The 130,574-nt window shown below is 47.6% G+C and overlaps 1 protein-coding gene and 1 non-coding gene across 14 annotated transcripts; both read left to right on the forward strand.

Moving 5' to 3' along the window:
* Positions 1–3,227: 3,227 nt before the first annotated feature.
* Positions 3,228–112,315, forward strand: TRRAP (transformation/transcription domain associated protein). Of its 13 annotated transcripts, none has more exons than XM_087867321.1 (73): positions 3,228–3,358; positions 5,603–5,763; positions 6,177–6,226; positions 11,140–11,250; positions 12,201–12,305; positions 13,258–13,341; positions 15,186–15,242; positions 16,598–16,723; positions 17,990–18,067; positions 18,271–18,359; positions 19,233–19,329; positions 21,669–21,807; positions 24,753–24,831; positions 26,215–26,449; positions 26,907–27,267; positions 27,355–27,452; positions 27,919–28,113; positions 29,154–29,345; positions 31,471–31,636; positions 33,328–33,584; positions 35,608–35,808; positions 38,096–38,247; positions 39,179–39,378; positions 40,771–40,988; positions 41,119–41,316; positions 41,891–42,151; positions 42,644–42,805; positions 44,701–44,797; positions 46,122–46,243; positions 46,559–46,729; positions 50,069–50,137; positions 52,497–52,550; positions 52,681–52,701; positions 54,386–54,505; positions 54,750–54,869; positions 55,261–55,425; positions 55,520–55,701; positions 55,927–56,125; positions 56,564–56,692; positions 58,489–58,755; positions 60,051–60,257; positions 61,527–61,685; positions 61,788–61,919; positions 62,682–62,792; positions 63,957–64,103; positions 65,570–65,783; positions 66,359–66,484; positions 68,642–68,788; positions 69,480–69,679; positions 70,279–70,400; positions 70,694–70,907; positions 73,244–73,423; positions 76,362–76,508; positions 79,840–79,959; positions 80,175–80,462; positions 80,627–80,764; positions 81,351–81,463; positions 81,916–82,051; positions 84,767–84,958; positions 86,551–86,779; positions 87,417–87,682; positions 88,255–88,355; positions 92,044–92,245; positions 93,425–93,589; positions 95,041–95,131; positions 96,411–96,610; positions 97,547–97,808; positions 100,914–101,139; positions 101,900–102,117; positions 104,306–104,490; positions 108,611–108,814; positions 108,902–109,096; positions 111,179–112,315. In XM_087867321.1, the coding sequence occupies exons 2-73, from the start codon at positions 5,664–5,666 to the stop codon at positions 111,461–111,463; spliced, it is 11,649 nt and encodes a 3,882-aa protein (XP_087723447.1). In that variant the 5' UTR covers positions 3,228–3,358; positions 5,603–5,663; the 3' UTR covers positions 111,464–112,315. The 13 variants fall into 13 exon arrangements, with proteins under 13 accessions (XP_087723447.1, XP_087723468.1, XP_087723461.1 ...); XM_087867342.1 differs by having other exon boundaries at positions 96,465–96,610; XM_087867335.1 differs by having other exon boundaries at positions 86,551–86,746.
* Positions 5,892–6,095, forward strand: LOC148110463 (small nucleolar RNA ZL1). Its single transcript, XR_015723454.1, has one exon. It is a non-coding gene; the product is annotated as a small nucleolar RNA ZL1 (small nucleolar RNA).
* Positions 112,316–130,574: the final 18,259 nt, after the last annotated feature.

Consider the following 130,574-nt stretch of genomic DNA (forward strand, 5'->3'; position numbering starts at 1 on the left):
GCTGTGCCTGTCTGGTCTTCGAGACTGGAAGCTGGCAGCCCAGATCTTTGTCCCACCTCTGCTTTTGCTTAACTCTGTATTTGGGCAAGGGATCCCATCTAGAGGGAGGGAGGTTGGATGAACCCGTCTGGCCTGGGGGGCACAGATGGACCAACCACGACTTGAATCGCAGCATAGGAGTGAAGACACCTACAGGTATGGCCTCTGTCTCTGATGGGCTCACTGGCCGCACTGCTATCTCACCCTAATGGAGGGGGAACGGATTTGAGTGAGCCCCCCTAGGAAAGTTGTAAGCGCTAGACAGGAGTCACCTCCCAGTAGCATCAATCACCATCGTGGGGAGGATACCAGGCCTAGGAAGCAGGACATACCAGGCCTAGGAAGCAGGACACTTTGGATTCTCCCTGAGAGTTATGTGACCTTGGGAATGTCACTTTCCTCTGAGTCCCTCACTTTCCTTTTCTTTAAAATGGAAATAGTTTCTACCCTATAAGACTGACCCTACGAGACTGTAGCATGGATAAAAGGAGTTAACACATAGAGCAGTGCTTTGGACACTGCAATCTATCAGTATTGGCTCTCATCATTGGAATTGCTTACAGACCTGGGAAAGTTTTGTTTGTCCATCAGGAATTGAGGGAAAAAATGAGGTTGAAAAAAAAAATATGTTAAGTTTATAAACCGAGTTGCAAATATTTAACTAACATTATTCAAAGGTCTGGTTATTGGTGTCTTTTATTTATTTTATTTTATTATTTTTTAAAGATTTTATTTATTTATTCGACAGAGAGAGACAGCCAGCGAGAGAGGGAACACAAGCAGGGGGAATGGGAGAGGAAGAAGCAGGCTCCCAGCGGAGGAGCCTGACGTGGGGCTCGATCCCAGAACGCCGCGGGGCTCGATCCCAGAACGCCGGGATCACGCCCTGAGCCGAAGGCAGCCACTTAATGACTGAGCCACCCAGGGGCCCCATTAGTGTCTTTTAAAACAAACTAAATGCAGGGGCACCAGCTAGCTCAGTGGGTAGAGCATGTGACTCTTGACCTCAAGGTTAAGTTTGAGTCCCATGTTGGGTGTTGAAATTACTTAAAAATAAAATCTTAAAAAAAATTTCTTTAGGAGCACCTGGGTGGGTCAGTCAGTTAAGCATCCGCCTTCAGCTCAGGTCACGATCTCAGGGTCCTGAGCTGGGCTCCCTGCTCAGCAGGGTGTTTGCTTCTCTCTCTGCCCTTCCCCCCTTCTCGTGCGCTCTCTCACATAAATAGACAAAATCTTTAAAAATTTAAAAAAAAAAGAACTAAATGCAGAAAACAAGATTCTTTTAATGTGTCACTTGATTGCATTGAATAATAATTTTACAGTAGTCACAGATAGTCTTATCTATGTCACAGAAATCACCTGCAAAGGCCACCCTGAAAGTGATGTTCAGATTACGAGGTTATTGGGGGGGGGGGAAATACAGTATTTTGAATATATCCCCTGGCAAAATAATTACAGTATTATAATATAATGAGACAGTGAATGGGGGTAGTGGTGGGAGGAACAGTGGTTTTCTTACATTGGGCCTTAAGAAAGTTGTCTCTGAGGAGGTGACATTTGAGCTCATCAAGGATGACAAGGAGTCAGCTTTGTGCCTCTGAGGAAGGAACATTCCAGAGGTCCTAGGTGGGCAGGAGGCACAGCAAGGCCACTGCAGCTAGAACATGAAGAGTGAGGTTGGGAAGTACACAGGGCCAGGGAATGAGGATGAGCTGAAAAGTCTTTGCAGGGGTTTAAGCAGAGGAGGGGCACGATCTAATTTACCTGATAGGGACAGAGTTGACAATGTCTCTGACCTCTAGTTCAGGAGAGAGACAAGAAAACAGGCAAAAATCATAAAAGTATTTTGGGTACTTTGCTAGGAGAAACTAGGGCCATGGGAAGTGCAGGGATTTCGCCAACCTTAGAACTAGGCTTAACTAAAGGTCTTTAGGCTGTGCAATTAATCTGAAACTTATCAAAAGATTTGTCTACCTCCTTCCCACCAAACAATGTGAAACAACTGTTTGCACACTGATTTCAGCCCTCAGATTATTAAATCCAACTTTGGACCTATTACTTTTGGGGGGTGGTGGTGGTAGGAGTAGAGAGGATTTTGCTTCCAAGAACTCTTTCCATGGGGGAACGACCCATTTTTATTTTTCCCAAGGCAGAAATAAGTGACACTAAATACATCCATATAAAATCCCAGCACTTCAGAGGGTTGTTCTTGAGTGGCAACATTTTAAACAAGTAAGGAGCATGCTTCTGAATAAGGCACCTTTCTTCCAACATACCTTGCAGGTATTGCAAGCTGCATTTATTACAAAGTGTGAAAGGTATCTGTCTGGGAAGGGAACACAAAGACTTTGGTAACTTAGTGATGATGGGGGCGGGTGGTAAGCTATTGTCAGGAAGGAGGAGGAGGTGGAGCCAGGTCCTGGAGGTGGTGGAGACAGGTCATCATTTTAATGCTCTGTCCACCTAACATGGTAACCATGGGTTACTCACTATTCAACCCCTCTCCTAGATGGGAGTCGTAGGTGAGGCCCAACAGTACTTTTCCCTTCTAAGGCCTCTTCGTCCTGCTCACGCCATCTCAACTGGGAATCAGGGCACTCTACTCCACTCCCCCTCCTTCTCCTAACCCCTCTGTCCTGGCCGGAGACATCCGCCCGCCAGGTAGGAGCTGACAGAGCCCGTCTGCGGTCCAGCCTCTGGGTGATGTAGCTGCAGAACAAATGATCAGGCCGGCCACCTCCGAGCAGAACACCGGGGCTTTCCTTTGCATACAGGATCTCCACCTCCAGCCTTCGCCTTCCCAAGGCCCCTGCTTGCCTCCTCCACTTTCGACCGGTTAAGCAGGACCCCAGGAAGGGAGGAAGGAGAAAACCCCGCCCGGCCTGCCACATTCAGTTCAGGGATGGACTCTTCCTGGGCCCGACCGCCGCCTACGGGAGCCCCTCGGGTGCCCACCGCCCCGCAGCACCCCCGCTGTCCCCCCGCCTCCCCTTCCCAGGCCTGGCTCCTGCGTGCATATTTAGGGCAGAAAGAGCCCAAAGACGACCCGCACCTGCGGGCCCCTCCAACCTTGCGGACGGCCCCGCCCACCAGGCGGAGGTTTAAAGGGCCGGGCTGGCCCACCCGGGCGCAACGCCCCTCCCCGCTCCCGCCGCCTGCCCAGGCCGCACCCACTTGGGGGCGGTGCGCCCGGACCTATTTCTCCCGCGGCGGGCGCGGCCGCTTTAAGCGGGGGCGGGACTGCACGGCGGCGGTGGCGGCCGGGGTTTCGCCGGGGGTCGCAGGCTGGGTCTGCAGGAGGCTGGCCGCCGAGATCAGGGTAAGCGCGGGCAGGCGCGGGAGGGCGGCGGAACGGCCCCGGGAGGCGCGTGCGGAGGCCCGGACCGGTGCGGCGGGGCCCCGGCGTGGGGAGGCCTCTGCGGCGCGGTGGCTCCGCGCAGCGACAGAGGTAGGCTCCGTGAGCCCGGTTTCACCCCGGCCCTCCCCTCCCGGCCCCCACCGGTGTCCAGCCCGGCAGGCCGGGGCCGGCGGCTGCCCTGTAGCCTCCCGCTGCTTGGCCGCGCTGGGGAGCTCTGGGAGGCGGAGGGCTAGCGCCGCGAGAATTGGCCCTCGGCGCTCGCCGTACCACGGCCTGGAGGGCGGACGCTGAGTGTCCGGAGACGGCGACAAAAGGAGGGAAGCGGAGAGCCGTTTGAGACCGGGGAGAGAGAGTGTGGGGTTGGGGCCCTGTTCCCCCAGAGGCGCCCCCAGGCCAGCCTGGCACCTCCCGGCCCCCGCGCAGGCCCCTGGCTCGCCCGGCCCGGCGCGGAGAGCGAAGGTAGCGGCGAAGACAGCGCCCCCTCTGGCCCGGCGGCGCCGCCTCAGGCTTGGCGCGGCGGGGCGGGGCGGCGGGGCCGTTTGTCCGTGCGCGGGCGCGGCGCCGGCTCCGGCCTTCCCACCTGGGCCGGGTCGCGGGGGCCCGACGGAGGCCAGGCCCCCGGCCCCCGGCGTCTTCGAGCCGCTCTCCCACGGACGGGCTCGATGGGCCGTTTTCCCTCTTCAGCCCCCCCTCCCCAGGCCCGGCAGGACGCGGGGCCTGGACTCTTGGGGCCCCGGGGAATGGATGAGTGGAGACTTTGGTGAAAGACGGGGTCCAAGCTTTTCAGGAGTTTGGGCACGACCACAAGTGTATAGGCACAGAGAGGCCCTGACCCTGACTCTTGGGTCCCCAGGGATGGGGATGGGGGGCATTCGTGTTTGGAGGAGGGCGTGTGACCTGAAAGAGGAAGCAGTAGGCAGATCATGCAGTGGGGCTGACAGTATCCCCCTCTTCAGTCTCAGGGAGTTTTCCTGCTCTGAGCGGGAGGAGCGCGCTAGAGCAGCAGTCGGCCTCTTCTCTGCATCGGAGAAGTGCTTTCGGTGTCTCTTGAAGAGAGTGGCCCGAAGAGGCTTTGTAGAGTCAGGGTGTCCCCATCACTTGGGGTAGAAGTGTGAGCTGCTAGGGAGGGCTTCTGGTAGGGAGGGCTTTTGAAAGGCCTGCAGGAGAAAATTAAGTCATGAAGCTGCCCTTTGATGCAGAGTGGAATTAAATGGTTATGTATTCAAGGACAATGCATAAAAGCAAATTCACCAGGTTCTCAAGATACTTTTGGGAGTGCTGGTAAAACAGAAACCAGGTCTTTCTTCCTCTATGTATGTATCAGCCTGGAGAGGTAGTTCTTAAAGTGTGGTCATCAAGAACTTAAAGCATTTATTCATTCATTCAAGCAGCATTTTCTCAGTGCCTGCTTTGTGTTAGCTGCAGGCAAAATTTACAGCTTCCTTGGCCCCTCACTCAACCACAGTCTCTGGGTAGTGCTTGGAGGTCCGCCTTTGGCACCTGATGATCTTAGCGCACACTGAAGTGTGAGAATCAGTCACCTGGGGTAGAGGTTGCCCAATCCAGTCAGCTGCCTGTTTTTTTTGTTTTGTTTTGTTTTAAGATTTTTATTTTTACATAATCTCTACACCCAACGTGGGGCTCGAACTCAAAAACCTGAGACCAAGAGTTGCATGCTTCACGATTGAACCAGCCAGGCGCCCCTCAGCTGCGTGTTTTTATACAGCCCGTGAACTATGAATGAGGAAAAGTCAAAAGAAGAGTAATGTATCATGACATTTGAGAATTATATAAAATTGAAACTTTCGTGTCCATAAATACATTTTTATGGATCACAGCCATGTTCTTTTATTTATGTGTGGTCTGTGGCTGTTTTCTGGCTGTAACAGAGCTGAGTAGTTGAGATGAGGCCACAAAGGCTGAAATATTTACTGTCTGGCTTACAGAGAGTTTGCCCACCCCTGGCCCAGGGGAAAAAAAGGATATACAGTAAGGGGTGGGGGAAGCCTCTGTTTATAAAAATCATGTTTAGAAAATAATAGGAAAAATGGATGCAAGTAAATTTTACTCAAAAAAGCAGAGGGAATAGTATTGTGAGTTAATTAAAAAGTATTTAGTTTAATACAGCCATTTAGGTACAATTTTCATAGCGACTGTGAGCCTGTGCCTTCAGTAAGTTGGCTAACCATATGCTTATTTTCGTAGGCTGGGTGAACTCATGGACCTGATACTTTTCTCTTGAGAAACAAACCAACTCAAAAGAAAAATGGCATTTGTTGCAACACAGGGGGCCACGGTGGTTGACCAAACCACTCTGATGAAAAAATACCTTCAGTTTGTGGCAGCTCTCACGGATGTAAACACACGTGAGTTGATCCTTCTTGTCGTTGAGAAATGCGTTATCGTGACTCATTCATCTCAGTTCAAATGATGTGCACATTGAGATGAACAGTAATATTGACTCTTACCCTAATTTTCCCGTTGTCGGCCTTGTGGAGAAGCGAAGTGATGAGCATTACTAGCTGGAGCCCCAAAGAGGCACGTGTGTGTGTGTGTGTGTGTGTGTGTGTGTGTGTATCCTTGTCTGTGCATGCACACGTGTGTCTGGGAGTGTGAATGTGTGTGACTGGTTGTAGGGGACTAGTTATGTGCCTTCTGTTGGACCATGACAGTCAAACTGATAAGATCTGATTGCTTCTCTGAAGTTATGAAACCTATAATTTTATGAAGATCCCTAACATAATTTCAATTACCTGATGGCTTGTTTTGTCATTTACAGCTGATGAAACAAAGTTAAAAATGATGCAAGAAGTTAGTGAAAATTTTGAGGTATGAGCTTAATATGTTTTTTGTTGTTGTGAGGTAAATACTCATGTACTTTCCAATTGCTTCTCTGTCAATCTTACTAGTAAAAATCATTCTATTAATGTGATTTATTGGATTTCAGAACTGAAATTTGATGTGTGCACAGTGTTGTCCAACTTCTTCACACTAGTCACCGTGAATTTCAAGAGATGTTGAGGCGTGTTGCTTTGGTTTTGGTGGTTAAACTTTTTTCCATTTTGAGGCGTATGCTTCCAGGATGTGCTCAGACTTACGTTGTGGATTCACTACTTTCACGTAATAAAGGGCGTGTTCCTGTGGACTGAGAGCCCGGCGGCAGTGGTGGCTCCGCCACTTAGCACTCGCATGACCTTGAGCAGTTCCTCTCTGCTGAGCCTCAGGTTCCACAATTCCCAGGCCTCCTGTGGGTCCTTGGGCTCCGTTCACTTTTCTGCAGTCTTCCCTTTGTTCTCTGGATCAGATGATTTCTGTTATCTGCCTATAGGTTTGCTGACTGTTTTCTGTGTCCTCTCCAGTTGGCCTAGAGGTTGTAAAGTTTGTTTACTTTTTATCTTTTTTTGTTTCAGTTCTTGTACTTTCCGTTTTGGAGTTTCCATTTGGTTCTTCTTTCAGATTTCCCTTCTTCACCGAGATTATCATCACATACCAATACCGTTTTGTTGTTGTTATCCTTGGAACATTTTATAATGACTGCGGTCAAGTCTTTGCTAAATCCAACATTTGGGCTAGATGAGGGTTAATTTCTACTGACTGTGGGTTACATTATCCTGCTGCTTGCATTGTCTAGTAGTTTTTGATAATATGGTGAATACTGTATGTGAAGCACAGGGACTTTGGATTCTGTTACCTCCCTCTGAAGAGTACTGATATTTTGACTGGGATAGGCAGTTCAGTTCCTAGCTGACCTCCTCGAGCATGTGTAGGCTTGGTTTTATGCTGTGCCATGGAGGATTGTGGGAAGGTTAAGGTGTTCCCCAGGTCTCTCTAACTTGGCGGGATTCAGTCTCAACTCCAACTCCCCATGGATATCAGCACGGGTTCATTTTAGGCTTGACTTGTTCTAGAGGCCTAGAATAGGCCTTCCTCTAGGGCATGGTCCTTCCTCAGCTGGATGTCTAGGGTATTAAAGAGGTGTTAGGAAAGTGCGTGCACAGTGTCCAGGCTGGAACCCCACTATCCTCCAACATTGCTGGGCCTCTGATACCTCTTCAGATCTCTCAGTCCCGAAGCCATCACTTAGGTGGTCTTACCTCATCTTACTTACATGTGCAGTCCCGTCCTCAGTCAAGGTCTCAGAGACTCAGAGAAGACCATCCCTTGTAGTCCTGTTTCTCTGGGGCTCTGCTTTGCAGATTCCAGCCACTTGAACTGCTCGGAACCCTGGGGTTTGCTCCTCAGTTTGGCGGGACCATCATGCTCTCCTTGGGCACCAGCCTGCTGAGCCCCAGGCAGGACATCCGTAGCAGGCAGAGAGCCATGGTGGTCATTATAATCTCCCCTTCTGGAGACTGTGATCTTGCCCTGCCTCTAGTCCAGCACCTGAAATCTGTTCTCTGTTTTTTTGTCCAACGTTATGGTTAGTTTTGTTTTGTTAGTTTCATAGGCAGGAGAGAAAGTCACTTTCTTTTTAATGTGGGGATAATAAAACATTTCTCAGTTAATGTGATTAAGAACAGCAGATAAAATGTTTTTAGCTTCTGGAATGGTCATTTCGATTACAGAGGATCAAATAAATGCTAGTGGGAATGAGTCGGTGTCCTGCTCTTGTAGCGCTGGGTAGTATTTCCGTTTGCGGGGAGGTTTTTTTGGTGGGTTTATTTTAAGTGGATGCTTTTAAGGACTTGTTGCCTTGAACTGAGGTGGGAAAAAAAATTCTGAGCTGTTTAGAGATTGAGCTAAAGAGCTTTCTCTTCTGCTCAGGCTGCTAACGCAAGCTGCTAAAAACACATACACACACACACACAGAAAAAACCTCAAAAAACAAAAAAGCTAAAAAAAAGAGGTGGGAGGTAGGACATGATAGGCCTGCATTCTGCATTTTTGGAAGAACTGCTAAGTGAGAACCTTAGCCCCAGCGGGTTTGAGAGGACGAAGTCATAGAGGAGCCGGTAAACCCGTAGGAATAAGCGGGCGAACCCGCAGAAACGAGCAAGTGTGTCAGGCCTCTGAGTGTGGGCCTGGGGCTGTCTGCATTAAGTGTCCCACCCCTTTCTCTCCTGTCTCCGATCTAGCAGTTAGCAAGTTAATTTCTGACTTTGGTCACAGACACATTGATTAAATTCGCAGAACTAAAAGGCAATGAAGCAGTAAGTGTACTCGGGGCTTTTGGAAATTGTGACTTTGAAAATCTCTATGATAGAAACATTGGCCTTCCATGAAATTCCAGATGACTAAGCCCTTCAAAGAATTAAATACTAGGATGACCCTCGGTAGGTAATTCTAAATTACCGCCGCTACCACCCCAGAAAAATATTAGAATGAGGTGAGTGAAATTAAAAAAAAAAAATCCCAATGCTTTCAGAAGTCTTAAGAAACACATTCTACTAAGCACTTAGGATAAAAATGTGGGCTAAGTCAATGTCCTGTGGGCCGTCTTTCAGGACAGGAGATAAAGAAAACTTCAAGTTAGAACTCACATGAAAAATTGATATGCATCAAAAAGCTGGGGGCTGAGCTGAAATCCTGGCAGAATAACCGGGCAACTTGTTGAATGAATCTTTTTTATCAGAGGAATTTGAAACACTGTTTTTGAAAACTATGGAAGCAGCAGGCGGTATGGGCTTATGTGCAGATTTCTTGGTCACCTTGATAATGTTCCAGTGGGAGTTTTCTTCTTCCTTGAATCCTTGAATGTGGGTATTTTGTAAAAAGTCTTAAGCTTTGGGAACGAAAGGTGACACACGTGGTTCCTGCCCCCACTGAATTCCCAGCCTGTTTGGGGAGAGGCTGGGACGTACCTGAGGGCTTCTCTGGTGTTTGGTGTGAATGGAGTTGGGCCTGGGAGCCTGGTGCTCAGGCGCCCAGATGCCTCCTCTCAAGGGCTTGTCAGGCTCGAGATAGTAACAGTTTAGCCCCTTGCTCTCATGCTCCCGTCCCCGCCGCGCCAAACTGGTTTTAGTGCCTTTTATGTCCATGCTTTCTCGTAATTTTGTGCCTTTGTGTAGGCTTTTCTTAGAACCTTCTTTTTCACTTTTTCTCATGGTTAACTCCTGCTGGCCTCTTAGGCTTTAGTGTGACCATCACCTCTTGAGGAAGGCGTTCTCTGCCCTTGGTTCCATCCAGTACATTGTGTTCCCTTAGTTGCCAGTGTTTCCTCCATCATAATTCTGTATTGTTCTTTTTTTTTTTTAAATCTGTCTTCCGAGCACATGATTGCCTCCCCCATCTCCGGGGGCATGAATTGTATCTACTATTTCTTTCTTTTCTTTTCTTTTTTTTTTTAAGATTTATTTGTTTATTTTTAGAGAAATTGCACACTGGCAAGCATGGGGGGGTACAGAGAAGGGGGAGATTCCCAGGCAGACTCCCCACTGAGCGCAGAGCCCAACACAGGGCTCAATCTCACGACCCTGAGATCATAACCTGAGCCAAGGCCAAGAGTCAGACGCTCACATGACTGAGCCGGCCAGGTGCCCCTCTACTTTCTTCATCTTATCCCCCCCTGGGCACGTGACAGAGCCTCAGTGAATATTTGTTGAATGAGCAAGTGAGGCCTTAAGGCCTTAAAAAGAGAAAGGACTTGGCTGTTAATGACACTCAATTTTCACTGCTTCTAAAGCTTATGGACTGATATTCAGCAAGTTTTATACCTCTCTGAGCCTCTTTACCCGTGAACAGGAGATAATACTTACTTAGGCTGGCGAGGACTGAGTGAGAAAGAGTAAAAGCACACAGCTCAGTATTTAGCACACAGGTGCTGTGGTAAGAACACCAGATGACATTAATGAGCATTTATCGTAGAGCATCTCCTGTGTCTTAAATTAATGCATGTAATCTTTACGTGATTCCCTAAGGCAGGAAATAATATGACAGTCAACAGATGGGGACACTGAGGCACGGAGACTAGCTAACTGCCCAAGGCTCCCACTTCCTGAGTGGGATCCAGAAACTGCTTAGGAGCCATTTTACTGCCCCGTCCCCAGCCTGGAGGTTCCTTTCCAGTTCTCCTTTTAAAGTCAGTGCTGGGATTAATAATAGATTAGGTAAGATTATCATCTAATTTGTATCTAGATTAGGTAAGATTATCATCTAATTTGTATCATCTATAAATCTGACCAATAAATTAGCTTTTCAGATCAGAAAAAGGTGCCAGTTTGTTTAGGCTCTTCATTTTCCACTTGAAGAAGCTAAGATCTAGAAGCTAAATGATTTTTCAGAGGTCTCATACTTAGGTTGTGGCAGAGCCAGCCTCTAGAACAGGTGCCAGATTCCACGTTTTCCCCAGCATTATTTCTACTTTTTTTTTTTTTTTAAAGATTTTATTTATTTATTTGACAGAGATAGAGACAGCCAGCGAGAGAGGGAACACAAGCAGGGGGAGTGGGAGAGGAAGAAGCAGGCTCCCAGCGGAGGAGCCTGATGTGGGGCTCGATCCCAGAACGCTGGGATCACGCCCTGAGCCGAAGGCAGATGTTTAACGACTGAGCCACCCAGGCACCCCTAGTATTTCTACTTTTAACAGTAAATTTTAACTTTGACTTTACATGTTAAATTGGATTTCAGAGGCAGTGATTATTTTACTTAAAACTATGTTACCAGTGAAGCGTCTAAAAGCATTAAAAATTACTGTTGCCTTCGCTAAAATGTTTTATATTTTCTTGAGATTATAATCTGTGAATTCGAAAGGAAAATAGGTACACAAACTTAATTTGGTTTTTCTTTTATTTTTGCATGATTAGAATGTAACGTCATCTCCTCAATATTCCACGTTCCTGGAACATATCATCCCTCGATTTCTCACATTTCTTCAAGATGGAGAAGTTCAGTTTCTCCAGGAGAAACCAGCCCAGGTAATCTGCTCAGAAATGTCAGTGGAGGGGGGATGTCGTGCTATAAGATCATTTTGTTCATTTATGAATGAAAACACCTGAGAAAACTTAGGGTTCCACTTTAAAGTAAGGTTTTGTCACGTAAGGATAACTCTGTCCCCGACCATGCCTCCTCAGTTAAGTGTTTTGGGTTTAAGTCATTCACATTTGCCAGCTGGTGACATGTGTTCACGGAGTTCAAATATCCATAAAAAGAAGGAATGATCTTTTAGTGACCTTCTGCGTACTTTGTGCCTGCCTCTACACTTCCTAGTTTCAGTTCTCATAACTTCTGACCACTTTTATCTGTACCCCCACCCACTCTGCACCCCCTTCCCCACCTTGATCATTTTAGGAGTCTCACATCAATTTTTCCTGTAAATATTTCAGCGTGTCTTTTAAAAATAAGTCTTTAAAAATTATCATAATGCCAGCGAAAGTTATTGCTAAATAAAGCATTTTTCTGTTGTGCCAGTCGAAGGCCTACGTCTTTGACCTGCCTTTCAGTTGTCGGCTCCATAGACTGAATCCTGAAAGCTAAGTCAGCTCGTGGTGTAATCAGTCGTTGGGCCCAAGAGAATCCGGAGCGAGGACTGTAGGAACCAAACCGGTGTTGGAGGGAGATCCCAAACCAAGTTCAGTTTGCATCGTATCTTTCATGTGAAATCCACCAGACATTCACACCCTGGTGCCCTTCCTCGGGAAGTGATGATTAGTTGTGAAGGAAGGAGAGTTTGGCTTGCTTGATTTGGTGCACCACCTGGGATTACATTTTAGTAATTTACAGGATTATTTCTGAAATGGGGTCTGTCTTGTAGTTTGGCAGTTCCCAGTGCTGGGTGCCGATAGCTGTGTAACTTAGAGTGTGAAAGAAGTACTTTGGGACTCTTGGGAGGATTCGATATTTACATTTTTTAATTTTTCCTCACCAGCAACTGCGGAAGCTAGTACTTGAAATAATTCACAGAATACCAACCAACGAACATCTTCGTCCTCATACAAAAAATGTTCTGTCTGTGATGTTTCGCTTTTTGGAGGTAATCCTTGAGAAGTCTTGTTATTTAGCCATAGCTTGATTGTCCGTGGTTTTCTTATTGTGGAATCTAGTATTACACAGCTACTTCCCTTTCACTAAACTTCTGATTGGCGTGAGTTAAAATTTTCTTAATGTCTGTTTTCCCCCATTCTGCTGACCAAATTACTAAGAAGTATTATTAATTGACGATTCTTTGTTTTGAGTCGGCGGGGAATTGGCTAGACAGTGGGAATCTTTGGGAAGGGCTGGGTCGGCAAACCCAGACCGCAAGGCTCTTTGACTTTGTGCTGCTTCAGGCACAGGAGATGTTCACAGAGTTTCTCAGATTTTTCAGGTAAATCCATCCGATATCTGTTCAAATTGCCTCTAAAATTGTTTTCTTGGCTGTTCTTCGTTTTGATGTATTTAGAATCCTGTTGTGTTTCTGGGCCCCTTGGAAGGATGAGCTTTGGAAAGGATAGAGTTGGAGTCAGATCCTGGCTCTGCTGTGTGTTCACTGTGTCATGTTAGCCACATACGTGGCTTGCCCTCTCTGAGCCCTGGGTTCCCATGGGTAAGACGTGGAAGACACCCCGTTCAGAGAGTGTAAAGTGTTTAGCAGACGGTCCAATAAACCATAGTGGGCTTTTTTCACAATATTTTCAAGCAATGAAGAAGTGTCATTTGGACCATTAAGACCTTCGTTCATGGTGTGACTTGCCTTAAGTGCCAGTTTTTCATCTGTCAGAGTATTACTTTCCAGAGCTTACTGGTGGGATGCACTTCACGTGGTCCACCAAAGACCTCAGAAGCTTATCTGAGATAATTATGTTCTGTGTTCTATGTTCAGTAAATCAAATCTTGAGTTGGCTGGTGTAGGGTGTGTATACAGAAAAATGCTTGGAAAATAGTCTGTAGTCTTTAGATTAAGCTCAGAAGTATAACTTTTTTAAATGCTCTTTTTTTTTTTTAAGACGGAAAATGAAGAGAATGTTCTTATTTGTCTAAGAATAATCATCGAGCTACACAAACAGTTCAGGCCGCCCATCACACAAGAAGTAAGTGTTTATCCGGATAGCATTTATAAAAGTGTGTCAACAGGTTTTTTTCCGCCGTGTGGTTTATTTACTCTCTTAGAATTGACAGGACACGTGCTACTTTCAAGGAAAGGGTAGCCTGAGTTTGGGGGAAATTCTTTATGGGTTTCACAGTGACTTTTTTCTTGTTAACGTTTACGTGAATCTTTGGCTGAATTTGTACACTTGTTGAAATGTTGTAAACTACCAAACTGGCAGGGCTGTTCGGGACATTCTGGTATTTATTGGTCTGGTGTGCCAGAAGGCTGCAGTCGTTTCATGCTCTGCAGTGGTTTAAGACGTGGGGTCTGACGTCAGAACTGGGTTGGAATCTCAGCTGTGTAATTAGTAGGTATGGACAGTGGTAAGCGCCTAGCCTTTCGGAGCCTTTTCCATCAAGTGAGGGTTCTCACAGGGACAGATCCTCAGAAGGTTGCTTGAAGAACGAAAATAATTTTTTTGAAACACATATAATTACAATCTGTATTTCCTGGCAAATATACTCCCCCCCCAAATGCTTGTTTTTCATACTCATTCTTTATTGGCTCAAGGTAGATGTGAAAGTTCACAGTGGGCAGTAACCACATTCATATAACAAGAATGGGAAATCAGTCAAAAATCAGGTTTTCATTAAATCATACAGGAGTAAAATACAGGTGTAACGAGTGTGGGAAAACCTTTGATTCTAGGTCCTGTTTTATGTGACACCAGAGAACTCAGACCCAGTTAAATATGTGGGAATGCAGTAAATAGGAAAATAATGAGGATTTAGTGAATGGAAGATTTCCCATTTGGAGTCAGGATCTGTTAGTAGATTTTTAGCGTATCAAGAATAAATCCTGTGGTTTTCTAACTGCATTTTGATTTTGCTTATCGAAATGCCACTCAGTGGTTATTGGTTGAAGTCTTGAAAATGGATGAGAAGCCTCTTATCACCCTGAGATATTTGAAAAATTAAATACGAAAGTTAACGTTCTTTGAGTGATTGGTGCCCACATAAAAGGCACTAAACATGCCGTGTTAAGCCGTGATTACGATCTCTTTTCTCTGTTGTAAACCTTAGTAGCCTATTGTAGATTATTTTGAAATTAAAAGAATAAAGATGAAGTAGAATTCCCGTCATCTGAAGAAAACTAATGTCTTGATTTCTATTCCTTTTCTTATGTAACGTTTTCTGTGTAAATGTAATAATATTGCATGTGGCATTTTATATCTTGTTTCCCTTCACATCATATAAGAGTATTTTCCAATCATAAAAAGTCCTTTATAAAGGTAGTTTTTAATGGATGCGTAATAAATAGTCTTTCTTATGATGCCCTTGTTTTTGGATATTTAAGGTATTTCAAAATTTTTGCTTTAGGACTGTTGCTGAGTATCTTGTTGACAGTTCAGATTATTTCGTGGACTGGGTTTGTAAGAGTAGGATTATCAAGTCAAAGGTGTTAATGCTATAATGCTTCTGCTAGAGACTGTTAAGTCGATTTCCAGAAAGGTTTGAGCAGTTGATGCTTCCCTGGTGGTACGGGAGAGTGTCCCTCTCGTTGGACTGTCACGCATGGTGTAACAGTACTTTTTGAAAGGCAAGAAGTGGCATTTATTTTAATTTTCATTCCTTTGTCCTTCCTGAATCAGAAACTTTCTTCCTTTGTGTCTCCTTTTTTGTCTGTCTGTTCACGTCCATTACCTCTTTGTATTTTGAGTCTGACATTTTTCCTCTTTTATGAGTTCTTATGTAGTAAGACTGTTAACATTTTTGTTACTTACTATCGCTGTTTTCTGTTGATAAATATCTTCCTTATACTGTCTTTTTTAAATTTTATTTTTAGATTCATCATTTTTTGGATTTTGTGAAACAGATTTACAAGGAGCTTCCAAAAGTAGTGGTATGTTTTTAATATTGTTTGACTCTGTTATTTATATTCAGTTATTACTTACTCATTCCAAAGGGAATTAGGAATAGTTGGGTTTAAAGAATAATGGGGGGGTGCTGATTTTAGAATGAGGAGTGGTTAGTGGTGGTCAGAATATAGGTTGATAAATGAGCCATTTAAAAGAAGAAATCTCTTGCTTTCACTGTTTAAACATGTTATTTTTGACATAGAAGTGGTAATATATTTTTATTGAAGAATTTGGGGGAAAAAAACACTCAAGGCAAATCATAATTTTCTCACTTGTAAACAACTATTGACGTTGAGGTTTTGTTTTTTCACTTTTTTCGTGCCTTTTAAAGATGGTTGCACTCCTGTTTTGAAGCCTTTTTAGGGAAGTGGTGTACACTTTCAGCCCCCTTTTCAGTATCATTAAAATTCTTTCCTACATGGAAAGAAGCCTTTCTGAGCGGTGTCAGCAGCGTGCGGGAGCGTGTGGCGTGTGTGAGGGCGGGCTCCTCCCGCCTTGCTCTCACCTAGCACACTCCTGCCGGCAGTCACGGCTCTTAGTGGTCCCGTAACTTCCTGTCCTACGCATGTACCTCGACTGTGTCCTTGGTGTGGCTTTTCCCAATTTTCAGTTTCTAGCTATCACAAGTAATGGTAAAAATCATTGTGCGTAAATCTGTTCATATGTCAGAGTTTTTAGTCTAAAGATTCTTTTTTTAAAGCTTTAAAGACAACTTTTAAAAATTATCAAGGTAATATGGACTCCTTTTGGTATTTTGGGGATTTTAACCTAAGAATGTATAAAACTTAAAACTTAATTGGGTTCTGGTTTACCAACTCCTCTCACCTGTCGCTCCAGTCAGAAAAGCTGCTTTGTGTAAGAAGTGGTCTTACTTCGTGTAAAGCCCAAATTGCATCGAGAACTAAGGATGGCTACGAGGCCCTGGCTTTTAAAAATGTCTGTTCTTTGCTTTGGTTCCTGCCTTTGATCTCTGTGGAGGAGACTGTTTGCAAAGTGGATTCAGTGGGGACTGGCTCCTAGGTTCCTACCACTAGACGGATGGGCCACATTCTCCCCTGCCTGCTGAGGTAGTAATGTAATATGCCACGCATTTCATCTTTTACCAGCTAGGAAAAAAGGTAGAAAATACTTGGGCAAGTTTTTGTCTTCCATTGTTGGAGGTAGAGACTGTTGTTGCTGTCGTGTTATCTTCATCCATAAAGAGAACCCCAAGTCATATGGCATCAGTGCGACAGAGACGTGTGTGACATTGGGTTTCGTCCACCACAGCTCAGGTGGGTTGCGCTGAGGAATATTGTATCTAACTTTAGGAAGAATGATTTCTGCTCTTTTTATGCAGAACCGCTACTTTGAGAACCCTCAGGTGATCCCCGAGAACACAGTCCCTCCCCCGGAAATGGTTGGTATGATCACAACAATTGCTGTGAAAGTCAATCCAGAACGTGAGGACAGCGAGACGAGAACAGTAAGTTTTTTTTTTTTTTTTTTTCAGTTTTGCTTTGTTTTTATTCCTGTCTTTTGTACTGGGTGAAGAAAAACAATGAGCTACACGGACTTTTTACGTATATTTTTAGTGTATTTGAGGGGTTTCTTCTCTAAGCACTGGAGACGTTTTAAGGTAGCACACGTGTGTGTGCCTGCGAGAGCATCCCTGATTCTCTGGGCAGCCTTGAAGTGCTGAACGGCACTGTTGCTCACTGTGGGTGCAGAGATCAAATGATAAAACCGTAGTGGAAATCCAGAATCACCTGTTGGAAAGACAGCTGCCCAGGCTGGGGGGCCTCTGCTCCATCGTTAGCTTTGACATTAACGAGGTCTTTTTAAGCTACATAGAAATTTCTAGCTCCGTGCCTGAGAGCGTAGGCTCTGGGGATAGAAGCTTGGTGACGATGTTCCAGCCCCACCACTTGGGCTTTCTAACTGTAGCAAAGCACGTAATTTTGGTTCTGGCCTTAATTTTCCTTCTCATTATCTGAAAAAACTGTCTTGGGGAAGTTCGTGAGGGGAATGCTGGTGTTGTCTGCAGGTGACGTGTTGTATTGGAAGTATCTGGCACACAGGTAGCTTGTACAGTGCGGTTACGATGACTGTGTTTGCAGGAGTGAGTTAAGAATTTCGTCTGTATTTGTATTACTGCAGTCACTTCGTGGAATGTTTCAGTTTGTGCTAAGATTAACAGGAGTCTACATTTTGAATGAAGCTTTCATTCCTTTTCTCCTCCTGAGTCAGAAACTTGTTTTCAGCTTCCGTCTTTGTGTTTCTTCTCTTGCTTGTCTGCTCCTGTCCGTTGTCCTTTGGTATCTGAGTCTGACAGTTCCCTTACCTGTACTGGGAGTTCTTATGTATTTAGAATATTAAATTTTTTCTTATATTTATCATAAGCCTTCTCTCTTTACAAATATTTTTTAATAAAACCGGGTAAAATTTTACTTTTTGCTGTTGTTCTTTTGAATTAGTTAATAGATAACTAATTTAAAATTTCCTCAAGTGATTTGAATGTCTACGTTTTGACAAATTTTCCTGATGTTTTTTACTGTGGGTGACGGTGTTGGAAAATATAAAACCCTTATATTAAATGATAGTTCTTTGTGCTTTGTTTCCAAAAACAGTTTGGCTCTTTCACCACAGACGTGGCGGTACTTTCTCTTCATTTCGCTGGGGTGATGCTTAGTAGTGGTCTGTGTTACATGCCGCGGTGCTAACCATGGCCCTGCTTGCTTCTCTCTTCCAGCATTCCATCATTCCAAGAGGATCTCTTTCTCTGAAAGTGTTGGCAGAATTGCCCATTATTGTTGTTTTGATGTATCAGGTATGTGTATTGCTTACTCGTGTCTTGGAATTTGGGGCATCTTATGTCATGACAAGGTTCATATCTAATTGTGGCAAAGGGAACAGGCGTGGGATGCACACGTGCTAACTAATGTAATGAATCTCAGAGCGGTTTTGGGTTTGCCAAGTTATTCTGCCATAGCAGAGCGCGAGAGCATGAAAATCTGGTATGTTTGCTTGTAGCTCTACAAACTGAACATCCACAATGTTGTTGCCGAGTTCGTGCCCTTGATCATGAATACCATTGCAATTCAGGTATCTGCACAAGCCAGGTGAGATTTCTTCGGACGGCAACTTGGCTCACCCCCGCAGTCCTGTAATGCCAAGTAAAAGCACACTTGTCGTCATCTTTTGTAAGACACGGAAAGTTTGAGTGATAAAATCTTGGTAAAATGATACACGCTTTTGGCTTTTTGAATTTGTATTTCAATAATGATGTGAATGGTTGTATCAGTTCCTTATTTCAAACAGCTGAGCTAATACCTTGGGTTTGGGTGTCTCATGAATTTAGAACTACCGTTAGTTGTTACTGTGCTCACTCCCAGCTGTGGGATATGCAGACCTTTCCACCTTCAAGCCCTGTTCTTGCTGTGCCTTTCAGCATGAGTGCTAGAAAGTTCTCTAGCCCTTGTTCCCCCTTACCTGTCACCCTTCATCACTGAACATGTGAGCCGTGCATATTCACCTTTTGAAGCCCGTTGGAGCTTTTTCCTCAAACTTACCAGCATTCTCTTAAGACCTCTGTCACTCACTCTCTTCCCTGCAGCCCTTCTGACTCTGGGTCACGGGAGGGCAAGATCTGAGGGTGGATCAGCCGTAACAGCCCTTGGTGGCCTTTGCTGGGGTCTTTCACGGAGCAGACAGTCCCCTGATAGAGTCTGCTGGCTGAGTGGATCAGTCTGGCGGGGGCTGTGTGGGATGCACGTTGCAGCTGGAACGGCTTGGAGAGCTGCTTGCTTCATGCCCCTAAACCCTTTGTGTTATTTGGAACTGCGCACAAATGTAGAGTATTTACGGTTGGTGCTGTGTTCTGTTCTGTGTAGAAATCACACTTCTGGGGCTCAGTAATGACTGTAGGCTTTGATTAAAACGTCCCCTAAAGAGTTAAGAGCTAATATTGTCAATTCTATTCACTTCTCATCCAGGCAACATAAGCTTTACAACAAGGAGCTGTACGCTGACTTTATTGCTGCTCAGATTAAAACATTGTCATTTTTAGCTTATATCATCAGAATTTATCAGGTGAGTTCACTGACGTCTAGGTCAAGTTTACTGAGATAATTTACACGCAATAAAATTCACCTTTTGTAGGTATTCAGGTCTGCGAACTGACAGATACCTACAGTTAGACACACCGAAATAGAGAGCATTTCAAAATTCTTTTTATTCGTTTATAGTCTGTTTTTGCCCCAGTCCCTGGCAAACACTGACTTGTTTTTTGGCACCTAGTTTTGCCATTTCCAGAGTGTCAAACAAATGAATCCCATAGTTGGGTAGTGTATGTGACCTTTCAAGTGTTACTCCTTTCACTTAGCTGTAGTGCTGAGATTCAGTCTTGTTTTATTGTTACTGGTGGTTAGCTGTCTGGTCTGCTTAGGCTCCCTAACATAATACCATAGACTGGATGGCTCAGACAACAACAGCTTATCTTCTCACAATTCTGGAAGTTGGGGAGGCCAAGATTGAGGTTCTAGCAGGGCTCAGTTTCTGGCAAGGACTCTCCCGTGTCACAGATGGCTGCCATCTTGCTGTGTCCTCACATGGGACGGGGGGAATGATTGGGAGAGATGGCTGTTTCTCTTCTAAGGCCACAGTCCCATCGGATTAAGGCCCCATACTTAAGATCTCATTTTTAACCTTAATTACTTCCTAAAGACTCTGGTTTGCTGGTACAGTCACAATGGGGGTGAGGGCGTCAACGTGAATCTGGGGGCGAGGGGACACAGCGTCGTCTGTAGCTGCAGGACCGCCCTGTGTGGTCGCACCGGGCTGTGTTTATCCATTCACCAGCTGCTGAACATTCGGGTTGTTTCTGTTTTTTTTTTTTTTTTTAAAAGCAGCTTTATCAGGATATAATTCACATATCAACTGTACACTTTACAGTTAAGTGGTTTTTAGTTTATTCAAGGCTTTGTGCCGTTGTCATCACCATCCAATTTTAGAACTGTGTATTCACCCTAAAAAGAATCTCCGTCCTGGTCACCAGCAACATTTGTTTTCCTATTGGCTGCCAGCCCCTGGCAGCCACCGATGTCCTTTCTGTCGATAGATATGCTGATTGTTTTTCTGGCCGTTGTTAATAAGTCCCTCGTAAATAAACACTGGCACACAGATTTTCACGTGGACGTGTTTGGTGCATTGACTTCTGCTGTTGTCGGAAGTTGTGTGTTACAGCAAGTTTTGAGGAGAGATTGAAACTTTAAAAAATGGCATCATTCATAAGCCAGTGATAGAGGAGTTTGGGATGCTCTTTTGAGGAGCCTGAAAGGTGATTTTGTTTCTGTTTTTCCCGCTTGTGGTTGTAGTCTGTCCTGATTTCAGTCCTGAGAAGAACTTGGAGGAAAGAGATGACACCTTATTTCCCATTAGTCCTACAGTGTTTTCGAGTAAAATTCTGATGTAGTTGTAGTTACGTATAGCAGTGGGATTCTATTACAGTTTGTTATTATTTTAAGGAAAAAGCTTTATTTTCAGGAAAGTAAAAATGAAAACACGTAGCCAAATTGTTTAGAGTAAAAAACTACCTTCGAAAGCATTGGTAACGTTTTCTGTCCCTTTTTTAAGGGCATTTGTCTAGATAATGATAATTCGCACTGAGAATATGGAACATTTGGTTTTAAAAATCTGAATTAGGTACCCCTGGATATTTTAGTCCTCTTGCGCTGTCTTGGCGAATTGCCCTCTTAACACTCCTCCAAAGGAAACTGATGAGAGCTTGTTCTGAGTTGAGGAAAGGTCTGTCTCGTGTCGTTCACAACATACATTGACGGGAGGACTGAGTAGATTATGGTCGATGAAATTTTCAATATTCTCCCTCCTTCCCACCTATAATAAGTGATTCATATTCATTATTAAAAGTTGGGAAGATACAGGACAGTCCAAAGGAGGCTTCCGTAATCCCATTGTATAGGAGAAACTGCTACGTTAGTTGCTGTACATCCTTCCACGGCGGCAGCGGGCACGCAAACTATCCAAACTTTCTGGGTAATACTCGTTTGTTAGGGTGATTACTTTATGAGCGTCCTTTGAGCCACACTTAGTCTTAACTGAACTTTTTTGAAGTTTATAAAATGGGGGTTTTTCTTTTTTTTTTTTTTAAAGATTTTATTTATTTATTTGACAGAGAGAGAGAGACAGCCAGCGAGAGAGGGAACACAAGCAGGGGGAGTGGGAGAGGAAGAAGCAGGCTCATAGTAGAGGAGCCTGACGTGGGGCTCGATCCCGTAACGCCGGGATCACGCCCTGAGCCGAAGGCAGACGCTTAACCGCTGTGCCACCCAGGCGCCCCAAAATGGGGGTTTTTCTTATCCTCCCCCCCAGTCTATATCAATGTAACTCTGTTTTCCTGCGCATTTTCACAGGAGCTGGTGACTAAGTACTCCCAGCAGATGGTAAAAGGAATGTTACAGTTACTCTCAAACTGCCCTGCGGAGACCGCACACCTCAGAAAGGAGCTTCTGATCGCCGCAAAGCATATCCTCACCACAGAGCTAAGAAACCGTATGTCCGCCTCACCGCGCGATGCTCGTGTAGGCCTGTCTGCCCGTGCGACTGCGGACATCCCGTTGTTGGGCTGTCTTTAGTTCGCTCGGGTGTTTCAGGCTCCGTGTGGCCTTCTCTCCTGCTCTCTTGGGTTTCCTCTTTCCCCTTCTTTCTCAACCTCGTTGCCTCCGCACTCTTGGTCTGCCTCTCTTGTTTGCCTGTTACCAGGCTTCTCTCTGCATCTTCCCAACAGTCTCATAATTAATGTGATCGTTTCCTTAGCATAGCGCACGTCCTCAGCATCTCATGGTACTTCTCTTCCTTTTGGCTGCATATCTTTTGAAATTGCAAGTAGCTGTTTGCTTGTTAACTCACAGCTAACGGGCTTGAAGAGGTGAGAAGAAACAGTGTTTTCTTTCCCTGTACTGTGAAAATGGTGGATTGGTCCTCTTTTTATGCACAAGATTATTACTTGCTTTTTGGTAATCTGATAATTATACTTTTTCTATCAATTATTGATAAAAGATTTAAAAATATTTTTGTATTTGCCATGTCCAAATCGTTATGTCGAAGTTACATTCTAATTGTTTTGAGATGATAATCCTTTTCCCCTAGTAAGGAAGGATTCAGTATTCACTGTTTTATTTGCCTGGCTTGCACAGTGAGGTGTACATAAAACTAAGATTGCGCTTTCTTATGTAGCTCTTAAACATGAAAAGAAAGGTATAGTTCGAGTGCTAACACGTGAACTAATACAGTAAAATTCAGATATTTTTATGCTGTTAAAATACAAATTATAATGATACTGCCTATGGATATACCTTAGTGGTATATAGACATTTTTAAAAACTTTTTTTTTTTAATGTAACATAGCAGAGTGCACAAAAGAAATCTATAATTTGGCCAAAAATTACAGAACAAATGCGTGTGCACATCCCTCAGGTTGAGAAATTCCGCGTCAGCGGCACGCAGAGCCCGCACGGACCTCCGGGGCTAAGGCCCGTTGCAGTTTGTCCGGTCACGGCTCCCTGGGCCGTGTGTGGCTTTTCTGCATCTCTGAACAGAATCAACATAGAAGAATTTTAAGTGGAACAGTTTAAAATCTATTCACTGCAGTTCTCAGGTTAACTATTGGCATTCCTGCCATTCGAGTCATGAGGCTCTGGGAGGTGCTTTTGGGGAGCCGGCCCCGTAAGCCGCTCAGCTCCGTCTCTCTTCTCATCCTATTCCACAAAGATCAGTGCGTTTCCAAGATGCTGCTCTCAGGGTTTGATCGTATCAGGCTTGTTGAATTCAGCTTTTAGAGCCCCCCTCCCCCTTTTAAATCTCTCTGCTGATTGGTTTGATTTTTTTTTTTTTTAAACCAGATACTTTAGGATACTTTATTGAGAAGCCCATAGTAGTTCTTGGACTTAAGTGGGTAACAACACCACAACTCAAAAAGGTTTTTACTTAAAGAAACACTTAAAAAATTATTTTAAACATTAATATTAGTATATATTATGTTATTATAAAATACAAAAAAGTGTTCATATAGCTAAAATTTACACATCCACTGACATTTTCAGGTAGCTCTACTTTTTTTTGGCATCTGAAACGATAGCAAATGGTAACCCATTTGCACTAACCCCGAAGAGCAGTAGTTCGAGAAAACCTAGCTGTCACGTTTTCTGGAGGTTCTGATTCCAGGTCATGGAGGGAATCTGGGAACTAGGGCCGTTTAGCTTCATTTCTTACCACTTCCTCCTCGCACACTTTGCTCGTCCCTAGCCAGCCTGCCAGCGGTTGGTGCCTGAGTCCTTGGCATCTTTCCGTGCCTTCTTCCTCTGGGCCATCTACCGAGGACCTTCCAGGCACGTTCCCTTCTCCGACTTCAGAGGGATTGCTGGTTGCGTCTTCCTTTTGGCCCTTCTCCCTGTGCGGCCTCGCTTTGGGGGTTACCTAGAGACAAGCATCGTGTCTCTGCAGTGCACACGCTTCTGTCAGATCTTTGACCTGCAGTAGCTTTAGCTGGTGGAGAATGTACTTTGATTTCTTGAAGCTGGCCCCAGTGTCAGGCTTGTTCCAGAATCTAAACATCCTTTGAATATTTGTGGCCAGAGTTCCCTGGGGGAGTGTGGAGGAGAGGCCTAAAAAATGCAGGTTGCTGCCCTTTCCGCACATCCTCAGAATTGTGATTTGTCCCTGAGTGAAGACCAGCTGTTTCTACCCTGGTGGAGTCTACAGGTCTGCAGGGGAGCAGGGGGAGGTTTGGCGATGATTCCATCTGCAGGACTAGACAGAACCCCCGTGAGTTTCTAGTCAGCCTCACCCAGAAGTGGGGACCCTTAACCTGGGCCCCATGTCGAGGACAACCCTGTAAAATTTTTAGACTTTTGTAATTTATATGGAGAAATACACTTATTTCTCCATAATAAGTAATCATAAAATGTTTAAGAAGGATGACTTCAGGGCAGTGGCTAAGGGGGAATTAAGGAGATGGTGCCCCTCTTCTCCAGATAGGCGTGGGCGGATGGTGGCAGGGTTTTGTTTGTTTGTTTTAAATACTGTTTGCACCCAACATGGGGCTCAAACTCACAACCCCAAGACCAAGAGTCACGTGCTCTTCCAACTGAGCCAGCCAGGTGCCCTGCTGGTGACAGCTTTTGAGGAGGGTGGGATGGGCCTCCCCTGAAATACTAGGAGCAGGTTCTCTGCCAAGGAACAGGAAGCTCACTTTTTCTTACTCATTCTCTTATACTGAATGTGATCCCAGCTGCATCTTTGACGGCAGACGGCTTGTGCGGCCCAGCAAAGACAGTGTCTTGGACTGAAATACAGCATGTGTGTTTTTCTCCTCCCCACGCGTTTCCAAATCTAGATTGCTAATGAACTGTAGGTTGGCTCCTGTGAAGGTACTGAGAAGGAGCTCCCAGTGTCATTGGTGTAATTGGTGACATATGCAATGGACATTTGTGTTCTAGAGTTCATTCCTTGCATGGACAAGCTGTTTGATGAGTCCATACTCATTGGATCAGGATATACTGCTCGAGAGACTCTCAGGTATGGTGTTAAATGTGCGGTATCTACTGACAAAGTGCAGGGGGGCAGTGAGCCGTGGCACTTCGTGTTACGAGTGTTTCAACAGACATAAGCTTTACTCTCCCTTTGAGTTTAGAATTGCAGGGAATTTGGAAATGCCTTAGGTTGGTTTTTGTGCCTTAGCTTACAGGGAAAAATCAGAACAGTTGTCTTGGTTTAAATCATAAGTAAAACTGTATCTGACTTGTGTTAGTTTTTCTGTTGTGGTTTTTTGGTGTTTTGTTTGTTTGGGGTTTTTTTGCTTTTTATATAACAAGTGTGTCTCTTTATTATAAAAGTATATTTAATGACCCAACAAGAAGCAAGAAGGAAAGAAAACCTTTTGGTTCTATGCAAGGAGTTCAAGCAACATAAATAATATTTTGGTGTATTTCCTTCTAGCTTTATTTTTTACGCATTTAATAAAATGAATAAAATGTAGACTATTCACTGCATTTTCCATATAAAATAGTTACAAATATGAAGACGCTTTTTTTTATAGCTTGCAGTTGAACCTGCCTGCAGTTGGACATTAGATCATGTCACTCCTGCTTGAGACCCTCCAGTGGGCTCTCTGTTGCCCTTGGAAACGACCACCAGACTCACCACTTGCGTGGGATTTGGCTCTCCCTTCCCAGACCTGTTGCAGCCACGCTGGCCTCTGTGGCACCTTGGCACGTCCCACTCAGGGCCTTTGTCTTTCCAGTTTCCTCCTTCTGGAAATTTCCGTGGCTCTTTGCCCTATGGCCCTTTTGTCCTTAAGGTCTCAGCATCAGTGTGACCTTTTCAAAGGGGCTTTGCCTGCCCCCTAAGTGAGCGGCTCCCCCTCTGGTCTTTGTCCCAGTGTGTTTTCAGGTCTCCCACGTCACTTACTGTGCAATTTGTTCCGGTCTGTTTCCCCTCCTGTAATAAGCTTCCTGAGGCCAGGGGCTCTGTTCACTTTGGTCACCGGTATCCTGGTGTCTAGCTCATGGCTGGCATGTAGCGGGTGTCCAGACATTTAGTCAGTGAGTACTCAGTAGCTCAAATGTTCTTTTTCTGTCTCTCTAAAATAGTCACAATTTATAAGGCGTTCATTGACACACACTGTTCATGTTTGAGTAACAAAACCCCTTTCTGTGTGTGATTTCTGCTCCTATACTGTATGCGCCCTTGTGACCACGACATGCGAGAACTTGGAAAGTAAAGATTTAGGTACCGAGACCAGACTTGAGCCTGTGGCCGTGTAGCTGGGGAAACTGGAAAAAGCGTGCCCAAATGTACCGCCCTGTGTGTTGCTGGGGCACGTGGTGGGAGAAACGGTGGCCTGCAGATGTGGGACTGTGGGAACGTGGCCCGCACGCTAGCAGAGGTCTCTGCCCGCAGGCCCCTCGCCTACAGCACGCTGGCCGATCTCGTGCACCACGTCCGTCAGCACCTGCCCCTCAGCGACCTCTCCCTCGCCGTCCAGCTCTTTGCCAAGAACATCGATGACGAGTCTCTGCCCAGCAGCATCCAGACCATGTCCTGCAAGCTGCTGCTGAACCTGGTGGATTGTATCCGCTCCAAGAGCGAGCAGGAGAGCGGCAACGGGAGAGATGTCCTAATGCGGATGCTGGAGGTACCGGTCCTGAGAGGCGTCGGCGTCCTGCTCTTTCGTCCCGTAACTTCTCTGTGCCAGCCTACTCATCCGACCAGGGGTAGTCACAGGGTCTGCCTCCCAGGATTGTCCTGAGAGATGAGAAAACAGTACATGTTGCTCTTAGCACAGTTCCTGGCAAGTACTTAGAAGAGGTCTTTCTGGGATGCTATGTAACCAGGGCTGGGTTCTCTGCGAATACCTCTGGGGAGGCACCTAGTTCGGTGTGTGGGTATGGAGTAGAGTGTGATTGCCAAGGTCGGTGGTGGTAGCGGTGCCACTATAGTTATCATTGGGGAAAATGGCACACTTGTGTTCTTCATACGAAGCAGAGCGACTTCAGCGAGTGGTTTCACAGTTCCTTTGTCTTCTGAAAGGGTTGTTGGCCTATCGAAGAGGAATGATTTTTGTCTTTCTCGCCACTTTCTCTTCCTGCTAGGTCTTTGTTCTCAAATTCCACACCATCGCCCGGTACCAGCTCTCTGCTATTTTTAAGAAGTGCAAGCCCCAGTCAGAACTCGGAGCTGTGGAGGCAGCCCTTCCCGGGGTGCCCACTGCCCCTGCAGCCCCGGGCCCTGCCCCCTCCCCCGCGCCCGTTCCCACCCCCGCCCCGCCTCCGCCCCCCACCCCTGCCACCCCCGTGACCCCAGCCCCTGTGCCTCCATTTGAAAAGCAAGGAGAAAAGGATAAGGAGGACAAGCAGACATTCCAGGTCACAGATTGTCGAAGTTTGGTAAAAACCTTGGTCTGTGGCGTCAAGACAATCACGTGGGGCATAACGTCATGTAAAGCACCTGGTGGTAATTCCGCTCTTGAATTATTTAGACATGATGTTTTTCACAGAGTGGGCTTATTCACAGTAACTGATTATGCTTTCTCTCTTTCAGAAGCTCAGTTCATTCCCAACAAGCAGTTACAGCCCAAAGAGACTCAGATTTACATAAAACTTGTGAAATATGCAATGCAGGCTTTAGATATTTATCAGGTAAGGCAGTGCCCTCCAACCAGGCTCTGAGCGTGGAGGGGAGATGCTAGTGTTGGGTCTTGAGAGGCTCACCTGTCATTATTTGGGCCGTCGACAGTGTTTGTGTATCCGGGTTTGCTTATGTTCGGCAGTGTAGCAGCACGTTAATGGGAAGAGCCTCCCTTGTGATGTCAGTATGTGCGTTCTGTGGGGTGGTGGTTCGTGTCAGTGGATAGCAATAGGGACGTAAGTTTACTTAAACAAGATTCAAGTTTACTAAATTTGTTCCTGTGTGGAACCCTTAATAAGCTTTTTTGTTTGTCTTAATTATTTTCCGAAATTAAGCCAAGAATAGTGCATTAAAAAATGGGACGGGACATTTATTATCTAATTGAAATGTTCTGTTTTAGATATGTAGCTAATCTACTTATGGAATATATTCCGAGATGCCTAGTTTTAATGTCCATGGGTTTTCTCCCCGTGCTAGGTCCAGATAGCAGGAAACGGACAGACATACATTCGCGTAGCGAACTGCCAGACCGTCAGAATGAAGGAAGAGAAGGAGGTGTTGGAACACTTCGCTGGCGTGTTCACAATGATGAATCCCCTAACATTTAAAGAGATCTTTCAAACGACAGTCCCTTATATGGTGGAAAGAATCTCAAAAAATTATGCTCTTCAGGTATAAAACTCCTTTTTCATATCTTTTTTTTTTTTTTAAAGATTTTATTTATTTATTCATTCGACAGAGAGAGAGAGAGACAGCCAGTGAGAGAGGGAACACAAGCAGGGGGAGTGGGAGAGGAAGAAGCAGGCTCCCAGCGGAGGAGCCTGATGTGGGGCTCGATCCCGTAACACCGGGATCACGCCCTGAGCCGAAGGCAGACGCTTAACCGCTGTGCCACCCAGGCGCCCCTTCATATCTTTTGAACATTAACTTTAAAGTTACTGGTTTGTGTGTTGAATACTTGGCATTCTGTTGGGAGGGCTTTCTAAATAATATGCCGAAGGATGTGCTCATAGAACCAAAAATTCATTTGGTTAGTTTTTTTTTGAGAGAGAGTGCACACATGCACATGTGCAAACCAGGGGGAGGGGGTTGGCACAGAGGGAGAGAGAGAATCTTAAGCAGACTCCCTGCTGAGCGCAGAGCCTGATGCAGGGTTCGATCCAGGACCTTAAGGTCATGATCTGAGCTGAAATAAAAAATTGGACAATTAACCAACTAGAGAAATATTAGGGTATAATAATAAAATTTTCGGGGTGCCTAGGTGGCTCATGGGTTGGTCATCTGCCTTCGGCTTGAGTCATGATCCCAGGGTCCTGGGATCGAATCCTGTATTGGCCTCCCTGATCAGCAGGGAGTCTGCTTCTCGCTCTCGGTCTCCCCCTCTCTCACATCTTAAAAAAAAAATTTTTTTTTTTTTTTTCAAAATACCAAGATGTTTTGGATCAGTTTCTTTCATTAGTAAAAATTAAATATATGGTAGATGTAGGCTCTTGGTATCTGATGGCGAGGATAAAATAAGGGACTTAAGTATTTGGAGTGAACTGCGCCACTTAGCGCTCAGCCGATTTATTAATTTTTTTTCCTTGGGTGGATAATTTCTTGGAGTATCTGATACAGGTTTGATTTTGTATTTTTGGGCAGTTCATTACTTTGTGCTAAAGCTACTTCGAGGAGGGGATTATTTTTGTCACGTGTATGTCTTGTTGGGACAGATTGTTGCCAATTCCTTCTTGGCGAACCCTACTACCTCGGCTCTGTTTGCTACGATTCTGGTGGAGTACCTCCTGGACCGCCTGCCGGAAATGGGCTCCCACGTGGAGCTCTCCAACCTGTACCTCAAGCTGTTCAAGTTGGTCTTTGGCTCCGTGTCCCTCTTCGCGGCCGAGAACGAACAAATGCTGAAGGTAAAGCTCACTTAGATCCGAGCGGACTTTGTTTTGGCTTTTCGTTGTTGTGTTTTGATTCCTGTTTTCACTGCACAGACTGGAGTTGCTTTTTTTATATTTGTAAAGTGCTCTTTGAATTAATAAGTATTTGCAACCAATAAGGGCCAGAGGTGAAACACTTCTCATGTGTCTCTAAGCAGAGCTTAATCCGTGATTTAAAGCGAGAGCTTCAGAATGCCCGTGGTCGGCAGTGGGTTGCCAGTAGTACTGCCAGCACTGAATTTTTTTCTTTTAACTCAGATTTCTTTCTCTGAATTACACAAGTAAAATAGGAGCACATTGTTCCTGTTTTAAAAACTGAGCGATGGAAAGGAATGAAGAGGGAAAAAATGTCTTCACGAGCTTCTCTTATCCGAGGAGAAACAGCTGGCTCTGTAACCATTCTGATGACATCAGCCATCCTCCACTTGAACTCTATTTCTTCTCTGTGTTCTTATTTTCTGTGGCAATACATGAACATCTCATTTCGGGACCATTTGTTTATTTTCCCCCTTTATATCAAGAATTCTAACCAGTCTGTGTTCCTTATAAAGACCGTTTTGGAGGGCTGTGTCTCCTGACATTTTTGTGCATGACTAATGCAGTATGATTTGATCTCATCAGTTATTTGATTTTAGCAAATGGCTAAAAAACTTACCCGTAGTTCCATCTACCACTGAAAAAGCAGCAGATGGTGTAGCAGAAAACCTAATAAAAATTCACTTCCACTGAAGGCAGAATCTTTTAAGTCCTGCAGAAAGTCGAATGTTATCACCAGTTGTCTCTGAAGAGTGATGTCTTCCTGTGGGGGAATTCTGAAGCTGTAAACAAGATCCATTTTTTTCCCCCGGAGTAGTAAATGCACAGATGACAGAGAGCACTAGTCATCTCTGCTTTTATGTGACTTTCCTTGGGGTTTTTTTCAGTTCTATAGTAATCACTTGTCAACAACCTTGATATTACTTTTGTGGTAATAGGAAAGAAAAATACTTAAATTTTTCTAAGAAGAAGTATTTGATTGCAATCTGTGTCCACATGATTTGTTGTCTTCAAAAGATTTAAATTTTGCTAACATTAGATACAGAACAACACAACAAAAACGGAGCAAACCCTAATGGTAGGATGTTGGAATATTGTTCCAGGAAAACATTCAAAGAACAAATTTCATAGAACTTTTTGTCAAAAAATATTTATGGTTGATTTAGTCTGTAAAATCAATCTGTCGTGCCACCTGTGACAGCAAATTGGGATCTGTGTCATCAACCACACAGCACTTCTGAGTTCATGTTAAATTAGCCTGTAAAACATTTCATGTGCAGCCTAACCTGCCACATGTTAAAACCGGGACCCGAAGTACAAAATAAAAAGCTAATCTGGCTTAAAATGTTAAAGTTACTATAAGCTAGTAAAGTGCTTTTTTTTAAATTAAAGAAATACCCATTTTTTTCAATTAAATCTTCTAAAACCTTATAATCTCAATTTTTTAAAAAGATTTTATTTATTCATTTGAGTGAGAGAGAGAGAGTGCCCGTACACAAGCAAGGAGGCAGGGAGAGGGGCAGGAGAGAGAGGGACAAGCAGACTCTGCTGAGTGTGAGCTGTGCCTGGGGCTCAGTCTTACCACTGTGAGATCACGACCTGAGCCGAAGTCCAGAGTCAGACGCCCCCTTATAATCTCAATTTTTGTGGCTCTTCCAAGCAATGTGTATCATATTTGATAGTGACGTTTCCCTTCCCTTAGGTGATTTTTTTGCATTTAGGTTGTTATAGGAAATGGGCATCTTCATCTTGTTCAGAGATTTAGTCTTACGTAGGAAGTGACCGTATCCACGGGAATTGCAGGGCCGACAGACCCTCCGGTTCCTGCTCCAGAGTGTCATCTTTTCAATATCCGGTAACTACACAGTAACATGGGAACCTGTTAAATGCCTCCTTCGTGGTCACCCCGGTGGAAACCAGCATATATTTTAAGACAAATTAATTTGAACCAAATAAAGGTTGGATCAGAATTACCTTCCATTCCTGTTTGCAGTGAACCTTCAGCTTGAATTGTGTGGCCCGCCTCGTTTAGAGCCTGTTAACCTGCCTTTTCTCCGCCCTGCAGCCCCACCTGCACAAGATCGTGAACAGCTCTATGGAGCTTGCACAGACTGCCAAAGAGCCCTACAACTACTTCCTGCTGCTTCGGGCCCTCTTCCGCTCCATTGGGGGAGGCAGCCATGACCTCCTGTATCAGGAATTTTTGCCTCTCCTACCAAACCTCCTGCAAGGTCAGAGCAGTGACTTTGGTTGCCATTTAGTCTTGTGCGCATGTATGAGTTTAGCTGCCTGTGTCTGTGGGGTTCATCCTCTGTATCCAGCGAAGGTCATGGTGAAGGGATGGATGTGCGTGTCACCTGCCAGAGTGTGTGTGTGTGTGTGTGTGTGTGTGCGCGCGCGCGCGCGCGTGTGTGTGTCTATCCATCCCTGTGTCCCACTCTCTTTAAAGGCAGTGGGACTTTGAAGGGAGCCCTCCTGTTCAGGGATGGACCTTCAGAGTTGGAAGGTTTTCGTCACCCTGGTTAGGCCTTGGTTGTATTTGGTAGCATTTGGTAAGCAAGCCTAGAAAATGGTTTCTAGGGCTACTTAGTAATAATATCAGGGATCTCTAGATTGAAAGAGAATCCAAGTAAGACAGGGAAAAAGCAATTATAAAGCTGATTTGTAAGTTTATATTTTTATTTTGTTGCACATCTGCATAAGCAGAATCCTGTAATTGCCATGTAAGCAGGAATGCTTTCAAGATACAGAGCTAAACGGGGCTCCTTAAAGAGAAGCCGTTTACAACATATGATACCTAGGAGGCATTGGGAAGTGGTTGACCGCGTTGCCTGTAACATGGCTGTAAATCCACCATCCGTAATCCAGCTCCACTCTCTGTATTTAATCCCATCTCCGGTCATTCCCCAGCCCGAGCCCTCTGCTCTGAGGAGTCTGATTTCCTCGTCCTGCGCTCTGTGCCACATCCCCACGCTTTTTCTAACTACCTAGTTGTGTTCAAGCGGGTCTCCTTCTGGGAATTTGGTCTTTCCCTCTCCTCCCCCCCCCCCCCCGACTCTGAATCCAGTGCTGCTGCTGTGTGATGCCTTCACTGGTGCCTCTTCTCTCTGAGCTCTCACCATCCTCTCTAGCTTGTCTCTGAGCCCTTGGGGCAGGTCCTGATCTGACATGTTTCAGTTTGGAAGGAGCCCAGGGTACCCTCATGAAAGGTGGGGAGGTTGACTTTGTAAAAAGGAAGATCCTCTCTATTGATAGGAAACAAAAGTGGGTTTTCTTAAGAAAATGTTTATTTTACAGTGTAGACCTCACCTGTGGTCTTTTGGAAGCCTGGTAAAAGATGTGAGGTTGTAAACCTCAAGCTTGAGGTGAATGTATCTTACTGGAGTTTGTGTCTTTGGATTGGGCTTGTTAGAAACGTAGCATGACTTTTGTGTATGTATGTGTGTATGTTTTTGAGGGGTGGGAGGGGCAGTGGGAGGGAGAATCCCAAGCAGGCTCCGCGCTGAGCACGGAACCCAACGCGGGGCTCCATCTCATGACCCTGAGCCGAAGTCAGGAGTCGGACGCTCAACCAACTGAGCCACCCAGGCACCCCAACATAACGTGGTTTTTAAAAGATGTGTAATATTAACTATTTCATTAAGATTAATTGATGTTAAATAATTACAGCTTAAACTATAATTTATAATGGTGCGCAGCCTGCTGTTGTTACAGTGAATGTGACAGACAGAAGGGGTCACGGTTACAGGAAAGATTTAGCTTGTAGAATAGATTTAGCTAACGTAGTAGATTATGAGACCTGATACGTCTTCCCGTCATCACATTAATGCTGATAGTAAGAGGTGGAACCGTTATCTTGTACGGTTCACTTTGGCCTGTCTGGGAGTAACTTCCTTCTCTGACGCCCGCACATGCTGTTTAGGGCTGAACATGCTGCAGAGCGGTTTGCATAAGCAGCACATGAAGGACCTCTTCGTGGAGCTGTGTCTCACGGTGCCCGTGCGGCTGAGCTCGCTCTTGCCGTACCTGCCCATGCTGATGGACCCCTTGGTGTCTGCTCTCAATGGGTCGCAGACGTTGGTCAGCCAAGGCCTGAGGACCCTGGAGTTGTGTGTGGACAACCTGCAACCTGATTTCCTCTATGACCACATTCAGCCGGTCCGTGCGGAGCTCATGCAGGTAGGCCCGCCCGCTCGCCAGCGCCGGCACAGGGCGGGACACTGGGTGCTCGCGTATCTAGTTTTTACTGGGAATTTTAGGCCAGTGGTGTCCAGAAGTGACGGGCCCCCATGGAGCTCTCTGTGCCCCATGTTGGGTTCTCTGTAGCTTTCAACTTGATGAGTCTCCTGGCTTACGAAAAGATGTGAAGAAATACTCTTAAGTATTGAGTAGACACTGATTTTGTAGTATTTTCCTTTTTCAGAGAGCTTTCACAAGTGGCACACCTTCCTTCAGTTCATGACCTCTGAAGGCAGGTGTTAACGGTTACTACGTGCTGCCAAGGAGATGCTTCTTAACCACAGAAGCTCTTAAAGAGAAGCAGACTCCTAAGGGAAGCACAGATGTCCACTTTGGGGTCAAGGGAAATGAAGCCAATAATCAAGGAGATTGTTCTGAAAACATTTTATATTTTCTCTCCATGAGAGTTTGTATATTAAGTATTCGGTTTTTCCTTCACGTTGTGCGGTCATATTGATTCGTAATATAGTTGGTAGTTGTCAGAGGTGCAGGCTGCCTGTTCCCTACTCATCTGCCTCTTTGGTGTAGAGTATTTGGCCCCAAGTCGGGGTCAGAATGCCAGCTTTATATGATGGAGACGCCCTAACTCCTGAAAGACAGGAGTCCAGATCAGAAACTGCAGCTTGTGCTTGAGGCTAGGGTTGGGAGACTTACCCCACCAGTCCTGACTTGGGCTCCATCTAAGTGGGAGAGGATGGTCCGGGAGGTTGGGTCAAGGCCTCTGAGTCCACCCTTCCACCGTCATTTGGAGAATTGACCCGAGAGCCTACCTCGAGAACAGCATGATGGTTCTGGAAGGCAGCCCCTGGGCCTGACCCAGGTGTGGATGAACACCAAGCAGGAGGAGGAGGCAGGGATGGGCTCATGGGCCTCTTGCCATTCCATGAGGCAGACAGCCCTCGGGAGTGACAGGGGCAAGGCTGCTTCCTGCTTCTGGAGACACTGTAAACTTCCCACCCCTGCCCCCACACCAGACAGGGGGCATCTCTCTGTGGTCCCATCAACCAGCACTCCTTCCCGATGCCACCCTCCTGGGGAGTGAAGCAGAATTTCCCGCTCCTGAGGCTACGTGAGGAGTGGTTGGGCGGGGTCCGGGGGTGGAGGTAGGGAGGCTCGGCACCTCTCAGCAGGTGTTCATTAAGGATAAGCCTTTTTGGACCTTTAGGGACATAAGAGAAATTGAAATTTTGCTTTAAAGAAAAGTTCTAAGATTTTATGTTGACTGTTCCTAGGGACTAATATTGTTACGGAAGGTGATTTAAGAAAATTGAGTTAAATAGACATAGTAATTTTTAGGACTTAAGGTAGTTCAGGTAAAGGAATGTGGGAAAATTGACAAGAGTTTTCTGGAACAGCTGAATGCATGTGGCCCTAATTGTAAGTACGAGGTACACGTCCTTGTCACGTATTCCCGTAACCCAAGTCCTGTGCTATGTTTCTTTCTCCTCTTCACCATCCTTTCTAACGTGAGGTTTGAAATGTGTAAGATAGTTTGTGTGTCGTATTTGCAGGAATTTGTCACGTTTGTACATTATAAAGCTTAACAGTAGGAGTAAAAACCCGAGAACTCACCATCAATCCCAGGACAAGAACTTTACCAGTAATTAGCATTTTTCTCCATCCTCTGATTGTATTTCGTATATATGCTGAAACCATATGTTGCGTAGTTTTCGTGTTTTGAGCTCTGTGATACTTACCATATACTACGGTTTATATTTCAGGGGCATGGAAGGACGTTTATGTTTATGTGTGTGTTTTCTTTAAAGACACAATGTTTCTGGAAGGACACACAAGACTGATAACATTGGTTTCTCCCAAGCACAGGAAGTGCATGTTTGCAGGGGACGGAGATGGAAGGAAAACTTTTTGCTGTATAGTCTTTTATAACTTCCAAATTTTGATTTATGAACCACGAGAATGCAGCACCTTGAAAGGATTTTAATGGAAGTATGTTGGGTTGTAGGCTTTATGGCGCACCCTGCGCAATCCTGCTGACAGCATTTCTCATGTGGCCTACCGTGTACTTGGTAAATTTGGTGGCAGTAACAGGAAGATGTTGAAGGAGTCCCAGAAGCTGCACTATGTTGTGACTGAGGTTCAAGGCCCAAGTATCACAGTGGAGTTTTCCGATTGTAAAGCATCTCTCCAGCTCCCGATGGAGAAGGTAAATTTGGAAGTCTTCAGGAGTTTAAAGATACTACATGTTTCGTTTTAAGAATGTGGATTTCTATTTGAAAATATATAAACAAAATGTACTTTCTTGGGAGGGAATTTCTTTCTTTTTTTTTTTTTTTTAAGATTTTGTTTTTAAGTAATCTCTGTACCCAATGTGGGGCTCTAATTCAAAACCCCGAGATCAAGAGTCACATGCTCTACCGACTGAGCCAACCAGATGCCCCTTGGGAGGGAGTTTCTAACTTAAAGTACAAAATGTATTTGGGGACCAGCTTGGTTGGCAAGGGGCCTTTCAGAATACCAGGAGGCCGGTGGAGGTATGCTGCACGAGAACTTGGGACCCTTGAGCAATTTCGTCTTTCCTGGTAGAGCGGGAGGTGGTGATGCCCAGCCCATCCTACCCTTGAACTTGGTCTGTTTTGATGCCTGGCAAGCTTTACTTCAAGTGTCTTTTGGAACCCAAGTTAATCCCATACTTGTCACTCCTGAGCACCTGTGTCTCTCCCATTCTCTACCCAAAGCGAGCACCTGCTGTCTCTCCTGGCTCCTTAGCCCTCTGAGGACAGCTCTGTGCTCTCTCCATCCACTTAAAGCTCCTGTTTTGTTGGGTAAAAGATGGACGGACTATGTCTCCAGCGTCTTGCCAGAATGTCCCACTCTGCTACTTTTGCTTTATCTTTATTGAAAGCTGTTTTTCCCTCACCTCACCGAGCCTCCCAGTCCTCTGTCACCTGCATGTTGATATTGTTCCACTTGATTCTAATCTACGTTGTCTAGGTCGACTCTCCCCCTTATCACAGAGCCAGCCTTCTTCCACCTTGTCTTACAGCTTTTGTTACCATTATCTAGCCATTATATACTGGGTACTTTTTTTTTTTTTTTAAAGGGTGTTAGAGTAGCCTTTTGCTTGCATCTGTGTGACTCAGCTGTTTTGTAAGCCAGATGCCAGCTGGGATTCCTGAGCTCCTTGCAGATCTGGTCTTAAACCAGCATTCTGTGGCCTGGGATGACTCACAGTCCTCCCCCTGCTCAGGCTAACTGTCCTTTTGTGTTGTTTCCTGCCAGTTCAACCTGTCTGTGTACAAATTTTACCCACGTAGTAGGTTCTGTGATTTTTTTTTCTTTTTTAAACCAGACTTTCCTAATATCTGGGAGGAATGATACCCATCATGAGTAAATGTCCCTCTAGAGTTATTTTCCATCATCATCTCTCAGTTGTCCTATCCCCACACTTCCTCAAGCACATGCGTTGTCCCTGACCCTCCCCGAGCCCCATCCCATAGATGGGTGTGCTCTCCACACCTCAGGGGAGGTGCAGCCCCAGCTTCTCACCCAGACCTTTCTAAAAACTATCTGCCTATTAAACACTAGTTTCCTCCTAAGAGACTGCAGCTAAAAATCCTTGACATTGAAAGTTGCTGTAGTGAACGTCCTGTGTCAGTAGCACATTCCTGCATTTTAGGTAATTTCTTTAATACGGGATTCTCTTTGCTTCAGCCCTGTCAGTGGTGAGGTGGGTATTAGTACTGAAAACTAAGGTATCTGACTTGTATTTGATCTCTGCATAGACTAAGCAGAGCCAGAAAATCTCCTGAGAAATAGTTTTTCCCAAAAGAAGAAATCCAAGTTTTGAAGATAGGCTTCCAAGTCCTCCTGCACCCCCACATGGACTTCAGGGGTGCGAGGGGCCGGTTTCCCAGCACCCCGCTGCAGCTGGAGGGGCTGCCAAGGTGAAGGGAAGAAGCAATGTGGCCAAGTCGAGTGCCAGTGAATCCCCATTAGGATAATCCTGCTTTTGGCACACTTTACAATCCTTTATTCTTTTGGCGAGTAATTGGCTCAAAGATTACATTGATCCTTAACCACTCCCAAAATTATCCCTGTAATCCGGGGTGACTCAGCGAGGAGCTGTGGTCCTGCTCCGTGTGGCCATGTATGAGTCTGCAGGGCTGCTGTCCCTGTCAGCCCCTCTCTGCTTCCTCACACACGGCCTGGGGACGTCTTTCCTCTTTAACACAGATCAGTTTTTTGATTGATAGGTATATAATTGTCATTAAGGGTCACTAGCCTCTTAGCTGTGAAAGGCTTCACGTGATTTTGTGTGCGATTGTGCCTTTCCCGCCTTCCTGGTCAACCTAACTGAATAGGATAAAATGTGTGTGTAGCTATGTAGGTTTTCTGGAAAAATAAAGAAAACCCTTTTATTTTCTAAAGAGAGAATTGAGTAATTGTGTAATTTCTGCATAAACTATAGTTTCTGTGTTTCTTTGCTACAGGCCATTGAAACGGCTCTGGACTGCCTGAAAAGTGCCAACACTGAGCCCTACTACCGGAGGCAGGCATGGGAGGTGATCAAGTGCTTCCTGGTGGCAATGATGAGTCTAGAGGACAACAAACACGCCCTCTACCAGCTTCTTGCGCACCCTAAGTATGTCAGGAATGTGGTTCTCCACGATCGGTGTGTCTTATATCAGGATGTAGGGGTGCAGAGGACCTCCCAGATTTCCTAGTGCTAAGTGTATGCTCCCGAGAGTCGGGACGTTCACATGTTACCTGCCTCGCGGTGCTTTTCTGGGCTTTTAGAGAAAATGAAGAGGAGAAACCAGGTGCTTGAGAATTCGAGTGGACCTCAGTCGTCATGTTTCTGATGGTCGCCTCCCCCTGAGGTTGTCCGCTTCAGGAGGCAATGGTCCTGCCCTTTTCTCTCCTGTTGCTCACCCATGTATCCATAGTGCCTGGCACATGGTGGACGTTCAGTGGATCTTTTGCTTTTCTGGTCCACAGTGATTGTTTCATTCCCCAGATATTTGTCCTGTGATACTTGTATTTTGCTCTTACCCGTTAGGGCTGTCACCTTAGACGATCACGTGTGATCATGTGTGTATGTTATCTTGCTGTGTTCCATGTTTTGGGGAAGGACCTTCCCTCTGTATTTTCACATTTCTCACGGCATCAGTGATGGGTGACACGCACGGCCAGTGAGGTCTGGAACCTCGTCTGATTCTGCTCCCGTGAGGTGATTTTTCAACACATAACGGGCATAGGGCTGTCTTTAGTGTAAGTTTTTTTTTCATTTCTGTTTGCTCATTGATGGGGTTACTTCTTAGAATTTGGTTTACTTAGTTATAAAAGCTGGAAGTCAAACCTCAACTTTCTTTAAAACTATAAAAATACAGAATCTGCCGCCATGTTGTAGCATTGCTCTGATTCATCGCCTGTGCTCATATTACGTAGAACGTACTGGGCATCTCTAGAACCACTGGTTATAAGCGTTCATAAGGGAATTCATCATGTAAGTCCTGGTGGAATCATGAGCTCAGGACTTGTGTTGCAAGGATGGATTCAATTTTATCTTTCAGCTTTACAGAAAAGACCATACCTAACGTCATCATATCGCATCGCTACAAAGCACAAGACACTCCAGCTCGGAAGACGTTTGAGCAGGCCCTGACCGGGGCGTTCATGTCTGCTGTCATTAAAGATCTCCGGCCCAGCGCCCTGCCCTTTGTCGCCAGCCTGATCCGCCACTACACGATGGTGGCAGTTGCCCAGCAGTGCGGTGAGTCGGGCAGAGGAAGTGGTTATGGGACGTCCTTGGGGTGCTTCAGGAATGCGATCAGGACGTCGTGGTGTTTCTGGGGAGCGTTTGGCTGGTTGATCTTTGGCCTTTGTTTTTTGATTTCCCGCTGACTGCAGGATAATTGCTCTTTCAGTGACAGGTGCAGTACTGACTTGAAAACTGTTACCTGTTTCTCTGTCCAGTACGCCCAGTGGAAGATTTTCACCCTTTGTTTTTCATGAAAATGGGGGCAGAATACTTCTGGACACTGTGTATGAGACAGTTTGTGGTCTCCCTCATTGTCGGTCTTCCCATCACGTGTGGTTTGCCAGGGCCCAGCCTCCCCTCCCAACCCTTCGGCCGGCTCCGCTGTGCGGTGCTCATTCCTGCTGTTCCCACCTCTGCTCTGGGGTCCTCAGGCTCTGGATGGAGAGGGACCACTTTCGTTTGTCTGCTTGTTTTCCCTTTCTAATCCATCGCATACTGGTGGTGCTCTTGCAAAAGACAATACAGTGTCTCAACACTACCAGTAGCTATAGAAGTTTCTGAACACTGACTCCCGGTTTTTGCAGCTCCTCCCAGACCAGCGCCGGTCAGTGGACACACTGGAGCAGTGCTGTGGCAGTTTGTGTCCCCGGGCCTCTCACCCTCCAGATGGACAGAGCAGCTTTCTCTGAGCGCTGCAGAACACCGAGAACTTTCCCTCTTATAACTCCTCTTGCCCTTCTCGGCTCGAATAGTCAGTGCTAGCCCGTTGATCTTAGAACATTTCTCGGTGTCCCTCTGTTAACATCTTTCCAGCATACCTATAAGCCGCTTGATCACAAACGCCCATCTTGCTGGGTACCTGAGAGGCATTAATTGATAGCAGATCGTTCTCTGTGTGGGTTGGGTGTCATAGCTGGGTTGCCTTTTAATTATTATTTGAGTCAGGAATGTCCAGAGCGTAGCCCGTACTCATTTCTGTGCTGTGTCCCTTGGCCTGTTCAATTATTTTTTTAAAAGAAGATACATGGTTCTCATTATCATAGAAAAAATCTAAAAAGAATACAGTTTATAATGGAAAACATTGAGAAAAATATCTTCAGTGCAAATCAGACCACTTAGTTTACAAGTGAGTGCAGTTCAGCAGAAGTCGGTCACAAGTACCAGCTTTGGCTCGTATTGAGCTCCTAACCTTGAATTAAAAAATGAGGTCGATCGGGGTGCCTGGCTGGCTCAGTCGGTGGAGCTTGTGACTCTTGATCTTGGGCCGTGAGTTTGAGCCCCACGTTGGGACTAGAGATTACTTAAAAAAAAAACCTTTCTGATGAGGTGGTTTGCCATTTGAGGGACAGAAACGTGCATGCAAATAAGCTCTGCTTTCTCCCGCGCCCGCTGCCTCTCTTCCAGGTCCTTTCCTGCTCCCTTGCTACCAGGTGGGCAGCCAGCCCAGCACAGCCATGTTTCACAGTGAAGAAAATGGGTCGAAAGGAATGGATCCATTGGTCCTTATTGATGCAATCGCTATTTGTATGGCATATGAAGAAAAGGAACTTTGCAAGATTGGGGAGGTGGCCCTAGCTGTGATATTTGATGTTGCAAGTATCATCCTGGGCTCAAAGGAGAGGGTAAGGAAGGACTGAGGAGTATCTGCTAGTTTGGGCATATCGGTGCCTGTGGGTAGTCATTCTAGAAACTGGTTATGCGGAGTGGCGATAACAGGACGGTGTGTGTGTGTGTGTGTGTTTTTCTCCCCAGGCATGCCAGCTGCCTCTGTTCTCATACATCGTGGAGCGCTTGTGTGCGTGCTGCTATGAGCAGGCCTGGTACGCAAAGCTGGGTGGTGTGGTGTCCATTAAGTTTCTCATGGAGCGGCTGCCTCTCACTTGGGTTCTCCAGAACCAGCAGACGTTCCTCAAAGCACTTCTCTTTGTCATGATGGACTTGACTGGAGAGGTAGGTGCTGGGTGGCCCCAAACCGAACCAGGCTGTTCCAGAAGCTGACTTGCCTAGAGAATAGTTAGTATGAGGCAGTTCTGCCCGTGTACTCTCCTAGAAGCTTAGACTTCATTATAGCGTCTCTAACATGAGGACAGATCAGGACCCCCGCAGGCTCGCCCTGGTTGCCTGAGTGTCTGTCTGCGTCAGTAAAGAACCGTCGCAGACCAGAGCACTTAACGCGGTACAGCTGTAGAGGGAAAGAGTTCTGCTCACTCTTGCCGCGGGGCGAAATAGTGCACGTGCTGCAGGAGTTTCTCTGGAAGCTGCATTCTTTACAAAGCTGTGCGCAGGTGTAACTCAGATGGAATGTGGTGCGCCTTGCCCGCGTATCCGTTTGGGAAATACAGGGAGTTTGTCTAGATCCCCATTTTCTTTTCTGAGTGACCTACAGGAATGCTTAGGTGATTTAGCCCCTGAAGTACTGTATGGAGGTGATGAAGTAGTCTTGCTCAGTTAGCTCACCTGGGGTGGGGGGGGTGTGGACCCGCGGCAGCAGACCCTTCCGTTCTAAGGAGTCCCTGGCCTGCAGGTTTCCAATGGGGCTGTTGCCATGGCAAAGACCACCTTGGAGCAGCTTCTGATGAGGTGCGCGACGCCTTTAAAGGATGAGGAGAGAGCCGAAGAGATCGTGGCTGCTCAGGAGAAGTCCTTTCACCATGTGACGCATGACTTGGTCCGAGAAGTCACCTCTCCAAATTCCACTGTGAGAAAACAGGCCATGCATTCACTGCAGGTCTTGGCCCAGGTCACTGGAAAAAGTGTCACCGTGATCATGGAGCCCCATAAAGAGGTGAGATTTCTGTCCCTGGAACTAGGATAATCTGAGCAAAACTTTTAAGACCTTTTTCCTTCAAATCTGACTTGAAGAGGATACGTAGTTTGTGATTTCGCGTCCGCTTCACAAGGTGCTACCATGCATGCTCTCTTTGACCTCAGATACGCAAAAAAAGCAACGTGCTGCTGTTAATGGCTCTATCCATAGTCGTCGCGTCAAAAGAACCGGAAGGCTGGTTTCCTGGGTCTCTGTAGCACAATCTGGTCGCTCTTTCCTTGTTTTGTTTAAGAGCGGTTACTCGGGAGACTCAGGATTCAGCGTATCTGACACATAACTGTCCACCAGCCGGCTTTAGGGCATGGAACATACCCTCCCTTCCCTCACTAACGGACAGTGTAACTTGCATCTCACGGTTTTCAGATGGATAGTTTCAGAATATTGTGGTGAGCAGTGCGTGCCCTCTGAGGGATGGCTGGTGAGTAGTGCTTCCTCCTTGCCCCCCCCCAGGTCCTCCAGGATATGGTGCCACCTAAGAAGCACTTGCTCAGACACCAGCCTGCCAATGCACAGATTGGCCTCATGGAGGGGAACACGTTCTGCACCACGCTGCAGCCCAGGCTCTTCACGATGGATCTTAACGTGGTGGAGCATAAGGTGTTCTACACAGAGGTAGGGGGGTGGTGGTGCGGCGTGGTGTGGATGGTGATGACGTATGTCTGGTAGCCTGTCTTTGTGCGCAAAGACCGGTCAGGCAGCACTCAGAGATGGCACGGGTGGTGACCACAGGTAACCAGCCCTAACCTGGCACAGCGCCCTGCGCAGGTACGTGACCAGAGGTGGGCCTGCTGACTGGAGATGTTCCAGCAAACACGGCCGTGTTCCGAGTCCTTAGAACTCTGTTAGCCTTCTCCAGGCTACCTTGCTCTGCAGAGCCTTAAGGATATAATCTAGAGAAAGATGGACTCTGCTTTGCTCACTCTCATCAGCTGGTGCCCAGAATAAGACTGGCTCAGGGAAAGTGCCAGCGTATCGAATGCACTCATCACTTAAGAACGTGCCGTGTGCTGGTGAGACCCTGCTCCGCATGAATGCCATTATTGAGCTCTGACAGCTCTCCGTGAACTGTAGATACCGATTATTCTCGTTTGGGGCAGTGGCACATGGCATCCTGCAAGTGTTTGTAAACATTCTAGTTATGGGGTCATATTAGGCAGAGAGAAACAGATTGAACTGTAGATACTGTCAGATTCTAAGCATTAATTCGTAGAATACAGTAATGGTCTGTTGGTCTCAATGTGAAGTTTTTTTTACGATGAGGCATTGTCAGAGTAAACTGAGGCAAAAGCCGTAAGGAAGCAAGGTCTTTCTGATCCACGCTAAGTTTGAATTTCCCGTTACGAAAAAATTTACCTCTTGAGTTTTGAAGTCCTATGTATTTGCTTGGACATAGAATCCTGTGATCACATGGTCTCGCTTTTATACCGTGTTGTATCCCTTGTGTAGGAGTCATACTTCATATGACAGAGGTTCTCAGAGAGCCACCGGAGAATGCAAGGAAGGTTCCCTTTGGTGGTTCCAGAGGCAGATGTGTTTTAACCTGTGTGGAATATTCCTCACTAAGCTTAAGTCCAGAACCTGGTAGTGTTGAGTGATACGTCTCAGGGAATGCAGCTGGTTTCCCAAGTGTTTATCAGCGCACTCACTGGCTATGTCAGAACATGTGAGGGCCTGAGTCCTCTTCCTGGAGGTTTGGGGTCAGCCCTACAGATAAACCACCTGCCAGCTTCCCAGGTGATTCTGGTGTATGCTCGCTCTCTGTCTAGACAGAGCTACACACACGTGTGTATATAGGAGGGGAGTAATTAGTCATGAGGGAGTGGAATAGGGTGGTGGCTTGGAGTGCTTTTTAGTATATATCCTTTTTTGCTGTTCAAAATCTTTACTAGGTAGGAATCTTTAAAGGAAAAATGATAACAGTAAAGTTTATACCATTTCCCCAGGATGTAAATAGAAGGGGAAAACAGTAATAGAACAACATATGTGATATTTCGGGTATTAGATATATTAATATATACTGGGGGTCTTATAAAATGTCCAGAAACATAGCCACAGGAATCTCTGAGTTACAGGATTCCCAGTGACTTTCAGCTTCTTTCTTTATACTTTTCTGTACTTGGGGGGAAGAAGTATTACCACTCCGATATTGAATTATAGCATATGTTTGTCGAGCACTGGCCCCACAGCACTGGGAAGCAGCGCTGAGTAAGGAGGGAGATGTACCTGCCATCATGATATTTGCAGTTCAAGTGATCCCCTGGGTAGAGAGACAATGTTACGGTATCAGAATGGGTGAGAAAGTGTCTAAGAATTTATTTCACTACTGAGGTTGACAGAGTTTGCTTTAAAGGAAACTGTCACTTTTGATATTAAGTTCCCTAGGGTTTGAGTGTAGTCAATTGTTAATTGTGTTGTGTGCGTATAAGATCGCTGTGTTCTGTTATTTTCAAGGTTACTGTGTCTTCACAGTAAGAGCTGGCTATATTAAATTATTTTATCTTTTACAGCTGTTAAATTTGTGTGAGGCTGAGGACTCGGCTTTAACAAAGCTGCCGTGTTACAAAAGTCTTCCATCACTTGTTCCTTTGCGAATTGCGGCTCTGAGTAAGTTAATTCAGTCAAAACAAGTCATGGGTACGAAGGTGCAAGGAGGCAGTGGCCTCTTGGGGGGTTTTATTTTTTTATGTTCTCTTTAAGGTGAGATAATTATGTTTGTGTGTTTATCAAATGACATAATGAGATGTCAATGGGTTATATAGATTGTTAGGATTTAAAAGTTTACTCTTACAAACTATTTTACTTTATAGTAATTAACTCTTAATGCTCTAGCTCTCTGATGAATCTGACACTCTGGTTGGAGAGAGTAGTGCTCGTGTTCATACGTTGCCGGTTTCACCCAAATCGGAGTATATGGGAAGATCTGCAATCTTCATAGGCTTTTCAGTGGTCGGTAGCATTTGAGAACCCTGCTCTTCAGGCTTCCATGAGCAATGTCAGCTACATTGTTGAATTTTTACTCACTTGAATTCTACTCACTTAGAAGCGTCATCCCCCCACCTTTTTTTTTTTTTTTTTTTAGTAAATATATTCCCAGTACAAATTTTTCTAGTTGACGTGGTCTCTTGCTTTGTTGGTTTTTATACTCTACGTGAGATGTTGCCAGAGCCCTCCGTGAATTAGAGGTAGAGGAGCTGAGAGAGGCAGACCGTAATACCTGCGTTCAAGCGTGGGGCTGGGGCGTGGAGGACACAGCAGGCGGGAGGGAGGGAGGCGCTCTGCAGCCAAGTTTGGCGGCTTCTTTCTTCGGTGGGGATTCCTTTTCTTCTGGTGCCTCTCATGCAGTCCTCTTGTCTAATATGGGCATTGCTCTTGGTCGGATGTTATCTCTCAGCTAACAGAGAAGATTGAGGTGTGTCCCCTTTTCTAAGAATATTTGTGTTCTCAAAGCCTTTAACTCCCCATGTTAGGAGGAGGCTGCTGATGAGACACAGGTAGTGGAACAGAAGCCAGGCTGCGTGTGTGCGTGTGTGTGTGTGTGTGTGTATGCCCTCTGCACCAGAGTTCAAGGCCAGCCCTCTGTGTCACTTCCGTGTGTGTTTGCCCGCAGCTCAACCATCCTCTCACCCTATACGGGGATGTCTTGGGGAAGGGGTGTCAGCGGATGCCCTCTGTTTTCCCCCTCCAGCCCTTCTATCTGGACGGGCTAGTATTTATCATGGCCTTTCTGACAGGCTGACTTCCCTCTTAGCCAACACTGAACATGTGCGTTAGGAGACCGTGTATTCTTTGGTCTTTCTCGAGGCCAGACACTGGGAAGTGCTTCAATGATTCATACTTGGTGTTGGTTTGTAAGAGCCTTTAGAACAAGGGAATTGTTCATATATTTTTCAGGTTAGTAATAAAATTGTATTGATTTCTCTCCCTAAAGATGCGCTCGCTGCCTGCAATTACCTTCCTCAGTCAAGGGAGAAGATCATCGCTGCACTCTTCAAGGCCCTGAATTCCACAAACAGCGAGCTGCAGGAAGCCGGAGAAGCCTGCATGAGAAAGGTGAGCGAGTGGCGTGTGCGTGCAAATGTACATATGTTCTGTCTCCAGGGTTCTTCCCGTTCACCTGGTTTGTGCACCTGGAAGTCCGCCTCGCGTGAATATGCACTGAATTCCAGTAACGTCTCCTCTTGTTTCCTAGTCACACTGAGCCTTTTAAAATTTTCAACAGTAATGACTAATCTTCATTTCATTGTAAATTTTTGGAATGTACGTGGTTAATATTCCACAAACTTGCTTCCAGGGCTGAATGAGTTTATTCTGTTATAAAATACATTCTGTTGTCTATTTTCCTTTGCAACCTTTCTTTTTAAATAGTTTTTGGAAGGTGCTACCATAGAAGTAGATCAAATCCATACGCACATGCGGCCTTTGTTGATGATGCTGGGGGATTATCGGAGCTTGACGCTGAACGTCGTGAATCGTCTGACTTCCGTTACCAGGCTCTTCCCAAACTCCTTCAATGATAAATTTTGTGATCAGATGATGGTAAGCCAAATGCATTTAAATATACTCTGTAATCAACCTGAAATTTTAACTATTTATTTTTATTTTTATTTTTTTTGGTAAATAATACATATGTATACATATGTGGTTTAAAATTCAAGAAGTGCAAAGGGGTACGTGAAGGTCTCCTGGCCCTGTCCTCCAGCAGCCTACCTCCCCTTTCCGGGGACAGCCAGTGAGCCAGTGTTAACAGTTTCCTGTATGTCCGTCTAGAGAGGTTTTTTATTTGTAGTAGGACATACGTATATTCTTTTTTGTTTCCCTCAAACGGAAGCACCGTATACACACACTTCTTACTTTTTGTATTTACCACTCGTCCTTTCAGATCAGATCATGAAGTGCTTCTTCCTTCTGTCTTGTGGCTGCATAATATTTCGTACGTGCACATGGCAGAATTCATTTCACCGTCCGCCACTGACGGCGTCTCGATTGCTCCTAGTCTTTTGCTGTTATAGACAGTGATGTAGTGAAAAACGTGTAAGAACTTTAGAAGTCTTTAGGGTTTTTAAAATTACCAGGGAAGTAATTATGCAAATAAAATACCTGTTTGACAGTGTTTAAATTTGGGGGATAAGCAGATAAAGGAGATTCAGCTATTTAACTTTCTTATGCATTCAGTTTTGCTTCTGGTAAGTAGACGTTTATAAATAACTTAGGATTTCATGGTACATTACTGCAAACATGCATGTACTTTTCATGCTTATGTTTCTCAAGTGGCCTCGGCCGTGCAGACATCTCAGGATACTGAAGGTATTTGTTTCGGTAGCCGTAGTACATGTAGTGTGTGTGGAGTGCAGATCTGCGGACGTGTGAGGGCCACACAGCTTTTTACCTCACATACGGTGTCTTCGCATCCGCAGTCACCTAAGAGAGGAACATTGACCAAAACACCTGACTGGGAGTTGGGAGTATTGTGGTTGGCCCTATTAAAAATTGCAGCTGATGCCCTATTAGAGTGTTACCGGGAAACAGTATTCCATGGGAGTAAATTTTCTGAATCGGAAGGCTCCTTCCTCTTTAGCTTCCAGATGTGTGTAACACACACGCCCTTCCAGTGTCCATGCACGCACACCTTCACAGGCGTGGTCACGGTCACTTCCTAACGCGAGCGCCTCAGATCCGCACTTTATCCTCTGTCACGTTGCAGCTCTCGGTGCGTGCAGTGTGAGACCCGTGAGTGTGTTCCAGGGGGTCCAGCGTGGCCGTTTTCTTCTCTTCCCTCTCCGCTGCCATCTCTTGCTGCCTTTGCCTGCTTACTGGAGACGACGTGTTTGTGGCTGGTTGGTTGGTTTACCGCCAGGCAGACCCTTGACATTTGCTGTGAGCTGGGAATTGACCCCGTGAACGTTGTTGCCCAGATATTTTAGAGCGGTCCGAAGGGACTGCTGTACGACCTTCCAGTCCGTAGTTTCTGACGTAGGCCAGAGTCTTTTCTCCCTACAGTGAAGTCTGGGGCCTTGTGTGTCTGGTGTGTTGAGGGAACTTTTTCCGTTTCTGACATGAGAGCCGTTTTCAGAAGGGTGAAAATTTCCTTGAAGGTGGATAGTGTTGATGTACTTGGATAAAGAAAGACTGAAGCTGCCGTTCGTCCAGTCATTTTCCTCTGGCCCCCACCCTGCCCGAGCCCAGCCTGTGCCGACGGTGCGTGTGTGTTTGGGGCGGGGGTCTTCGAATGTGGCCCGTGCCTGCCGCACGTAGGCAGGGGTGGGGCGGTGGTCAAGCACACATTTGCCCTTTTGAGTCCTGTTCTTCAGAGCTGTGCTCGATCACTGAGCTTTTGTTTTCCCGCGTATGATACGCTTTTGGGGTTAACAGCTCAAGCCTTCAGCATAATTTTAAGAGCTAAGATACCCTGCAGTGTAGGATGGGCATTCACGAAAACAGCCCTGAAAGTTTGCCTTTTTAAAAAACGTGAGCTGCTTGACACTTGACTTTGAAGTCTCTTTTGTGGGTATCTGCTGTGGATAGCTCCTTAATGAGCTAGAAGTGAATTTATATACAATTAGTGGGTTTGGTTTTTTTCCTCTGGGGACTCTGAAAGCAGTGGCTCGCTAACGCAGCTGGCTGCTTCCTCCGCCCTTTGCTTTTGTTCCTCTCTCATCTTTGGTAAAATAGCTGTTGTAGGAAGATAGAGTTTCATGAACCTGGATCTTGGTGATTATTAGTATCTTTCCAGGAATTTTACTGGCGAATAGCTTAATGTACTTAGTTTCTTTGAAAGCATGTATATTTTAGTGTTTCTCGGAGTCTATTCTTTGGAACACTGGCCTTGTAAGTGATTAGATGGATTTAAAAGGACCGTGGAGTCCTTTTTAAAACAACTAGTTAACTTCCTTTAGGGCTTTCGTGTTTGAAGAACAAGTTTGGACAGTGTGGGACAGTGAAGGTAGTTCTGTTAGTTGGATAGTCTTGTGGTTTTACCTGTAGGCTCTGAGTGCTTATCTGCCAGGTGTTGCTGGACACCGTGGCTGGGAGGCCGGCTGCTCGTGCCCGGGTCAGGGCAGAGGTGCTCTGGGCTCAGCGATCTCTCTTCTCGTGCTCTTGCAATAGAACACAGAGTCTTACCACGTAACGATTGCCCTGTTCTGCACAGAAGGGAATTGCCTCCTGTTCGCACTCATTTGTGCAGCCTCTGACCAAATGGGATCTGAGCTCATCTCCCTGGCCCACGCCCCACACGCCTCTCGTGCCCACTGCCCCTTAGCCATACGCAGCGGCCAGCCTTCCCGTTTGTGGCTTCAGGGCCTTTGCGTCTCCTTTCTCTGCCTCGTGTGCTCTTCCCTTGTGCTTCTGGAGTTGTCTGCCCCAGCAGGGCCCTCTCTGACCTTGACCCCCTTCTCCAGCTGATTCCTGTTCCTCTTTCACAACCCTTACCGTGCCTGCGGCACAGCCGGCGCCCGTGTTCTCTCCACCAGAACCCAAGCTGGAACGAGGATAGGGATGATGTCTGCCTGTTCCCTTCTTCACCCAGGGGCCCAGCCTGGTGCCTGGCTCCTCGAGGCTCTCCCTGAACAGGTGCAGTGCAAAGTAACGTGGTCATAGGAGTGCAGCAGTGGAATGCCAGTATTGGAATGGCCGGGTTTGGGACGTTTTCTGTTACATCAGGGTGAAGTCCGCCTTCTGCTCATGGAATATGATGCAAATGCCAGTGATTCTCTTTAGTTCAGTGGTCGGGCTGTTTCAAATTCGAACATTGGTCTCCTCACATTAAGTGTGATGGAAATTAGTGATTTTATATGACTTTTTACCTAAGAACAGCATGGAATTGAACTGATGCTGTGTGAGGGAAAAAATGTCTAAGGATGTTGTTTTTTTTGACAGCAACATCTACGAAAGTGGATGGAAGTGGTGGTCCTCACCCACAAAGGGGGCCAGAGGAGCGACGGAAACGTGAGTGACTTGTTCGCTTCTGGGCAGGGCAACCATGCCGGGCACTGCTGTTTGCAATGTTAATATCGGAGCAGTGCTTTTAATTAAAATACCGCTCAGAAACCCAGTTTATGTGATTATAGTCATGTAAATTGTTGAACATCTTTTACTAGCATTACGTTTTGCCTTTATTTTTCTTAATTATTGAACATTCCTTATTGTGTTTCTTTAAAATCTCCTTTGTTCACCTTAATACGACGTTTTCGTTGATGAGAATTCTGGGAAGCTTGAAATGTTAGTATTTTAATTTTATTGGTTTTTCTGTAAAGTGTATAAAGTGTATTTTCTAGACTGTTCTTGGCAGCTGCTGTTTGCATGGTGGTGCATTCCTCAGCTGTGGTTTCCCATTGCTTCCCATCATCACTGCCTCATGAAACTAAGTATAGATTTCAGGACTTCAGACACCGAGGATAACGTAGCAAAGCGTCACATAAATACTGGCATGTGTGTTGATGGGTCTGAATCCCCCACCCCAACTGTTTGCCAAAAACCAAACGTCCAGTACTTCAAAACACATTTTTATGGCTTTAAGGGAAAACTCCTATAGTTAAATTTTTCCACGTGTCTGATGTTGGTCATTTTAAGACTTCGCTCTTAAAAATAATGGTTCTTGCTGTTTTGAATCTAATTTGTATATGTTAATATTCTTTTAAAATACTTTTTAAGTTGATGCCTGTCCTATTGGTAGGATTGTGTTTTCCCCAAGGTCCTGTTACACCTGGTGAAATTGTACGGCAGTGTCCTAACGAGGGGATTCTGTAGCTCTTCGGAGGCATAATCACCGTGGCTTTTTGTCTTTCTGTGCCTATTTGTTGGATGCTGTGTTTCATCCCAACTTGGATTTTTTTTTTTTTTTTTTGGCTTTATTATGCTTTGTTTTGACCATTCTGTGTCAAGGTGTTTTGTTTATGTAAGTCTTGATTCCTGCTGCTTCTAAAAACAGCCAACTAAGCAAAACTAAACCAGGATTTTACACTTTTTTTAGGAGTGTTACACCACCATGACCTCTTTGAAGCTTTGTTATTTATACACACAGGGAAAAATCAGGAACTCTTCGTGGGGGAGAGCAGAGTGTATGTTCAAAGCCTAAATTCTTGGGAGTAGGTACTCGTGCCTCTGTGCTTTTCCTCCCCATCTCTCATCCCCTAGGTATTTTTGCTCTAAATTTCTATTTGTCTCACAATCTGTTAATTCTCTAAAACAAACAGTTAGTTCTAGGATAAACATTTAACAACCTCTAGGGGGCAGGTGACTGACTTCCATTAGATCAGAGAGATTCCGTTAACTTCTGTAGCAGGTTATCCGGAGGGCTCCTTGGATAGGGCAGGGGCAACGGGCAGGAGACAGAGCTGTGGGTACCGGGAGGTCCTCCAGCTCCTGCAGAAATGTGTCGTGACCATCATGAGTCCATTCTCTGACCGGCCTGGGAACACCCAGCTCTGCAGGGGTGGGCTCAGGCTGTGGTGTTTGGGGTTCACGAGCAGCGTGCCCGCAGTTCATCGCCTCAGCCCAGGGCCAAGCTGCTTCTCTGCTCTTGAGCTCTGATCATTTTTTATGGCTGTTGTTCAGGATTGGGAACGGATCTCAGATCGTAGTTTGTCCCCATTTGGTTGAATCCCCAAATAATACTGTATAATTGAGAACCTACAACTGAAGACATGTTAAGTAGTTGACTATTTATAATGAAACGAATAAAAGCTTCTCTGTAACGCTGCGCACCCTGACAATCAGAGCTTTGCATGAGCACCATGTTCAGGAAGGTTCGCCGCGTTAGCCTTAAGCTCCCAGGGAGGACTCCTGACCCCTGCTGTGCCGTGTCTGCGTGTGCGTACACAGCTTCACTTCACGAAATAACCCAGCTATCTGTGGGTGGCATCATGGCCTGTGGGTGCTTCTGGGTGTGGGGGCCTCACACATGCCTGGTTAAGGGGGCTAAACCAGCTGGTACTCTCCGGGGAAAGAGGAAGACAATTCCTTTAATGTCAGCGCTGCACATAAGATCGTAACTTACTCGAAGCAAAAACAGATTTATAAATGTATTTGCTTACAACAGTTTCTCCCCCTGGGCAAGAATTCCGAAATTCCTGCTGCTTAAATTTGATGTAGGGAAGGGACATACGCTGTTCTACACTGTCTGTGGACATCTGAAGGGTGGAAGGTGTACTTTTTGCTGTTGAGCATTTGTTAATTATTGTGTGCTTTTTGATAATTGTCTTTACTGTCTTGTTTCCCCCAATAATCCTTACTGTGTATGAGTATTTGGGAAGTTTTTATGTAAATAACATAAATAGAAAAAGATGATTTTCCTCCCCATCCTCAGGAAAGCATTTCCGAGTGCGGGAGATGTTCCTTGTCTCCATTCTGTCAGTTTGAGGTGAGAACAACCCTATTAAAGTCAGTTTATGACTTGCACTGTGAAGAACAGTTTATATTTTCTTTTCTTTTCTTTTCTTTTTTACCTTTTTGTTGCCTTTTTTCATGCTGTAATTTTTGTTTTGGTTCAGCCTGCCATGGAAGGGGTAGAGGTGAGAATCTCAGTGGAGGCCCAGGAGGGGGTGTTGTCGTATTTGGTTTTGCTGTGACTTGTGGTTCTGTGGTGGACAGAGTGCGTTGTGCCTTGGAGTGCAGTGAGCCGTATCGTCTGTCTGTGGCGGAGTCGTCTCAGTACCATTGCTGTGAACTGTCCGGGTGCCACGCATGTTTCTATTAGGACGTTTTAAGCAAGATTCTAAGTTCTTTGGTTTTCTACATGTTCGAATTGTAATATGTCAATACCGTTTAAGATTCAACTGGGTTTTGCTCTCAGAGTGTTCGTATGAGCTCATATATCTAACAACCTCTTGGGAGGAAACCACACAAAGAATATCATACCTGCAAGGAGTTGGGAGGAACTCTGTTTTCTTTCACACTCCTAAGTGCCTGCCTGCCTGGAGTTTAAAACCTCATTGCCCCTCCGCGCCCAGTCCCCCGCATCTCTCGCTCACGCACACCACACCGACATAGTCCCGACACTGGGACTTCGGACAGTCAAACCCTGAGCTTTCCCTCTGCTGTAAAATGGGGATGATAACATCCGTCAGTCCTGTCTTCCAGTGGCGCTGTGAAGACCAAAAGAAGTGATTTCTTGACTGCGCTTTGAAAACGAAAACCCATAACGCGAAAGTGCCATTAGTAGCATGTGATTTCAGAGTAGAGCTTGCTCTGTGTGAAGACCTGGAAATTCTGTAGAAGAGAACTGTACAGGAGAGGTGGGCTGACACAGAGCCACGTTGTCTCGTTTCTTCCCCAGCTCACTGTTTGGCCTTTTCCTTCGTAGAGGCCTTTGGAGAAGTGTCTCAGATGCTACGGGGCTGCGGTCCCTCCTGACCAGTGTTTATCATCCCCACTTTACTGCGCTTCGTGTGACGGGCATCCTGTTGCACACGAGGCAGGGTGGTACATCAGGGCGTCTTCCCTTCTGTGGCCGTGGCTCTGGCCATGTGGGATCTCTTTGGATTGCAGATTCCAGACTATGGGAACTGCCACTGAGAACAGAAAGTTGCAACAAGAGCGATTGACCACTGAGCTGTTAGCACCTTCAAAAGTGCAGAAATCTTGGCATTTCACGTTTTTCGTTAGATTCAGTAGAGCAGTTTGTCAGCCTCCTCTTTAGGCCTGGTTGACATCCTTAGTACCTTGGTCAGTCACTTATTTACACGAATGTTAAATTTTCAGGATAAATACTTAAGGATGTTTTGAAAACTTTCTTTGTGCTAACTTCTGAGGGCAGAAGAAGTCTGTGCCCTCAGAACTTAATGTATCGGGAAGACCCCATGATGTCACATCAGAGCGGAGGAATCGAAACACTCTCACGGCCCCAGGCATGCTCGTCCCCTCCTCCGTGAGAGGCGGGCATAGGCAACCCAGCAGCCCACTTGCAACACTTGGCCCCGTTCTTGAGAGCAGACACAGCACAGTCACGCCAGGTGTACACAGCTCCCTCTCCCCTCCGTTGACAGATGCAATCTGAAGGCCAAGGGCAGTTAGTTTCCTTGGGCCACAGCAGTAACCTGACATTGGTAAATTGTGGCTTTTTACATGTTAATTCTTTGCTTCTGGTGGCTAGCCTTGCGAATGTAGCTAGACCATAGTAGGGTCTGTAGTAATGTTGGCATCTCTAGCTGGCAAGATTAATTGGCCTGTTTTGTAATTTCTGGTTTTCTTCATTAGGAGATGAAAATTTGTTCAGCAATTATAAACCTTTTTCATCTGATCCCAGCTGCGCCTCAGACTCTGGTCAAGCCTTTGTTAGAGGTGGTGATGAAAACAGAACGGGCCATGTTGATTGAGGTAATGGTCAAACTCGGGGTTAATTCTGATTCTTCCTCCGTCTGTTGGCTTGTGATGTTTTCACTTCGTTACATTTTAGATGGATTAATCTAACAGCGTGTAGATGGTTGATGTTAATATTTGCTTATGGCTGTAGCACACTCCAGTTACGAGGTGGAGACATGCCTTCTCCTGCCATGGTAGGTGGGTAGACCATGAAACCTCAAGCCCTGAGAAGACACCGTTTTCCCCACATGTTTTTTAGGCTGGCAGTCCCTTCAGAGAGCCTCTGATCAAGTTCTTGACACGGCACCCGTCACAAACGGTGGAGCTGTTCATGATGGAAGCTACACTGAATGATCCCCAGTGGAGCAGAATGTTTATGGTAGGTGTGCGAGTTGCTGGAGTCGGGTGTCCCTGCAGACTTGTGTCAGCCGATGTGCTCTGAAATCTGAAATTCGTATTTCACTGTTCAGTGCCTCGGCTTTAATTCTCTGTCACGTATCCGAGTGTTCGAAACATCACTGTAGTGTATGTGAAAAGTTTGAGTGGAGGATTCGTTCTTGAGGATTTTGGTGGTGGAATGAGCTGCTAGGATTATGAAATCCATAATCACAAAGTATTATTACTGCAAAGAAGCATTTTTTTTTAAAGGGTGCTTACAGCGACTTTTTAGCTTGCCTAGAGAGATTTAGAAAGAACCTTAGAATTCAGAACATCTAAACCTTTTGTGAGTTTTGACCAGCTTAGAACGGCTCGTTTTGCTTTGTTTTCAGAGTTTTTTAAAACACAAAGATGCCAGACCTCTGCGAGACGTGCTGGCAGCCAACCCCAACCGGTTCATCACTCTGTTGGTGCCCGGCGGCACCCAGACCGCCGTGCGCCCCGGCTCGCCCAGCACCAGCACCGTGCGCCTGGACCTTCAGTTTCAGGCCATCAAGGTAGCATCTCTTCACTGAACACCGGAAATCTTAAAAGTTTAGGCAAGATGCATAGAGAACTGTGTCCGTTGCCTAACTGTCGCTTCTTTGACAGATCATAAGTATCATAGTTAAAAACGATGACTCCTGGCTGGCCAATCAGCATTCTCTGGTGAGCCAGTTGAGACGCGTGTGGGTTAGTGAAACCTTTCAAGAAAGACACCGGAAGGAGAATATGGCTGCCACAAACTGGAAGGAACCCAAGCTGCTGGCCTACTGTCTGCTGAATTACTGCAAGTGGGTGCATCTGTTTGGCTTCACATTCGGTGACTTGTTCTGTCCTGCAGGCTAAGCCAGAGCCTGTCTGGGCCTCTGTGCTTAGCTGTGGTCCACTGGCCACGTGTAGGCATGTTTGGTATAGAGGACAGGCTGGGACTTAGAGCTGTTTAAAGGCAGCTCAGAGATCGTACGTGGTTCTGAAGTGGGCCGGGACTTCATCTGTTTTCTTGTTTGACCCTGCAGAAGGAATTACGGAGATATAGAATTGCTCTTCCAGCTGCTCCGGGCCTTCACTGGTCGTTTTCTCTGCAACATGACATTCTTGAAAGAATATATGGAGGAAGAGATTCCCAAAAATTACAGCATTTCTCAAAAACGTGCCCTGTTTTTCCGCTTTGTGGACTTCAACGACCCCAACTTTGGAGATGAACTGAAAGCCAAGGTGAGTCCCACTGCTATGCGATGGGAGCCGCGGGTGTCGGAGCGCATTTTCTCGGGAAGCGAGGGTACCGTTCGTGTTCTGCTGTGTCTCCAATCACACAGCAGTCTGGACTGTTCGTGAGGAAAATGCCGTTGTTGAGAAGCATATGGCAGATCCAGAGTGAACCAGTGTTGAAGAGTAGTTTGTTAGTGTCCTTGTTTTTAGAGAATGACTTGTCGGACATGAGAAGAGTAGACAGACTGATGTCTCGTTTCTTCCTGTTTTACTCTCCTTTCCAGCCGACTGCTTGAGTAAAAGTCAGGGTGATGAGTCACACCCTTGACTGAGATTTGGCTTCACGGGTGCAGAGTGACCCACTGGTGGTCCCGCCCACCTTAGTAAAGAAATGAAGAGCATGGCTTTGCTTTCCTCCTCCTTCATTTTTAAATTTTTTCGTAGGTTCTGCAGCATATCTTGAATCCTGCTTTCTTATACAGCTTTGAGAAGGGGGAAGGAGAGCAGCTCTTAGGACCTCCCAATCCAGAAGGCGATAACCCGGAAAGCATCACCAGCGTGTTTATAACCAAGGTGGCATCACTAATGATACGTTGGCACAAAAAGTAACTTAGCAGATGAGTGAGTGAGAGAGAATGTGTGCGTGTGCGTGCATACGCATGTGTGACGGGTTTGTTGAAATAAGCATAGTTCCCCAAGGTTCTTACTTTCATGATTGTGTGAATTCATAGCAGAGCGTCATAATTCTTACTGGTGCAGTTTTAAAGGCAGCTTCACCTTAGAATGGATTGACTTGCCGCACTAAGAGAGTCCAGTGAGAGAACATGTGTCAGTGAAAACTCAGGGTAGCCCAGTTATCTTGTAAAATCCCCTCTTGCTGGTCAACGTTTTTGATGTACAGTTTTCATGTTTAGCCTTGCAAAAGAATCTCCCAAAAATCAGTGGGAACGTCAGACCGGACTGGTTGCCGCCGTGACCTTCTGTTGCCAAGTGCACGAAAGCCTTGTTGCGCGGCCGTGATGCCTACGGTTAGCTTAGGTGCTACGGTCCCTGCGTTTTTACACTTGCATTTCCGGTTTACACCAGGGATGTGTGTTTCTTTGAGAAATGCCCTCCCCGTGCTCCTCACAGGGCCTGGTCTGTCCCGTGCCGGTCCAGCCTTCGGACTTTGCTGGCAGGTGCTTTTTTTGCCCTGAGGTCGGTAGAGTGTTCTGTGCACGCCCTGTCCTGCTGGAGTGCTGTGAGCAACGGGCGTTCCTCGGCAGCATGCCGCTTGAATGCCCTTGGGAAGGACTGCGTCTCTCACCCCGTCACTGTTCCATCCTGCAGTCCAGGGGGAGGGGACTGTTGTTCCCACTGGCAGTTTATTGGTCCTCACGTAGTCTTTGTCCCTTAAGACAGGCCTCCTTCCTGCAGTTTTCATCCTCTACCCTCGGGAGGAATGTGAGCTGAGCCCGAGGGGTCTTTTGCGTCCCCGTGCTGATGTCTGCCTTATTCTGGGCAACTGTGGGGAGATGGCCACCCAGACGCGGCCCCTTCCCCTGCGCTGCCTTCTCTAGACTGTCTTTTGGGTCGGATGCTGCTGACTTGGCACAAGTGAGGAGCGGGGATGTGAGTGTTGGAGGAGGACAGGTGGCAGCGGGCAGCTGGGGGCCGCAGGGTGGGGCCGTCGGGAAGCAGCGAATCCAGGGGAGAGGGGTCTTAGGGGGCTAAAGGGACCCTGATGAAAACACAGTTGTGGGGAAGACTGTAGCCTTTCAGAGCTTTCTGGTAGACGGAAGGTGGTCAGGCTGCCCACTTGCATGGTGAAGCAGGCGGTGTCCCAGATTCAGTGGGGTGATCCTCGGAGCACGTTTTTTCCTTACGTTCATAAAACACAGAAATCTGTCAGGTATCTACAATTACATAGAAAACTGTAGCAGTTTTTTTTTTTTTAAGTAGAGATTTGTTTTCCAGATAGCATTTTCTGATCATGATACTGAAAAATCAGGACTAGATCATTAATAGCTGACTAGAAAAAAAGTCCCAACTACTTGGTAATTAAGAAATGCTACCCTGAATCAATCACCTTGTATCAAAGAGGAGGCCCTCCTTGTCTCCTCAAGTTCCTTCACCCACTGCAGGGGGTGCCTTCCCTTCGGCATTGAAATAAATTCAGTGAATTTCTGATCCATAAAAGGAGAATTGGTGTGACATCATTGCTTCCCTTGTCCTAGAACTCGATGTTCCATACGTGTGTAGTGTGTGTGTGTGTGTGTGTGTGTGTGTGTGTGTGTGTGTGTGTTTTAAAAGTGGAAGCTTGTTGTGTGACCCTCGGTGGGTAACACAGTTGAGAGCCGGAAGTGAGCCTTCCTGCTCGCGTCCCGCAGGTCCTGGACCCGGAGAAGCAGGCGGACATGCTGGACTCGCTGAGGATTTACCTCCTGCAGTACGCCACGCTGCTGGTGGAGCACGCCCCGCACCACATCCACGACAACAACAAGAACCGCAACAGCAAGCTGCGCCGCCTCATGACCTTCGCGTGGCCCTGCCTGCTGTCCAAGGCCTGCGTGGACCCGGCCTGCAAATACAGCGGCCACCTGCTTCTGGCGCACATCATTGCCAAATTCGCCATACACAAGAAAATCGTCCTTCAGGTACCGCGAGGCTCCCTCGGGCCCCCCCCCCCCCCGACACTCCGTGGGCTTGCGCACACGCCGCCCCCTCTTGCGGTCTCGGCCCCTCCTGTTGTCTTTCCCAGCACGCACCGTTCAGGATGCTCGTGTCTGCCGTCTTACAAGCACCGTGAACTGTCCCGTGACCGCATTCTCTCCTCCCTCCCCAGTGACTGCTCCTCTCTGTCGTTCCTCTGCAGCCTTGCTGTCGAAACAACAAATGTCTCCTTTGTCCACCTCACGCTCGTCCTCACATTGCATTCTGGCTTCCATTCTGCGGGTCCGTTGAAACCGTTCTGGAAGGGCCCAGCCCACTCCTTAGCTAAAGACATTAGGCACCACAGAACCCTCATCCTGTACTGACCCTCTGCTGACCATGAGCACATCTTCCCTGAGTCCCTCCGTGGTTTAGGCCTTGATGCCAGACAGCCCTGGGTTTGAGTTTATTTTTTGCTGTCACAAGTTCTTGTGATCCTGAGTGAGTAAAGTATTGTCTCTGTAAGAATTAAAGGTAATGATACACTTCAGCGCTCAGCCTGTCTGTCCCGTTAACATTTTATAAATGATCACCCTTGTCCTATTCTGTGAGGTCACTTCTCATTGTTTTCCTTTGACCACTTCATCTTGTGAGCTTCTGTGGTGTTAAACCCCAGACCTCAACAAAGCCCATGACCTCAGACATCACCACCTACAGACTCGTCTCCGTGGTGCCGTCTGCCCAGCCAGAGACCCAGGGACCATCCCTGACAACCCTCTAGTTCCCTCCAGTGACCGGGCGTGGGCAAGTCCTGTTGATTTCCAGCACCCGTCCTGTCCCCTCCACCCGTGGCACCTGTCAGGTGGTCTTTGTGTCCTGTGACCTTACTTACATCAGGACGTCATCTCTCACTTGCACTGTCCCAAGACTGCCTCTGACGGCAGCTCCTTTGGCTCCATTTGCCGCACTGTGGCCGGAAGGAGAGGGTCTCTGTGCTTCAGCTGACTCCTCATGGGTTACACTGGAGCAGGTCCCCACGGGGAGTACGCTCGTCTTTGTGTACTGCACTCCCGCCCCGCATGGGCCCAAAGTGGGTGCATGGTAGGGAGAGAATGAACGTGGTCATCACTGAAAACTTAAGAAGGCGGCAGCTGTGTTCTTTCCTAATAAGACAGCCCTAAGGAATTTTGTAAAAATCATTTTGCAGGAATATCCTGCCTTGTTTCAAAGTGATTGGGTTTTTTCTTGTTTCCCTGAGGCTTCATTCTCATCCCACATAAGAATCTCTTCCCTGCGTTAGGTGTTTCACAGTCTGCTCAAGGCCCACGCGATGGAAGCTCGAGCAATCGTCAGACAAGCGATGGCCATACTGACTCCGGCAGTGCCTGCCAGGATGGAGGATGGGCACCAGATGCTGACCCACTGGACGAGGAAGATCATCGTGGAGGAAGGCCACACAGTCCCTCAGCTGGTCCACATCCTGCATCTGATCGTGCAGCATTTCAAGGTGCGTAGAAAGTACTGTAGCCGGGGCTGTGCACCATGTTCAGGGATTTGCTTTGACCTTTTGCTTACCTTTAATTTGCTGCAGTAATAAGGTGGCTATTCGTCTTTTAGTAAAGGTATTTCTGGTCTGTTGAGTGAGTGAGAGAGTGAGTGTGTGTGTGTGTGTGTGTGTGTGTGTGTGTGTCATTGTCAACATGGAAACGGCCCTGGTTTAGGGAACGTGTACCAGGTGTCTGCTTCTGTTTAGGACTGTGTTTTTCTTCTAAGTACTCGGGTAGCAGTGAATACTGATGACTTAGTACTTCGGGAGGTAGTCTCATTAACTCTAGGTTTCAGTAGCTTGGCTTCAAGAGTTGTTTGTGTCGTTGGCACCTTCTTCTCTATGGCTGAATCCCCCACTTCGTTGGATTGATTCAAATGTAAATATTTCTTGTAGATTTTGAGTAGAAGAGAAAATTCTTTACAGCCAGCTCTTTTAGAGTTGGAAATTTGCCCCTTGGTGTGGCTGAATGTCTGTGACATCAAGTCTGAAGTTTGGTACGTGCTACTAGCCTTGCCTCCCTAAAGAGAACTGAGTGTTTCAACATTTTTTTTTTTAGATTTTTTTTATTTATTCATTTGAGAGAGAAAGAGCATGAGCAAGGGGGAGGGGTCAGAAGGAGAGGGAGAAGCAGACTCCACTCTGAGCAGGGAGTCTGACCTGGGGCTCGATCCCAGGACCCTGGGGTCATGACCTGAGCTGAAGGCAGGCACTTAACCGACTGAGCCACCTCGGCGTCCCTGTGCTTCACCATTCTTAAAGGTGGTACCGAAGGGCTGAAATACAGTGTTCTGTTGGGATGCAGCGAGGGGCTGGGGCGGTCGTGATAAATACCCACAGACGTATATAAGGTGATGAGAATTTCCTCACTAAGTCACAGGTCCAAATTCTTTTTTTTTTTTTTTTTAAAGATTTTATTTATTTATTAGAGAGAGAGACAGCCAGCGAGAGAGGGAACACAAGCAGGGGGAGTGGGAGAGGGAGAAGCAGGCTCCCAGTGGAGGAGCCTGATGTGGGGCTCGATCCCGGAACGACGGGATCACGCCCTGAGCCGAAGGCAGGCGCCTAACCGCTGTGCCACCCAGGTGCCCCAACGGGTCCAAATTCTTAAGCAGGAGTCTGGGTTAAGTGCGTGTATACGTGTGTGTGCGTGTGTGCGTGTGTGTGTGTGCGTGGGTGTCAGGGGCGTGGTGCCGCAGCCCTGGGGTGACATGGACCCCGTGCCCGCAGGTGTATTACCCAGTGCGACACCACTTGGTGCAGCACATGGTCAGCGCCATGCAGAGGCTGGGCTTCACGCCCAGCGTCACCATCGAACAGAGGAGGCTGGCCGTGGACCTGTCCGAAGTTGTCATCAAGTGGGAGTTGCAGAGGATCAAGGACCAGCAGGTATGGCCGCCAGACTTCTGTCGCCCCAGACTGCTTTCCTTCTGCTTCTCACCAGAGATCAGTCCGTAAAGTCACGTGTGTGTATGTGTGTGTGTGTTTAAGCCGGATTCAGACATGGACCCAAATTCAAGTGGAGAAGGTGTCAACTCTGTGTCCTCCATTAAAAGAGGCCTGTCGGTGGATTCCGCCCAGGAAGTGAAACGCTTCAGGACGGCCACAGGAGCCATCAGCGCGGTAAGCACGTGTGCACACGCTGTGCGCTTGCTTTTATGGGTTCTGCGGTTCCTGAGGGAGTTTGTTCGTTTGTTCCACAAATTCTGAGTGTGGTCTCAGTGCCCAGGACCGTCCCGAGACACAGCTGGGAAAGGCTGCGCCCGACAGGTAGAACCCAGTGACACCTGACTTACCCGCCGTGTTCCCCAAGTCACCAGACTCTTTTCTCTTGATGCACGTTTAACACCCTTGGAGTTGTGACAAGAGTGGGTCAGTCCTTGCAGTAGGGCACTGAGAGAAACACTGGAGGGTAAGAAAATTGACTGAGAACGTGCACCCATGTTGTGTTCAGTATTTTACAAGACTGTCTGATTTTGGTGGAGGGCAGCCACCAAGAGAACCCTGGGGATGCTCGCTGTCCTTGCCCCGTGTTGAGTGATGACTCTGTCACTCTGTGCCTCAGTTGAACTGTCCCTCCCGGAACCATGTGAGGTTTTGTCCATATACGTGTCCTCCCACGGCAGTGGCAAGCAGGTCTTCATGGCGCGCACCCTCCCGGCTCCCTGTGGAGCCTCCCAGCTCCTCTCCCTCGTCTCGTGCTGCCCTCTTCCACACGCAGTCCACAAAGCAGAGTACCGACGGCTCTCTTACCAAAACCTAAGTCAGGGAAGCTCCCAGAACAGCGTCTGACCCCAGGAAGACTGCATTCTGTGAGCTGGCTGCACAAATCAGTGCCCTGTGTTGGGAATACATCGTTGAGAATGCTCTTCCTGCCTCTTCTAGGTGTTTGGAAGGAGCCAGTCGCTGCCTGGAGCAGACTCCCTTCTTGCCAAGCCCATTGACAAGCAGCACACAGACACCGTGGTGAACTTCCTCATCCGCGTGGCTTGTCAGGTGAGGCTTTGCTGGCTGTCTTCTGTTAGAGGTACTTGAGAACAAAGGCTTCTTAGTAGATTCCAGAATGTTATCTCTGATAGAAATGGACAAACCAAGGTCTGAGGCTAGCTCTGTCACTTCCGTACCAAATTCCATTGATTTCAGGACATGCTAATATTTCTGAACCCTGCCTGTGTTACGGGTGATAAGATTGTTTTTAAACATTTTTTTCTTTCAATGGTGATAAAATAACGGTGTATCTTTTTTTTTTTTTTAATGACTTTATTTATTTATTTGGCAAAGAAAGAGAACAAGGAGGGGGAGTGGGATGGGGAGGGAGAAGCAGACTCCCCGCCGAGCAGGGAGCTCAGTGCAGGGCTCGATCCGAGGACCCCGGGATCATGACCTGTGCTGAAGGCAGACACTTAACTGACTGAGCCACCCAGGCGCCCCAGTGATGGTGTATCTTATAATTAAGGGCATCTTGGTGTTGGCACAACGTGGCAGTAGATCAGTGACCTTGGGCACATTGTTTAACTTCCAAGTTACCTGTCTCATAAAGGTGCTGCTGGGATGATCCAACATACATGAATTATGTGCAACATTTAGTAATTTAAGTGCCTTAAAAACTTGTGTTTGTTATTCATGTCAATATATATTTTCCTGGATTTGTGGAAATCCATTTCTGGAACTTCATTTCTCCTTTTCAAAAAATCATTGTAAATGAAATTTTCCTGTTTTTTTTTTTTTTTTTCAAGAATTTGGGAATCTTAATTTGTGCAATTATTAAATAAAATAGTAGGTCTCGCGATACTGGTGAGGATTTCAAAGTACTGAGAAGAATCTGCTAAATTATTGAGCCCGTAGCTTCTTGTGCTCTGGCATGCTAGGCACAGCCCAGGATGCCCACGGGGGAGGAGCTCAGGCCCTGCTCTTGGGGAGCTGCCTGACCCCGATCCATGCGTCACACAAGCGAGTGCACCCCAGCGCTGACCTGACCCCCAGCAAGGGAGCAGGAGGGTCCCGTCTGAGAGTGGCCCTGAGGCAGAGGAGGCCCCGTTGAGTCAGGTGGGAGAGGAGGTGGCCAGGAGGATGAAGCGGGGCTGCACAGGCGAGAGGCAGTGTCAGGACACCGAAGACGTTCACAGGGGGATGGGGCCTTGAATCTGAGTGCATTTCCAGGTCAACGACAACACCAACACAGCCGGGTCTCCTGGGGAGGTGCTGTCTCGCCGGTGTGTGACTCTCCTGAAGACCGCCTTGCGGCCGGACATGTGGTCCAAGTCTGAGCTCAAACTGCAGTGGTTCGACAAGCTGCTGATGAGTGTGGTGGGTACATGTGTCTGTCACCAGCTCCCGGGCTTGGGCCGAGGCCGCCGGACCCCGAACCCTCTGGGCCCTCAGCCAGTCGTGGCCGCTAAGGAGGAGGAGGGCATTTCACTCCCTGGAAAAGATTTTGAAACTTAGCTTGAGCCCCCAGCCCCAAGCAGTGAGGAGCTTCAGAAACATCATAGGTCTCTTGCCTACTGAAATCTCATTTCTTAAACTGACCTCCGGGCTGACTTGGGATAAACAGGTTTCGTTGATTTATGCGACAACCTCTAAAGTAAACTTTGTTTTTTTAAGATTTTCTTTATTTGGCAGAGAGAGCGCACGAGCAGGGGGAGCAGCAGGCAGAGGGAGAAGCAGGCTGCCCGATGGGGGACTCAATCCCAGGACCCTGGGATCATGACCTGAGCCGGAGGCAAACGCTTAACTGACTGAGCCACTCAGGCATCGCAGATAAACATGAATTTTTAAAGGGAACATAGAATTTGTTATCGAGCACTGTAAAGTCAGGTGGCAAAGAAATTAGCCCCCAGTGCTAATTATTTGGTGGGTTTTTTATTTGGTTTGTTTCTGTAAAAACCATGATCCTGTAATTTCTGGCAGCTGCAAACCCATTTTAAACCTTTGTTAGTTTGCAATGCAAAGACTAACATAATTGCCTTGGTGTTTTGAAAGGTTGTAAAGATTCCCTGTGCTGTGAAAACAGTGCAGTCATAGGCTGCCTGTCTGCAGTATGTGCTTTGATTCTAGCTTGATGTAGAACTTATGGGTTTTCTGCGTATTTCTTTGCTCTTTTTCAAAGGTCAAATCACTATCACACGCAGTCACAGTTGAGTCAAGCTCAGCCTTAGTGGATGGCCTCTGCCACGTAATGGGCTAGCATTTTCATGATGCGATGTGCCGAGCTTACGGCCACTTTCCACTTTGTTCCCATAGTAAGATTTTATCTCAACCCAGTGCGCACATACAGTATATATGCAGGGCTTCTGTGTGCAAACCACAGAAACGAAAGTTTCAAGAAGCAATACTTTAGTGCAAACCATGCACTCTATTTCTATTATTATTATTGTTGTTAATGCCAGCATCATCTGTTAAATTGAGTTCATGATCCACAGTCTCAAAGATACTTCCTTTTGGAAGGATATTTGTATTTTAAGTAAAAAAGATGAGAGACATGAAATTCAGTGCTTGCTTTTTTAGACCAGATTTTAGTGATTTTCAGTTTCTTTAAGACTTTAAGTAATCACTACATCCAACGTGGGGCTTGAACTCAGACTCTGAGATTGAGAGTCACGTGCTGTACAGACTGAGCCAGCCAGACACCCCTGATTCTCACCTTTTAATATTGAGTATTAGTATTTTTCATGAGCTTTTAAAAGGTTTAACTGGTTTTAAGTTTTGGTTGATTTGTGTTTCTGTAGCGGACTGTATTGAGGTCTGCGTGTGACCTGTGTTCTCCATTCCAGGAGCAGCCTAACCAAGTGAACTATGGAAACATTTGCACGGGACTGGAGGTGCTGAGCTTCTTGCTCACCGTCCTCCAGTCTCCGGCCATCCTCAGTAGCTTCAAGCCCCTGCAGCGTGGCATCGCCGCGTGCATGACGTGCGCAAACACCAAGGTTCTCCGAGCGGTCCATAGCCTCCTCTCCCGCCTAATGAGCATTTTCCCAACAGAGCCAAGTAGGTGACCTTCCCCTGGTGCCTGAGTGGATGGGAGGGCAGGAGCGTGTCACTCGAGAGTGCTCCTCCTCTGGTTACCAGAGCGAGCTTTTTATTTTATACCCGCTTTTCTTGGCGCTTTCAACCTTTCTTTAAAGAAAAAAAAAAAGACCATAAGAACTTCACGGCAACAGTCATTACGTTGCATTTTTTGTTTTGCTTTGGAAATGCTGGTATTCATCAGCCGAACGTGACTGTTTCCTTCAGGCAGTAAAGGGAGCTGGGTGATAGTGTTTTGTCAAATGCTGAGCAGCTGCCAAGATCAGATATTGGCATATCGTAAGTAAGTGTATCTTGAGCGTGTTCCGGTAAGGCTTGGTGAGCGAAAAGGTCACTTCACTTAGCTTGGTCAAGTCAGAAGCAGCCCAGAGAGGAGCACCGCGCTTCCTGCAGTGGGAGAGAAGCGCCCGGGCCCGTTGCCACGGATCCCGAGATAACTGAAGCTCAGTGTGTGCTGCGAGGAACGTTGGCGCCCCGCTGCCCGGAGAGGGCTGAGAACCCAAACCACAGGGCCCACGTTCTCACTTCTGTTTCAGGCACTTCCAGCGTGGCCTCCAAGTATGAAGAGCTGGAGTGCCTCTACGCAGCCGTCGGGAAGGTCATCTACGAAGGACTCACCAACTATGAGAAGGCCACCAATGCGAATCCCTCCCAGCTCTTTGGTGAGTGTGTCTGCCCTGCTTTTTCTCGTGGCGGTTCCATTTGGCATGGGTCTCTCTGTGCTCTCTGGACGAGCTTTCGTCTGGGAGAGGCTCGGGGTGTCGGGAGGAGCTTTGAGCTGACGTGTGCTGAGGGTGTCTGTGTTGGCCCTGGTATGTACATGAGGCCCCCGTCCCCTGTGGTCTTCGGGGAACACCCTCCACCTGACCAGTATCTGTGCGTCCTTAGTTCCTCCGGTCTCCGCCTCAGATGCAGGATTGGGTGGTGGGGGAGTGGTCCCATGTGGGTGGACCCTGCTGACCCAGTTCTGCATGGAACACGGAGATGCTGCCAAAGCCGTGTGCAAATATGGAAAACTACTGCCCCTCATAATATGCTCACCGTTAGTAAGCCACTCACAAGACGAGAACCCGTCCCTGTCTGCTTGCTGAGGCTCTGGCCGCCCCGGGGCAGCTGGACCACTTTGGCCTCCAGAGATACCCGGAAGTCTAATTTTTATGGAACTCACATCTGTGAGGAGGTTTAGACTTTGGGTTAGCAATTCAAAAAAATTTTGAACTTATTGTGTAGACTTTTGAAAGTACAAAGGAAGGAGAACTAAAAGTTGCCTCTCTACTTGGAACGTTTACTTTGAACATTTTGACGTGTGTGTTTTTTCTGCGTATGCCAATATAAACACACATACAGGTAGCCCTTGTTATGCAAACACTTATATCTGAATTTGCAAACGGAATATATTATTTTTGTTTTGTTTTGTTTTGTTTTATTTTTTTTTATTATTTTTTTATAATGATTTTTTATTATGTTAGTCACCATACAGTACATCCCCGGTTTTCGATGTAAGGCTCGATGATTCATTAGTTGTGTATAACACCCAGTGCACCATGCAATACGTGCCCTCCTTACTACCCATTCTTAATGAGTTTCTTGCTCTCCAAACTCTCACCACTTGCTATCTGAAATTCAGGAGCCAGATAAATTTAGTTAAAATTGTATCTCTTAACTGTTCAAGCTTGCCATCCCTATTCTGGAACCAGATAAATTTAGATAGTTGAGGAATACTTTTGTGACTTTTTAAAAAGTGGAATCGTACAGTAGACCGTGCTCTGCAACCTGGCTTCCAGAGCATAAATGTCTTCGTTCTCCAGAGGACTCTGAGAAGAGCTGACCACTGTTGGCCCTGCCTCCCTCCTTTGTGGGGGTGACAGCTACCTGGGGTTGGCACTGGGGCTGGTATCTGGAGAGTTGGTCACACCGTTCCCCTCCCTGTCCTCGACCCAGGACTCAGCTTCTGACCCATTGTCACCAAGTGTCACAGGTTACCTGTCGTAGAATCAGACTGATCACACATTCACTCTCTGCTGAGAAATTGTCCAAATCTGTGGTAATTGCACCTATAAATGGCAAATAAATACCCTTTTACTGGTCTGTAATGGGAGCTGTGTACGTAAATTTAAAACTTAGTGTGTAGGTCAGGGTCAGGAAGTTCATAAAAACGTCAGCTAGGAAAGGTGACATTTTTTTCTTGTGCTCTGTGTTCGTGCTCTGACACTGCTCATTTTATTGATCTTTGCTCATTTTTATTGTAAATTTAAAACTTAGTGTGTAGGTCAGGGTCAGGAAGTTCATAAAAACGTCAGCTAGGAAAGGTGACATTTTTTTCTTGTGCTCTGTGTTCGTGCTCTGACACTTTGCTCATTTTTATTGATCTTAAGCAGTTTTACAGAATGGGTACAAATTGAATTCTAAAATATTTTTCATGTCCAGGTAGTCTAGATTTTTTTTTAAAGGGTTTTCTTTTTTCCTTTGTTTTCCCCCCAAAGCATATCATGGGGCAAAAAACTTCACTTAGGGTGGTTTGCTATGATCTAAAGATATAAAATCCAGAACCGCAGCGCAGAGATCGGCTCTCATGCCTGTGTTGATCATGAATTAAGAAGTAGGAGTGAAAACACAGCACTCCATAGTATAGTGTGTGTCACACAAACGCCTAGGATCCTGATATGTGGGGCTCATCTAGACTTTTGTCAGAAAAAGCATCCTTTTGTTTAGCACATTTTAAAATGTTATAAAAAGCATATTTTTATTGTCCATTTATTTTTTAACTTTTCTTAAAAAAAAACCCAAAAAACAGAAAAACGGCAATTTCTGCCTTTTAGGGACCCTTATGATCCTCAAGTCGGCCTGCAGCAACAACCCGAGCTACATAGACAGGCTGATCTCTGTCTTCATGCGCTCCCTGCAGAAGATGGTCCGCGAGCACCTGAACCCGCAGGCAGCGTCGGGCAGCACGGAAGCAACCTCAGGTGACAGCCGCGGTCCCCATGACTTTTCTCAGACTTTGTGTAACACCTCCATTGAATTCTGAACCGAACACAAATTCCTCTTGTTTTTGTTCAGTCCCTTGTCCATTTGCTCTCAACAGAGAGGTTCGGAGCATTTCATTTAAAACCAAAGTGAGAGACTCGTTTTTAAAACGAATTACTTTCCAAATTTGTGAACGTAAGGATGAAGAAATTTTCAAGTGGTTGTACATTTATTTTGAACATTCACCACTAAATGAGGGCTGCTGATGGTTTTTGCTGTAAAACACATTGTGTCATCAGAGCTGTCATGCTTGAGGGAGAATTAAGTCGCAGGTTCTGGGCCGAGTGTCGGTGTGGGCGGGAGCCGTGGCTGGCACCGCTGTTAGAGGCGGCTCGGAACAGAAGTGCCATCAGTGCGGCTTCAGGACTGGCTGTGTCCGGGTTACCCGAGCTGGTCCATCCACTCCATCGTCTCCTCGCCCTTGTGGAAGCTCTTATGAGGCCACCCTCACAGGGCAGAGTAGCAGGGAAGTGGCGAGGCAGCACCTCAAATCCCAAAGCTCTCGCTGGAGATAACACTGGGGGGCAAGGATGATGGGCAGACTCCAACGTGCCATGTTATGCAGAGGGGTGGCCTGTGGAGGCACGTGTGTGGATTGTTGGGGTGCGTTCTCTTTCTTTGCATGAGCAGGAACCGGTGAGCTGGTGATGCTGAGTCTGGAGCTGGTGAAAACGCGCCTGGCCGTCATGAGCATGGAGATGAGGAAGAACTTCATTCAGGCCATCCTGACCTCCCTCATTGAAAAATCACCAGATGCCAAGATCCTGCGGGCCGTTGTGAAAATTGTGGAAGAATGGGTTAAAAACAATTCCCCGATGGCAGCCAATCAGGTGAGCAGCCGGAGAGCTGTGCCCTGGCCAGGCCCCCGCCTCAGTGTGTGTGTGTGTATTCAAGCACGGCTTTCTCAGCTCTCAAGGTTCTCCAGCAAAACGTTTTCTCCCCTCTGTTGTCATTGACGGCCTTTTTCCTTAAGATGAATTTTTCTCACTGTGCTAAGCAGATTTTAACTAGAAGCTTGAAACGGTCACTCCTCTGAATATGGTTTTACTTGTATTAAAATATTAAATGAACCTTACTTCTTACTTTTCGTAGTGGTAAAGGTAAGCCCCCAAAAAGTAATAGTGAGGGACTATTACTGAATTTTGTAAGTTGCTTGCAAACTTCTAATTTGTTGTATAATTTAGTTGTTTTCTCTTCAAAGTGAGCTGCAGCCTCTAGGAAAATTAGACCGGCAGCTGTCTTGATTTTAAGTATTCGCAGATAGAGCGAGGGTCTTTCTGTTTAGAAATGACCTTGTCTTATTTTACTGACAAAGTTGTAGGAGCTTAAAAGATAATAGCAGATGGCTGGAATACTTTTGAATATGTCTTTTCTGAAATAGAAGTAATTGACCTTTTCTTTAAAAAAAAAAAATCCCCAATTCTTACAGACACCTACACTCCGGGAGAAGTCCATTTTGCTCGTGAAAATGATGGCCTACATAGAGAAGCGCTTTCCAGAAGACCTTGAATTAAACGCCCAGTTTTTAGACCTCGTGAACTATGTCTACAGGTAATGACAGCGATTAACCAAATGCATGTCTGTGTCCACAGTGTGTCCTTTGACTAACCGATGTAACACTTAATCTTTTCATGATAGCTGAACCTTGAATGTCCATGTAAATACTAAACGCCCTAGCATGTTTTGGCATCGTTAACGCAGCTTTTGCTCAAGTGTCACACCAGCCCAGGGTGATTCACGATGTACCCTTGGCTTTCGTACTGGCATTTCGGGACGTCGGCACCTGCTGGGTTTCTGCTTGTTTGCTGCAACTCTTCCACCCCGTGTTACTCCTTCCATTTCAGGGATGAGACGCTGTCGGGCAGCGAGCTGACCGCAAAACTCGAGCCAGCCTTTCTCTCCGGGCTGCGCTGTGCCCAGCCTCTTATCAGGGCAAAGTTTTTCGAGGTTTTTGACAACTCCATGAAACGTCGGGTCTACGAGCGCCTGCTTTATGTGACCTGTTCCCAGAATTGGGAAGCCATGGGGAACCACTTTTGGATTAAGCAGTGCATTGAGGTAGGACGGGCTCAGCTCAGCGTCTGTGGCCTGGGCACCGAAACCAGGGGGGTGTTAGCACTGTCTGAGAGGAACTGGAACCCTCCACCCTAACCTGCTCTAATCTCTTCTAGGAAGAAAAAAGACCTAAAGCTGTGTTTTCAGCTCAAGGGGTTTTTTAGGGGTGATTTTAAGCTCTTAGAAAGTTGAATAGTGTTCCTTAGTTTATCATTGAGAGATTCATTTTTGCTCAAATATAAAAATTGTAAATTCTGTCTATGTACCTTTAATGATGTAATGTTCTGTGATTGTCTGGTTCCCTCATTCTTAGAGCAGGAAGGTGGGGCCGCCAGGCCAGAGCAGCCTGACAGAGCCACGGACTTTGAGCCCTCAGTGTGAGGAGTCAGGGTGGCAGTGACAAGGGCCCGCGTAAACCCGTGAGACTGTTTCAGTGGGTGGTCAGATGTTTGTGACATTGTGGACAGTACTGTAGTGAGACTTCTTGTTTCTTGTTTGTTTGTCATGGAAATCTGCGATCTCTCGTTGGCTTAGTTACCTACCTGCTAACCCAGGCAGCCCAGTTTCCCCTGGGTTATCAATGCTGGTCCGTGGGTTACTGATGCTGGTGGGTGATCCTGGTCCGTGGGTTACTGATGCTGGCGGGTGATCCTGGTCCGTGGGTTACTGATGCTGGCGGGTGATCCTGGTCCGTGGGTTATCGATGCTGGTGGGTGATCCCGGTCTGCTTGTGTGGAACAGGCAGAATGGGCAGAACCAGCAGGTTACCTACCACGTTACTTTGTCCAGTGAGACTGAAGGTTGTGAAGTGCTCTTCGGGGGAAAGGGGCCTGTGTACCTGTGTCAGGGAGAGCTTGCTCACATGCTTGCGTTGGTGCAGCGTGTGCTGCATCTCATAGCACCATGCACAGCACGTATTGGGGACTTGGCGAAGGGCCACACGGTGGACAGAGTTCCTGACCGATTGATTCATCATTCACTCAGGAGACCTGTCAGTTGCTATTAGGTGCCAGGCCTTGGGTCAGGTTGTAGAGAGACAGGGATGGAAATGACCTTGACCGCAATAGGTACACTGGAGCTGATGGAGGAAGGACAGGTCGTAGCACGGCAGCTGGGGATCTGCCCTTCCTTCCCTCGTTTGTCCTGTGTGTCTGATCTGTCTCCGCGTGTTACCAGTTCAGGGTCACCTGCTTCTCACCCTGTTTTCTTCCTCTCTCGTGTGGCCACCATCATTGCTCACAAGGGCGACGGGAACTGTTGGCTCAGTGTCACCACTCTCCCTCCTGCCCACCACAGTCTTGCTGTTGTGGCAGAATCGTCCTTAATAAAGCAGATCGTGTCCCTCCTTGCCTTTGTACTCGGCACAAACTCCAATTTGCAGGATGCAATCTTTCTGGCCCCAGGTCACCAGACCCTTGCCTCTCTGTCCAGCCGTCTGCTGGCCTCCCTCCCTCCCTCCTTAGTCTCCAACCCCACTGGCCTCTCGTGTTCACAGACACGTCATGTTCCTGACAACCAGGCGAGTGCAGGGCACCCTTTATTCTGTCTGTCGCCCCGTCTCCTGGCTATGATATCAAAGTGAGTATGTGTCTTCTTGGTTTGGTTTGGGGGCTTGTTTGTTTAGTTTTGTTTTTCAGTGTGTGTCTGTTAATGTGCTGATGTTGGTTTTGTCGTTCCCTCTGATGCTTCAGCCCCACCAGGGCAGGGGTGCCTCCCTGTGAAGCTGGCAGACGAATCCGGGGCCTCACACAGCACCAAGTGGGTGCTCAGTAAATACCTGCCCCAAAAATGCACGAGTGCCTTAGCTGGGGGGCAGCCAGGTGGAGGGGCAGAGGCCGGGGGTGGAGCATACGGGGACGTGGGGAAGAGTCGCGGAAGTGCTGGGTGTGGGCGGGGAGAGTTACGTTACAGAAGAGCTCGTGAGCCACGCTGAGGAGCTTGCACTGTCTCCTCAGAGCCGTGGGGAGCCACTGAGGGACACAGGGAGAAGAGCACGCAGGTCAGCTGCTGTGAGGAGACAGGTTTGAGATGAGGAAGTCGATGAGTTAGGAACTTAGTCCAGGCAGGAGTTGATGGCAGGGGAAGCCTGACTGGTCAGGGAGAAAGATCTGGAGCTTACGCTTAGACACGGAGTGAGAGGTCCTGAGTGAGGGGTGTCTGGAAGAGAGGTTCAGGCTCTGTCTCAGCTGTGGAGAAGCATACAGCCGAGCTGTGGGCTCAGGAGTCCTCAGCATGTGCGCTCCATTCGGGGGAACGAGGTCTCACTGTGGGTCCCTGCACCCCAAATGCCAGGCGAATATCCTAGGTTCGTCTTCTTTTTCTCTCTCAACCCTCTCCAGCTGCTCCTGGCCGTGTGTGAGAAGAGCACTGCCATTGGTACCAGCTGCCAGGGAGCCATGCTGCCGTCCATCACCAACGTCATCAACCTGGCCGACAGCCATGACCGGGCGGCCTTCGCCATGGTCACACACGTCAAGCAGGAGCCTCGGGAGCGAGAGAACAGCGAGTCCAAGGAGGAGGTGATGCTCCAGATTGCGTGCCCCTCCCTTTCACGGCAGAGTTCCCATCTCTCTGATGAATTTTATATCAGCCTTGGATTTTTGGGAGGTGGGAGGAAAAGGAAGAAAACCTGTCTGTACCTCAAAGTTCTGAATGTGGTGCTTGCATTCAATTCGATTTTTCTTTTTTTTTTTTTTTTATTGAGGTATAGTTGACATAAATTATGTTAGATTCAGGTGTCCGTCATAATGATGTGATATTGATCTATTGCTCGGTAATCACCACGATAAGCCTAGTTAACGTCTGTCACCATAGAGTTACAGAAATTTTTCTTTATAGTGAGAACTGTTACCATTTACTGTCTGAGCAACTTCCACATGTGCGGTACGGCATTATTAAGTGTAGTCACCATGCTGTACGTGACGTGCCCTCACTTATTTTATAACTGGAAGTTTGTACCCGTTCTGCTCATTCCTGATCTCCCTGCCTCTGGCAGGCACCAGTCTGTTCACTACGAGATTTTTGCGTGTAAGATTCCACATATGTGTGAGATCATGTGGTATTTGTCTGACTTATTTCACCTAGCAAAATGCCCTCGAGATCCATCCATGTTGTTGCAGATGGCAAGATTTCATTCTTTTTTTATGGCTGAATATACGGCATTGTATATATACACACACCACGTCTTCATTATCCAGTCACCTGTTGATGGACACTTAGGTTGGGTTGAGAAGCGTCTCATATTGCCATTTAATTTTGAGATCACCTTATCGTGAGCTAGTGCTGCTTGGTATAGGATAGTCTAGTGTTGGTGATTTTTCTCTCCGAGTGAAAGGTAGCCCGTGTTAGCACTACTCTGAGGAGGAATGCCCACCATGGCTCTAGAAGGTTCCACCAGCAGCCTGCTGGGAACCTCCCGAATCTCCTCCTCGTCCTGGCAGGGGCAGCCCTGGAGCCAAGAGCTGGCCAGCAGGGCTGATGTCTCCATCTTGATGGCCCTTCACACTCCGAGAGGAGTGGCTGCCGCTACTCCAGGCGTAGATCGTTGAACTGTGTCTCCTTTAGGTTGTTGCCTCTTTGAAGCTCTGTCTCTTCCCAGAGTATTGGGTTTTGGAAGCAGCCACCCAGGGGTCAAGCATCCAGCTCTTGGTTTTGGCTCAGGTCTCAGCTCAGGTCATGATCTCAGGGTCAAAAGACTGGCCTGTGTCAGACCCCACACTCAGCAGGAAGTCTGCTACCCCCCATGCCCCCTCCGCCCCCACTCATGTGGGTGCTCGCACATTCTCTGTCTAAAAGAAATAAGATCATATAAAGCAGCAAAAAGCAGCCAGTATTGAAGGAGAAGGTGCCCTCTTTGCTTTAAAAGGGATAGTTTGATCCCTTTCCTGTCTGTGGGATGGCTACTCATTTATTAACACATAAGAATTTAACATTTTCTTTTCTCTTGCTAAACACTAAATCATGTAGTGCTATGATTTTTTTCCTTCTGTAATTCTGCGTGAACTAATTACCCACTTTGAAGTGATTCTGCTGCTTTTTTAAGGGCACTTACCAAATGGTCGTAACTTGACTCAGAGGCTGCTTTGATGATTGGATTTTGGCTGTGACTTCTCAGAAGCTTCAGACAGAATTTAAGGTTTATTCCTTTCTGGGAAGGAGTCCTATAAAACATGGTGCCTACAGATTCTGCGCTGTGGCCCTGACAATATTCTTTTTTTTTTTTTTTTGATTTTTTTTATTACATTATGTTAGTCACCATACAGTACATCCCTGGTTTCTGATGCAAGGTTCGATGATTCATTAGTTGCGTATAACGCCCAGTGCACCATGCAATACGTGCCCTCCCTACTACCCATCACCAGCCTATCCCATTCCCCCACCCCCCTCCCCTCTGAAGCCCTCAGTTTGTTTCGCAGAGTCCATAGTCTCTCATGGTTCATTCCCCCTTCTGATTACCCCCCTTTCTTTATCCCTTTCTTCCCCTACCGATCTTCCTAGTTCTTATGTTCCATAGATGAGAGAAACCATATGATAATCGTCTTTCTCCGCTTGACTTATTTCACTTAGCATTATCTCCTCCAGTGCTGTCCATGTTGCAGCAAATGTTGAGAAATCGTTCTTTTTAATAGCTGAGTAATATTCCATTGTATATATGGACCACAGCTTCTTAATCCAGTCATCTGTTGAAGGGCATCTCGGTTCCTTCCACAATTTAGCTATTGTGGACAATGCTGCTATGAACATCGGGGTGCATATGGCCCTTCTCTTCACTACGTCTGTATCTTTGGGGTAGATACCCAGTAGTGCAATGGCTGGGTCATAGGGTAGCTCAATTTTTAACTTTTTAAGGGACCTCCACACTGTTTTCCAGAGTGGCTGCACCAGCCTGCATTCCCACCAACAATGTAGGAGGGATCTCCTTTCTCCACATCCTGTCCAGCAATTGTTGTTTCCTGCCTTGTTGATTTTTGCCATTCTAACTGGCGTAAGGTGGTGTCTTAGTGTGGCTTTGATTTGAATTCCCCTGATGGCTAACGATTTTGGCCCTGACAATATTCTTAATCTGAACGAGCGAGGCAGCGAGGCAGCTGTCCTGCATTTTGAGGAATGACAGGCTGTAATCCCTCGTAATCTTTATTGTTTTTGCCGTTTAGAGTTTGTACTTGCATTTTGCTTTCCACGATCCAAATAGGAGAGCAAAACAATGACCTTTTCGTACTGTTGGGTTTTTATTTATTTATTTTTTTCTCTTCCATAGTGTCACCTAAAGAGAGCTTTGGTCCAGTTAATCTGCTTGTTTATTTTAGACCTCAAGATTACTTAAATAATTATAAACTTCCAGGAAACTGACTAAAATTTTACTGGCAAAAGTATAACAAGAAGTTTGTAAGAGTTGTGTTTGTTGGCTTTTCTGTAACCATCTGACCTGGTTTTACTTGTTTGTGTTTTGTTTTGCAGGATGTAGAGATCGATATTGAACTGGCTCCCGGAGACCAGACCAGCACGCCCAAAACCAAAGAGCTTTCTGAGAAGGACATTGGGAACCAGCTGCACATGTTAACCAACAGACACGACAAATTCCTCGATACTCTCCGGGAAGTGAAGGTCTGTGTGCGGGTTCGGAGGGATGGTGGTTCTTCTCTCCCCTGAATATGCTGCCTCCTCACGCAGGACTCCTCAACAGCAGTGTGAAGTCGTCTTCCACAAATGCCAGTTAACTTTTTTTTCCTTTCTCAATCGGCACCACGAGAGTTCTGTGAGACTCTAACGGATATTCTGTGTAAAGATTTGGGAAAGGATTTACAGTATCTTATGGGAGAAAATAAGAAAAAGAAGTTAATTTTTCCACTGCTGCCCCTTGAAAGAAATGGTAAAATGGTGTACGAAATACATGATGAGATATGGCTGGATTATTTTTCAAATGCAATAAAAGAGGAGAAAATGAGGATAAGTTATTAACATGGTAAACTTTGCAGGGAGAGGTCCTCCAAAAGCATCTGTTTTGAGATATAGGCAGCTAGAAACTCTCGCCTCCACAAAATGTCAGATTAATTGTAGATATGATCATTTTTAGTTAAAGACTAAGAGATTCCAGGGGCGCCTGGGTGGCTCAGGTCATAATCCCGGGGTCCTGGGATCGAGCCCCGCATCGGGCTCCCTGCTCAGCGGGGAGTCTGCCCCTCCCTCCCACTCATGTACTCTCTCTCAAATAAATAAAATCTTAAAAAAAAAAAAAAAAAAGTTAAGGCTCCGTATACCAAGTTGCTTTTGAGGAATATTACAAAGAAACTGATGATTCTGTTCACACCATGAGCTAGGTGAAAAAAATTAAAAACTACTTACCACAGATAGTTTCTGCATTTAAACTTCTCTAGTGACGTATCCTGAATTTGTGCATTAAATCAACCTTTGAACTTCAGAGTGATAGTTGTATTTATGTGTGGAGAAACACAACATTTGGTCTTCTGTGCACGGCACAGGAAGCAGAGCGTTCCTACGTGTAGTAGGTGTGAGGTGCTCTTGTTCGTACACTGAAGACCTTACTAGGCCCCTGTCCCTCCTGTCGTCACTGCCAGAAGGTGGGGTGGTGATCAGTGCCCCCAAACCTAACGGCCTTTCTTGGCTAACAGTCATTAGGATATGTCACCATGTAGATAATTGACTTATTGGTTGCCTTGGCACGAGTCCAATGATCAGCTCATCGTGGAAGATCCGAGTACGTTTTAGCGGTGCTCGATAACTGAATGAGACGGACAAGCGTAGCCAGCCCTCATGGGCCTTGTGTTCTCGCGGGGCAAGTCATAAACGGAAAGAAGTAAAATCAGTATGTGCTGTGTCAGGTGGTGTGCGCTCTGGAGAACAGCAAAGCAGCCAGGAGGCTTAAGGAGTTAGAGGGCGTGGCGTTCATGCTGTTTTTGTTTTGTTTTGATGGTCCCATCCCATTTATTTTTTTATTTAAATTCAATTAACATAACGTATTATTGGTTTCAGAGGTAGAGGTCAGTGATTCCTCAGTCTTATATAACACCCAGTGCTTGTGACTCATGCCCTCCTTAGTGTCCATCACCCAGTTACCCCATCCCTCCACCTCCTTCCCCTCCAGCAACCCTCAGTTTGTTTCCTATGATTAAGAGTCTCTAGGGGCGCCTGGGTGGCACAGCGGTTAAGCGTCTGCTTTCGGCTCAGGGCGTGATCCCGGCGTTATGGGATCGAGCCCCACGTCAGGCTCCTCCACTGTGAGCCTGCTTCTTCCTCTCCCACTCCCCTGCTTGTGTTCCCTCTCTCGCTGGCTGTCTCTATCTCTGTCAAATAAATAAATAAAATCTTTATTAAAAAAAAAAAAAGAGTCTCTATGGTTTGTCTCCCTCTCTGATTTCGTCTTGTTTTATTTTTTCCTCTCTTCCCCCATGATCCTCTGTTTTGTTTCTTAAATTCCACATGTAGTGAGATCATATGATGATTGTCTTGCTCTGAGTGACTTATTTTGCTTAGCGTAACACCCTCTAGTTCCATCGACGTAATTGCAAATGGTAAGAGTGTTCGTGCTACATGTTGTGTTTATGGAAGTTATTTTTTATAGAGCAAAGTAGGGTTCTAAGTCCCTGCATTTCTAATTCAGTTAGACCCTGATATTTCCATTCCCAAAGCTTCTCTACCTGTGAAGTGGTCAGGGGCCAGTGGGCGCCTCTGGACTATTTGTTCCTAAGTCTTGAGAGACTAGGGGCGTCTGAACAGGTTCTTCACGAAACAGGCACGCCTGCTCTCGTCTCTGCTGTGGGCATCTTGTTCCAGAATTGACCATCATACTCTCTGTGGGAGATCTGTTGAAGCCAGTGTCCCCTCCCTGTCTCCCTGGCACCCCTGCATCCACACACTGCTTTGCCTCTCTCTGTGGTCGCATGTGAATGAGAACGAGCCAGAATCCCCCACCCACGCTCGAGAGGAGCGTTTTTATTGGCAGGTCTGTGATTGCGTGTGGCCCTTTGGTGCTTCGGCGTCTGCTAACTGACCCAGAGCCAGGAGACTGCTGACGCACTGGCCAGGGAGTGGGGAGCGGCCACGTGAGGTCAGCCACACTCGTTTTATCACGGTCTTCCTCATGGGGTGGCCTGAGTACCATCCAGGAGCATCCTTCAATTAAGTGTTTTCCCCCATTTTCCTTGAAATATTTCTATCTTTGCTTTCTGCATTTTTGGTAGACATGAATGTGAGGGTGATTTCCTTTCTTGGGTTTGCTGTTGGAGAAAGGAAAGCATAATCTTGACTCAGCCATCGCGGAGGCTCTGTCTCCACGGGGAGGTGGTCCCATTGGCCCACTGGGCTTCAAGCCTGCCAGAAACCTGCCTGTTTCTAAAGAATCTCAGCAGCTAATTCAGACTTTCAAAAACAGCAAAGCTGAGGACAAAGAGGCATCTGTGGATTTGGTTCTCCTTTTGGGCCCTTCGTCCCCAACCCTGGCCCCTTTCGCAAGGCGTCCCATTCCAGGCCGGGCCACTCCCTGTCCGCCTCTCACCCGCCATCCGCTGCAGAGATTCTGAATCCTCACTTCTTGATTTGTTCTTCAGAATTGTACTTTTTGGCCAATAATTTGCCTATGCGTGTGCTCCTCCTTTCTCTTTCACGTTTCCAGCGGTCTCGGTTTTGATGGCATCTCTGTGCCTCTCGTTCGCATGTCCGCATCAGCGTTGCATTTGTACCTCTCAGACGTGGTTAGAAAACACCCATGAAAGTTAAAAAATGTAGGCATGTCACTGGCTGCTAAGCACACTGTGGGTTCCTGATGCTCAGAATCTGTGTTTTTGCTCTGACCTGAAACTTGCTCAGTCTTCGAAAGTTTGAAAGTGGAGTGGCGTCTGATAAAGCGCGAGACTGAGTGTCCTGCACGCGGACACATGAGGCTCCCGCATGGCTCCATGAATCTCTGTTCTTTCCGTAGACGGGAGCGCTGCTCAGCGCCTTTGTCCAGCTGTGTCACATTTCCACAACACTGGCAGAGAAGACATGGGTCCAGCTTTTTCCCAGATTGTGGAAGATTCTGTCTGACAGACAGCAGCACGTGAGTATATGTTTTAAATCCTGTTTTGGAAAACGTAGTTTTCGGTGTTGAGAAATATTTATGAAAGAAAACCGTCTTGTTAAGTTTCACAGCATGAGGACACTGCTCGCTGTTGTGTAATAGTGAATTCTCCAGAATACTGTTGGATGCTGTGTAAGAGTGAGGCCGTGCCGAGTTTTGAGCGAAGACTTGACTTCCATGCTCTTGGCTTTCAGGCTCTGGCCGGAGAGATCAGCCCGTTCCTGTGCAGCGGCAGCCACCAGGTGCAGCGGGACTGTCAGCCCAGCGCCCTGAACTGCTTTGTGGAGGCCATGTCCCAGTGCGTGCCCCCGATTCCCATCCGACCCTGCGTCCTGAAGTACTTGGGGAAGACGCACAACCTCTGGTTCCGCTCCACGTTAATGCTTGAGCACCAGGCTTTTGAGAAAGGTCTGAGCCTGCAGATTAAGCCTAAGCAAACAACGGAATTTTATGAGCAGGAGAGCATAACACCACCTCAGCAGGTGAGGCCCGCCTCCTCTCCCGGCTCCCGTCGTCTCTGCCGGTGACCTCCCCGTGTCAGTAAGCCTCTCCCCGGGGGATTTTAAATGACAGCACAGTGAAGTTGCTTTATTGGGAAGAAAGCGTTTTTGTTGTGAGCACTCAAGAAACCACGCTCTGTTTCCAGGAGATACTGGATTCCTTGGCTGAACTGTACTCTTTGTTACAAGAGGAAGATATGTGGGCTGGTTTGTGGCAGAAGCGTTGCAAGTATTCAGAGACGGCGACGGCCATTGCTTACGAGCAGCACGGATTCTTCGAGCAGGTAGCCACCGTCCAGCGACACGGCCGGGCCACATGGCTGAGGACAGGTTGTTGCTAACGATCTCAAGGCAGAGTGCACGTTAAATGAGTTCACCGGTTCATTTCAAGCATTTATCCTACATAGAAAGGCCCTTTGAAGTCTCAGTTTAAGAGAAACCTACATACATGACATGAACATTTTTGAAATTCAGTCCTAAAGCCTTTACCGAAGTTGCTAATGTGGGTGCTTTTCATCTGCAGTCAGTGGTCCTGTTGGAGAGGGCAGGTAGATTGTAGTTAGTGTTTAAACTTTAATCGTCACGTTTGTCCTTTCATTGAAATGTGGCCCCTGTCCCGGGATATGGTTCTCAGCCCCACATAGGGCACTGAGCCACGGAAACTCCAGAGGCACAGGTGCGAGCGGTGGCCTCTGCTGTCCTCACAGAAGGACGGAGAGATGCATCCTGGGGCTGGGTGGCCTCCACTCTGTCCCTTCTGTGTGTGCAGAGCGCCTCAGGGGCCAGTGATCTTCTGGAGAAGAGCATAGGCACCCCAGGCCGGAGATCCAGCTTGCCGTGTATAATTGAGAGCATTGTTAACTTCTTTAGGCACAAGAATCTTATGAAAAGGCAATGGACAAAGCCAAGAAGGAGCATGAGCGGAGTAACGCCTCCCCTGCTATTTTCCCAGAGTACCAGCTGTGGGAGGACCACTGGATTCGGTATGCCACAGAGCTAGCCGTAGTCAGGAGTCTGTTCAGGGAACCGGGAAAAAAAGAAAAAAGTCTCTGAAATTTTCTTGTAATGACTGCTTTTAAAAGGGGACTTTGCTATTTTCTTTATGGCCTTATAAAGAAAAGAACCACCTCAGAACAGCATTCGGTCCGTGAGCAATTAAAAGCTTCCATTGGAGAAACAACAAATGCTCTCTGCCCACCCCACCCCCGGCCCTGGTCCCCGCCGTGTGGTGGGTGGCCCTCGGTGTCCAGGGGAGCAGTTCATTTCAGAGAGCAGGTGGCTCACTGCAAGTGGGGCACCTTGGAAGCCCACCCTTTTGCCCTGGGTGGGGGGGGAATATTTGCAACAGACAGCTTAAAATCTTACCCCTTGCCCTTTCTGAACGCATGATTGTGTTGGTAACTGAACTTTTGCTCTTGAATGCCTGGTCTTGCAGGTGCTCTAAGGAGTTGAACCAGTGGGAAGCCTTGACGGAATATGGTCAGTCCAAAGGTCACATCAACCCTTATCTGGTCCTGGAGTGTGCTTGGCGGGTGTCCAACTGGACCGCCATGAAGGAGGCATTGGTGCAGGTGAGACCACCCTCCCCCCGCCGGGTGACTCTCCCGGGCTCACATTGTGTAGCTCTCCAGAGAGTTCTCTTCACTTAGAACAAGCTGGGCATTTCGGCAGGTGAAAGATAGCTCTTAGGAAGGGAGCATTGTTTTCGGTTCTCTGACACCTTTCCCAGATGTGTTCAGTTCGGGAGTTAGATGAGGCATTAGTTCATGTGGCGGAGCTGGTGCAGAGGCGCTGCCGGAGGTGAGCACTCGAGGGCGAATTGTGCGCCGGGGCTGGTGGGTTAGTCGTTGCTGTCGGCAGACGTCTGCTGGATGAAGCAGCACTCTCTTCAAGCACGTGCTGTGTTGTGGAGGTGAAGGCAGCACAGTATCAGTGAGGCTGAGTCATGAACTTGGTTGAGCTCCACATTTTTTTAAAAATTAAACTCCATCCAGAGGAATTCAGTGCATGGCGGGAGAATGGGCACAGAGGCCCCATTCCCTTTTTCCCACTGAGGGGGATCAGAAAGCCCCAGTATGGGACAGCCCAGCTCTGTGTCATCTGAGCCCCACGACACATTATTATTTTTGCTTTAGACGGTCTTCAGATGCAGCCATTCTTCTGCTCTTTATCGTTTCCTGCATCTGGGCCCTTCCCTCGTATTCTCTCTCGGCCCCTTACCCTGCTTCTGCTCTTCATGTCTCCACCTTTTCCATGTGGTGTTCCTGGTTGGAGTTGAGGTGGAGGAAGTGCTGCCATCTTGTTCTCACCTGCCCTTTTACCCAGCCAGGCTTCGTTGACACACTGGTGATGTTTCCTCTCTCCTTGTAATTCAGAGAATGCAAAGGACACTGAGATTATAGGACTACTGTCTTTGAAACAACGAACCTGAAATTTTAACTTACCAAGTTTATGCTGCAAACACGTGGAAGATTGTAGAACTGAGATTGTGAACCACAGAGGGCAGAGACAGCCTAGGGCTTGACTTTGGGGTTGGAATCTGGAAATTGCTCGTCTGGTGCAGGGATTTTACTCCAGAGATAACTAGTCATTTGTATTAAGATGTGTATTGTTTCCGACAAAACACATTTACAATGGATTGTTCCTTCTTTGCTCTGTAGATGTTCTGCTGAGTAAATATAGCTCGCTCTACTGTTTCCTTTCTCCTCCCTTCCCAGGGTTTCTCTTAGCTGGATGCAGGCAGCGTCACGCTGTCCATCGGTCTGAGAAATGAGTTTCTTCTTTCAGAAACCCTGCATAATTTTCTAAAAATTGTAAAGTGCTTACTGATTAGAAAAAAAGCTCAAAGTATATGAATAAACATTCTGAGGAGCCTGTAGTAAATTCTCATAGTCTTGATCCAAGTAGATGGTCCAAAATTATTTGCTCATTTACTGATATTTCAAGAAAAAAAAAAAACCCTCGGATTACTTCTGTTTTTGTTCTGTGCATTATGATTTCAGGGCTGCTTGCAGAAGTATGGTTATTTCTTGGTTTGACCTAATCGGTGGGGTAACTTGTTTCAGGGGGTGGGAAATAGGAGATGCCTTTGTTCCTAGTGTTACGGAGGATAGATGTGGTGATTGGCCAAAGCCTATCCTGAGTAGTGTTTAAGCCCAGAAAACGTGAGATGGGTGTGATGTTAGAGGATTATGTTGGAAGCAGATGTTTTGACAAGTTTGTCTTCCTAAATTCCTTCATCGTTGGATTCTTGAGATCTGAGACAGGCCATGAATGTGAATGTGCTTTAAAGAAGTAAGATGTCAAAAAAGCAAGGCAGAGAGTTACATAAATGCAGGGTGGCACCATCATCATATCATCATCGTGATACATCTGTCATTTAAACAGGTAGTATTTTGGCACTAAAACGTGTATGATTTTTATTATAGCCCAAAGGTGCTTCGGAATGAATGTTATGTGATCTTGTTACAGCAAGTCCTGTAAAATACCTTCAACAGAGGTATTCTTCTTATGCACAAAGAGATTATTGTTGAAAACACATTAATTTTTATCATTTATGTTTTTAAATGCTCTGTGCAAGATTGATAAAATGAGACCAGTTCTAATGCTTCCTTTAGAAGGTGGTGGGCAAGACAGAGCCTTTGAGGGTAGAAGGGGGAGCACGGGGAGCCAAGGAGAGGAAGCGTGACCGCTCCGGGCTGAGTGTACTTCATGAGAGAGCTGAGAACCAGGATGTGAGAAATCCGGGGGGAGTTTTGTAGTAGATGACAGAGTGCGGCTTTTGAACGACAGTCAGATTTATGAATGTTCTCCCATATTCTTACCAACCGGAATCGTTGCCTTTTGCTTCCTGGTATAACGTGGAACAAGTTAGATTGATTTCCCAGGACAACAATATGAACTGGAAACAATTCGAAATTATATTTATCAGAGTGGAGGCGAACATATATTTGATACTTTGGAAATGGCTGGCTGACTATAGCCGAGGGGTGATTGTTCATCTAGTCTGTCACATCAGTGTTGATTGGTTTCCTTCGTTTCTGGAACTGCTGATGACTCAGGGCAAAGAAGCTGTAGAGACTGGCTACTCACTAGTATTCGGAAAAGGAGAGTATCCAGAAAACGCCATCTAAATGCATGACTTCTCCAAAGAAAATATCTATTCAAATAAAATTTCCGTTTATCACCTTGCATGATTGGCCACAGAAAAATTGCTTGCATTTTTGACCCTTTGTACTGAGAGGAGTTTGCCCGTTGCTTCCCGTGTAATGTTCTTTCACCACCAGGTGGAAGTAAGTTGTCCCAAAGAGATGGCGTGGAAAGTCAACATGTACCGCGGCTACCTGGCCATCTGCCACCCCGAGGAGCAGCAGCTCAGCTTCATCGAGCGCCTGGTGGAAATGGCCAGCAGTTTGGCCATCCGCGAGTGGCGGCGGCTGCCCCACGTGGTGTCCCACGTGCACACGCCTCTTCTCCAGGTGGGTGTGGCGCGCGTCCCGTTCAGGTTGAGGTCCGTGATCCGAGCTGGATGGCGGGGGGGACAGTCCTTCCACTTGTCTCGTTCTCTCTCACTGAAGCTCATCCTCAGTAAGAGGAAGGCCAGAGTCAAAATGTAGAATAATAAAATGTTCTCATTTTTGGAGTTTCCGTGGGATTTAAATGACAGATGACATCTCAGGAGTGATTTTGATGATTCTCATTTTGCTCCAGGCATTTTCTTTAACGCCCACTATACCCCATCAGTGTGATGCCCTGTGCATCGTCTGAGACTCTTCCGAGTGCTGGTTTCATAGCGTGTGTCTTAGCCTCGTCCTTGCTGGACCATCTGCACGGTTGCTGACGGTTCGTTCCAGCCTCACAAGCCAGCACTCCCTCGCTCGGCTCTGACGCAGTCTCTCCCACGGCCCCCCGCACGTGCTGCTCCTCTCTGCAGAAACTACTTCTCCTTCCCATCCCCCTCCTGCCGCCTGACCCTGAGGCTCCGGACACACAGGAAGTGAAGGCCAAGGCAGAATTGTCAATTGCGGCCGCAGCAGGCACACAGCCCTCAGCAAAGGCTGAGCGACTTAGAGGCTCGGTCGTGAGGGACATCTGTGGCTAACTGGTGACCACTAAGCCACCTGGTTGCGTTCTGCAAACAATAGACTTGACCAAATCAGTGTACCAACATACTTACCGTGAGGGTCCCAGAGGGAACAGAGCCAGAAAAGGGGGCAAAAGGAATATTTGAATAAATAATGGGTGAAAACTGCCCACATTTAATAAACCAATTTCATTTACAAAGCAGATAACAAATGAGCCTGTAAGCGTGGGAAAAATTGTTCACCACCGTTAGTCATTAGGGAAATGCAAATCAAAAGCACAGTGCGATACCACCTCACACCCACTACACTTCTAAGTAAAAAGGACAATAACGAGCATTGGTAAGAAAGTGGAGAAATGGGAACCCACGTATATTATTGTTGGATTGTAAAATAGACTGGTAACAGTCTGACAGTTCTCAGAATACTAAGGTACGGGATTCCTATATGACAGCAGTTTCAATCCTACACACACACGCACACCCATGTTCACAGCAGCAGTGTCCATAATGGCCAAAATGTGGAAGCCGCCCAGATGGCCGTCAGCTGATGAAAAGTGCTGGATCCCGGCAGCAGACTGGTGTTCAGCAGTAAAAAGGAATGCGTGCTGATGGCAAGTGGGCCAGGCTGTTGTGATCTGCGCCCTCGGTAGGAGAGCCCAACTTAGGTGGTGGCAAAGGGAATGAGAGAGAGTTTGGGGGGCTGCCCGTTCGTTGGGTGTGCTGCCTGCACCACTGTCCTCCCTCTCCTACTTGGCAATAGCCACAGAGCTGAACTTTTAAAAGTTGGGGGGGTCACAAGAGCAGAGTTTGGGGTGAAGAGTAAGTGAAATGTGGAATTGAGGTATCTGTAGGGGAGAGCGCTTCCTTCGGGGAGCGCGTCGGGGGGTCTTGACGGTCACCAGATCGCTGATGGACTCTGCTTTGCGTTCCTGGTTTGCTTTTGAATGTCGCGCTCACCGGGGACTCCCTTATGCTGGTCCCGTTCAGGCAGCCCAGCAGATCATCGAACTTCAGGAAGCTGCGCAGATCAACGCCGGCTTACAGCCGACCAACCTGGGCAGGAACAACAGCCTGCACGACATGAAGACGGTGGTGAAGACGTGGAGGAACCGGCTGCCCATCGTGTCTGACGACTTGTCGCACTGGAGCAGTGTCTTCATGTGGCGGCAGCATCATTACCAGGGTAAACCTACCTGGTCCGGCATGCATTCATCATGTAATTTCCCAGACACCCCATGTTCTGGTTCCATGTCTCGGTTTTGTTGTGTTTTTTTTTTGGTTTTTTTTTTTTTTCTTTTACCAGATATTCTGTTTTCTGGCAGGTTTGGCAGGTGGTGGTTGGTCTGGCAAGGGTGAAGGGGAAGGCAGCGAAAGATGGGGAGATGCCCCCCACCCGTTAACACTCTTCCAGCTAGAACAGAGTTGGGGCTAGGGGTGCAGGCTGGTGGGATCTGAGCTCCGGGGTATGGCGCTCATTGGGAAGCCGTCCGCCCTCCCCTCACCCCTCCCCTTAGGACGAGCTGCTGGAGGTGGCCGTGTGGAGCCTTCTCCGGTTTTCCTGGTCCTCTCTGCTCGTCCCCTCACCCTGCCGGGCATCTGTTTAGAGCCGCCGTCCTGATTTAGTTGTAGCCTCGGCAGTCGTGCTGAGCTCAGTGGTGTGTGCTCTTTCACTCTTACTTTCGCATCAGATACCTTCCTGGTGTAAAACCCAAGGAAAGGTAATGAGGGTTTATCACAGAGCTTCCTGTTTTCATGAGCCATGTGTGTGTTTTTCATTTTTTATTTCAGCCTTATTGTGGAACACTTTGAGAAATGTTTGGCGTGGACTGATAGCTCTTTTCTTTGCTCTCTAGCTATCGTAACTGCCTATGAAAACAGTTCTCAGCATGACCCAAGTTCCAACAACGCGATGCTTGGGGTTCACGCGTCCGCGTCGGCGATCATCCAGTATGGGAAGATTGCCCGAAAACAAGGACTGGTCAACGTAGCTCTGGACATACTAAGTCGCATTCATACTATTCCAACTGTGCCTATCGTGGATTGCTTCCAGAAGATTCGACAGCAAGTCAAATGCTACCTCCAGCTGGCCGGAGTCATGGGGAAAAACGAGTGTATGCAGGTAGAGTGACGACGGGAGCCGGCGGCCGCCCCTCTGCTGAGGAGGTCCGGCAGAGCCCGGGTGCCCCGTGGAGACTCCTGGTGCAGATAGTAGGGAAGAGGGTCAGAGCTTCCATAAACACAGCGTTGTTCGTGGGAAATAGTCCCTTCCCCACCAGAAAGGGAAAAGAAACCACCTGAGTGTTTGAAGTACATTTTATGGTCTCTGTTCTACACTGTCATTGGTTAACATGTTTAAGGAAAGAAAATTAAAAACTGCAGGATTATGAGGGTGTAAAATAGATTTTGATGATGTTCAGAGGAATATTAATAAAAACAATGAAACGAGCTAGACATAGAGAGCTTTGGAAAACAGTACCCTGAAGGTATCCAGGACTGTGCATGGCCTTTAGGGATTCAGTTTAAGTACATTTGTCTGTCAAGAACTGTTCATGTGAGCAAGGTCAGCCGTCAACGTCAAGTGTCCTTGTCAGTGACCTTCAGGACTTACTGCCTAGGTAAATATTTTAATGCAGTTTTAACATTGTCTAGAAATTTCAAGAATTTTTTTCCTACTTTTTTTTTTTTAAACAGGGTCTTGAAGTGATTGAATCTACAAACTTGAAATACTTTACAAAAGAGATGACAGCCGAATTTTACGCACTGAAGGGAATGTTCTTGGCTCAGATCAACAAGTACGTATGTTACACAGAAGGAGAAAAAATCATCAGATTATTAAGTAGTTATTTGTAAGCTGAAGTCAGTGTGCAGCCCCAGCTCGAGGTCTGTGTGATTTAGTGATAGCTGCAGGTGTGGTACTTGGGGCTCTCCGTCTCTGTGAGGATAGCAACGCAACAGCAGGTGGGTAAGCCAGTTCGATGGGTAGTACTTAAAAACGCTTTTAAGAAAGGAGTTTGCGTGAACACAGAGCTGCTGATGACATAGATTCATTTCCCCATTTTTGCAGCATGACATTTTGGACCCGAGTTGATTTGATTCCTTTTATGGAGACAATTCCTGTTTTAGAGCAGGGGGTCAGTCAGCTGTGGCCTGCAGACCAAATCCGGCCGGCGTCTGGTTTCTGTGAATGAGGTCTTAGAACACACCCACCCCCACTGACGGGGCCTCTGGCCCTTTCACACGACAGCCACAGAGTTGAGTAGTTGTGAGAGAAATTGTCCGGCCCATAAAGCCTAAACCCATTTGCTGACTGGCCCATTCAGAAAAGGTCACAGAACCGTGTTTTGGAGAAATGAACATCAGATGAAATTTTGTAAAAAGTATACAAATGAGATATGCTTACAAGGTACTGCTCATTGCTTTATGTGGAGCTCTGAAGCCCACTTTTCACATTTTCAATCAAAGGGGTTGCATTTTTAGGTTATTTTAAATAAGGAAGTGATTTTTCTCAAGATAAAAAGGCTTTTTTATTTTTAAACTCACATGACCTAAAATACACCATTTGGAAGTGTACTGTTGAGTGTGCTTTAGACATCCTCAGTGTCGTACAGCCATCACCACCTCCTCGTTCTGAAACATTTCCTTCCCCAGAAGAAACCACATACCTGTTAGCGGTCGCTCCCCATTGTCCCCTTCCTTTGTCCCCTGCCAGCCGCTCATCTGCTTTCTGTCTCTGTGATGTGCCGATTCTGAACATTTCGAATAAATGGAATCCTACAGTCTGTGGCCTTCTGCGCCTGGCTCCTTTCACTCAGCATCGGGTTCTCAGGGGCCATCTGTGCCGTGGCAGGTGGCAGGACTTCGTTCCTCTTTGTGGGTGAAGAGTGCTCCCCAGTGTGTCCGTAGATCTGATTAACCACTCAACAGTCCGTGAACATTGGGACCATTTCCCTGTGTGACCACTGTGCGTCATGTTGCTATGAACGTTCATGTACAGGGTTTTGTGGGAGCCTTGGGTATATACTTAGGGGTAAAATTGCTGGGTCATGTGGTACTTCTTTATCTTGTCGAGAACCTGCCAGATGGTTTTCCACAGTGGCTGCGCCTGTCTGTAGTTTCCAGCTTCTCCACATCTTCGCCAACATTTGTTACTTTTCATTTTTCAGACTGTAGCTGTGCTCGTGAGTATGAAGCGGGGCCCCGCTGGTCTGGATTGTCATTTTCCTGGTGATTGGTGATGTTGAGTGTCTTTTCTATGCCACGTGCGTGTCTTGTTGACAGCAGCGTGTGTTCGGTTACTTTGCCCGTTTCTTAGTTGGATTATTTGGCTTTTTATCATTTGGCTCTAATTCTTAGACGTTTGGATGTATCTCTGAGGTATATGGTTGCACACATTTTCATACTTGCCTGCAGGCTGTCTTCTCACTTTCTTGACCGCACCTTTAATGCACAAAGCTTCTCATTTTGAAGTTGGGTATATCTGGTACTCGTAGTGTCGTAGCCAACACCATCGCCTAACCCAAGGTCACAAGATTTACTCCTGTGATTTCTTCAAAGAGTCTTACACGTTTAGTTCTTACAATCAGGTCTTTAACCATTTTGAGTTAATTTTTGTATGCGGCAGGAGATAGTGGTCCAGATACATTCTTTTGCACGTGTATAGACTCTGTCCCAGCACCAGTTGTCGAAAAGACTTCTCCTTCCCCGTAGAAGGGCCTTGGCGGCCTTTTGGAGAGTTAGCTGAGCAGAAAAGTAAAGGTTTGTTTCAGACACTTAGAACTATTCCGCTGATGTACATCCATCGTTTTGATGGGACCACAGTGTGTCGCTTACTGTTGCTTTGCAGTACGGTTTGAAATTGGGAAGCCTTCTTCAACTTTATTGTTTTTCAGGATTGTTTTGGCTGTTTGGAATCCCTGACATTTCTGCATGAGTTTTAGGTTATTCATTTCTGCGAAAGAGGCAGTTGGAATTGGAGTGATTGCTTTGAATGTTGTAGGTTAATTTGGCGAGTATTGCCATCCTGACAGTATTAACTCTTCCAGTTCATGAACACAAGGTGTTTATCTTTGTTTAATTTAACAGTGTTTTATAGTTTTTAGTGTATAAGTCTTATATTTCTTATGCTAAACGTATTTTTAAATATTTTATTTTTCTTGATGTTATTAGAAATTGTTTTCCTAATTTTATTTGCAGATTTTCCATTGTTAAGGTATAGAAATACAACTGAATTTTATATATCGCTCTTCTATCTTCAACGTTGCCAAATGTGTATTTGCTCTGTCTTGTGTGTGTAATCTTTAGGGTTTTCTGTATATAAAATCATGTCATCTGCAAGTAGAGATAGTTGTACGTCTTCTTTCCAACCTGGATGCCTTTACTTTTTTTCTTGCCTAGTTGCTCCTACCTAGGCCTTCTGGTAGTCAGTTCAGTAGAAGTAGTGAAAGTTCTTCCCTTGTTCGTGTTTGCAGAGGAAAACCTCTTAGTCCTTCACCATTGAATAAGATGTTACCTGTGGGCTTTTCCTGTCTGACCTTTATTATGTTAACATCGTTCCCTTCTGTACCGAGCTAGTTGGGTGTGTTTATCATGAAAGGGTGTTGGATTTCATCAAATGCTTTTCTTGCACCAACCGAGATGATCGTGTTTTTCTTTTTCATTCTGCTAATGTGATGCATCACGAGGGTTGATTTTTTTTTGTATGTTGACCCACCGCCTTGTATTGCTTTGATAAATCCCTCTTGGTCACGGTGTATAATCCTTTTCACATGCTGCTGGATTTGGTTTGGATTTATAATCACGAGGGATAGGAGTATCTAGTTCTCTTATGTCCTGTACAGGGTTGGAAGATGTAAAAGTATCTCAGATTTGCAGATAGTAATGTGGAAACAGCCGGTGTGGAAAACAGTTCGTGAGCTCCTCAAAAAATTAAACACAGAATTGTCCTGTGGCCCAGGAGCTCCACGCTTAGGTGTATACCCAGGAGAGTTGAAAACGGGTGCTCAGGCAGGCTCTTGCTCACGAGTATTTGTAGCAGCACTGTCCTCAGTAGCCAAAATGTCAAAGCAGCTCAAATGAATGGATAAACAAAACCTGGTGTAGATATACAGTGTAACAGCATCAGACGTAAAAAGGAATGAAATGCTCACACCTGCTACAGCACGGGTGAACCTCGAAAACAGGTCACATAATACATGATTCCACTTCTGTGCGATACGCAGATGAGGTCAGTCCGTCGAGCCAGAAAGCAGGTTGGTGGTCCCCAGGGACTGGAGGCTGGGGGAGGTGGAGAGTGACTGCTCCACGGTATGGGGTTTGCTTTGGGGATGATGGCAGTGTTTTGGCACCCGATAGAGTGGCAGTTGTATGACGTTTTGAACGTACTGAATGTCACTGAATTATTCATTTTAAGTATTGATTTTATATTATGTGAATTTCACCAAAAAAAAAAAAAAATTACATTTTGCTTTTGTCTCCTCACAGATCTGAGGAAGCCAACAAAGCGTTTTCTGCAGCCGTGCAAATGCATGATGTGTTGGTGAAAGCGTGGGCCATGTGGGGCGATTACCTGGAGAACATCTTCGTGAAGGAGCGGCAGCTACACCTGGGCGTGTCTGCCATTACGTGTTACCTGCACGCATGCCGGCATCAGAATGAGAGCAAGTCAAGGAAATACTTAGCCAAGGTGAGACCAAAAGAACCCGTTTTCACCAAAGACCGTCTGGTAGCCTTCAGGTTTGCACAAGAAGGCAACTCTTTCCTGATCCGTGCTGGGGGGTGAGGCATCATTTCATGCCTGCCCGATCTGTTCCCATCACTCTTCACGGTATCTGTCATAGTTCCATTTGAAAGGTAAGAAAACAGAGACCTGACATACTTGGGGTCCCAGGACTTTGAAGCAGCAAAACTGTGCCTGGAGTCCGTCCTGGGACTCAGTCCAGCATTCTCTGTGGGACATCACCCTGGACAGATTCCTGCAGACCAATGAGGAGGCCGCCAGGAGAACTTACCCACCAGACACCTGCTAGAGTCTCCCCTCTCACCTGCAGGGGAGGTGCCCACAGTCCCAGAGCTGCTCAGCACTAGTTGCAGGTGACATGGGATCACAGGATTTCTGCACATGTGCAGGGTGTGGTCACACTCGCTGGAGTTCTTGACCCCAGGTCACCAGCGCAGGGGGCAGGGCCGGCGGCTGACATGCACCTTCCTAGAGGTGACTGCTTGACACTGAGATTCCTTCTTCGGTGTTGCTCCCTCTCTCCTGTCTGAAGAAACACATAAATAAAACCCAGAATTAATCGTTGCAGAAAACTTAGGAATAAGTTGCTCTGCTTTCCTGTTTCGTCCCATTAAAGGATTAGATTTCTTAGAATCCCTTCATGTCCAGATGTGGACTGAGCCTCAGCATCTAGCATTTAAAGCCGACTCCAGAAACACACACCAGCTATGATGACACAGGGAAGCTCCCTAATATTTGACCCTGAATTTGCCTCCTACTTGATGTGCTTATTTCAGACATGCGTGGCCACCTCATTCCAGGACGGTGTTCATCAGATTTTTAGCAAAGGTCCATTTTGTTTTGGTGAGGTCGTAAGTGTGAAGTAGGTTGACAGGCCCTTGGGTCACTACTTGGGTCAGTTAGTGATGACAGTAATGCCCCTTCTAGGTAAGAACCATGTTCACATTCGGGGTCGCATCTGTCTCTACGGTGTGTGCAGTGAGTTTAGTAATATTGTTGGCCCTTTTGTACGTCTTTTTCCGCATAGCAAGGCTATTCTGTATGTTGTTTTACTGTTGGGGAAGAGTCACTTGATGAAGGGCCTCAGAATTTTCATCCACCTCTGGGATTTTCCTTCTATCTTAGGTGCTGTGGCTTTTGAGCTTTGATGACGACAAAAACACTCTCGCAGATGCCGTTGACAAGTACTGCATCGGCGTGCCGCCCATCCAGTGGCTGGCCTGGATCCCGCAGCTGCTCACCTGCCTGGTCGGCTCGGAGGGGAAGCTGCTGCTGAACCTTATTAGCCAGGTGGGAGTCACGGGGTCTCCTTGTTCACAAGAAGATTGCATCGTTTCACATGTAGGAAGGTATACACATTCAGGCTTCACGTTTAAGTGATTGGAATAAGATAATCCGCCAGATCATTAGAGAATTAAAATGCCAGTTTCTTTGCTTGCCTGTGTTGCCACATAAAGATGCGGGTAAAACAGGTATTCTTTCAAAACTAGCAAATACTCCGAATTAGTGGCAGGTGGATCTGATTGACACTTTGTAGCCGATTTCCCCTCGCCAGTGCTGGAGCTCTTCGAGCTTCCCTTCGGACTGAAGTCCTAGTAGTTGTGGTGGTTGTCACCCCTCACCCCTCATGCAGTTGTTCAGGGTGAAAGTTGTAGGCCCTGGGGATGGGGATGGGGACGTGCACACACTGGGGTCACAGGAAGGCTTTCATGACCATGATTTGAGAGGATTTCAGGTTTGCCCTCCATGTGAGAAGCCCAATGGGTAGAGGAAGGACCCTGATGGTGGGAATTTGGAGACCGTTCTGTGTCACATACAGTGCCTGTGACCGTGTTTCTTTTTATAAAGTTAGTCCTGTGATTGACTCCTCATGAATGAAAAGCATCCTGACCAAGCGTTTGGGAACGTGTCTCTCATCATTCTGTCTGTCCAGCTTACTTTGCTCTTTATATGTGATACAGCGTGCATGTTGTACCCAAAAATGGTTTTATTTTTCCCCTCGAGAGGCTGCAGCGATGGGCCTGGGTACTGGCGTTTTGCCTGGAGTTTCTGTGCTGGGATGTGGATTCGGTCTGTGTGGTAGAGTCGTCATTCAGCAGACATCTCGTAATGCGTGATAGCCAGCTACCCTGTGTTCCGTGGCAGAGCCAGATGCCATTCCTGGCTTCTTTCATAGGTGCATTCGAAGGCTCTGAGTAACATCAGAGTAGCTATTCAGGCCTTTTGAAGAAGCCATAAAACCCCAGTTTGGTAAGACTACCTTAAACCAAAAATTTTCATTGTCCTCCTTGCTGCGGTTACATGAAGATACTCACTAGTGAACCTATTCGTCAGAATTGGTTTCCATTTCCCAGTGAGTGGTGCCTAATAGAAAGACCGACTAGTGTCATTTTGTCTTTTCCCGTCACTTGCGTGAGTGAGGTCCGAGGAGCGGTGCGTTTTGTCCTCAGATTTACCGAATCAAAGGCAAGTGTGGTTTCTCTGTCATTAGCAGTCCCCCAGGCAGAACTGGTGGAGTGCACCGTGTTGATCTTTCTCGGTTCTTTAAGACGTAAACTAGGTATTTGACCTGCTGTTTAATCCGGCTCGTGGATGAGCCCCGTGGCGCAGTATTTGCCTCCTTGGTTCGCATGGAGACCCCAGCCCATTTACAAGTGGCAACAGTTACTTTCCCTACAAAGCGTCGTCCTCTAGAAGCCCAGTGGTGAGCAGCGCTCTTTACGCCCCATGTCTCTGACCAGGTTGGACGCGTGTATCCCCAGGCGGTCTACTTTCCCATCCGGACCCTGTACCTGACCCTGAAAATCGAGCAGCGGGAACGCTACAAGAGCGGTATGTGTCGGGCGGGGCCGGCTGGCCAGGCCGTGAAGGGCCCAGTCCGTGGGGGCATGCCATGTCCAGACGGCTGTGGATACTCTCCTGCCCTCGGCCTGTCTTTAGCCAGTGAGAGGACACTGTGGGGCTGGGAGGCAAAGCCTGATCTCTGAAGAAAGTCGATGGTTCTCCATGGTTGTGATTTAATAGGGTGTTGGTTTACCGGAGTGTTTTGGTCCATAAGTAGGAAAAATACATGAAATTTTTAGCTCTAGAGAATTATAAAGTTTAATAATACATCCTCGTAAGCAGTATAAATGTCACTTACCATGTATGTCATTTAGTTCATAATTTCATCAGTTGTCAGAAGAATCAGCATAGAAATCAGATTCACTCAAATAGAAGAGTTTTAATCTGTATTGAATAGTCCTCGTATGTAAGAAGTAACTGACCAGTGGTCTCCATTGCCCACTATACATGGTACCTTGTAAACCGTTAAAGCATCATCTGCTTCAGGCCGTTTTTAACACCCAGGTGTTCATGCTGCGAGGCCAGAGACTCTAAGGAGGTGACCTGATCCACTGGGCGTGCTCGTATACCCCGCCGCTGAGCTGGGCTGGTCGGGAGACTGCACGGCACGTTCCATCTCTGGCCTCACAGGCCTACTAGGTAGATGGGTGTTTGGGTCCTTTGAAAGTTACGGTGCTTTTATTCTGAGTGAGCCAAAGCTAGACAAGTGGGCATTTGGGTTCTACAGCATGTTTCTCAGTCCACACGTGACTGTTTTTCAAAAAAGCCTTTTTAACACCGTGATTTGGCTTTCCTAGATGAAAAAATGTAAATCTGCTCATTCATTACTTTTAGATTCTCTGAGCTCTCTGCAAGGAATGTATTGTGAAATATTTTTTCCTAATGTTTAAAAAATGCTCAAGCTTACAGTGAGTTAGAAAGGAGAGGACCGTGAATACTCGTGCCCCCTCACCTCAGTCCACCACGTAGCACACAGCTGTTTGCACGCGCTCACTCTCTCTGTCGCTCTCTCTGTCTCTGCGTGACCCTTTCTGCTTTTCACTGAAACGTCTGAGGCCAGGTCGTAGGCAGTCGCGTGCCCGAGCCCCTCAGCTCACGTCTCCTTAGAGCCGGGGCGGCTCCCACGGTCCCTGGGGAACCGGGCTCGTGATGTGTTAACACGCCTGCAGGAACCAGCGTTCCTTCGGCCGATGGGTCCTCTAGAGCTCCGAGCTCTCGCATCGGGCCAGTTCCGCGCTGACATTGGCGTTGTGTGTGTTACTCTCAGATTCTGGACAGCAGCAGCCAAGTTCAGTGGGTAACCAGTCCCATTCTGCATCAGATCCAGGGCCCATAAGAGCAACAGCACCAATGTGGCGCTGCAGCCGAATCATGCACATGCAGCGAGAGCTCCACCCCACCCTTCTGTCTTCCCTGGAAGGCATCGTCGATCAGATGGTCTGGTTCAGAGAAAACTGGCATGAAGAGGTAGGTGGAGGGAACCTGTCGTCCGAAAGCGGTGGGCTGCCTTCCCTCAGATTAGCTGCCCGGCCGTGTATGTGTTGTGTCTCGTCCAGCTGAACCGTGGCGAGCAGGTCGCTCCTGTCTGCTACTGATGTAGCCCCAGCTGTTTGAAGCAGGATACGCCTGACGAAGAAGATGGAATTGAGGAAGCCGGTTCTGGCCTTCACGCGCTTCCTGTGCTCACGTCCATGAGCGCCGTAATTAACTACCACCGAATACCAGTTAGCCAGCAGCGGCAGTGGGTGTAGGTGACTCCAGAGCCGCCAGGCCCTCCCCGTAATGGTGTTTGCATAAGCCGATGACTAAGGGATGAGGCCCTACTATCTAGATGTTTATCTCCGTGGCCAAGAGGCCGTCTTGTCGCTTAATTCTGTGTGCGTGTGCACACGCGACAGTGACTTCAGAGCTGTCTGCGTAGAAGGGGTTTCCTGTGGTTGATCAACAGAAGGGCAGGTGTGTGCCCCAAAAAGCGGAAGTTTTTTGTTTTGTTTTAATGTTCAGGACACTTAGTCCTCATGTTTTGTGTTTTTTTTTTTTTTAAAGATATTTTTATTGATTTATTTGACAGAGATAGAGACAGCCAGCAAGAGAGGGAACACAAGCAGGGGAAGTGGGAGAGGAAGAGAAGCAGGCTCATAGCGGAGGAGCCTGATGTGGGGCTCGATCCCAGAATGCCGGGATCACGCCCTGAGCCGAAGGCAGACGCTCAACGACTGTGCCACCCAGGCACCCCAGTCCTCATGTTTTTTAAAAACAGCTGACTGTGTGGCACGCATGGGTTGGCTCTGTGCTGTCCTCCCTGATTTTGTGCCTACTATGTGCCAGGAGGTGGGGACGTGCTCGGTTAGCTGCCCGACTTGAGAGCCACTGTGTGAATTGTCTCGGGTCTCTCCCCGCCAGGTTCTCAGGCAGCTTCAGCAGGGCCTGGCGAAATGTTACTCCGTTGCATTTGAGAAAAGCGGAGCCGTGTCCGATGCCAAAATTACCCCCCACACTCTAAATTTCGTCAAGAAGTTGGTGAGCACGTTTGGGGTGGGCCTAGAGAACGTGTCCAACGTCTCGACCATGTTCTCCAGCGCGGCCTCCGAGTCTCTAGCCAGGCGGGCACAGGCTACCGCCCAGGACCCCGTCTTCCAGAAGCTGAAGGGCCAGTTCACAACCGGTGAGTCCCTTCCAGTACCTAGAGAAGGTTCCGCTCGCTCTTCTTCCTCTGTCTTTAACAATCAGCTAGTTGTTATTTCTTCGTTTTCATGAGCACGGTCCTGGCCAGCTTGCTGTACTCTGTTTAAAATGCGGACTCAGATCATGAAGCCACCATGACTTTCTGCAGCCTTCTCTCCGGGGGAGGGTTAAGGTGTGGAGCCAGGCTCCACGTGAGGGGATGGAGGGTGTTAGGAAGAGGAGGGTTTCAGGCTGAACCCACCTCCCTGTCCCTCCCTCCACTTCGGTTTTGCGGGAAAACTAAACAGTGGGAGGTGAGGCAGGCTCAAAGTACAGGGCTCAAGGTGATGAGTAGAGTTCAGACCTGTGGATTCAGGTGGCAGAAAGACAAGGAGATTGTATTATCATTACTGGTCCCTGGTTTGGCTTCGTGCATTTTCTGAGGCCCCAAGAGCATGAACCCTGGCCCCAGCTCTGCGTGATTGGTGGCAGACTAGTTGAGTCTGCTTTGGCCTCTGTCTTCACCCGCCAGACGGGGGCCCTGGTTCCCGCAGCAAGTGCACAGACAGGCCAACCGACCGTGCCCCCTGGGCTGCAGGCGATCCTGCCACCCGTGTCGCACCGCCACCCCACTGACTGCCTGTCGTCTGGCCCAGGCGAGCGCCACGTCTCAGAGCATCCCTCTAGCCGCTTGGGGAACTTCTGCAGGCCTTTGTGTCTTGCATGTCAACCCCTGAGTGATCATCATGGGAAACAAGATTTGTCTGCTCAATTTTCCAGCTAGAAGAAACATTTTAGTTTTATTACTCCTTTTATAACTGTCTCCAGAACATTCTTTCTTCACTGATACCCGAAGCCATAGAATAATGGTTTACATTGTTAGTTGTTTGAAATTATCTTTTAAGAACTCGTATCGCGGAGAACACAGCTAGAAATATGTGGTGTGTAGACGAGGTTGAAATCGAGGTTGTAAATGAAAATATTGATCCCACTAATTGCAAAGGATGCTTTGCAGCCTCCGCCATGACTCTCTTGAGCCGTGTGCGATACAGCGGGTCCTGCTGTCGTTCCCGGCAGCCCCAGGGCCCCGGGTTCCCTCTCCTTGTGCTGTGAGTGGGGCATTGAAGGTAACGCTGGACTTGCCTTAAGGTTGAGGGGCTTCCCCCGTTGCACCCACACCTTGAAGAAGATGCTCTTTGAACAATAAAATATGAGCCTTTCACACCTTTTCCACTGAAGCGCTTCCATCATCTTAAATTTTTTTCTTTGTGATCTTCACATGATGTGGTCAGTCACTATTCCCTGAAAAAGGAAAAGTCTTGAGATGAATTTTATGGAAATGATCCTATTTTACTCAAGGGAAATGATATATTCAGTATGTCTTTATCTTAAAATGTGAGCTCATTAAATCAAATGTAGTCTGAACTGGAGAATTCATAGTGAGACAAGTCATTTGGATTTTGTTGCACAAAAATACAAAAGCTGAAACTCTAAGGCAGACCGTTAGGAGGCTCTGACCCTCTTCCAAGCATGGGCGTTTCATACGTAACTCAGAGCCCCGCAGCCCCCCCCCCCCTCCGTTCCCGGGAAGGACCAGCTCTGTGTTTGAGCGCCGCGTTCTCCACACAGCGGAGGAGAGTTCACCCACCTCCGTCCGCGGACAGCATCGCCTGTGTTGGCTGCTCACTCCCGGCCCAGTAAGGAGGTGGACGAAAGTCCAAAGACAGTACAGCACATTCATCCCAGGGGGCGAGGACTCACATGCAGGAACTTGGACACGAATGTGGCAGGTGTTTTATCTGCAAAAGCACCAGACTGAGGACGGATGAGCAGTGTGCCACATCCATACCCGAGTAAGATAACCAAAATGGAATTAGCCATTGATAAGGCGAGTGGGAGGAGCCTCCGATGATGCTGAGTACAGAAAGCCAGTCTCGAAAGGATACCTGCTGCGTGGTTCGTTCTTAGGAAACGTTTGTAAAATGGCATCAGGATGGAGATGAAGAATGGGTTATGGGTGGCCGGGAGTTAGGGATTCAGGGCAGAGGCCTGACACTGGGTGTCTGGGCTGATGGACAGTTGAGCCCCTTGGTTGCAGCGCTTCTGAGGTTGGGCTGGTGTTCCGCTGGCCGTAGCCCCTCTGGGCCCCCGTGTAGGCGTTGATGGGGCCTTCACCAGCCCCTGGGTCTACATTCACATCGTTGACCCCCCATCACTTTCTCTGCGGTTGGCTGCAGCCCAGCAGGGGGCAGTGGGGAGGAGGCAGTGAGGACAGGGGACAGGAGTCTGCACCCGGCTCTCCCCACACAACCTGACTGCAGAAGAGCTTCTGCAGAGGCCCCGCCACAGGTCCTGGCCCTTGTCAGCGAGAGGACGGTGGTTCCCGTGGGGTCCATTTGTGATGGAGATGGTTCAGCTTATCCTGACCTTCGGGCTCTGGCAAGTTAGAGTAACCCAGAGCCCCTTCCCCCCAGTGCTCGTCTGTGTGGGACTGGCGCTTTTTTAAAGAAGGGCTTTTCAGTTTCATTGACCTTTTAATATCAAGTTTCAGTAAAATCTGAGATATACAGCAATCAGGGGTATTTTAATGGCTTAAATGAAAAGGGCATGTTTTCCGTTTTTGTCACTTCGATTTCTTGCCTTAATTCTTCTGATGAGCTGATTTATAATTTAGTATTCGCCGGGGTCGGTTTTTTTCTCCTTTAGCCTCAGGTTAATTACTGTGTTGGCTTTTGGCACAGGGCGTGGTTCCTCAGTGGGACACTTGCTCTCAGGCGGGGCTGCCGGTGGGCGGTGACCTTCAGGGCTGGCCGGTGGGCTCCTGTGCCCCTCGGAGGGCCCCGCAGGACCTGTGGTGACTGGGGTTGAGGCTTCTTGTTGGCAGTTCATCCCTTCCCTCCTCCAGTCTTGGGGTCAGCAGAGAAGTCACTCTGGCTTCAACTTACACTTTAAAGAGTGACCGGGGATAAGATGCTCTCTGCTCTGGATTAGATATAAAATAAAACATGCCTGTTTCCTACTTGGGAGGCTCTTAAGCATGATTTTGTAGTGAATTCCAGATGGCCCAGATGATTAAAACTGTTTTTAATTATATTTTATTTTGAAGATTTTGACTTCAGTGTTCCAGGATCCATGAAGCTTCATAATCTTATTTCTAAGTTGAAAAAGTGGATCAAAATCCTGGAGGCTAAAACCAAGCAGCTTCCAAAGTTCTTCCTCATAGAAGAAAAGTGCCGGTTTTTGAGCAACTTCTCGGCACAGACAGCTGAAGTAGAAATTCCAGGGGAGTTTCTGATGCCCAAGCCGACCCATTATTACATCAAGATTGCTCGGTGAGTGAGCCCGGCGTGGCTGTCGGTCACTAACACACACCACCCCAGGCGGGCCTGCCGTGGGAGAACCTTTCCTGAATCCGCAGGGAACTGGACAGACTAGAAAGTTACCCAGTCCCTAAAACTCTTAAAGCTCGGTATTCAAAAGAGACTCGGACAGCTGTAAAACTTACTAAGAGTAGGTGTTCCAGCTTATTGTAAATGTCCGAAGTGCTGTAACAAATGGTCATAATCAGACTCAGAAGTCTGCCTTCTCGTGCATCCAGAATCGGGTCTCCGGTCCCCCAGATGTGCCTCCCCTTCTGGCCAGCCCTCCCTGCTCGCTGGCCCACGGGACGGAGGTGATGGCGAGGGTGTGTAGTCCTCACGCTCGCTCCTGGGGCCCCTGTTCCCCGTGGCCCTCACGCCTGACAGTCCCGCTCCCGATGTTCTGACCCCCCCCCCCCAGTTCTGCAGCTGGGGTGCTCAGTCAGCAGCTCACCGTGAGGTCCTGAGGCGGGACCCCGTGGCTGATGGTTTTCAAGCTACAGCGTCCTCTTCTCTTCCTGCGTTTTCCCTCTGCCACGGGGTCTTCCCCGCGTTGTAAAAGACGGTCGCACCGTTCCTGTGTCGTCAGAGTGACGGCCGTGCCTGCAGGGGCCTGTCTTGCCGCGACAGCTCCGGACGCCGTTCTTGTAAAGTTCCCTTTTCTTCTCAAAGAAAAGGCCTGGAAGTTGAGGCCCCGGGGAGCTGGCGTCTCACTGTGTGCCTGCTTGGCTAGGTTCATGCCCAGGGTGGAGATCGTGCAGAAGCACAACACCGCGGCCCGGAGGCTCTACATCCGCGGCCACAACGGCAAGATCTACCCGTACCTCGTCATGAACGACGCCTGCCTGACGGAGTCCCGGCGAGAGGAGCGCGTGCTGCAGCTGCTCCGCCTGCTGAACCCCTGTCTGGAGAAGAGGAAGGAGACCACCAAGAGGCACTTATTCTTCACAGGTACGAGGGGTGCCCTCGGGTGCGCAGCCGCTCCCATCAGCCTCTGCGGGTTTTCACGCGCGCATCTCCTGGGAGCGGAGAGGGCCCTGAAGCATGCCAAGCCGGGAGGCTTCTGGAACCAGGGCCCTGCTCCCAGAAGAAGCCGCTCCCCAGCCTTGAGGCTCCGCACTGCACGACAAGTGTCTGATGATTATTTGTTCGGCAAAGGGGGTGCCGTGGCTGCGGCCACTGCTGTTTCTCCCCGCCCGGGAACCCGTCCCCACTCTGGTGAAACAGGGGCTGAGCGCAGGGTGTGTTGTGAGCTTGTTTGCGGGAGGTCTCTGAACGACTCCTGGAGCCCACGCTGTGCCGAGTGGCCACGGCCGGCATGTGCCTCCCCGGGGGAAATGCAGCACGAGGGAGCTGAGAAGCCCTGTGAAGGCCACAGAAATCTTGGTCGCGCGGTGACCAGCAGCCTCTCAGTAAGGTCTTCCCATGCCAACTCATGGCTGGTTCGTGAGTGACCCCTTTCTGTCTGTAGCAGGGGCAGAGGTGAGCTGCCTGTCGTCCCATTCAGAGAAGAGAACCAGTTAAAACATTTTAGCATCTGATCTCTGAGGTTAGGAGCCCATTGCAATGAATGTTATCTAGTCCCATATGGAACTTTCTTCTGACCACTAAGAATCCAACCCATTTTGACCTAAAATCTCTTACCCTTAAGTTCAATACCCCCAAAGTAAGAAGTAGATCACAGAAACGAGTCTGTAGAAAACCAGATACATGTTAACATGTATGTAATGTGATCTATAGTGTGGATCACATCTGGGGGTGATAGACGGTTCTTGGCTTTTTCCAAAGAAACAAACTCTTGGTCAGCATCAAACGACAGTTCAGATAGGTGCCCTTGAGTCACTGTGGAATTTCTTGATGGATTGAAGCCATGGCAGCAAGCCAGTAATTGTGCTTTCACGAACATTAGGCCGAATTCACTCTGGGCTCATTAGAAGTCAGAAGCGTGTGTGTGTGTGTGCACGTGCGCACACCACACTGACACCCAGTGTGGGTGCAGGCGGTCACAGTGGCCTAGGGACAGGCTGGTGCGGCAAAGGGTCACAGCTTCCGCTGGACCACTCAGCAACGCCCGGGCAGCTTGCTGCTTGACCCCATGCTGGATAAGCTTGATAGTGCTACCTTCTTTGCTATCTTCTGGAAATTCCTCAGCTCTCTACAAAATATCTTCAACAAAATGTCTTAAGGGGCGCCTGGCTGGCTCAGTCAGTAGAGCACATGACTCTTAATCTCGGAGTCGTGAGTTCAAGCCCCACTTGGGCATAGAACTTACTTTAAAAAAAAAAAAAAAAGAGTCTTAGTAATATTACCTTGATCTAATATTCTTACAGTATTATTTAGTCTACCAGCAGCCTAGTGGGGTACATACTATACTCTCATTTACGGATGAAGAAATGGAAGTTCATAGAAGTCCAGTGACCGTTCCCGAGGTCACATCACCGGGAAAACAGACTTGGGATGTGGGTGCGGGCTGTCTGGCTCCGGAGCGGGCAGGCCCGGCACCTTCTGGTCGAGTGCAGTCCCGGTGGAGGGTATCACCTTGTGAGGTGAATTGCTTCTTAGACGACGTCTCCAGTGCGAGAGTGGTCATCAGGGTGCATCCGGGTCCTGGTGCGTCTCCCTCTCAGTCCAGCTCCACGAAGTAACTGGCTCGAGTGATCAGATTCGCTCTGGGAGCTGCCCGAGGCTGAACCACAGAACACAGAAAAGGACTGGAGTGTTTGCCTCATTTCCCCAAGATGGGGCCAGCCATCCTGACGCTAGAAGACAGGTTAACGTAACTGCCCTCAATGGGCACCTTGGAGTGAGTGGGAAGCTTGAACTCTGCCGATAGAACCCTGTGGAGGAGGGCCTCTGCAGAGTGAACTGCTGGCAGAGTCTCTAGTTTTTATTTTTGAGGATTGCTTTCTAAATTTCTATTCACCTGTGTCTTAATCACAAGGTAATGGCAGCTCAGGCCCCGTCACCTAGGAGGCTGGGCTTCAAGTTGAGTTAGGACGCGGCGTGTGACTTCCAGCTCGATCCCCTTCCTCTGCTCACGAAGGGCTGAGTGAGCTGCTCCCGGGACGTCCCTGGGAGTGGAGTCGAGCGTTACCCGGGTGTGTTCTAAGTCTGTTCCCATGTCCTTCTTTGTCCTCAGTGCCGCGAGTGGTGGCGGTGTCCCCACAGATGCGCCTCGTGGAAGACAACCCCTCTTCTCTTTCCCTCGTGGAGATCTATAAGCAGCGCTGTGCCAAGAAGGGCATCGAGCATGACAACCCCATCTCCCGGTACTACGACAGACTGGCCACGGTGCAGGCGCGCGGGACCCAAGCCAGCCACCAGGTACCGAATCGGGGCGGCCAGAAGTGTGAGCTGCCGTGCTCTGTGGCGGTGTTTCCACGCCGTGTGTGCGTAGACAAGTCACGGGCAGCTGAGAGGTACCTTTTTTCCTCCTTGGACTTGTGAGGTGGAAGAAACTAGGCCACCATGGACCCTAATGGAATGACATGTGCTGCAGAATAACTTTATGCAAAGTCATTTGGCAACCAGACTTGATCTAAGGGACACAAGGCTATTTATCCGCTTAATATTCACATTCATCTGCTTTGCTGCTGGGCCGTTAGGTGACACACAGTCTGGGTACTGTACGTACTTTCTAAAATACAAAAAGTGGTGAGCCCTGAAACACGTCAGGCGCAGCTGTTTCGGTTGCCTTGGGAGGGACCACAGCGCGGACCGCAGGAGGCCCTGACGGCTCTGGCCGCATCAGGTGGACGAAGGGCCCTCTCTGCCTGTAGATTCCTGCCCTTGGCAGAAAGGAGGGAAGGTGTGGGGTCTGGATGAGGAGGTTTTGTATGGGACTGTGTGCATTACCCAGAGGCAGCTCTCCTGGCCTGCTCCGCAGACACCACTGTGGTCCTTCCTGTGCCTCCTGAGAGGGCCTCACAGGTTCTAGGAGAGAGACCGTGGAGCTGGAGGCTGTGACCTTGCCTCCATCCTTCCATGTCCAGCTGGCCCGGCGGCTCTGCACGCGGTCTGAGCTAGATGACCCACCACCTTCATTAGTCTCACAGCTGGAAACACTCGGGGATCGTCACGTCAGCATTTCAGTTAGTCTGGAACCTGGGAGACTTTGTTTCTAGCAAGATGGAGCGCACAGGGTGCTTGTCTCACCCACCTGGGCAGCGCTCAGGGCACAGGCAGGGCTGAGGCAGTCCGGCCTTGCGGTCTGGTGCACCTTCGTGCAGCAGACTGACTGGAATCCCTCTGTTGTGACTGGCCTCTGTGGACAGAGCTTGCGGCCTCCCTTGGGAATTGGCGTCAGGGCTTCCTCAGGTCACAGGTCACTGCCTGGTCACTCTGTGACCAAGGACAGTTCTGAGGTGTCTGTGGGAGATGAATGGATTATATTCGTAAGGCTGCATTTGCCTTTGACGGTGTAGAAACTGGATGACCTCCATTTGCAAATATTTCCCGATACAAGGATCTCCTCGTGTTTTATAATCGGCTGCGTAACTCATGAATGTGATGGTCGGTTCAGCTTAGAGACCACGTGGGGTCCTGCTGGGCCAGCTGGAGATGCTGACAGCAGTACAGAACAGGCTGTCATGGCCCCTTCTTATTCCTGTACCCGAACTTGCTTCTTTACCAACTCTGCTTCTTCATCCTTTGATGTTTTTTAATACCTTTATTGAGATATCATTTACTTGCCAGAAAATTCACCCTTTAAATTGTATGATTCAGGGGTCCCCGAGTGGCTCAGTCGGGTAAGCATCCAACTCTTGGTTTCGGCTCAGGTCATGATCTCAGGGTTGAGAGATCAACCAGAGATCCTCCTGGGCGAGGAGCCTGCTTAAGATTCTCTCTCTCCTTCTGTACCCCGCCCCCCAATACTGTAAAATGAAATGTACAGTTCAGCATTCTCAGCATATTCAGAGTTGTGCAGTCGTCACCACTACTCTATATACATTTCATCACCCCAGGGGCACCAGACTGGTTCAGTCAGTAGAGCATGTGACTCTTGATCTCAGGGTCATGAGTTCAAGCCCCACATTGAGCATGGAGCTTACTTAAAAAAGAAGAAAAAAAACATTTCATCACCCAAAAAAGAAGCCTCACACCCATTACTACCACTCCCTTTTCCTTTGTGCCCCCTGACGTTGGAAACCACTAATCTTTCGGTCTCGTGAACATGCTTATTCTTCATTATCCTATGAAAGGAATCATACGGTATGTGCTCTTTTGTGGCTGGCTTTCACTTAATGTTTCCGTGATTTATCCATTTTGTGGCATGTATCAGTTTGTTCCTTTTTATTCGTTAATATTCCCTTGTGTGACTATCCCACGTTTATCTGTTTGTCAGTTGGTGGACTTTTGGATTATTTATACTTTCTGACTTACAGTCTGTGCTAATGACTGAATACTCGTGTGTATGTTTCTGTATGGACGTATGTTTTCGTTTCTCTTGAACATGTGGCTCAGAGTAGAATTGATGGGTCACATGGTCAGTTTTATGTTTAACATGAACTGCCAAACTTTTCCCAGGTGATTACAGTGTATAAGGGTTCTCTTTTCTCTGCATTCTTGCTAATAGTTAATCTGTCTTTTCAGTTATAGTTCTCATTCATTTGGTTGATAACAAGTGATATTGAGCAGCTTTTCTGTGCTAAGTAGCTGTTTGCATATTTTATTTGGAGAAATGTCTATTTAAGTCCTTTGTTCATTTTTAAATTATATGATTTGTCTTTTTATTATTCTAAGAATTCTTTGTATGCCCTTGGCTGCAGGTGATGTCACTTTATTTCCTGTGTATTGGCTATGTTGTCTTGATTTTTTTGTTGAAAACTGGGTATTTTTAATAATACATGGCAACTCTAGAAATCCGATCCTTTCCCCCAAGGCTTGTTATTGTTGCTGTTTGTTTAGTAATTTTCCTGGACTAATTTGTAAAGTCTATGTTTTTGCCATGTGCAGCCATTGAAATCTCTGCTTAGCTAGCTCATGATTTGACAGAGATTTTCTCACATGCCTTGAATCAATAAGTCTTCCCCCTTTTTGCGGGCCTCTGTTTGTTGGGGAGAGGGGAGAAATGCCTTCGACATGTCCAAGTAATTTACATCTCTGCCTTAGCTTGCACTTCATGGTTATGTAGTCTCAAGGTCAACAGATGTGAGAGCATAGGGCTTTCTGAGGTTTCTCGTGAGCATACAAGTGGTCTTCTAGATTCTTAGGAATATGTTGAAGCTTTTCAAAGCCTCCGGTGGGCATCTCATTCCCTAGCTCTTCCTCTTGTTTGCCGTCATCCTTTGTGCTCCTGCTGCTATCACTGCGGTGGGCATCTGCAGCGTTAAATGGTTGTCACTGATTGTTTTCAGCAAATGCTCTTCAGTTGAAGTAGGATGCTCCTCACTGACTGAACTCTGAATTCCGTCAGAGACAAGCCCAGTGAATGGGGCTTATTTCAGGAAGCTGCCAGACAAGACGACTAGTGATAATTCCCTGGAGATAAGGTTTTGGGGGGGCTCACTGAACCCATTTTCTTTGGCCAGTGGCTCTTAGGCTGCTGGTTTCTACAGCTTCTGTGGTTGCAAAGTTGTTGGTTTTCAAGGCCAGTGTGGAGGTGGGTAAAAGAGTATGGGAATAGGATAATTAAACTGGTACAGAGCTCACAGTCACTAAGATTCAGCCTTTCTTCCTTGAATAAAAGCAACTCAGATTGTTGTAAGCCTTTTTTCCAGAATTTAAAAGATTTTCCAAACTTTATGTAATATAAAAGTGGGGTTTTTTTTAAGTTTATTTTTATGATTTGTACTAGTGTTCATGATGGTCTGTGTGGTTCTTGGTTGCTTAGGGTCTGCATTCTAGTGGCTACTCAGAGTCTATGGTTGGAACTTAGCCCAGAATAGACCTTGTACCTTTACCATTTGGTTTAAGAAAAACTAAATTAACTCTAGTAAACTTTTTATTGAGACTGTCTTTGAATTTGTGGTGTTAGAAATAGTCTTATGAGTCTTCCAGCACAAAATTCAGCTTAAAGTGTTGTGTAACATCTGCTCTGCTTTGAGAAACAGTTTATAAAACTTGCGTTTTTAGTAGTCTTAGGTATGCAGTGTTGGATTCCAACTATTCGTTTGTTCTGTTAACTGGTCTAGTATATTCTGTAGTTAACAAGTTATAGTGTTCGGGTTTTACCTAAATTCTTAGTAAGACGGATACCACACGCCATGCAGCTAAGGCCTTTATTCGGATGGCTCTGTTGTTGCTTCAAGCGTACGATGTGAGCCCTAGAGGGAAACTGACATCCCCGTGTTTAGTCGAATGACATCACATATGTATTTGTCAACAGAATTCACTCTTTCGGTGCCAAGTAAGTATGAAAATACAATTTGAGAGTTTTCCTTTTGAAAAAAAACCAAACAAGTGAATTCGAGGGAAGCTATCGTGGAGCGATATATCGTTTCAGGTCCTTCGAGACATCCTCAAGGAAGTTCAGAGTAACATGGTGCCACGCAGCATGCTCAAAGAGTGGGCTCTGCACACGTTCCCCAACGCCACGGACTACTGGACGTTCCGGAAAATGTTCACCATCCAGCTCGCACTGATTGGCTTTGCAGAATTCGTCTTGCATTTAAATAGACTCAACCCCGAGATGTTACAGATCGCGCAGGTAACTGGGTGTCCCCGGGCAGGGCCTGTCCTTCAGCATCTGCGTTGTGCTGGGTAAGTTCTGAGAACGTCTCCTTCTGGTGTTCAGGACACCGGCAAGCTGAACGTGGCCTACTTTCGATTTGATATAAACGACGCAACTGGAGACTTGGACGCCAACCGTCCCGTCCCTTTCCGCCTCACCCCCAACATTTCCGAATTTCTGACCACCATCGGCGTCTCCGGCCCATTGACGGCCTCCATGATCGCTGTCGCCCGGTGCTTCGCCCAGCCCAACTTCAAGGTAGGCCACGATGGCTCGTGCGCGCACACGCGGGGCGGGGGTCGCTCGTACACCGTGCGGCCCTGTGGGCTGCTGGCCTGTTAGGAGGGTGGCAGAAAGCTCATTGTTGCTGTGCAATTCAAGTTTCTTCGTTTTGGAAGAAGCATTTCAAAATTTTTGCTGTCTAAAAGCCTTTAGGATGTTGAGGGACCAGTTTTATGCAAAGGAATTGGAAGCCTCTGTTGGAGGATTTTCCCAGCCATCAGTGTTGCTCGTCGGTTTTCTTCACTTGGTTTCGTAGCTGCCTTCCATTGTGCGTTTATGTAAATCCTTCTGCTATGAAAGGGCAGAAGAGGGGCGCCTGGCTGGCTCAGTGAGCAGAGCGTGCGACCCTTGATCTCCGGGTGGTGAGTTCAAGCCCCACACTGGGTGTAGACATTACTTAAAAATAAAAGGGCGGAAGTGTTGTCTGCAGGATGGCACCTGTCTTCCTAGCGCTGTGGTTATGGGGTCCAAAGGACTGTGACGTGCAAGGCACACCCTGAGGCCCCGGCGGTGGCAGGTGCGATGGACGCCGTTGGCCACGGGAAGCTGTGGGACGGCTCTGTCCCCGTGACAGGCCAGGGAAGGCGGGCGGCTGTCAGAGCTCATGCCACTGGGGAGGGCAGACCGGGATTCAAATCCGGTTCACGCTGACTCAGAGCCTGTCTTCACCACCAGAGTAATTCTCTCCCCACAACTGGGGACTGAACACAAGTTATTTTCCTTTCAACTTGAGAGACCACTTGTACTTTTTTTTTTCTTTTTTTCCACTGATGAGCAGTTTGTGTCTCGAGAGGCCTTCAGATACCAGTTGCTTTCCTAAAGTGTTTACTCGGAACGGTTTTTAAATGATTAGCGAAATGCTTAACTGTGAGCACAGACTTCACGTTGTGCACGTCTTGTGGCTTTTCAGTGCTCGGTTGCACATGTCTATCAGCGGGGAGTGCTTTTTTGGGGAAAACACGAGTATGAACATGAGTAAAAACAGCCCTGAGATTTCTCGGTGAGGGAGCAGCCTGTGCTCTGATGCAGCGAGGTCACGGTCACTTACCTGGGACGTGAGGCTCGAAAATAGGAAATCCCAATAGATGGAAATGTTACACTTCTGGAAACAGTCCTAGGGCAGTCCTTAGAATGGCATCTGTTTGAAAACTTTAAAAAGAACGAAGAAGGCTCCCTATATTTCAAAGTCCTGTTACAACTTGGATAACACCATGCGTTACTCTTTGTGTAGACAGTGCAGTGTAGATGGGAAGGAATCGGCTGTCTCCAAACTCTGGACCCACATTTCTTAACAGTGTGAGTGTGGAGAATGCCCCTAAGTTGGCTGCCACGGAGACCATTTTGTATGGGAACCTTATCTAAAAACACATTTGAGAGTCTCTGCTGCTATGCCCTGTATATAAATGGGGACATTGAGGCACAGAGGGCTAAGTGACTCTCCCAAGGTGACCCAGGCGAGAAGTGGTGGAGCTGGGGCTAAACCCAGAGTCTGCCGTGGCCGCACGAAGGCCCGGGGTGGCTCTCCTTGGACCGAGAAACAGGTCGTGTGACAGCCACATGCCTTGCGTCCTTGATTCCTTCCTGTCTTAGTCCAAGTGTGACCTTGTCACCAGGCCCTGCCCCCCTGCGAACTCCCTCCAAGCCCGCCTCGCCTGCTGTTTTCTGCACAGTGCCCATCACCACAGGGCATGCCGGGCATTCCTTTGTTAGGACCCAAGCCCCAGAAGGGCAAGGGACTGTTGGTGTTTGTCTTATTCACTCTTGGCTGCAGTGCAGGGAACAGGCCCTCGACAGGTGCTCAGATGCGTGGAGGGAAACAGACGATCGGCACCAGGAAGCCGTGGGACAGTAGCAGGTGCCATTGGACACGTGTGCGCTGGCTCAGACCAGACCAAAATGCTGTGCCTTTGGCCATTGCTCGGCCCCAGGCGGCTTCCCTGGGGCACTAACGAGGCCCCGGGTGCTGTGGCTCACCGAGGTCGGGCCCAGCCCCATGAGGAGGCTGCCCCTCCGGGTCGCGCTTGGTTAAACCAGCACCGTCTCCTTCTCTCCGCGCAGGTGGATGGCATCCTGAAAACGGTGCTTCGGGACGAGATCATCGCTTGGCACAAAAAAACGCAGGAGGACACCTCCTCTCCGCTCTCGGCCGCGGGGCAGCCCGAGAACATGGACAGCCAGCAGCTGGTCTCCCTGGTGCAGAAAGCGGTCACGGCCATCATGACCCGCCTGCACAACCTGGCCCAGTTCGAAGGCGGGGAGAGCAAAGTGAACACGCTGGTGGCCGCCGCCAACAGCCTGGACAACCTGTGCCGCATGGACCCCGCCTGGCACCCGTGGCTGTGAACTCGCCTGGAACATGAAGCACCGCCGGGCTCCGTGCCCGCCGGCTGCCGAGCTCCTCTCTGCCTGTGCCCCGTACCTGCTGCGGGGTCCGCAGTGTCGCTGGGCTGCCGTTACCCCGAGAGCTGGTGTGCAGGAGCGGGAAGTGTGGCTCGAGGGGGGCTGCCCGCCTGGGACGGGGGCCAGGCCGTCAGCAAGGGCAGAGCGGAAACGTCCGAGCTTCTGCAGTTCCCTTTTATGAAACCGGGATTCCCCGGTCTGGAATTTCTTTGTGAATTCTTTTTTATCGTGTTCCTCTCTGTGTGAATGTGCAGCTTGAACTGTAGAAGACGGCTCTGTATCGTCCATTTTTAACTCAGAAGTAACACCTCACAGGAGCTTTGTGCTTTTGTACAGATCTTCGTAACAAGTGTACGGAAAACCCACTTTGTTAGAGAAACAGGAAATTATGAACAAATCATGCTGGCTTTTCTCGAAGCACAAACTTCTGTGCTGTCTGGAACCGGCTCTGGGATCTCACCGAGCGGCTGGCGCGGATCAGCAAGGCCGCCTTCGCCCCGGGGGCTCGGCTGTTCCTACGTGTCAGGATTCGGATCCACTGGGAGAACACGCGCTCTGGGAGCAGGCAGGTGAACATTACGCTTTTCATCGGCTGGCTCTTTGGGCGCCTTCGAGACATTTACTATCATCGTACCTGGAAAAACACTTTTTTCCTTCCTAATTTAAAAAGAAAACAGCCACAAAAGTTTGTTCACTCCAGTCTGTTATGTTCACATTTTTATAAATATGAGCATTGAGAATGTTCTATCTAAATTTGTACAGTGTGATTTTTTTTAGAATAAATATTTTATAAAAGGATGTGTCATTCCTCATGTGTGTGGAAATGTTTGTTTCTGGGAGGTGTTCCCTCAGCCCCTCGGGGACCCAGCCCCCCGGGCCGGCAGGGGCCGTGCTCAGAGAGGCTGCGCTCAGAGTGGCTCTCTGGTGACGACGCCTGGGAGGGGTCTCAGCTTGGAACTTCGGGGTCCGAGCCCACACGCGGCGTCTCCTGTGATGGTGACAAGGAAGGCTGGTCCCAACTCTGACAGTATGAAACCTGCCTGGGAATCTGGTCCCTTTTCAGCTCAGTTCCCCCGCCCAGGGCTGCTGCCGGTTGGCCTGTGTGTGCAGAGGGGGAGGCGGCGGGCAGGACTGAGGCCTCCCCCCGCCCCCCCAGCTTGGCCACCTCCATCCGGGCGGAGCAGACGAGGCAGAAGGGCCTGCCCTGGAGGACACGGAGGGGGGTCGGTTCGCGAGCACACAGTGTGGTGTCTGAGGATGAGAAACTGGACAGGGCTTGCGGCTTGCGTTGTGAAATTAGGATTCTGAATTTAAAAGGACTCGCTCCACTGGCAAGCGCTCCGTCTGTGAGGGGGGCGGCCTTCCCACAACTCAGGGCCCGCCCGGCAAGACCCCTTTCAGCGCTGGGACTGAGAGCCCTCCGCAGGCCTTGCCTTTGCCTCTCGTTGTCCCCCAATGCTCCAGGCCAGCAGGGGGGGAAGCCTGCAGCTGATTTCATGCAATGTCCCCACAGATGGTGGGGGGATGCCAGTCTGTGTTTGGGGTGCAGGGTCAATGGCAGCGGGTGGCCACAAGGTGGGGCCATTGCATGGCTCACCAGTCCTGGGAGGTAGATGGTCCCTGAGCCCTGAGGGGGGTGCCCTCCACAAACTAGGGGTTCGCAGCTCGGAGAGGGGGAGTGGCTCGGTGGCAGACACGTGTGGTCGGTGTTTGGAGGAGGGAGGCTGGCGTGCCGAGGGCCCCGGGCTCTGTGCCCAGCTCGCTCACGCCATGCCTTTGGCGCTGCCCCCGCTTTCTAGGAAAACCAGCCTGGGAGCAGCAAGGGCAGAAGAGTGTTCCTCAGGGGAGCTCCAGCACCTTCTGCGCTCCATCCATAAGCGGGAAGGTCAGGGACCTGGAGCTGGGAGGCCAGAGAACGGGTCTGTTTCTGGGGGCCGCCCATGGCGTGTGCCCCTGGTTCTCCAAGCACCGTTCCAAGGTAAGGACTGTTATTAAACATTTATTGTGGGAAAATATACATAAAATACACCATTTTAACCATTTCTAAGTGTCCAGTTCAGTGACATTAAGCACATTCACATGGTTGTGTAACCCCCACCACCATTCTTCTCCAGAACTTTCTTCATCTTCCCAAACGGAAACTCCGCCTCCCCCCCCCCCCCCCCCCCGCCGCCCTGGCACTCACTCTTCTACTTTCCGTTGCGTGGCTGTGTCTACTCTAGGAATGCAGAACCGTACGCTCTTTGTCCTCTTGTGCGTGCGTGCTTCCCCCGCATCCATCCCCGAGGTGCGTCTGTGTTGGAGCCTGAGAAAGCATTTCCTGACTTCTAAAAGCTGAGTAATCCACGTGGCATCTGTACACATGCCGCGTCTTGTTCATTCGTCCAGCGACGGGTTGCTGTGGGTGACTGTGAAGAACGCTGCGTGCACGTGGGTGTGCACGTCTCTGTCGGCCTCCCAGCGCCCGGTTCTTCGGGAACATGCGCGGAAGGGCAGTGGCGGCATCATTCGGTCATTCTGTTCTGAATTTTTTGAGGGACTGCCATGCAGTTTTCCTCAGCAGCTGCACCATTTTACGCCCCGACCGGCGCTGTGCATGGGTTCCAGTTTCTCCACATGCTTGTCCACGCGTTTCCTCTCTTTGTTGTAACAACCATCCCAGTGTTGGTGGGGCGGCATCCATCTTACTGGGGTTTCCGTTTCCCTTGTGATTAGTGGTTTTTGAGCATCTTTCCATGAGCTTCCTGACCAATTGTATATCTTCTTCGGAGAAACATCCATTCAGATCTCTTGTCCGTTTCCTAATTGCGTTGTTGGGGTTTTTTTAAGTTGTAGGAGTTCTTTGTATATTCTGGATACTAGCCTCTTCCCAGATATACGATCTACACATACTTTCTCCCATTTCGTGGACTGCCTTCGCATTCTCTCAGTAGTGCCCCTTCATGCATGAGTTTTAAAATTTGATGTAGCCTGATTTATCTAGTTTTCTTTTGTTGCCTGTGCACTTTGTTGCAGTATCTAAGGAATCATTGCCAAACCGGATGTCCCAAGGCTTTGCCCCTGTGTTTTCTCTAAGACTTTTACAGTTTTGTTCTAACATTTACATCTTTGATCCATAAGGTAGAGGTTCAACCTCATTCTTTTGCGTGTGGATACCCGTTTTTCAAGTGCCATTTGTTCCCAAGTGCCATCCTCCACGGAATGGTCAATTTGACCATATATGAGGGGGGTTTACTGATGGGTTCTCTATTCTATTCCATTGGTCTGCGTCCATCTTATTTATTTTTTAAGGATTCATTCCTTCATTCATTTTCGTAATCTCTACACCCAGTGTGGGGCTCGAACGTAGGACCCTGAGATCAAGAGTCGCATGTCCTTCCCACTGAGCCAGCCAGGCGCCCCCTACATATGTCTGTCTTTATGTTTATTACCATAGCTTTGTTGTGTGTTTTGAAGTCAGGAGGTGTGAGGCCTCCAACATTGTTTTTTTTCAAGATTGTTTTGGCTAGTTGGGGGTCCCTGAGATTCCCTGTGAATTTTCGGGGGGATTCTTCTGGCTTTGCACAAGTGTTGTTAGATTTTTGTAGGGGCTGCTTTGAATCTGTAGCTCCCTTTGGACGGTAAAGACATCTTAGCAATATTAAGTCTCCCAGTCCGTGCAGCCAGCACGTCTCTCCGTTTACTTTGTGTCTTCTTCACTTCTTCATTTTATAATTCGATAGTTTTGAGTGTGCAAGTGTTTCGTTTTCCCGGTAAAGTTCTTCCTATTCTTCTTGATGCCACCACAAATGGAATCGTTTTCTTAACTTCATCTTTGGGCTGCTCGTTCTTCACCTGCAGAAAACAGCTGACTTCTGTGTGTCTACTTTGTATCCCGCAGATTTACTGAATTCGTTTTTCAGTTCAGACAGTCTTTTTGTTTGTTTTTCTCAGGAAGAAAAAGATATTTCTTTTAAGACAGTGTTGGTAATAAATTTTCTTACGGGGGAAAACCATTTTAGTTGTTGGGCAAACATGGCAAGTCTGAAAAGCTAGGAGGCTTTATTTAGTTCAGTTTCTTGAAGGGAAGGAAGATAAGAACTGACTAAAGGTTCTCTGAAAGGCTTCACTTTAAAAAAAAGATCGTGGGAGATAAAAGATCTGAGTTGGGTCTCAAGGAAATGGTGGGGCTCAAGCATGGAGTAAGATGGGGGAGGAAGACGGCTTGCAAAGGCGGTGGGGCTCCTTCGGGAGGAGAAACTAGTTGTTTTGTTTTTTTTTTTAAGATTTTATTTATTTATTTGACAGAGACAGTCAGCGAGAGAGGGAACACAAGCAGGAGGAGTGGGAGAGGAAGAAGCAGGCTCCCAGCAGAGGAGCCTGATGTGGGACTCGATCCCAGGACTCCGGGATCACACCCTGAGCTGAAGGCAGCCGCTTAACGACTGAGCCACCCAGGCGCCCCAGGAAAACTAGTATTTCAATGGACACTTGGGCCACCCCCTGTTAATGAGCCAGCTAATGGTGGCGTGGGGGGGATGGGGGGAAACCAGGGTAACAAACACTGGATTATGAACCCACTGAGCTGGTGCAGGAATTTTTGTCCATCAGTAGAAAAATGAGAAAAATTGATGCACCAAAGTGAGATTCGTAAAGGACAATCAACGACAGTCTTTTATTATGAAAAGTTTTGCTCTTCAGATGTCCTCCGTAAATGCAGTGCTAGTGATACGGATGACTGTTTTTAATTTTTTTAATGTTATCTTTGACAAACTAGAAGTAACTGTATGCCAGTCTACTGATTGTGGCATGTTTTACTGGTCTATGAAACAGAAGAGTTTAGGAAATACCAGTCTAGACAAGTCATAATTATATGGGATTCTGTATAATAGTTAAGATAGATAGTTATTTTTGGCTTATTTTTAATTCCAAAATTGAATGACAAGTCAAAAAAAAAAAAAAAGACCTACATCGCGCATAGTTAATAGAAGAAAAATCTTAAAACGCCACCAGATATAATGCAGGACTATTTTGACCCCTACACCTCATGAATGTAGAGCGATACAAATGTGTCGTGTATTTCTGGATAACATGCGTCGTTTTTAGTGAATTGTGTAGGTTACTGGATTCATCTTGAGCATCTCACAGGCTGCGGTCCCGCCACCCACGTCAGAACCCCAGCACGGCAACTTCCGTTTCTCGCCTCCCGTCCTTTGTGCTTTGATGTTACACCTTTTCCTTCTCTATACGGGCCACCGCTGTGCCACCCAGGCGCCCCGCGACCACACTTTTTTCACAGAAGTAGTATCGTTCCCTCGTTTGGGGTGCTGCTTTGATAAAAATGCCCGAAAGCCTCCTTAGGAAAGTGGTTTTTTAGTTCTAACAGTTTTTTTGGTTTGTATTTTCTTAGGTTTTTCTATATGTAGGATTATGTCGGACAGTGTTCTGTATGTCTGTGGGGTGCAATCGGTTTATGGGGCTCAAGTCCCCTGTTTCATTTACTTGTTCTGTGTGTTACTGAGAGGGGAATATCAGAAATCTCCCACGACTACCGTAGAGTTCTCTGTTTCTCCCTTCGGTTCTGTCCGTTTGCTTCCTAGGTTTGGGAGCTCTGATGGCCGATGCATCCGGTTTATAACTCTGCCATCTTCTTTGTTGTATGATGCCCTTCTCTCTCTCTCTCTCTCTCTCTCTCTCTCTCTCGAATAGTTTCTGTCTCAAGTTTGTTTTGTCTTACGTCACTGTAGCCACCCCTGCTCTGTCATTACGGTTTGCACAGACGACCTTTTTCCATCCTTTCACTTTCAAGCCATGTGTGTCCTTCTCTCTAAAGTGAGTCTCTTGTGGGCGGCATCCAGATGGACCCTGGTTTTCTATCCATTCTGCCAATCTGTGTCTTTTGATTATGGAGTTTAATTCGTTTACATTTTCTTTTTTTTTTTAAGATTTTATTTATTTATTTGACAGAGACAGCCGGCGAGAGAGGGAACACAAGCAGGGGGAGTGGGAGAGGAAGAAGCAGACTCATAGCGGAGGAGCCTGATGTGGGGCTCGATCCCATAACGCCGGGATCACGCCCTGAGCTGAAGGCAGACGCCTAACGACTGTGCCACCCAGGCGCCCCCGTTTACATTTTCTTTTTATTTATTTAAGTCCTCTCTACCCCCAACGTGGGGCTCAAACTCCAGACCCCAAGATGAAGCGATGCGTGCTCTTCCAACTGAGCCAGCCAGGCGCCTAACTCGTGTGCATTTAAACTAATTACGGATCGGAGAGAACTTACTTTTGCCATTTTGTGTTCTGTGTCGTACAGCTCTTCTCCCTTCTCATTTCCTCCGTTACCGCCTGCCTTTGTGTTCAGCTGATGTTTTCTGTAGGGACATTTCGGTTCTTTTCTCATTGGTTTTTGCATATATTCTACAGACGTTTTCTTTGTGGTTGCCATGTTTTCTTGTTTCTGCCTTGTGATCTTTTGTTGCAAACTGGGCATTTGAAAAATGTCCCCGTTTTTGTAGACCATTTCTGCACAGAGGAGGACTTTGGCTGGTTGGCCCGCTGTGGAGGCCTCGGGTCTTCTCGGGCTCTTTCTGGGCATGCGTCTCCCCGGCCTGTGTGTATGCCTTTCTCACCGCCCCCACCAGACACATAGCTGCTCTTCAATGTCTGCCTTTTCCTGAGTGTCACCCCTGTCTTCTTGAGCCTCGGCTGTTCTGCTGTGTTCATTAATCTTGTGTCCCAGTGTCTGCAGGTGGTCCTCTCGCGGTTTTCCCAGGCCAGGCCTGCGGCTGCTCGTAGCTTTTGGACTCGGACTGAGAGATTCGAGCTGCGCTGCTTTTGACTGAGCTCCCAGTCAGGTGACACAGAGACCAGTCCCTCAACCTCTGACAGGCTGTGGGGGTGGGGGGTGGGGGTTCAGGACATGGCTGCCCTTCCCCCAAACCATGCTGTGCCATGCCTGGGAGGGAGTGGGGGGGGGGCAAGGGCAGGTGAAAACACCTTGCAATCGCCTGTCTTTGTGAATGTAGCTTTTCCTTGACGGGCATTCGCTTGCTTGCTGTCCACGTTGGCTTCCCAGAGCTCCCAGCTGCAGCTGTTGGTCCGCTGCGTCCCTGGGGCACGAGGGCCCCGAGCTTCCTCGTCCTCTCTCTTGGCTGACGTCACTGTCTAGACCTTTCATTTCAGTGTTCTGTTTTACTGAGTTGTAATTTACAAAAAGTGTAAATTGAAAATTTTTTAATGAAAACTCATGTATACAAATGTATCAAGTCTTAAAACCCAGACTAAATCCGGCCCTTGAGTCCCAGCAGTGAATCTGCAGTCAGGTACTCTCAGCACAGGCGCCCCCAGAACCTGTCCTCCAGCCCCCCGTTCCCCAGACCCAGAAGAAAAGGGAACAGTTGCTCAGGAGACTCACTTTTTCTTTTTTAAGATTTTATTTATTTGAGAGAATGAGCAAGTGAGTGAGAGACGAGCAGGGGGAGGGGCAGAGGCAGAGGGAGAAGCAGGCTCGCCGCTGAGCAGAGTCCAACGTGGGGCTCGATCCCGGGACCCTGGGATCACGACCTGGGCCGAAGGCAGACGCTTCGCCAGCTGAGCCAGCCAGGCGCCCTGAGATCCACGTTCACGTCAAGCACAACTGTAAAGTAAGCCCCAAAGGATTGTAAATAACAGTAATAAAACCAAAAGAGAGAAATTGTCAAAATTGTCTTAGAAATTATGGCTTGCTTTATGGATTATTTTAACACACTTAGTTACAACAAAAATTCTGTGTTAACGCTACCCACAAACAGAATGAAGCAGAATCATTTAAGTTAAAAGATTCACATGCAAATATTCTTCAGTTATTAATCGCTTGAAGAATAATTTTATCAAGATTCCAGTTTGAACCGCTGTATAATCTCTGAGCTAAAGGCAATAAAGCTAAAGGAGCAAAGCCTCGAAGTGACTTTGGTGCAGAGATAAAGCATCTCGGTGAGGTTCTGGATCGTTCAGCTGCCGCTTCGGAAGGCAAATCTCTGCCTCGGGCTGTGTGGCCTGAGCTGGAATCCAGCCTCTGGTGCGGACGTCTCTCTTGTCAGTGGAGTATGTGTTGGGCCAACAAAGACCACGGGAGGAGAGAATTCCTGGAGGGCAGCATCCTCGTTTTCCTGAACGGAGGGAAGGACAGGTGCGCTTAGGCTCGGTCCCTGCGACCTCTCGGACCCGGGTCACGTCTGAGTCCGAGGGGAGGACCAGCATCTTGGCCAGTGGTTCTGGGCAGGTGAGCGTCTGAGCGTCTGGGTCTGCCCGGCCATCAGGAGGATGGACGCGTTCCGTGCAGGGTCCCTCTGAGCCTCGGGGGGACGCGGTCGCAGCCTGGGTCCCTGTATCATCACAGCCCCACGTTCCTTCTTCCTCAGGATCTGGCTCCAGAGGATTCCGTGCTGGGCCTCTTGGGCCCCTGCCAGATGCTTTGCCCAAAATACTAGGGACATATGTTAAGCTTTTTATTCCTTCCGAGTAACTTTTGTCTGAAGTCTGCATTTTCTTTTCCTAAATGACTATGCGTGTCTCATGGGCAATGAGCTGGCCTCCAGAAAGGCCACTGAGGATTTCTGATGTTTCTGGAAGACTTTTGGTCTCTTGACCAGGTTAGAGCTGTTCACATATGTGTCTGACCTTTTAAATTGCTTCAGAAAGATTCTCCTTTCTCTTTACACAGGGAATTAATTCTTGATTGCGCGTCAGTAGGGATTCATTTCCTCATCTCTGCGCAGTTTCTGCTGGAACTCCTACCTTTCATTTTCTGCAACTTTTTTTTTAAGAGAATCATAAAAGAAAATGGGAAATTTTTAACATCCGGGTTCTGTGCCCAGCACAAGCTTTCTTTACGTGATCATGAGTTAATGTAAGCTGATTTTTTTCCCTCAGAGTAAAGGAGTTCTCTGACTCAGGGATTAGAACCTGATTCCTAGAGAGCTGCAAGAATGAGTCAGACTACACCAACCCCGGGGATCAGGTAAACGCCAAGCCTATTTTAAATATTTTTTTTCAAACGGGGGGGGGGGTGGGGGGATGGGCAAAACGGGTGAAGGGGAGCGGGAGGTACAGACCTCGAGTTATGGAAGGAGTAAGTCGTGGGGATAAAGGTGCAGCCCAGGGAACAGACTCAGTGCTATTGTGATGGTGCTTTGTGGTGACTGATGGCAGCCACGCTGTGGGGAGCAGAGCACAACGTGTGGTTGTCGGGTCCCTCTGTCGCACACCGGATACTAGTGTGACATTGTGTGGTAACTAAACACTTCAACAAAAATAATTTTTCAAACCCGGAAGATCCTATCACTTTCATATATAAATTATTACTGATACATTTTTAAAAGATCTCAAACATTTATTTATTTTTTTTAGAGAGAGCATGACAAGCAGGGGGGTAAAGGGCAGAGGGAGAGAGAGAATCTTAAGCAGGCTCCCTGCTCAGCGTGGAGCCCGACATGGGATTCGATCTCAGACCCTGAGATCATGACCTGAGCCGAAATCGAGAGACAGATATTTAACCAACTGAGCCACCCAGGTGCCCCAAACTTCATTTTCTATGGAAGTTTATGCATTTTTTTCCAGTTTTATTGAGATACAGTTGACATATGACGTCGTACCACGTAACGATTTGGTCCATGTGTCTGTCACTGTTCGACTCTGACCCCAGTGCAGCGTTCTCTGGGGATTTTTAGCGGGACTTGGAAGAGGGCTGGTGACTTTCCTTCCCTGCTTTTCTAGCACAGGTTTGAGAAGTCTTGAGAAAAGACAAAACCAAAGTATCTGAGCCACATCAGTCGGTCTTCAAAACTCCTTGCGACGTGCTTCTGTGGGCTTCCCACTTCCTGACGGCGCCTGCCCTCCCGAGTCCACGGCCCCCTCCGTGTCCTCCCACGACGCCGGCCGAGCCCTCCTGGGGCTGAGCTCGGGCGGAGCTGCGGGACCGGCGGGGGGCGGCCCGGCTCCCCAGCGGCAGGACTCACCCCGACAGCCCGCCCCGCGTGCCCTCCAGGCTTGCCTGATACTTTGCTCTGTTCCCTGCGTTGACCCCCTGTAACCTCCAGCCTTCTCCTGCTTCTGAAAACAGCTCTGAGCTCCCCGGAGAGAAGAATTCTGACGCAGGGCATTCCCGGGGCTGTCGGGAGCCTCCCTTCATTCCCCTGCGGCTGCTGGAGGCTGATTTGGTGGCAGGTGCTCGGCGCCGGTGTGTGTGTGGGGGGGGGTTTCGAGGCCCCTCCTGAAGACTGAGCTTTCGTACATCAGCTCTTGGCTCCGTTGTTCCACACTTGAGATTTCTCTTCGCTTGTTCACTCGTGAAACTCTGGACATGAAGCCCAAGTGAAGATGGGAGCTTTCCAGATCATTATTAATGGCCTCCAGATTTGGTTGATTTTTCTTGAGTTTTCTTCCAGTCTGGTTTCCGTTCACGTCGTTTCAAGGCCTCCGAATTCCTTCTGTGTGAAGCTGAGCTGCTCACGGGTTCCTCCAGGAGGGCTCCTTGTCTTGTCTGCACAAAGCAGGCTTTTCGTGATAAAAACTCAAGTATGACCCTAACTATCACATCTGTGTGGCTGGTCCCCGGCTCAGGTCCCCTGCAGCAGTGTCACTGCTTGGCCCCCCACCAGCATGACGTAAAGCACGACAGCTGTCAGCAAGCAGGCTGGTGGGCGCTCCCCAGGCACCCACAGGACAAGGACAGTCAGAGGGGCTCTCGCCTGTTCTCCCCTGGGAGCCCGTGGGCAGGGATCCCGTCCCATGACCGACAGGGCCCCTGGGGCCAGAGGTGGTTGGTTCCTGGAGCTTGGGCCGCCCCGGCCCTGCCTGATGGCCCATGAGCCGTGGGGGCCGGTTCGCAGCCAGCTGTGGCCAACACTCTTCTTTCCCGCATCCTTCTGTGGCCCGAGGCCTCATCCGCCCTGCGGGGCTCAGAAAACTCCCTCCTTGCAGGCCCCTCCTGGTTTGGGTCTGGCCAGCTTTGGGTAACGTGGGAGGGGTTCTGGAGGGTCCCACACAAGGTACTCGAATTACGTCACTAAAAGCCCATGGAATGTTCAGTGTTGACGGTTCGGATATGAGCAGCTGTGAGCAAGGAAACTTGATTTCGAAGCCATCCTGCAAGCAGTGAAGGATCCTGGGGGAGCTGAGGGCTGGAGGGTTGGGGCGCCCGCAGGAGGCTGACCCCTGGCCAGCTCCCGGAGCAGCTCCACACCGTCCACAGGCCTCTGCAGGTCCCCCGAGAGCCAGCGGAGCCTCCCCAGGCTGAGATGCGAGACCGGCCAGCGCGAGCTGCCCCACACGGGATGGAGTCCGCCTCCCATCCCTCCACCTCCCGTGGGAGCAGAGCGGGTGCTCTGTGGTGAGTGGAGAGAAGGGGACCAAAGGAGGAGGGTGGGGCTCAGTTAGAGGGCTCGGGGCTGGTCTTGGGCAGGCGCAGTGGTTGGACAGGCCTGTGTCCGGCCCACCCCTCCATCCAGGCATCCCCCAGCTCAGAGGATACCTGGTGCCGGAGAGCCGAGGGAGTGCGGGCTGAGGTGCAGGGTCAGCTGCTGGGCGCAGAGAAGGGCTCCGGGGTGGCCGCTGACAGGTGAGTGACAGCTGAGAGCTTGCATAGCCCCGTACCGAGAACGAAAGTCTTCGTATCAAGAATGGGGGGAGGTGGGGAGAGACTTGTAGATAACCTGTGGGCACCAAGGCCTCCCCAGGTCACCCAGCACTGCTGCCCTGTCCAGGGCACGAGGCGCTTTGGATCCGGGTTCCCAGCCCTCGTGCAGAGACAGGGAGGAACAGGGCCGGCGTCTCCTGTCCGGCTTTGGCTGCAGGCCGAGCCTGGGCCCTTCCCTGTTCCACTAAGCAAGCACCTTACAAGCATCTGTAGTCACTCACTCACCAGCACCGTGACCGAGGGACCACACATACCCAGGGGCCCAGAAACCTCCTTCGGCCCCTCCTGGACAGCTCCGTCCTCAGTATTGCTCCGTCTGACGCTTCCGTCAGCATTTTCATGCATCTTCTGTGTTGCTGTATCCGGGGCTCAAGAGTTAGGTTCCCCCCCCAAAGTCTCACGGTGAGGAATTAGAGTCGGATTCAAACTCAAGACTCTCCCAACCCCCGCCCCCCCAATCCTGCCGTCTCCCAGGAGGTCACAACCAGGGCCGTGTCTTTGCCCAGGGCCCCAAAAGATGGTTGGAGACTCTGGTTCTCTGGGTCCGAAACGTGCCCTGCACTTCCTAGGGGGCTGACTTGTGTTTGCCGGCAGAGGCTGCCCGGCTTCTCGGGACAGCTCCTGGCGGGACGGGGAGCAGCAGCAGCAGCCCGACGCCCTGTGCCCAAGGAGGCAGAAAGGTAAGACCCTCCTGTGGAAAGCATGGCTTCCAGGAACATCACAGCAGAACAGCGTGAGCCGTTAGGATGGAGCTCTTGCATGTCTCTATGGAATATATTTAAATGGTACAATGCCCCTGGGTGGAAGAGGCTGTTCTCTCCGTTTTACAATTGAGTAAACTGAGGCACAGGGTAGGTAACATGTTCAAGGTCAAGTTACAAAGCCAGGATTCAACTCCAGGTCCTGACTCTCAACGATGCCGTCTCCCCCGGAGGGCCTTCTGTGTGATATCCATCCGTTTCTGACCGTCAGGTACGGTAAGCGAGCTGTCACTGTGGCTGCCTGAGGGAAGGCCACCGTTTTATTTGGTTGAGGGGAGGATGAAGGAACAAACCAGAAAGTTTCAAAAGCGCGGACTCGGGAAGTTGTTGGGATAGTCGGCAGGGCAGGTGTGGGGACACAGGTCTACTGACTGTTTAAAGTCCCAATTACTTAGTAATAACTTTGAACAGAGAAAAAGCCCTGATGAGCCAGACGTTCCTAACCGGAGCACAGCCCCCTCACAGACAGCAGAGAGCAGGATGGCCTGTCTGTGCTGAGCCCACGGACACGCTCTGTGTTCCAGTGACCGATGGATGGGAGATGAGGGCAAATATGACCTGTGATGTCATGGAAGCTGGCAGAATGGGAAGCACTAGGAATCCGTCTCCACTCAGACAAAAACTGCAAAAATGTTAGAACTCTGGCATCTGTTTCGAATGCTTGTAACTCCTAGGGGAAAGCTTGGCTGGTAAATTGTGGTGAATTCCAGTCTATTTCAGCATTTAGTGTGGTAATGGCTGCCCATCCCCTCACTCCTAGCACATGGCAGCCTGGGATCTTGGTGCAACTTGCCAGAGTCAGGGTAGGCAATAAGGACCTTGCTCTCCCACTGACATTCTGTATTTTGATCATTGAGGGCTGCTTTTGATCAAAGAAGTGCCGACGCGGAGGTGGGCAGCCACTGCATCCTCCACTGGCTCATGTGGCTTTCAGGGGACTTAAAGGAACAGCCCCAGTTGTTTTATTTCTTCCCCCCATTTCCTATTTTGGGAACCAAATGTTTAAGGAAAAGGCATTCAGAAGCAACTGCATGGACAGTCACTATGGTCTCAGGATGGCTTGTACCAAAAACTAGTAAGAAGTAATGACTTTCAGTCACAAAGGTATAAGACATGATTTTGCCAGCAACCCAAAGGAGCTCGACTGAGGATTCGTCCCTGCTTGGACCTCAAGAGGAGAATGCAGTATGACTGATGCATTGATTGCAGCCTGTGGGACCCTGAGCAGAGGACCAACTTAAGTTTTGGTAGGAGTCCTGATCCATGAAAAATGTGAGTTGTTTAAAAAAAAAAAAAAAGAAAGAAGCAACCATGTAAACATGGGAATTTAGAAAGCCACGCTCATGTTCATGGAAAGACACGAGTTCAAGAAAACCAGAGAAGACCTCAAGCTTTCACCTCAGGCTGATCAGAGATACCTTCAACAACTGAAAAGAAAAAAACCAACACCCTGGGGAAAGAGGATAATCTGATTTCGAGATTTACATTATATGATTCAAATGTTCAGTTTTCAACAAAAAGTCACAAGGCATACAAAAGTATGGCCCACTGAAAGAAACAAATGAACAGAAATCGTCACCGAGGAAGCAGACAGCAAATTTACTGGACCAAAGACTTTAAAAGAACAGTCTGAAAGCTGCTGAAAGGGCTGAAGGAGGACATGGACAAAAACAGGAAAAGAATATGTAACCAAAAATATCAAAAGAGACAGGAATTATAAAAAAGAACCAAAAGAAAATTCTGGAGCTGAAAAGTACAATAACTGAAATGGAAAATTCCCTAGGGGAGTTAAAAAGCACATTTACATAAGAAGAATCGATGAACTTAAAGATAGGACAACTGAGAAAAAAGAAAAGTGCACATAACCAAAGAGTCCCGTGGGACATCATGAAGCAGCAAACATGCATCGTAGGAATCCCAGGAGAAGAGACAGAGAGAGAGAGAGGGGACGGAAGGAGGAGCTAAAAGAATATTTGAAGAAACAATGACCAAAAACGTCTCAATTTGATGAAAGACATGAATCTACACATATAAGAAGCTGGACAAACTCCAGATGGAATAAACTCCAGGACAAAGAATCTTGAAAGTGGCAAGAGCGCTGACTTGCCATGTACAAGGGATCCTCAATGAGATGGTGAGATTTCTCATCAAACTTTGAAGGTCAGAAAAAGCAGAGGGTTGACGTGTGCAAATCAATTAAAGAAATTGTCAGAATTCTATATCCAGCAAAATTCCTCTTCAAAAGTGAGAGAGTTTGCTACCATCAGAACTGCTTTACAAAAAATGCTACAGGAAGTTCTTCCCTTTGAAATGAAAGGATGCTTGCTAGACAGTAACTCAAAGCTGTAAGCGGAACTCGAAGTCTCCAATAAAAGTAAATACGTGGACTGTTATAAACCAAAATTATTATAACACTAGCTTTTGTAAGTCTTTTTATTTTCTACAGGATTTAAAAGGCAAATGCATCAAAAACTACATTATTGGGCACACGATGCATAAAGATGTAATTTGTGACAACAGTAACAGAAGGGGGAGATGGAGCTGGACGGGAGCAGGGATTTTTATATGCTATTCAAATTGGCATAACTTAGGTTGTTGTAACATTAGGATGTTAAGTGTGATCCCTGTGGAAACCACAAAGAAAACATCCCTAGAATATATACAGAAGGAAATGAGAAACACGGCACTATAAAAAAATCAAATACAAAAGGCAGTAATGGAAGAAGTGAGGGACCAAAAAAAAAAACCTATAAGGCACAGAAAAAAACGAATAATAAAATGGAAGGAACAAGTCCCTTCCTATAAGTAACTAAATGTAAATGTATTGAACTGTCATCAAAAGGCAGAGATTGAAGATGTCCAACTAGGAAGCTCCAGGCCTGTGCTGCCCCCACGGAAACACTGCAAATACATACAACTGCAGACTAAAAATAATCTTATGGGACCTCTGGAAATCCATCCGTAATCTACAGCAACCAGGTGAATGCCCAATCAAGAAAAAGCCAGAATGGTAGAATGGTAGGGAATTTTGCGACAATTTTGCTTGCCTTTGCCTCGACCCTTCCTAGCACAACAATGTGTGGTTGGGAGGAAGCAGCCCAATTCCTGGTTTCCTCCCTTGTGTTGAAAGGAGGAGAACAGAACTCATTTGCAATGTTCTGAGCTGTCTGGACTCCTGAGGGACTGGTTTCTGTCTTGCCTGGCTTGGAGCTCAGGCAGGGGAAGATGACAGTTGAGACTGCAGCCTGGCGAGAGCCCCTGGAAGGCAGCAGCAAGCAACACGCAGCAGGAGGGCAGACCGGGGGGGGGGGGGGGGGGCGGCGGGGCGTAGACCTCTGGATGCCTGGGGCAAGATATTATGGGCAGAAAAATACACTAACACATCTAAGGTCCTGAGAAGCTGGGGTGAGACTCTGGAAAATTAGGATTTTCTAAAAGCAGCCGTGTGTATGGGGAAAAAGAAGAGGGGCCTTGCGGGAAGTACCAGCCCAGGCAGGACACAGTCCAAAAAAAGCCCTGAGACTTAAGCCATCATCCCGGGTTGATCACAAGCGTTAGAACACACCCTAATTGGTGAGGGGCTTCCCGCCACTCTGTAAAGAATGGGAAGACATGGCTGTTTTTTCAAATGACCAGTTTTCAACAAAAGATCTCAAGGCATAGAAAGAGACAGGAAACCGGGGCACATTCAAAGGAACAAAATATATCTTGGGAAACCATAGAAACCATCCCTAAAGAAACACAGGCATCAGACTTATTAGAAAACTGTTAAATATGATCAAAGAGCTAAAGGAAATCAAGAAACATATAGGAACAAAAGGAGAATATCAAAAAGTTATGTATGTATATTATTAAAAAGAACCCAGTTCTGGAGCTGAAAAATACAACAGCTGAATTGAAAAATAAAGGGATTCAACAACAGACCTGAGCCGTCAAGAGAAATCTGTGCTCTTGAAGACAGGTCATCTGAAATCACTGAGACAGAGAAACAAACAAAAAGAAAAACAGTGAAAAGCGAAGTGGGCCTAAGGGACTTACCGGACACCATCAAACAGACAAACATGTGCATTATTAGGGCCCTGGATGGAGAAAGAGAAAGGGGCAAAGAACTTATTTGAAGTGATGGACAAAAACTTCTCAAATTTAAGTGAAGAAATGGACATACAATTATTAAGAAACTCAACACATTTCAACAAAGATAAATCCAGAGACACCCACAACAAACAATGAAAAACTGAAGAGCAAAATGGACAGCTCTATGATAATAGGATTCTTAGTACCTCACTGTCAGTAAGCCAGACCAAGCAGGTAGAAGATCAGTAGGGAAAGCGAGGACTCGAACGACACTACAGACCATTGGGACCTAACCAACAGACAGACAGCATCCCTGCCAACAACAGCAGAAGATATGTTTTCCTCCAGTGCACAAGGAACATTCTCCATAATAGAGCACATTCTGTAAGGCCATGAATCAAGTCTCAAAAAATTTAAAAAGACTGAAAGCATACAAAATATTTACTCTTCCCGCAATGGGATGAAGCTAGAAATCAGTAACAAAAGGAGAACGATGTGGAAGTTAAGCAATACATCACTAGGGAAATTAGAACCCATCTTGAGACAAATGACCATGAAAACACAGCATGTCGACACTGAAAGCGGTGCTGGGAAGGAAACTTATAGCTATAGATGCTTACATTAAAAAAGAAGAAAGGTCTGAAATAAAAAACCTACTTTATACGTTAAGGAACTAGGAAAAGAAGAAGAAACTAAGCTGAAAGCTAGCGGTAGGAAGGAAACAATATTACAGCAGAGAGAAAGAGAGAACAGCAAACAACAGAGAAAGCCTATGAAGTCAAGAGTTGGTTCTTCCAAAAAAATTCAACATAATGGCAAACCTTTTAGCTAAATGCCCATGGCGGGGGAAAGAGGATGAGGACTCAGCCACACAAGAGGGCACCTTACTGCAAATATACAGAAATAAGGATTGTAAGAGTTCTATGAATAATTGTATGCCAACAAAATGGGTAACCTAGATGAAACAGCCAAATTTCTAGAAACACACAACCTCCTGAGCTGAATCATGAGGAAATAGAAAGACTGGATGGACCTATAACTAGTAAGGAGATTCAATCAGTAATCACATACCTGCCAGCAAAGAAAAGTCCAGGACCCAGTGGCTTCATCAGTGAATTCTACCAAACATTTAAAAAATTAACACCAGTCCTCCTTAGACTCTTCCAGAAAGAAGAAGGAATGTTTCCTAACTCATTCTTAGGAGGCCAGCATCACCCTGATACCAGAGCTAGACAAAGACACCAAGAGAAAACTATCAGTCAATATCCCTCATGAATACTGATGCAAAAATCTCCGACAAACATTAGCAAATTGAATCCAACAACACAGCAAAAGGATTATACACATCATGACAAAGCAGGATTCCCGAAATGCAAGGACCACTCAGTATGTAAAAATCAATCGAAGTAATACGCCATATTAACAAGAATGAGAGGGAAAATAAATGATTATCTCAAGCGACACAGCAAAATCATTTTGACAAAATTCCTTTTCATGATAAAGAACACTCAACAAACCAGCAATAGTAGGAAAATACCTCAGCACAGTGAAAGCCATACATGAAATATTCCACAACTCCCATCATACTCAAAGGCAAAAGACCGTTTCTCCTCTAAGATCAGGACAAGACAGCATGTCTGCCTTCACTACGTCTATCAAACATCGTACTGGAAGGTGTAGCCAGAGCAACTGGGCAAGAAAAAGAAAAGGCATCCAAATTAGAAAGGAAACATAGGGGCGCCTGGGTGGCACAGCAGTTAAGCGTCTGCCTTCAGCTCAGGGCGTGATCCCGGCGTTCTGGGATCGAGCCCCGCATCAGGCTCCTCCGCTATGAGCCTGCTTCTTCCTCTCCCACTCCCCCTGCTTGTGTTCCCTCTCTCGCTGGCTCTCTCTGTCTCTGTCGAATAAATAAATAAAATCTTAAAAAAAAAAAAAAAAGGAAAAATAAAATTGTTTGCCGGGAATACGATCTTCTATGCAGACGACCTTAAAGATGACACGCACATCATTAGAATAAATGAAACCAGCAAAGTTGAAGGACAGAAAGTCAACACACCAAAACCAGTTGTTTCTACACACTAACGGTGTACCGTCTGAAAACTGATGACTCCATTTAGCATTAAAAAGAATACAATACTTAGGAATAAATTCAACCAAGGAGGCTAACAACGTACTGAAAACCGCACAATCCTGCCGGAGGAAATCAAAGACAACGCGGACATTAGTCCAGAATGTCTCTTCTGGGTACCATGACGCGGTCAAGTCAACACAGAAAATTATCACAAAATGTGCTACATTCCTACAAGGGCGCATTATTCAGCCACAAAAAGGAATGAAATTTTGGCAGATGCTCTAACACGAGTGGACCCTGAAAAGGTCACGCTGAGTGGAATAAGACACGGAAAGACAAACATTTTGTGATTCCACTTACGAAGTACCCAGAATGGGCAGGTTCCCAGAGACAAAGCAGAAGAGAGGTTATCAGGGGTCAGGGAAGGAGGAGCGGGAGTTAGCGGTCAGTGGGTCCCGAGTTTGAGTTCGGGAGGATGAAGAGGTTCGGGTAGAG

Source organism: Ursus americanus, chromosome 2 (assembly GCF_024610735.1).
Source record: "Ursus americanus isolate L20-20 chromosome 2, mUrsAme1.1.p, whole genome shotgun sequence".
Lineage (NCBI taxonomy): Eukaryota > Metazoa > Chordata > Mammalia > Carnivora > Ursidae > Ursus > Ursus americanus.

What these genes read in the sequence shown, in the direction of transcription:
- TRRAP (XM_087867321.1), top strand. Translation starts at nt 5,664, where the DNA reads ATGGCATTTGTTGCAACACAGGGGGCCACGGTGGTTGACCAAACCACT. An exon ending in AGGCTTTAGATATTTATCAG is followed by an intron (nt 27,453 to 27,918) that starts GTAAGGCAGTGC and finishes TCCCCGTGCTAG; the next exon opens with GTCCAGATAGCAGGAAACGG. An exon ending in AGAACGAACAAATGCTGAAG is followed by an intron (nt 29,346 to 31,470) that starts GTAAAGCTCACT and finishes TCCGCCCTGCAG; the next exon opens with CCCCACCTGCACAAGATCGT.